Genomic DNA, 144,179 nt, shown 5'->3' with positions numbered 1-144,179 from the left:
AACGGGTCACCTGATGGAAAGCAACTTCCGTCGCCCATGGACACTCGCAGCATCAGAAGAGATGCATGTGCGTTGCCGGCCTTTTAATGGGGAATAGGGTAATAGGGGAGGGTAGGGAAGGGAAGGGAATAGGGGAGGGTAGGAAAGGGAATAGGGTAGGGGATTGGGCCTCCGGTAAACTCACTCACTCGGCCAAACACAGCGCAAGCGCTGTTTCACGCCAGTTTTCTGTGAGAACGTGGTATTTTTCCGGTCGAGCCGGCCCATTCGTGCCGAAGCATGGCTCTCCCACGTATCTATATAAGCTGCACTTAAAGCACTGACTGCCGCAGTAGTCTCGTCCAAATTAGTTCTGGAATGCGTTGAGACGTTAAACATGCTAGGAAGGAACAACAACATCCGCCTAGTATGGGTCCCGGGCCACAGCAACGTCCCCGGCAATTAAACCGCTGATGAACTGGCTAGGCTTGGGGCCGAGAGTCTCATATATGGTCCAGAACCAGTCTGTGGTATAACTCCCAGTACCACAAAGCAAGTGCTCAAGGAATGGGGTCACAGACTATGCAGGAAGCAATGGGCTGAGACCCCTGGCCTTGAACACTCCAAGGCACTAATTCCTGTGTAGCTACCCAAGTGCTCACCTTGGGTAGGATTACCAATTAAGAATCCTTACCAGAAGCCTAACTGGGCACTGCAAGCTCAACAAACACCTAAACAGAATGGGTATTTGTAGCATAATGACTTGCAGATTCTGTGAGGAGGAGGATGAAACACCTTCTCCTCGACTGCCCTGCTCTACTACAGAGCAGGAACAGGCACCTTGGTCGCCACGAATACTCGTCCACAGAGGAAATTCGTGGCACCAACCCCAACCATATCGTTCAATTTATGAGCAGTATTGGGTTGGGGATGATACTCTAGTGCGAAGGAGTCACAATAGATCCTCATGGGTCGCAGTGACATCAGGGCTACAGCGACCTGCCTTCTTTAAAAAAAAATAAAAAAAAATATGGGATGGTAGGGATGGGAAGGGAAGGGAATTATAGGGAAGAGTAGGGAAGGGAATAGTATAGAGGATTGGCCGGCTCGACCGGAGAAATACCACGTTCTCACAGAAAACCGGCGTGAAACAGCGCTAGCGCTGTGTTTCGCCAAGTGAGTGAGTTTACCGGAGGCCCAATCCCCTACCCTATTCCCTTCCCTACCCTCCCCTATTCCCTTCCCTTCCCTACCCTCCCCTATTACCCTATTCCCTCTTAAAAGGCCGGCAACACACCTGCAGCTCTTCTGCTGCTGCGAGTGTCCATGGGCGACGGAAGTTGCTTTCCATCAGGTGACCCGTTTGCTCGTTTGCGCCCTTATTTCATAAAAAAAAAGTTTCAAGGTAAAATATTACCCATTTTGTAATATCTTTCCAAGTTCCGAGTTTCATCTTAAAAGAAAAAATGCCTCCACTGCAAAAGGAAAAAATACTTAGTAACATTACACAATAAACTATTAAGCTCTAAAGATGTTACGAGTATCAATTCTTCGGCTCACTACCAACTTTCTCAGCTTAACAATCGCAACTATTGTGTGTCATACTTGAAGTGTTGTCACAGTATAAAGAATTTAAAGTAGGTTAACTAAGTCTTATTTTAAATGAAGTTCGCTGAATATAGAGATAAGATGATTTGACGAGCTCTGTGGCTCAATAGTTGAGCATGTGGTAGCTCTTGCCGGGGGGCACGGGTTCTAATCCCGCCGATGGAACAAAAAGTTTTCAATATATCTGGGATATGGATGTCTAATATTTATTATATTATTTTACAAAAAATCTTAAATATTATGTGTATAGTATAAAAATATCGAATATAATATTATATCCGTTGTCTGGTACCTGTCACTCAGATATTATTTTGATTAAATTATATCTGTTGCACGTATTTAATTAATATTGATATTAGTACTAATATAATAATACTTCAAAAAAGATTTATACTACTGATGGTAATCTAAAATTGTGTTAATGTATGCGTGCGCTCGTTTTGAAGGTCTAGTATAAAGTTGGTTAACTTAATATCATTTATATTGTGATATTTTTGTCTACAGTCTACGTAAAATATTCTGCGATTTTGCAGGTGATTACAGACTAAAGTTTTTCATTCAAGACATTCGAGAAAGATATAAAACATGTTTATTTTTGTTTATTTGCATTTAAATGTTAGTTGGTAGGTATGTTGTTTCACGATATTTAATTATAATAATTTCTTAATAACACTATCACCTCTTCATCCATATCACTTACCATCAATATCATATTTAATAATATTACTAACATCGTTTAAATACAAGTCTACCTCGACTTAATAACGTAAGGTTCTTAAAATTAATGAAATTTTGACGCCACGAATTTGAATTTCAAAAGACATCCGGTGTAAAAATATTCGAGATAATTCGATCAAGATGCTCCTAGATGTCCATGTCTTATCTTATGAAACGGATATTAAAAATTTCCTCTTTGAAATTAAACATTCTAAACGATATTTCATAGAATAACTTTAGGGCCCAATTTACTTTTTGTATTTATTTTTTCACGACAGCTTTATAACGGTTTTGGAATAATATGCATAAAACCTAAAAGTGAAAAAATACGGTAATCATCATACAATGAACCTAAGAAAAAATATTCTTCATTTTTGATAATATTTTTTCAAGGTTTGTTTATTTGCACCGAATCTGGGCCCGTACCACGAAACGGTTTTGAGACTCAAACAATCGTACGAGAATGTTGCATCCTATTCTAACAGACGTGAAATGACGTTGTTAGAGTAGGACGCGGCAGTCTCGTACGATTGTATGATTGTTTGATTCTCAAAACGGTTTCGTAGTAGGCCTATAACAGTTCAGGAACAAAGGATATAGGCTACTTTCTGCTATAGTAGGTGTCGCGGTATGCGGCTAAAAGAACGTTAATTTTTTCGTAGGAAAATGTTTTTTTTAGCACATGAAGTCTTGGGTATTATTTTTATATTATTTTAAAAATTCCTGGTAATTAATTGTATTTAATAAATAAATGACTAATAATCATCTACTTGATGCTATTTTTGGCATTTTATTACAAGTGTTGTATTTATCTTTTTATAATTGTTAGCACGCAATAAAAAAAAATGCACCACGTTGTAACACTTTCTATTATTTATTTTATATTCTACTTTCTATAAATTTAAAGGACTAGATAGGGCAACAAAAAGACCTTCATTTGCGTTATCAGCAATTCTTGATTGAAAAAGATCCCCTACCCGAACAGCCTCCAAACAACTACTTAACGGATGAAGAAAGAAAAGGTCCACATCACAAAATGTTTATTATTTTATTTCTTTGCTTCATTTTTTATTTGATTGAAAACATTTGTAATAGTTTTTCTATTTTTTTTTTGCTGTTTAAGAAAAGTATATAATATAATCTAACCCTTAAAAAGGGAAATCTTTTAAGAACTTTATGTTTAATTTTAATTTCCTTTAAGGCGCTGAAGCATGATTAATATAATAAAAAAACGAAAAAGCCTTTTAATGATTAACATTAAAAAAGCTGATTTCATTATCATATTTAAGTGTCCGTGTCGGTATATTTTGTCTCACTCCTATATTTTAATACTTGAATGAAAATGGGACGTTTGATGACTTAGGTCTTAGACCTATCTTCCCGTCGTCTTCTTCTAATATTCGTGCCCAAATTTTATTAAAATCAGCCTGGTAGTTTTTTAATCATACCCACGCAATGTGTAAATATTTCGCTTTTAAAAAATAGTTTAAAATATGTTTCAATTGTGTAATAAAAAATTTAGGTCCCATTTTGTAAATATGAACGAATTATGAATTCAAATTCTATTTCAAACGCAACGTCAAACGGAATAGCTAACTATAAAACTTCTATATTGGTAAAACGTTTGGTTAAAAATATCAATCGATGTAAGAGATGAAAAGCGCCTGTTAGAAGCTTTTCCGCTTATTTTTCTTTTTCGTTACTTTCATGTTCGTAACATTTTTCAGATGCAACGCAACGGGACCAAACGTCTATAAAATTGTAACAGCTAATCGCTTAAAGCTTTTTTATTTTAGCTTTTAACAGTTTTGTAAAGCTGTCGATACCCGTTTGTTAAAAGCTAAAAAAACTAAAGTCTAGTGATTTAGGCTACCGGTACTAAAATGTAATTACCACAGAATAACAAAGACGCTAAGAACTTTGATTTTTGAGCTCTTGACTCTCTCACCCATATCGTTATCAGTGATAGGACTGAATAATAAGGTTTAGTTCACATTGTAACCTGACAAAGCGAGGCGATGTAAGCGATGTACTTGGAAACACACTTATTTTTTCATCTGATAACTGAGTAATAAACATATTGATGATTAAGTTTCTTATTGAAACTAGACTAGACATTACTTACTTATCTTACGAAACGAAATTTTATTGTCATTTATTACCAACGACTCTAATTATTATTCATACTTTTGGTAGAATGTTAAGATATTATTTTGAAAGGTGATTAAAAATTGGAATTGTTTTTTGTTTTTGTGTATTTAGTAAATAAAAATCTTGAATTGCACATTAATAAACTTTATTTTCTGTGCCATTTTTTTTATGAAATAAGGAGACAAACGAGCAAACGGGATCACCTGATGGAAAGCAACTTCCGTCGCTTATGAACACTCGCAGCATCAGAAGAGCTGCAAGTATAGGGGAAATGAATAGGATAGGGAATTGGGCCTCCGGTAAACTCACTCACTCGGCGAAACTCAACGCAATCGCTGTTTCACGCCGATTTTCTGTGGGAACGTGGTATTTCTCCGGTCGAGCCGGCCCATTCGTGCCGAAGCATGGCTCTCCCACGTGTAAAACCATGTACCATTACCATTTGTACCATTACCATGTACCATTTGTACTAATAATTATGTATTCTGTAATGCTATTCAGAAACTTTATACGCGATGCGATAGGCATCATCTCGGCACGTTGCGATGTGACCCTAACTAGTATTATCTTACAATATTTATCGTTTATTCTGATACGAAACAAAGGCTTTTATTTCCGTGTGAGTAACGCGAGCGATGCCTCCATCTTCGTAACAATGCTAAGATCGCATTAGATGATTTTCGACACATTGCATCTCTTTCGCACCCGCATATATTATAATCTGGCATCCTTTATTCCCCGTCACACAAAATTCTTTGAGCCGAAGCATTTATGAATGGTCCAAGTGGAAATAAAAGAAAACTGTCAATATAATATCAGTGTTAAAATTCTCATGATGCCAAACTTCTCCAAAACTGTATTGGAATTTTGTATGCTTATTCAGTGGGTCTAAGAATTGGCCAAATAGATTTTTTTAGTATTGAAAAAAACGTTGGTTATCCATGTAGCACGCAGTCCTATATCACGTCTTTCGATGAATGACTCCATGACAACGTCTGAAATAATAACATTACAGGCATATTATATTTACACACAGCGTTTTTATTCAGTTCGTTACTTAAAAAACCTCCTTGTAGACTAAAGATTTGCCCTTGCCTCAAAATATTTAAAGACGAAAGACTCCGCCATTGTGCATTGTGCAAAATAAATAAATAATATAATTTTGTAGTCGCTCAAAGCTTGTGCCTTAGTCCGCCCCGCATACGTTATACTTAGGCGACATAAATTATTTCCGAAGGACACCTAAAACGGTTCGGCGCGGCAGACTGAAATAATTTCAGCGAGCGAGCAAATATTATAGTATTGAACTGTTTGCAAAGTAACTTTGTTCGAAAATATGTCTTTGGCTCTTATAACTTATAATTAGTTTAAATTGTGAAACGATTATATAATAATATTAAAAAAAAGCCTTATATTTCTTAAAGTACATAATATTATGTGGTATTGTTAGTTTGATATTATCCTAAGTTCAAAGAATTAGAAATACAATATTTTTCAAAATAAAAGTTATGAGTATATTAACCTTATAAAAATAAACCCACACCGGTTTCGGTGACGGTGGCCGGTTTCATTCAAACCAGACCAGGTACGCAGGAGTAATTTTATAGTGCCCAAGTGTGTGCGCAGTACACAAGAGCACTCTCTATTCCTTTACTCTCATAACCCAGTGGGACGGAGGACCGACACGACTGGCGAGAGATCAGGCGCAGGACCGACTTTTTACATGCCCATCCGACGCATGGATCATCTTACTTGTCAGACAATCAGGTGATCAGCCTGCATTGTCCTAACCAAACTTGGAAATAACATGTTTCCAACGCGGGATTCGAACCCACGACCTCTGGAGTCGAGAGCGACGCTCTAACCACTAGACCACGGAGGCGTTCATTAACCCTATATTAACTTATAAACCCCTCTTCAGGGGTGAAGGCCTCCTCCAGACTATTCCATCTGTCTCGATTTTGGGCTACTTTATTATAGTCTTGGCCGGCGATCTTTCTAATTTCGTCATCCCAACGTGTAACAGGCCTTCATTTATATAATGATGAGTACGAAACGATTATAATATAATGATAAGTAATTATAATAAGTCACCGATCAATGTACTTGCAGTTCAATTATATTGTACCTATTTGTAAATTTGTAATTGTTATCAATATGTGCACAATTAAGTATATTTGTTTGTTTGTACTTGGAGACACACTTATTTTTTCGTGTGATAACTTAGTAATAAGCATATTGATGATTAAGTTTCTTATTTAAACTAGACTTGACATTACTAACTTATTTTACGAAACGTATTGTCTTTTTTTATTGCTAACGAGTTTAATTATTCATACCACAGAAATAAATCAAGATAGAACGGAGACGCGCGTGCGTTGCTAAGGAATCGCTCGTGTCAAATTTTGCTTTGCTTTTAGTTAAAACAAATAACTTACCTGAGGCAATAAATACCTCCTTTTGACCGATTTACTTTCGTACTTCTGTTTTTACAATTAGACAATGCACAATAAAGCATTTTGCACAACCGCTCTGGTGTAATCAAGTCAAGACGTGCGCGCTGACTGAATGAACGTTCAACGAATCTTGCACGACATAGCAAGATTGAAACACGCGTACTCCACCCGCTTAGCCATTCTATCATGATTTATTTATGTGATTCATACTTTTGGTAGAATGTTAAGATATTATTTTGAATCATTTACAATGTTTAATTATTTCTATGTAGCTATATTATCACGTGACCTAAATACAAATAATTTTGTACAGAAACATAAATAATATTATACTAGATAAAATTATCACAAAAGTAACAAAAATAGCTTCGACAAATATATTCGACAAAACGTGGGCTTATTGAATAAACTTGGGATAAAACAGTCGAAAACGGATACTGTTGTAATCGAAACTCGCCTTCAGCGACATACTATTAAATTACTCGAAATAAGATAGAAAAACATAAAAATAATACTTTCTGAAAAAAATCTTCTTATACAAAATATACTGAATATCTCCTATGATATTTTGTTATTGCAACCAAAATATTTGTCAATCAATTAAGTCTATGTCGTATAAAGACCTTACTGCTAAAAACGAGTTTACAGCAATATTTGCATAAATTTAAATTGACAAGAGTTTAAAATATACAGTTAAGTGAAATAAAATCACTTTCACACATTATGTATCACTTATACAACCCTACAAGAATTTATCCACGCGTAGCTGAAATTAGAACTCTGACCGCCGTTTTGGAATGTTTCACTCGTGATATAACTCATATCATGTCATGCAAGTGTCGTTTTATACGTCGCTGAATATTTTTTACAGTTTTATCGTATACACGCTTCCATGGCAATGCAAATGTTATCTACGTTCCATTTTTGCTAGTGACAAGGTAAGTCATGAAATGTTGTTATCCAGTATAATATTGATATTCACAACCTCAAACATCACTCTGATGATACCTCCCGAAATAATATATACTGGCCAGTATATTAACGTATAATATGACTTCGTTTAGATTTCATTATTTTAAATGTTAAATATTAAACTAATACGTCACAATAAAAAATTGTCCCGCCAGGGCATATACATCATAGGATACAATATGACGTCACGAGCACTGGCCAGTATTATACTGGTTTATATTTCGGAACTTACGTGTAATGATCTTTTAAGCGAAATCTCGTGTAATATGAAAAGTTATAATTTTATCTAGTTACAAAGTATCTGTTACTCCCTTGCATTAGTACAGTTAGTTACAAACTAATTTCTGTGAATGCAGGTCTTATAATTTAGCTCAAACTTTCATAACTGTTTTTAGCTTCTATACATTTGCATCTCGGAAGGAAAACTTTTGCATTTATTAATAACAATAACAGCTGCTGGCAGCCTATACTGGTTTCGGTGATAGTAACCGGTTTTATTAGGACCAGGCTACCCGAAGTTATTTTAGTAACGCCCAAACATTAATGCAATACCGGACCTTTCAGATTTTTTCCTGTTTTTATTTACCTATACAGTATACATAAGATGTTCCATGATGATCCATGGTCCAGCGGCTTAGAGCGTGGATATTGACTAGGAGGTCGAAGGTTCAATTCACGCTATGGAAAAAATATAATTTTAAGGTTTGATTAGGATTCCGCAGGCTGACCATTTGATTGACTGGCAAGGAAGATGAACGACAATCTTTGCGTTGCGTCGGCTGGGCGCGGAATAGTAAGTCCTGTGCGATCTTATGCGAGTCGTATTGGTCATACCTCCCACTAGGTTTCGAGACTAAAGAGTGATCTTGTGTACTGCGCACACACTATAAAATTACTCCTGTGAGAAATGGTTTCAATGAAAACGGCCAGCGTCACCCAAACAGAGACGCAGAGGGATACATTATCAGTGAGGTATAACTCCACACCATCATATTTTACTGATTTTATTAAAAAAATATTATACCCGGTTATTACCACTGACATGAAATCGTGCTCTGAAACTGCGAATAATTCTACACTCCACACGACAATAAGACTGTTACCAGCGATTTAACAATTTCATACTCTATGGCCGGTATGCATAATTAATTTTATTTGATTGCTATAATCGGGTTGTAAGAATCGTGTTAAGAGTCGACGCGCCTCCAACAAGGCTTGAAAATTAAGCCGTAATAAAATGCAAATTAGGCCCAACACCTTAACGCGTGGTGTCGCTTATGAGCTTCCAGCGGAGGGTTAGGATCTGAGTTTTATTGTAGTACTAGCGACCTGCCCCGACGTCACACGGGTATAAAATATATAGCCACTGAAAAAATGATTAAAATCGATAGCCTATGATCTTTCACGTGGTCTACTTCTTATCTGTGCCAAATAACATGAAATTGCTCCAGTAGTTCGCGATATAAGCCCTTTCAAATAATTTTCCCCTTTTTTCCACATTCTCCTATTAGTCTTAGCGTGATAAAATATAGCCTATAGCGTTCCTCAATGAATGGGCTATCTATCACTGAAAGAATCATCAAAATCCGTTCCGTAGTTTTAAAGATTAAAGGGAACAAAGGGACATGAGGGGAAAAAAAAGCGACTTTGTTTTATAATATGTATAGACTAGATGATACCCCATCCGTTGCTCCAAATTCATTTGTCTAACGGGAACCGTACATTTTTTTGAAATCAAAAGTACCCCATGTCCTTTCCCGGAACTCAAAGTATACCATACCGGTTCGGGCGTGAAGAGGCAACAGACAAACAGACATTGGCATGTAGTATGGATCCATTATATCAACTTAAATCTAGTGCCGTAATATACTTTTTACAATTTTTAAGGGCCTGTTTCACCGCTTCCTGATAAAGTGCCTAATAGGCTATTCACAACTTTTTTGACAGATTCTCCATACTTGATCTGTCAAGTTAATTGGAGGATAGGCTATTCGTCAGTTATCAGGAAGTGGTGAAACAGGCTCTAATTGTATTATACTCGTTGTACAAAATAATAGAGATATAAGGCAAAATATTTTTATATGTTATCTTGAAATTAGTCACCTTTTGTACCATACAAAAGGTTTTCACTTCAAAAAATCATCATTCGCTTATGACTTACGCCTCGTATCTCATGCAAAATTCATAGATTGTAGTTTTAGTTTTGCAGGTACCGACGTAACCTGTGAGCGAGTCGTCGTCGGGTTCCGCAGCAATGCGATTAGTAGACCAATTTTGAGGCAATACATTGACTTTGGAATTAGGGGTCCGCGGACGGGGATCGGGTCGGATTATAACTTGTTTAAATATTACTAACAGGTGCTTCTGAAGCGTTATTGTTTTAGTTGGGGGTGTTGGTGCAAATTTTATTAGTGCGGTTCGGATTTGGGTGCTTTGGCTTTACACACGTGTGTTGCTATGGCGCTGAATTCTGTGTATATAATTGTTACTTGGTCTTTTTATTGATATGTGGATCTGGTTAAAGTCTCGTCGTCAATGCTTTCATGGTCTCATGGTCTTGTGGTGTCAGTGTGTGGTATAGTTCGACTCTTGACTCCGGAGGTTGTAGGTTCAACTTTCACGTTAGAACGACTGTAAAAGTTGTTTTCAAATTTGGTTACAACAATTTTTATTATTTATTATGAGGCTAATCGCCTGATTTCCCAATAATAAAGATGGTCCTATGTCGGGAATAGTTCTAGTAGGATAGTCCTACCATCTGTGTCATATCTTTCGCCGATCGTAACGATTTATTCATTCAATAAGTTTATCATTTATTTTATTAGAGTAATAGAAAGGAAAGCGTTTCATTAAATGCGTACATACTTGTGACCAGCCATCTTGTAGCAGCATTACTTTAATATTACTTTCAGATTTCGCACCAACAAAAAACATAGCTATGTCTATATTAAATAGAGATCATGTTTGTTTATGCGTAATTAAAAAATAATATTAAGTAATACTGCATTAAGAGCTCATGGTAGAGCCCCTGATTCAAAAGTTTGCCGTGCATCGTTTCAATTAAACCATGTTGCTGATACCGAAACCAGCGCGGCAGCCAATATTATTTTATCAATATTACATGCTAAATTTACATGCTAGTTAATAGGGCATATCCTTTCAAATTTTTTTAGTAGATAAAGCTTAAAACCTCATATTATTATCAAACTTAATCAAGTGATTTTAACTCCATTTTCCATAACTTACATTTTCGCATGCGAAAAATCTGCAAAACTAATGCCAACGGAAATGTACCCGGAAAAAATTAAACTCAGACACATATGAATCTCATTCCCGAGGGGGTGGGGCGTGATTAAACCGGGGGGAGGGGTAGGGGTTCATATTTCAGTTGAATACGTATGCCCTAGGCGTGTACTGTGTGACAAATTATGCTTTTTGGTCTGCGTTTTCGTTGATCAGTGGTTTGTGCGGAGGGCGTCCTGGTGGTGATACGTACTTGTTGTTCAATTTTATTCAAAAATTTTACGTGTTATACACTACAAAATTTAATGTACAGATCATCACTTTTATGTTGGGCTGTTTTAGCATTAGATGAATCATGGAACTCGTAGTATAATATTCCATGCATCATCTAAAATTACCGCTACCATGTCAGATTTACCTTCATCTGTATCTTATATCTTTAAACGAGCAATTTTTGTATATAAGTATATGTATAATTGGAAACTTGGAATCGGCTCCAACGATTTTCATAAATTTAGTAATATAGGGGATTTCGGGGGCGATAAATCGATCAAGCTAGGAATCATTTTTAGAAAATGTCATTTTATTCGTGTTTTTTTGAATACCGAGCAAAGCTGAGTGATGACATGAAGTCAAAATAGTGCCAGAACATTATTAAATCGTTTATAACTTTTTCTGGTCGTGCTGAATACACTTTAAGTAAGACGATATAGATGTCGTTTCAGAAGCAAAATGCTGGAAATTCTGTAGACGAATACTCGTAGTACAACTAACCATGATGGATCAGTCGTGATTCTCCAAGTATTGAGAGTACAGTGCATAAAGTCGAAAATGCTGTACATTACCGAAGTCCGTTTCGGTAACAGCCGCAGTTAATCAACACCCACGACGGTTTAACTTGTATACGAAACGCTCGCACCGACAGGTTAACTTGTATAAACAAAGACGTATATAAAGTGGGTTATAAATTGGTGAAGTGAATTGTGTGGAATGGAAATAAAATAGCAACGTGTGTTTGTTTTAGTCTAGGTTCGTAAAATATACATGATTCTCTTCGTTTCAATTTTAATATAAATCAAAGCTCAGTTTTAGCGGCTTTATTGATATCGAATATGTGTTTGGTTTTGCACTAAGTATGCATTATTTTCCGTGGAAATGTAAAAATTTACCAATGTCGTTTACCTACGAGTTACAGCAGTAGAACTTAACAGGAGTAAAATGGAAATAATTTGCAAAGTTACTGAATTTTTCCGCCGGTTTTTAAAATAGTGTGGTTGACCAAATATAATATTTTGACGTTAGCCTATCATAAGTGCTTGAATAGACCGCATTTTGATATACGCAAAACAAAAATACCACCAAGAAAATAAAGTGCAAAATTTAATTTATAAAACCACATATTGCATATTCTAACAGGTAAGACGGGTGACGTGCCTCACACCTGATACTAAGTGATTACAGCCAATATTTTTAAAACTTCGTGTCATTTATATTCTGAAAGAAAAGGATGGCGACGCCAGCTAAGGAAGCGAAAATAAATGCAGCTTTACGGGGCTTCTTTGGGGTGTCAAAATTATTACAGGGACTGCCGCAGTAAAGTTAATGCATAGCGTTTTTTATCAAACTTATGCATCTATTATTTGTATACGTCTAGTCGCACGCACACAAACACCGTGCTGTAGTCTGGCAACGCCGCACCGCTGTGCTGGTCGGAGTGGGGGGTTGTTAGGTTTTATCGTTACGAAATATCTTGATTCGGTCGTCGCGCTCAAAACCCGCGATAAAAGCTATGCAATTGCTTAAAAGTTTGAAAAACACATAAATAAATAATAAAATATCTTTTTATTCAAAATGGGTATCATGATACACTTTTTGAAAGTCGAACGAAGAAACTACGTTGCCTACCACCGGTTCGGCAACTACCCTAAAACTTAAACATTACCAAAAATAGCTAAGTTCTGTTTATATTTATATCATGTGGTTGTATATGCCAAAGCTAACAGACGGAATGAGGGACTGAAAGGATAATAGTCTGAGATCCCAGTATAACGTTTATGTGTTTGTTTTTGAAGTCGAAAGGCCCTTTGTGGTTTGCTTCGTGGTGAAATTATTTATGATTGTATAATTAGGTCTGAAGTCTACAAATTACATGGTTTGTAAACTAATATTGTAGGCGTTGTAGGCGTCCAGTTCATCTCGCCATCTTTTTGGAGGCCGTCCACGGCGGCGTCGTCCGTCCACTGGCAGCCACTCTGTGGTGACCTTTGCCCAACGGTCAGGATGCATGCGGCTGGTATGACCCGCCCAGTCCCACTTTAATTTTGCAGCTTTCATGCCGACGTCTTTAACACCTGTTTTGGAGCGAAGCGTGCTATTTTTTATTCGGTCAGCTAGTCTTACACCTAACATACTGCGCTCCATTGCTCTTTGACAAACCCCGAGCTGGGACCTTTGCGACTCAGTCAATGACCAAGTCTGAGCACCGTAGGTTAGGATGGGCAGAATACACATGTCGACGAGTCTGCGTTTCAGGGAGATTCCCTGTAAACTAATATATACAGACGAAAATGTTCGTTTGATTGTTACTCCTGCACGTATATACTGAAGGAACTTTGCTGAGGGTTGTCCGTATTAAGACGGTTTTCCAGTCACTACTTGAGCTCTAGATTATTGTAGTTTTGAACTAAACAAAAATCGGCCAAGTGCGAGTTGGACTCGCGCACGAAGGTTTCCGTTATTCCGTAACATTATAGAGCAAAAATAGGTAAAAAATGTGTTTTTGGAGTCCCCCTTCATTATTTATTTATTTTACAAATTGATGTTAACAAACCAGCTTAAAACTAAAAATATGTTAATTTACTTTTTTACTTTTCAAACTAAAAATATGTTTATTTGATTTTGTACTTTTTAGGGTTCCGTACCCTTTGGGTAAAAAGTAGTATCCTCTTAGATTTTAGAATACGGTTTTATGCTAAAAATACTGTATACCACTATATTAATTATTATGCACAGACGAAGAAGCAAAATTAAGTAATCGTACAGTCTACATTTACACGGCTATTAACCCTATTTTCCTCTATAGCCTTACATCACTCTAAGCCTTAATACATAGAGACATGTACGTTATTAAACAGTATGTTCATAACGCTTATTATGTTAATTCCGTTCGTGACGATAGCGACGCGTACGGACTTTATTATACAGATTGCGCCAAACAATAAAAAACGATTGCCTTTTATGTAATTGGCGCTATTCTTTCTGATAATTTTGATCAAGCTCCGGAATGTTAAGTAGAAGGGTTTTATAGGCAAAGATTTCATGGACCGCTGTTAATTCATGACAGATATTTTCTTATAGAAAAAGTACGCCATTTACGTAATATTAATGTCAATAAATCCCGAGCTATTAATCTGACTAGGTTTTGACATGCCATGTAAAAACTGCAACATAAAGTGGTAGCACAGTAAACATTTAGTTATAACGGTTTCCTAGGGATAGCAACAGTGAACAAATTCTAAAGCCGGTATAGATAAACCACTCTTATATAATTCCTACTCAATACCAATTTTAGCAACGACCCCAGCGTCTTAAGATATATTTAATTCCGTCAAGCCGCTCAAAACCCGCGATAAAAGCTATGCAATTGCTTAAAAGTTTGAAAAACACTGCCTCAAATAAAAGAACAAATAATGTCACTTAAATAAATAAATAATAAAATATCTTTTTATTCAAAATGGGTATCATGATACACTTTTTGAAAGTCGAACGAAGAAACTACGTTTCCTACCACCGGTTCGGGAACTACCCTAAAACTTAAACATTACCAAAAACAGCTAAGTTCCGTTTATATTTATATGACATGTGGTTGTATATGCCAAAGCTAACAGACGGAATGAGGGACTGAAAGGATAATAGTCTGAGATCCCAAGTATAACGTTTATGTGTTTGTTTTTGAAGTCGAAAGGCCCTTTGCGGTTTGCTTCGTAGTGAAATTATTTATGATTGTATAATTAGGTCTGAAGTCTACAAATAACATGGTTTGTAAACTAATATTGTAGGCGTTGTAGGCGTCCATTTCATCTCGCCATCTTTTTGGAGGCCGTCCACGGCGGCGTCGTCCGTCCACTTGTAGCCACTCTGTGGTGACCTTTGCCTAACGGTCAGGATGCATGCGGCTGGTATGACCCGCCCAGTCCCACTTTAATTTTGCAGCTTTCATGCCGACGTCTTTAACACCTGTTTTGAAGCGCAGCGTGCTATTTTTTATTCGGTCAGCTAGTATTACACCTAACATACTGCGCTCCATTGCTCTTTGACAAACCCCGAGCTGGGACCTTTGCGACTCAGTCAATGACCAAGTCTGAGCACCGTAGGTTAGGATGGGCAGAATACACATGTCGACGAGTCTGCGTTTCAGGGAGATTCCCTGTAAACTAATATATACAGACGAAAATGTTCGTTTGATTGTTACTCCTGCACGTATATACTGAAGGAACTTTGCTGAGGGTTGTCCGTATTAAGACGGTTTTCCAGTCACTACTTGAGCTCTAGATTATTGTAGTTTTGAACTAAACAAAAATCGGCCAAGTGCGAGTTGGACTCGCGCACGAAGGTTTCCGTTATTCCGTAACATTATAGAGCAAAAATAGGTAAAAAATGTGTTTTTGGAGTCCCCCTTCATTATTTATTTATTTTACAAATTGATGTTAACAAACCAGCTTAAAACTAAAAATATGTTAATTTACTTTTTTACTTTTCAAACTAAAAATATGTTTATTTGATTTTGTAATTTTTAGGGTTCCGTACCCTTTGGGTAAAAAGTAGTATCCTCTTAGATTTTAGAATACGGTTTTATGCTAAAAATACTGTATACCACTATATTAATTATTATGCACAAACGAAGAAGCAAAATTAAGTAATCGTACAGTCTACATTTACACGGCTATTAACCCTATTTTCCTCTATAGCCTTACATCACTCTAAGCCTTAATACATAGAGACATGTACGTTATTAAACAGTATGTTCATAACGCTTATTATGTTAATTCCGTTCGTGACGATAGCGACGCGTACGGACTTTATTATACAGATTGCGCCAAACAATAAAAAACGATTGCCTTTTATGTAATTGGCGCTATTCTTTCTGATAATTTTGATCAAGCTCCGGAATGTTAAGTAGAAGGGTTTTATAGGCAAAGATTTCATGGACCGCTGTTAATTCATGACAGATATTTTCTTATAGAAAAAGTACGCCATTTACGTAATATTAATGTCAATAAATCCCGAGCTATTAATCTGACTAGGTTTTGACATGCCATGTAAAAACTGCAACATAAAGTGGTAGCACAGTAAACATTTAGTTATAACGGTTTCCTAGGGATAGCAACAGTGAACAAATTCTAAAGCCGGTATAGATAAACCACTCTTATATAATTCCTACTCAATACCAATTTTAGCAACGACCCCAGCGTCTTAAGATATATTTAATTCCGTCAAGCCGGCTCGATGCGAGCCTCCGAGCTGTGAGTTTTGCGGTCCACGCAGTAATTATTACTCGATTCGGAGTAAAACTATCGAGCAAAATCGTATGTGAGCACTTAGCTTATTATTCATTTGAAGAGACAACACTCAAGAAACAGGCTCTTAAGTTATAATTTGACAGCACAGTTGAGCGACAAGTTGATACGCTACACGATACGGAACTTAGTAGTAAGATCATAATATCATGGAGCATTCCATGAATGTTCATGGAATATATTCTAAACAATAAATGCAGTTTATTACGGGCCATAATCTATGAAAACGCCGTAATTTCCAAGATTTGAATTCATATTATATCCAAGATTTATTTGAAGTAGAGAGGTGAGATAAACGTTTGAAAGTTCAGCGCTCTATTTAGTGTCATTTGCGAGTGCAATTCGAATAGCTAAGCTAAGCTATAAATGCCAATCTGGATATTCGAGTCCACCTGTGTTAAGTTGGCACTGTGCCAATTCCTGGATCTCATTGCATTGGGATTCTGAGAACATGTATTTATCTTATTAGCAATTTGTACTTTAACAAAAAGAATCATATTGTATTTTTTTCTTTTATTAGCTTGGGCAGTGTAACGGAATATTTGAGCTCGAATTTTACTTATCTCCAGTAGTTTCATTAATTCGAAATTTAATTAAACCAAAAATTGTTAAAATACTTGAAAAAAAAACCTAATAAAAAGCACGTGCTTTTACACGATCATTATTACTAACTTAAGTAAAAGTTATTCACATGACGGAAATCGATTTATAACCAAATCGTATACTTACGAGTACGCTATTTAATCAGGTGATAACTTAACTTGCAAATAACGTGTTTTCGACGCGGAAATCGAACCCACGACCTCCTAGTCAAGTTTAAACTACAGAGGCGTTATTTATTTGAATTATTTCAAGTCAATACTTATCGTAATATTTTGTCGTCTGTGCCTAAGACAGCCCAACCAAATTACGTAGGTCCGCCATCTACCTATATAGATACAAAGTGTAATGTGCATGAGTGTGCAGTGAAAAAGTGAAAGATACAAAACATTTCAACCCCTTTATGTTCAGTAAGCGATTTTCTTTTTCCTTTTGTCGAGATTTAGTGTCAATAAAGACAGGTATTTGAACGGTTAAAATTAGGGTGTTTTCTGATTCAACAGGTTTTAATAGATTCGCTTTCACATTTTGATATTCTGGCGTACCTAAAAATATATTGTAACTTTTCGATTCAAATTTTATACAAAAAATAGACAATAGGAAATCATGGTATATATTTTTTACTCAAGTAAAAAAATATTCGTTCAGAAAATTTTATTTTCACGAAAGGGGAAAAATACAAAAATCTGCATCAATTTCAGATCATTTAATATACAAAATTTAAGCTTTAAATAGATTTCTTAATTTTGGGAAAAAGTATTGAAACAAACGCTGTTTTCTCCTGAAATTTCGGGCCTGACACAAAACAGATTTTTCCACAAAATGAACATGAAAACTAGCAGATGGTTCACACCAGCGTATTCCCTCTTATAAGGGCGGCAACGCACCTGCAGCTCTTCTAATTTATTGAGAGTCCATGGACGACGGTACTCAATCCATCAGGTGACCCGTTTGCTCGTTTGCCTATTTTATAAAAAAAACATGGTTATTGATTCGTCATCTATGAGGTCGTGGTATTAACATTCAGTTTAGCCCATTTCTGTCATAGCATGACTCTTCTATACTAAACACCACTAACCTCCTTTTAGCTTCGCTTTAGTTGGGTAAAATAAGCCTGTATCTCTACTACGCCTTACCCTACAACATAAACGACGTTTGGCGCACAAAGGCGCTCTCAAAACTCAGATAATATTGAATCACCTCTTAATAAAGCTGCACACTTCGAATACGTTACAGTGCAAACCCGTGAAGTAGGCCGTGCTAGTGAGGCGCGGGGAATTATCGATTACGAGTACTGTTTATCGATATCATGGTGCATCCATATAACATAAATAAGTAGCGACACATTTTGTATAAGTACTACTAAATAACACCTGCAACTCTGTTTATAGCGCGGGAGCAGGGACATGGGAAGGATCCTATATCCTTTTCCGGGACCAAAAGTATCTCCTACAGCTAAATCGGTACAGCGGTTTGGGCGGGAAGAGATAACAAATAGACGGACACACTTTCGTATTTATGTATAAATGTGGTAGCCATGCTTCGGCACGAATGGGCCGGCTCGACCAGAGAAATACTACGGGCTCACAGAAAACCGGCGTGAAACAGCGCTTGCGCTGTGTTTCGCCGAGTGAATGGTTTTACCGTAGGCCCAATCCCCTACCCTATTCCCTTCCCTACTCTTCCCTATTCCCTTTCTTACACTCAGCTTAGACCTATTACCTCTTAAAAGGCCGGCAGCGCACCTGCAGTTCTTCTGATGTTGCGAGTGTCCATGGGCGACGGAAGTTGCTTCCATCAGGTGACCCGTTTGCTCGTTTGCCCCCTTATGTCATAAAAAAATTATAATATTAGTATGGATTAACATGCGAAAATGTGTGTCTCTATATTATACTAAATGTCCCGCGCGGCTTCGCCCGCGTAAATTAGGAATTTTACAGAAACCGTACATTTTCCCATAAAAAATATTTCCCCCGTTTTTCCCACATTTTCCTGAGTTTCTTCGGTCGTATTAGTCTTAGCGTGATAATATAATATAGCCTATAGTCTTACTCGATAAATGATATATCTAACTATATCTAAGATAAGTTTTTAAATCGGACCTGTAGTTCCTGAGATTGACGCGTTCAAGCAAACATACTCTTCAGGTTTATAATATTAGGTAGGTATAGATTTTTTTTAATTATCGCTTGACAAACTCGAGTCTCGATCAAGACTATGAAATGGTATAATATGGTAGTGATGATGATGATGATGATGAATGTAATTTGCATAGTAGCATATGTTTCCGTTCTTAAAACAACGCTGAAACTCCCAAACTTGTATCTATATAGAATCAGGAGTTCTCTCAGCACCTTCCGAACCACGGTATACCAGGTATATCTCGGTGCAAAATCTTACTTGTTGGTAGCATATGCTTAGAATACTTCTCACGAAACCGAAGTCACCACATGTTTCCCTATAAATTTTGAGGGGTTCCCTCGATTACTTATGGATCCTTCATCAGATCACCACTTTTGTGAATATAATACCAAATTGGGATGATACCCTATATACCAAAATAAAAATTTTGAAAATCGGTTAACAAACGGCGGAGTAATAACACTCCCCGCCCCTCCGCACCACGTCAGCAGACATCAAGCATAACCGGGTCGCCTCGACCATAAGCCGCGTTGGAGGTCCGCGCCGGTCGAACCCGCGTCTGGCTTGAACGGGGCAGCCATAGGCTACAACGACCGGTCAACAAGCAGAGCACGGGGTCCCTCTCCTGGTCATTGCACGCGTAGCTTCGGCCCACACCTGACAACACAAGCGCATCGAAGAATACCACAGGTCTTCGGGGGGGAGTGATGTGGCGGTACCCACAATTCGCCTAACATTCCTGCATCGCGATATCGAAGTTTCGGAGAACGGCAAGATATATATAACGTCTGAAATGACGTCAGTGGGCTTCGGCCTGACCGAGCATGCTATCTCGCTCGGTCGGAAGATCTTCCTTTTCGGCCGCCACTAACAACGTTAAAGAGCTATAACAGCTTTTTTCATTTAACACACTTTTATTAGCTTGTAACTAATTAAAATATAAGAAGTAGTGATTAAGTAGTAACTAGTAAGTAATGTATTTAGTATTTATACAGTGTGTAACAAAAATAAGTGATAATGCTTTAGGGTGTGTACGTGTTCCATGTAGAGAGTTCACTGTGAAAGTAGCAGCGCTGAAGGACGAAAAATTTTTTTCACTTTTGTATGGGCAAGGGCCCGAGCGTCACGAGTTTCCCCATACAAAAGTGAAAAAAAAATTTGGTCTTTCAGCGCTGCTACTTTCACAGGGAACTCTCTACAAAGAACACGTACACACCCTAAAGTATTATCACTTATTTTTGTTACACCCTGAATAATATTATGTAATTTTGTAATGAAAGTTACAGTACATGTTTTGTAAATAAAAAATCGTTTATTCATAATGAAATTACATTATAGTAGAAAAAGTTTAACTTTGTAACCTGACAGTCAATTAAAAACATTTCAGCAAAATATATTTTGTTAAATTTTAGTATCTATATATTTACTTCATTACTAACATGACAAGATACTGTTGAGCGTGTTACTTACTAGCGACCCGCCCCAGCGTCCCACGGGTATAAAATATATAGCCACTGAAAACATGATTAAAATCGATAGCCTATAATCCTTCACGTGGTCTACCTACTTCTTATCTGTACCAAATAACATAAAAATTGCTCCAGTAGTTCGCGAGATAAGACCTTTCAAATAATTTCCCCCGTTTTATCCACATTCTCCTATTAGTCTTAGCGTGATTAGTGATACAATGTAGCCTATAGCCTTCCTCAATAAATGGGCTATCAAACACTGAAATATTTTTTCTAATCGGACCAGTAGTTCCTGAGATTAGCGCGTTCAATTTACCCCCTTCAAATAATTTCATCAGTTTTTCCACATTTTCCTCTATTTCTTCGCTCCTATTAAGTCTTAGCGTGATAAAATATAGCTTATCGATTTCTTATGATAAATTAAGTATCTAACACTGGAAGAATCATCAAAATATGTTAAACAAAAAAAAACACATAGTGAGTGCATACAAACTCGTTAACAGTGAAATATGAAAATGAACTCAGTGCAAAATAAGTGTTTTTAAAAATAAACTTTAGAAGTGAACTGTGATAAATCTGTGGCTCTCTAAGAGGTAAAAAGTTGTTATTTTAATAAAATAGAACGTTAACTAATAAGTACCAAAAAATTTGTGTCTGAAAAATAAATAGTTCGGAAAATATTAGGAAAAATGTGTTAAAAAACTATGTAAATTGTATTAACTTTTATCTTCGCCTAGCTATAACTACGTTAAATATAAGTGTTAATATTTAGAATAAGTTGATTATTGTGGAACGATAAATAAAGAATTTCCCGAAATGCGTTTCAATTACCTTGGCTCATGGCAAAATAGGGAAAATAGGGAAAATAGCCGCTTCCGATAGTGAAAATAAGACTGAAGAGACGTGCGAATTGGAGCGGCTCTCTCTACGGCATTGCCGCGGGCGGGTACCCCGGAGGGGGCTTCTATACGGCATTGCCGCGGTCGGGTACCTCAGAGGGGCTTTCTATATGGCATTGCCTTGAGCCAGGTAAGCGAGATGCGTTTCGGGGCCAATGTTCTCCTCGACGACTCGTGTATTATTTACGCCCCCGCTCAGCAAGATATACCGGTGTAGCCTTGGAATCTTCGAGTCCGATCCGAGCCAGCGGCGAAACCTATGGGCGAATACAGTCCCAAACAAAATCCGTTACGTAGTTTTAAAGATTGAAGGGAACAAAGGGACATGAGGAAAAAAGGCGACTTTGTTTTATAATATGTATAGATTACTCAGTGATTTTCATGAAAATTAACCTTTTGAAGTCAGTTATCTATCAGAGGTCAGTCACTCCAGCTAGATATTGTAGATTTTGTCAACATTTACCTGCTCAATTAGATTTTGGGCCTTTGTATTAAGCATAACATTTTTGTAATATGCTTCTTTTAAACTATTAATACAAACAGACACGAGAAAACAGCTGTGAAAATAAGCGTGGCCGCCACAGAGGAAGATCTTCCGACCGAACGAGGTGGTATACCCGGTCAGGCCGAAGCCCGCGTGATACATTTCAGCTGTCGTATACAGTGTGTTAGTGTAAACACCGTTATCCTTGAAACCATCAAATGAGCCCGTCAAAATGAACAACTTTTTCTATGAGAACAAAAAAAAAAGTCGTCTTCATACCTATACGGATCCGGATGGGCAATTTATATGGGTATGAAGATGGATTTTTTTGAGTTCCCAGCATTGTTCTCATAGAAAAAGTTGTTCAATTTTACGGGCTCATTTGATGGTTTCAAGGATAACGGTGTTTACACAAACACACTGTATATACTGACGAGCTTAGAAAACTACGATAGCGCGATGCAGGAATGTTAGGCGAATTGTGGGTACCGCCACACAGCATTTTAGCTAATCACTACATATCTATGAGTACACTACAACATTGTTAAGCTGAAGAGTTTGTTTATTCGTATGAATATAAATAAAAAAAAAACTATTGATCAAAGCATGATGGAAAATGTGTAAAAGCGGGAAAGTTATTCATCTTTGTTACATTGTGTTGATGTTTTCGTGAACCACATTAATAAATAACACTCTAATAATATTATTCCACAGCTTATCTGACAGAAATAGTAGACAGGAATGTCAGTCAGATAAGTTGTATATAGCTTAACCGGCACTTATCTGGAAGAGGTGAAACAGGCCCTTGATCTCATAAGATTACTGCAAGCGCCTTAACTGAGATAGTCGGCCTACTTTACCAAGTCAACAGATTTTGAGTCTACACTTAGACGCTTTGCAAGAGTCAACACCGCCTTTGCCGTCAAACGAATAACCAATGTTTATACCTTCATGTATCTAATTTAAATTCCTTTTAAGATTTAGCAACGCCTCGGCTAGAATGTTTTAAACAAACAAACACTAGGATGTACTATCAGAGAAATTGATTTATATATAGCTATTAAGAGGAGTCCATACCACCCTTTTTTCCATACAAACGTCGTCCTCTGTTTCCTCCCTGGATAATGCTAGTAGAGTAATAATTTTTTTCCTGAATATCTACGGCCACTACTACAATGTCCCTATGTTTTCTTTTTTTTCATAATTTAATTATTAAATAAGATATGAACGTTCAAAAACCCAAAAAATGGCCAGATTTTCCGCTGTGTTCAAACATCCAGAAAACAGATTTGGCTAGATTATACAAAAAAACTAAAACATAGGAACACAGCTCAAGCCTTTCTTAAATCTTTAATGAAAAAAGTACTTAAATCGGTTAAGTTTTGGAGAAGGAATCAGGGGACAACGAATCGTTGATTTTCTGCTGTTGTCTCTATCGCGTTCTGCGGTATAATAGGCTTGAGGAAAGGGAGACAGCTAAAGATATTATCTGTACTTTTTTGTCATTTCTCTAGCCCCTGGTGTATCCTCTTAAGTTACATTGATTTGACGAACGGCACGCGTCGATGGCTATACCTTTTTTGTTCATCAAGGGCATGCGTTATAGCGCAGTCAACAGCGCACGTGGGGCATGCCCGCGACGCATGCGCTCTGACCGTGTCCAAAACTTTCGTTTAGTTCTTTTTTTTTCTGGAATTTCTTATGGCCAAATAAGTCGTACATATTCCACCCATTAAAATGTTCTCGTCGTACATGTTACAATAATCTGACAGACACTGCAACTGAACAAAAATGACAATGTCCACGCTGCGTTCCTTGACGCATATAATTACTGAATGCGCTAAAATGAAAGTTCAATGAAAGAAGATGACGAAAATTGAAGATGAAAGTGCATAATGTGGACACTGGACATGGCTAATCGACGTTACGCGTCGACGGCAGTCGACTGCCGTCGTCGGGCGTCGACAAGTGTATTTCGTCTGTAAGCTCTCTAAGGGTTAATTCAGACCGCAACGCGACGCGTAGATGCATTTCTAAATTTGTACTGAATTGACAGATTTCAATTGTGTCAGACGTCTTGCAAATCTGTCAAATCCATTCAAATTGAGAAATGCATCTACGCGTCGCTGAATTGACCATAAATGATGTTGGTCCGTCATCTGCATAATATGAATCAATTTTTCTGTACAGATTTAATAAAGCCATTTATAGGCTAGTTTCTAGACTTCTAGAGCTTATCAAAAACATACATTAATACTATGCTACTAAAAGTGTAACCCTTGATCTAGCAGAGTAAATTAGGGTAGATATAATAATTATATCTATCCATAAATGTGAAAGATGTGTGTTGTTCAAGATTAAGCCGCTGATTCGATTCTGTTGCAATTTGTTACAGAGTACATTTGAGTACCAAAACATAATATACTCTAGATAATAAAGTTGTATTGTTAGTTTTATCATTGAAAAAATTTATGGTTGGTACGTGGGAGAGCCATGCTTCGGCACGAATGGGCCGGCTCGACCGGAGAAATACCACGTTCTCACAGAAAACCGGCGTGAAACAGCACTTGCGCTGTGTTTCGTCGAGTGAGTGAGTTTACCGGAGGCCCAATCCCCTACCCTATTCCCCTCTCTTCCCTCCCCTATTCCCTTCCCTTCCTAACTATATTAACCTATTCCCTCTTAAAAGGCCGGCAACGCACTTGGAGCTCTTCTGATGCTGCGAGTGTCCATGGGTGACGGAAGTTGCTTTCCATCAGGTGACCCGTTTGCTCGTTTGCCCCCTTATTTCATTTAAAAAAAAATGGTTTCCCTGTGCGAAAAGAATTGCTGTGAGAAAGATGTTGTGGGCTCTAGTAATGCAATATTTCATAGTAATAAACTCTATCAGATACGACTAAAATGTCTAACTAGAAACCATATTCCCAGCGGAGAAATCTTATAAACGCTAAGTAATGCTAGATAGTAGTACATGAGTACTATAATTTTTATCTACTCTAAAACGTTTTAGTCCCCTCCATTATTTTGTATTACCTAATCTTAGTTTAAGGAGGTTTAAGTAATACTTAGGGTTGTACCAAAGTATGACAAGCGAAATTTAATGAGAGTAGAGTAATTTAATATGTACTAGTACATAATATTTTATCTGAAATTGAACTACAACCTTGGAAAGTAAAGCTTAACACATCTAGACTGAATCAAAGACCATAATATTATATTTGCAAATTTTTGATATATTATTAGAGAATTACGCATAATAGTGAAATTATAAATAGATAAAAGTATTTTAAAAAGATAAAACCGACTTCAAATTGTAAGTAATTAAGAATTAAAATTCCTTATCTTAAAAAACTACTGAACCGATTTTGATGAAACTTGCAGTATTCCCTAAGTTGAACAATACCTAGTGCAACAAAAAAAGAAACACACAAAATATCGGACTTGTAGTTCCGGAGTTATGCGTGCACAAACATAAAACATATGTATGTTTCACGCTTTTGAAAGGCTATAAGATTAACATATACAAAAACTGGATAGTTCTAGAAATATTACATACATACGCATCGAATTGATAACCTCCTTTTTTTTGAAGTCGGTTAAAAAGGTTCGCTTGCGTAGAGTAGACACTAATACTAGACTGATTTTAATGAAATATACAGATATAAAATGGAAGACTGTCGAATGGGACATAAATGCCATATTATCACGAAAAACTGTACGGTTCCAATAAGATATTAATGCTGACAAACCCGCGGGCAAAATCACATAATCGAGTCTTACCAATTTGTAATTAAGCGATTCTCGCTTAAACAATCTTAATTAATAGTTACTAAAGCAAACATACTAATCACATATAATTAGGCTATACTGTTGGGAATTGGGAGTGTAACTGGTAAGTAGCCAGTGGACTGTCGACAAACAATCAAGTGCTGAACTACGTGTTGGTACAAATTACAAGCGATTTGATACGGCACACTTGTTACAAGGGTAAAGCCAAACGTAATTTGTGAGTTGTGAGTCGCAGAATTTCGGCTGGAAGAAATTCTGCTGCATTCAGTTTCATACAAAAGTCCTGTCTGATTCACACGAGCGTAATTTTGTGAGTCATGACTCACAAAATTACGCTCGTTTGGCTTCACCCTAAGGCTTGTTTATAGGCGCGAACGGTTTAGCCGCCACACCGCGAAACAACAAGTAAGTTGATTTATATGCGGCGGCGTGAACGCTCGGTTTTGCGGTGTACCGGAAGATGACAAGCAAATAAAATATTATTTACTTGTGATCTCGCAGGGGCATAGTAGTGGCCACAGACATAGATCATGATAGATACCGCATGTGTATGTACCTCGCGTACCATAACGCGCTCCCGAACGACGAGCAATGCTCGTCTTTCGAAAGTCTGTTCTTTAGTCTGCTATCTGAATCGGACGTCAATTGGAATTTTAAAAATGCCTAAATGCCTTAAAGTGCCGTATTGAGCTGTAGAAATTCAAATAGAAACGTTGGCATAGATATTGGGCACTTTTCTTATCATCGGTACCTCACAGTAGCTATAAAAAAGTGACACGCTCGTTTTCATACAAATAGAGCGACATGCGGTATCTATCTTGATCTATGTCTGTTCGCTGGATCGCGCGTTCGGGAGGCGCATATGAATCCTGCCTAAACCACAGCAAAATAACAAACTTCCTTTCATTTAATAATTAGCTAAGCAAAATAGCTGATGATGATAATACATTGGGAAATACCCATGAACTTTCGGATACAGATACAAGCTTTGATCCCTCGCAGTAAGAAAACAGTTTTGGGATAATAGCGATGTACGGTTACCTTCTCGCTTTACTCACATTATCAATTTGACCGACCCTTTAGGGCTATTATTAAATTTCATACAATTAGTAAACAATATTACTAATGGAATAGGAACTTAATGTTATCTAGCTGACCTGGCGAACGTTGTTTTACCGTATACGTTTTAATGTCCCGACTATACAATGTAATAATATAATAAACGTTCTTCTTGTTTTAGAGATCTATTCATAATCTTATCTTATATTTCTTTAAACGAGCAATTCTTGTATATAAATATATAATTGTAGTCTTGGAATCGGCTCCAACGATTTTCATGAAATTTAGTATACAGGTTTCGGGAGCGATAAATAGATCTAGCTAGGAATCATTTTTAGAAAATGTCATTTTATTCGTTTTTTATCAAATACCGAGTAAAGCTCGGTCAAATAGCTAGTTTATTATTATAAAGAGAGGCTAATAACAAAAAGCAACTTTGTTTTAGACTACAAAGTGTATTAAAAGCTTTTATAGTAACTGGCTTATTTGTCACTATTGGTTTTGCTATATATCATCATACTGGCAGATTTTATACCGTTCTCTGGTACTTCTAAACATCCCTTCATATAACAACAACATTCAAAAACTTTTTAATTTTTTGCACATTAAAAAAAAACAGTCGCAAAATAATTTCGTCACTTGGACCACAGTTAGTTAAAGTCCCGACCAGTACAGGTCTTTGTATAATTTAGCCCTTTAAGTTAACTTAAGAGTTCACAGACTTGAGCTGAGTCTAGTTTTTGTCTAGATCTCTCATTGTATTGAAATTGTAGAAGTACAATAATTAATGAGAACTTATTGTCGAGTCTGATTTAATGAAATATATATTACAATTTAAATACTAAACTTTGAAAGTAGGGTTAAATAGGATGGTTAATGGTTTTTAAAGTTGCCGGAAATAACTCTCTTTAGCTATGTCCACACTGTGCCTTTTTTTGTTCATCAAGGCATGCGTCCTCTGACCGTATCCAAAACTTCAAAAATGACAATATTGGCGTTGCGTTCCTTCACGCATTCAATTATTTAATGCGCCAATATGAAAGTTGATGACGAAAATTGAAAATGAAAGTGCACAGTGTGGACATAACTATTGACGCATTCAATTATTGAATGCGCCAAAACTAAAGTTGAATAAAAGAAGATGACGATAATTTAAGATGAAAGTGCATAGTGTGGAAATAGCTTTGTGTGACATTACGTCTTGACTAAAGCTTTTCTTACATAACAAAGTAGTAAAAAGCGACGCCTCCGTGGTCTAGTGGTATGGAGCGTGGCTCTTGACTCGGAGGTCGTGGGTTCGATTCCCGCGTTGGAAGATGTTATTTCCAAATTTGGTTAGGACAATGCAGGCTGATCACCTGATTGTCTGACAAGTAAGATGATCCATGCGTCGGATGGGCATGTAAAAAGTCGGTCCTGCGCCTGATCTCTCGCTGGTCGTGTCGGTCTGCCGTCCCACTGGGTTATGAGAGTAAAGGTATAGAGAGTGCTCTTGTGTATTGCGCACACATTTGGGCACTATAAAATTACTCCTGCGCAGCTAACCTGGTTTCAATTAAACCGGCCACCATCACCGAAACCGGTGTGGGACCTATTATTGTTATTATGAAAAATAATATGTAAAATGTAAATGTATAATAGAATATTAAGAGTCCGTATACGAAATTTTGCCGATTTCGCTGATTTAACAGACGTGATTTAATAGTTAAAATATAGTATTTCTATAAGTTTTAATGCACAACATGTAAGATCATTTCAATTACAATCTAATGTTGGAGCTAGATTTTTTTTTAAAGTATTTTTAAATAATCCAACTCAAACCCCTGACAGTTTTGTGATTTTTGCTGTAAAAGGTTTAGAATATCACCTGTTTATGGATTGTATTGACGTCTTAACGGTATGAAAAAAATACAATATACTGTTGAGAAAGTTGTCTATACAATGTTGGAATTACTTTTTACCACATTCAATTAAAAACACGATTCAAAACAACCTAAATCTTACATTATATTACTCGCCGCAAGGCTGCCTTGCGGCGAGTGAGATTTAGGTTGTTTTGAATCGTGTTTTTTGGCACAATTCGTTTTTTTTTCTTTTTTCTCGAATTGGATAGAATTTTATCTATAGATTATTTCTGTCGTTTTCTTATTATGAATTACAGCTCTAAGTTGCTGAAATTAACAGCAATTCTTTGCCCATTTTCTCCAAAATTTTGCCGGGTTACATATTTTTTTACTCAACTATTTCATAATATTAAAGTGGTAAAAAGTAATTCCAACATTGTATAGACGACTTTCTCAACAGTACATTGTATTTTTTTCATACCGTTAAGACGTCAATACAATCCATAAACATGTGATATTCTAAACCTTTTACAGCAAAAATCACAAAACTGTCGCGGGTTTGAGTTGGATTATTAAAAATACTTAAAAAAAAACTAGCTCCAACATTAGATTATAATTGAAATGATCTTACATGTTGTGCATTAAAACTTATAGAAATACTGTATTTTAACTGTAAAATCACGTCTGTTAAATCAGCGAAATCGGCAAAATTTCGTATACGGACTCTTAAGTAACATTACATGCTAACCTAAAACGTTATATTCTGTTGTACTATATTATTATGTTTATTGAAGTCATAATGATCTCATGATTTAGTCAAACTATCTGAATTAGATAATTTTGCTGAATTTATAAGATTAATCAAAAATTGATAAGATCAAAGTTTTATGTCTGTACACTGTATTTTATTAACTGTGAGAGTAATCACTAGGTCAGCTTATGGAACATGCAAAGTCAAGAAAACTGATAGTACGTAAGTATCTCAAAAACCTTTATTAGTAGCTAAATTCGAATCATCACCTTTTAAGGACTGCATTCGCTACCGGTCCAGTGGTCCTCAAGCGAAACACCAATCAATACTAATATTGATAATGCGAAAGCGTATCTGTTTGTTTGTCTGTGACTTCTTTGCGCCCAAATCACTGAACCAATTTTGCTGAAATTGGTTATGGAGATACTTTGAGTTCCAGGAGATAGGATACTTCTTATTCCGGCAAAAGTACGGTTGGATAAACAAATTTTTGCGCAACGGGATTGCGGGCGAATCGCCAATTACAAATACATAATATTATAGCAGCAGCCCTTTTTTATGAAATAAGGGGGCAAACGAGCAAACGGGTCACCTGATGGAAAGCAACTTCCGTCGCCCATGGACACTTGCAGCAACACAAGAGCTCCAGGTGCGTTGCCGGCCTTTTAAGAGGGAATAGGGTAATAGGGGAGGGTAGGGACGGGAAGGGAATAGAATAGGGGGGGGTAGGGAAGGGAATTGGGCCTCCGGTAAACTCACTCACTCGGCGAAACACAGCGCAAGCACTGTTTCACGCCGGTTTTTTGTGAGAACGTGGTATTTCTTCGGTCGAGCCGGCCTATTCGTGCCGAAGCATGGCTCTCCCACGTGAAAAAGCCCTTTTAATCACAGGATCAAGCCACGTACCACAAGTGCCGGAGGCTCTCAAAGTTAAAACACCGTAATAAATAACACGTCCAAATGTCGCTTAAGACAACTATAACGAGCAAAACCAAGGGTCGAATCTTGTTTAACACGGCGTGCAAATTACAATAATTTATTGTGGTTAAGGAAAATTGCTTTGTGCTTTAACTTTGGACAAATTAGTTTAGGAATTAATACATTTTACTAACATCTTTGGTATCCTCCATGCTCGGAGGAGCAGAGAGGTTGGAATGATTAAATTGTGGGATCCGGTACCCGAATGCTCAGTCAAGAAGGGACCCGGTATGGTACCCTAATGTTCAGTCAAGTAAGTAGTTATTGTCGTCCGAGATAAGGTTTTTGAGGGCTTGTTTCACAATTTCCGAGGGAGATACGACTTTTATTAATCGTTCCCTTTTGTTGGAACAATTTATAAGTAACCCGTTAAGAACTTGAACGGTTTCGGGAAGGATTATTGTGATAATAAAATGCAAAGATAATTGTAATTTTCTTGTAATTTAGACGTATTATATAACAATACCTAAATTTTAATCCCTTTTAATGAAAATTTTACAAACGGTTTACAAACATAAGGTATATTGAGGTCATGCATACTGCCACATCGATGGTTACAGATTTTTTTTAGAATTTTTTTTAATAATCTACGCTTTTAGCGTGGACTTAAGTTTTTTAATTTTATATTTCAGTAATTTCTTTTCTAACAATTTTAGCGAATCATTTATAGTATTATTACGTCTACCAAGAATATTTTTTTTATTTATCCAATAATATTGTTATTTAATTATAACTAGCTGTTTGAGCAAGCTTTGCTCGGTATACGATAAAACACGAATAAAATGACATTTTCTAAAAATGATTCCTAGCTAGATCGATTTATCGCCCCCGAAACCCCCCAATATACTAAATTTCATGAAAATCGTTGTAGCCGATTCCGAGATTCCAATTATTTATTTATTTATATATATACAATAATTGCTCATTTCAAGATATAAGATTATAATAGTGTGAATGTCAGATGTGAGTTTGCGTATCATATGTAATAAGCCATCAATAGAATATCACGTAAGCTTACGACTGATTATGTTTAATGAAATCATTCTAATTGATTGTCATCCGCCTAACTGACGCCAGCCGAGCATAGATAGGCGCCAAATAGTCATTTCAACGACCGCTTTGCATAATATAGCTTGATGATAAGCTATGATTGCTTGATTTCATCCAACGAGGAAATAATAATAAACTCCCAGATCGGTTTCGGTAACAGTGACCGGTTTCATTGAAACCAGGTCAGTTGTGCAGGAATAATTTTATAGTGCCCAAGTGTGTGTGCAGTACACAAGAGCACTCTCTACTCCTTTACCCTCACAACCCAGTGGGACGGAAGACCGACACGACTGGCGAGAGATCAGGCGCAGGACCGACTTTTTACCCATGCGACGCATGGATCATCTCCTTTGTCAGGCAATCGGATGTACAGCCTGCATTGTCCATGTTTGGTTAGGAATAAACATAGCAGTACATGGACTAAACAATTTCTAACGCGGGAATTGAATCCAAACGACAAGGAAACACTTGAAGACGCTGGTTTCACCTAATAATATTGCTATGATGGGTTCCTATTCAGCGAGAAAGGAGAATGGAAGCTATAATAAAGTAATTTTATTATTTTAATTTATAAAGATACAAAATAATATTATGGTAAATTTCCAAGTTGGATACAGGCTTTCGAAACTGTCGTACCTACACGATGACTATCACCGGTACAGAATTAACCTCGCCAGAAAACCGGCGTAGGAAACTCTTCGTCTAAGGTGTATCCACAAAATGTGTAATAGTTGGATATAACACGTTAAACAATGTTGGTCGTCGGAAGCTTTAAATGCCGCTAAGACACGACTATCCGGAGCCTTCGCATCAATTTGTCCGCGCGCCACGGACGCACCGAGCGCGGGACTGACAACACACGATCACATTCTCTACATTTTACTCGTATTATGTGAGTCCAGTATCAGTTAGGGCGCTTCCCCCACGGAGATGCCGTAATTTACCATATTTAGAGCCTTATTAAAACTTAATAAATAATTTGACAACTACAAAAATATAATACAAATATAGCAATAATCTTCAATATGTTAACATTCCTTTCACCGTTAATAATTTACTATTTTTGTTCATTACACTCATGATATTAGATTCCAAAGTAATACCAATTTATTAAAATTCAAGTGTAATTTCAGCAACTCCCTAGTATGTACAAATAACTTTTATTTGAAACACACGACAATAATAATTGATAGATAATTTCATTTGCTACAACGAAAGGGGGAATCCCTTTGGATTTTTTAAATGTTCATTATGAACTAAGATAAGTAAAAAAAATATAGGATTTTGGTGCGATCTCGGCAACGTTTAGAAAGTGTGGTCAAGGTCGTTTGGTCGGGGGATGGCCTTAAGTCTCCACAGTTTTATCTGTACAGTCCAGGACAGTTTACTATCAGTTACAGTTTTATCTGCGCAGTCAACTATCAGAGGATTCTCTGCAGTATTATGTGTGCAAGCCAATATAATTTCATTCTCTACTGTTTTATTTGTTCAGTCCAGGATTAGGTTCTTCTTTACAGTTTTATCTGCGTAGTCAAATATCAGTTTATTTTCTATATTCACGAATAAATCCGGAACTCGAGTCACATATTAGGAGCAGTTCAGACAAAGCAATACCCGCGTCCCTTAAGCCCAGTATGTGATGTTTTTGACAGGATCTGTTCGTTAGCGCTTTTGATTGGCCACAGTAAAAAAATGACAATAGTCAACGCTACTGAAAAACCTGTCAAAAATTCTTAGAAAACGGGAATTGGTGACATTTTAAAGTTCTAAAACACCTTTGTAATAAGTTGTGGGCGGTTTAACGCATGGATCTCGTGCGGTTCCCGCTGTGCCCTATTATCTCAGGCCGCTTCAGAGCGGGAGAATTTTCAGCATAGTTTTGATTCAGTAGCACAGAAATGGATCTAGTTTCATTAGGATACTAGGACATCAAACATGTAGGTTAAAGGTAACAGTCTATTTCACTACTTAGTGCTGACTTGTAAGCACGGCAATATGATCAACATAAAACCTTCACGGTTTAGGGCTAACCCACACGTACCACAACCACACGACAACCCCACACCATGTGGTCCGGCGTATATTTCGTATTGTAAATGAACTGGACCATTCACACGTAACCACTGCTTGACGGCATTTTGTCGTTGCGACGTGGTGTGGTTGTGGTACGTGTGGGTTGGCCCTTACAACGCAGTCCAAGATATATTGTAAGGCACTATTGAGTCGTTTGAAGTAACCTACATCATATCAGAAAAATCTGGAGGAAACAGTAACAAAATAAAACTATTTCCTACCCTTTCTCCCATTGTAACCCGGTCCTCAGTTGGCGGCATGCCAGCCTGCAACCCCGCATTAGCAGGCGATGTTGGACGCCCACATATAATATGACGAAATAAAATTATTTGCTGTTATTGCTATTCGTAAATGCTATCAACTCGATAAGCGTTATTTGTGCGTGTTAAAAACTGTTTTCTATCTGATTATTGTATCATTCGATATCGAATCGACAATGAGAAAGGTCCAGACACGGACGACACCTCCGATACGGCTGGAGCGATATTTTGTTGAAATTTTTTGTGATCGGGTGGGTCTGAGAATCGGCCGAAAACTATTTTTCACTAAATGAATTCCGCAACTCCGTTGTGTAATCGCGTTAATTCGTTTAACGCGCGGGAAACTTTCCCGGAACTCAAAGTATCTCCATACCAAAATTCAGCAAAATCGGTTCAGCGGTTTGTGTGTGAAGAGGTAACAGACAGACACACTTTCGCATTTATAATATTAGTATGGATACCCGAAATTATGTTGTAGCGAACCAAACAGTGCGAAGTACTGAATCGTGCTATTGAATTTATATAAGTTTAGAGGTTTCGAAAGGAGTTATCACTACGTCTGAAATGATAACTCCTCGCTCAGTTGGAGGATCTTCCTTACAAGCTCTCAAAAACTTACAACTAGCATATTATAATCTTTCATTTTTAGGGTTCCATACCCAAAGGGTAAAAACGGGACCCTATTACCAAGACACCGTTGTCTGTCCGTCTGTCTGTCTCCAGGCTGTATCTCAAGAATCGCTATTAGCTAGAGTTCTGAAATTTTCACAGATTGTGTATATCTGTTGCTGCTATAACAACAAATACTGAAAACAAAATAAAATTAATAATAAATAAGCCGCAAAAAAAAAAAAACGTTTGTTGTATGGGACGTACAACAAACGTTTTTTTTTTTTGCGTTTTTTGCTCGATATCAATAATGACAACAGGCAGGCAGTTGAAATTTTCACAGAATCCTCAATTATATTATTATGTGTAATTTGATGATAATTAGTGATAAAATAAAAATTAATAAAATAAAAATTCCCCTACAAAAACTTTTTGCCTATTTTAAAACAACTTTTGGCCTATTTTTTCTCTATAATGGTACAGAACCCTTCGTACTCGAGTCCGACTCGCACTTGGCCGATTTTTATTTTTAAGATCAGCTTATTAGCTTGGGAACTACAAGTATTTTGTATACAAAGGTGCAGAGATACCATTAGCACCATTTACTATTTGGGTCAACTGTACGTGGGGGTCAAGGGGTAATTACCCCAGTCCCCGGGGGGTGATCGGGGCAACGTGATCCGGGGGAAAAATTACACCTCGCAAGTTGGTGTGGCAATCATCATCCTCTGAGGGAAAGAACTGTAATAAGAGTAAAGGTTAGATACGATATCATGTCGAAGTATGTGCGGTTGTGTATTACGATATCTTAATAATATGAGACAGATTGGATCCAAAAGCCAAAAGACAAAAAAATCGGCCAAGTGCGAGTCGGACTCGCGCACGTAGGGTTCCGTACCATTATAGAGCAAAATTAAGACAAAAATTGTGTTTTTTGTATAGGAGCCCCCTTATTTTTTATTTTATTTTAATATTATTATTAAATATTAAAGTACACATAATATATTTAAGGACTTTGAAAAAAATTCAAGTACCTACCTGTTGTCATTATTGATATAGAGCAAAAAAGGACAAAAATATCACGTTTGTTGAGAGCCCCCTTTGAATATTAATTTTATTTTGTTTTTAGTATTTTTTGTTATAGCGGGAACAGATATACATAATCTATGAAATATAAGAATTATCTATAGGTTCTTGAGTTACAGCCAGGAGACAGACGGACAGACATCGAAGTCTCAGTAATAGGGTCCCGTTTTTACCCTTTGGGTACGGAACCCTAAAAATATATATATGTCTTTTTTTGATTGTCCTGGAAACCTCTGATTTATCTTTCACAACAATAATTGAAGTTCTCGTTATCGATATTATATGCGAACATCCTTTAATTCAATCAATTTTAAGCACTTACGAATTTTGTCGCGGAGCACTTTTCTTAGCGGGCCCCTAGACGATCAATTTTATCGTGCAATATTACGTATGGTGCAATATTATTGACCGTCTAGGTTTAATATTGAAGGGTTAAAGTTGTTCGATAAAATATTATTCAATATTATTGTAGGACTAGAGGGCGCTTATTTCCGGCATTTTGGCCGTGATCTCGGTGGGGCTGAATAGTAGTCAAACCATTAAAATTTGTAGTATAAGTATAAATTTAATCATTACTTTTGTATGCAATTGTATGAAATGTTCTAGAATTATTTCCGACAATCATAAATTATATTATTATTTTAAAAATCCAACGACGTGATAACAGCTATTATGGAAAATTATTATTTATCATGCCTACCTAGCATACGCCAACGAGATATCTCACTCTTCATGTTTTCTCGATGTTTGATGGTTTGTCTCTTCATCTCTATTCACCCTAGCATGACAAAAATTTTTCTCGCGTAGATCTCGAATCATCGAAATAACACATTTTTATAGTTTGGTCAAGATAATGTCGAGATTTTGACTGTTATGAGACGAGTAACTACTCGTTTCATAATGTCAAAATTTAATTATCTCGAGAGTGAGATATCTCGTTGACCTATGCTAGGTAGGCTGGTAGTAAGTAGAGAAATAGAAAAACTTTCTTTTAGTTTTCTTTAGTAATAGAAATTTTTTCAAGCTTGCATTCTTATGTCCCCAGAGCTGAAGTTTCTACCGTTCTTATAATGCCTGTCGATTTCATACTCACATGTTCAAGCATTACTATTGAATGTCTCCTTACGCTAAATAATGTCAGATACATACGTGTTTGATACAGGCCGCCATTTTGATTTCGTTCACAAAGGGGATGTTTTGCCAATCGCATATTTATATCATAATAACTGTCGGCTCGTTCATGCTCAATCGGCTTAGGGTCACCGCCGATTGTGACTTTTTTCCTTAAAATATCACATTGATTTCATGTCAAAACATGCGAAAATATTGGCTTTTTTCCTCCTGCTCCAGATTTATTTGCCACTAGTTATTGTGAGGAACTTGGCGTGTCAAATTCGTTTTTCCGTATCTTTTTTCGGGGTAAAAACTAACCAGCTTTCTCAATTCTCAAAGTCTCTACATATCAAATTACAGCAGCGAAAAGAGGTAGCAGATAGACAGAATAACATGGACATACTTTCGTATTTACGATATAAATAATATCTAAGTAAACAATCAATTATTGCATTTGCACAAACTTGAGGTTCAACTTCATCCACATAATCAATAATTTTAATTTGAAATGCATCTTACACATTTTTTGACACTTGGACGATTTTGTAAGAGGGCGACGGGCGTGGATTTGAAACAGGTTTCACTTAACATTTGAAGACGTGAGTGGAAGGAATAATTAGGGAAAAAATTAGTTATTGTACGTAACATACGTACAATAACTAATTTTTTCCCTAATTATTTTAATAAAACTTGTAGCTTATCTTCTCCATAGATAGTATACTTGGCTACACATATCATTCATAGTTTTTCTATTTTAAATAATTTTTCCGGCCCTACTTGGATTATTGAATTATTAACACCATCGTTAGTTTACATTTCGCTTTGCAAAATGACACTTTGATTATTTTGACAGATGTGAGAGTGAAACAGCTGTCTCGAAGGTCGGTTTACAGTATTTTATTCCAGAGATTCCTATCGCTTTTTTGGAAAAAAATTGCATTCCAGTACCCGTTTAAGCATTATTCCAATAATAATTCAGCGTTGGATTAGAATTTAGATCCATGGATTAGAATAATATAACTGGCCATAAAGTGATAAGATGGCCTTTACCAGATGGAAGTGTTAGTTTTGATTGAAAAAGATCCTTGTTGATCTGTATTCATCCAATTTTCCTCTTTGTAAGCAACACTTGATTTCAGCGCTCACATTTTCTCGTTCGAAGGCAAATCTGTATATCAGCTTCAGCCTTCATCCAAACAGATGCGATCTACAGCTTATATTCGCCGATACATATCGACCGTATTAACAACACAATAAAGTTCAAAATACATGCACTAATTACTGCTCACGTTCAAAACTTTTGAAACCGAATTTATTAATATTCCATTTTCGTATTCACTTAAAGTTGTGTCAGTTTAATTAAAGTAACTTGCCTATGTGGTCACGCTTACCAAACGGACTTTATAGAAAATTATTCACTTCCAGTACCAATTTCAAGTTAGTTTTAACTTGAAGAAAGTTAAAATGTTTATAAACTATGATAGTAATTTACTTATGTCGTTTTTATTTATAATTCATTCATTTTAAATCGTTTTTTTCACTATCATAGTCTGTGTAAAAAAATATAATATGCGTGTATGTGTGTCGCTGTGTGTGTGTGTGTGTGCGTGTGTGTGTGTGCGTGTGTGTGCGTGTGTGTGCGTGTGTGTGTGTGTGCGTGTGTGTGCGTGCGCGTGCGTGCGTGCGTGTGTGTGTGTGTGTGTGTGTGTGTGTGTGTGTGTGTGTGTGTGTGTGTGTGTGTGTGTGTGTGTGTGTGTGTGTGTGTGTGACATTGTGCCATAAAGTCACACTAAAGTAATCAGTGTAGACAGCGACTGATTTATTATGTGCAAGTCCTTTATTTTCTCCTAATCACCAATCACCTGCACTAATCACCGGCACTCGCACTAATCACAGTGAATACAGCCCATTAGCCCTCAGGCATCTAAACATTACTTCGTAGTCAAAACTCAATCTGTCGTAGAATCAGGTAAGCTCGGTAAGTCTAAGATATGTCTCTGCCAACTTAAGCCTCTGATCGATAGCGGACGTGTCCCATATGCTTGATCCTTTCATCTTGGCCGATGTCATCATGACTAAAGTATATTTCAACTAAAGTCCAAACAATGAGGAAAAAATCACAGAAATTCGTACATGATGTAACAACTACTTGTACACATTATTTATATTATGACGATATAACATCATGCCTCGTCTGCTTGTAGCTTATAGTGGTTGAGCGCATGGTATATAGCCGAGGGTCGCGGGTACGAATTCCCCTCGGCCGTCGTCCGTCTTTTTTTTTAAATAAAATAAGGGGGCAAACGAGCAAACGAGTCACATGATGGAAAGCAATTACCGTCGCCTATCGACGGCCTTTTAAGAGGGTCTTCCGTAATCATAGCTTGTCGATAGCGGTATACATAAAACATCCCACGTGAACGCTACATTTTACGTTTATCATTAAGCTAAATCTAGCAAAACCCACCAAACCACGACATGATAATGGAAAATTTAATATCTATTTGATGAATATAATTTAGTTAAGCTGTAACCACACCCTAATGTGCTATAAGCCGCGAAAAGCATATTCAACAAAATGGAAAGCGAATATTTTATTAATCATTTTGAAGTAAAAGCATAATGAATTTAATAATGCACGATACATCATTATATTACGGAGATAATTATTATGAAATAATAATATGTTAAAATGCCAGTAATTAAAATGTATGTAAGTACCCTGATTTATATTTCACATCGTATACAGAGATTTTTGTCTGTATACAGAGTAAAACTTTTTTTTAAAAATGAAATAAGGGGGCAAACGAGTCAATGGGTCACCTGATGGAAAGCAACTTCCGTCGCCCATGGATACTCGCAGCATCAGAAGAGTTGCAGGTGCGTTGCCGGCCTTTTAAGAGGGAATAGGGTAATAGGAGAGGGTAGGGATGGGAAGGGAAGGGAAGGGAAGGGAATAAGGCAGGGTAGGGAAGGGAATAGGGTAGGGGATTGGGCCTCCGGTAAACTCACTCACTCGGCGAAACACAGCGCAAGCGCTGTTTCACGCCGGTTTTCTGTGAGAACTTGGCATTTCTCCGGTCGAGCCGGCCCATTCGTGCCGAAGCATGCTTAAATATTAATACGTGGGAGAGCCATGGCTCTCCCACGTATTAATATTTAAGGGGGGCTCCCATACAACAAACTTGATTTTTTGGCCCTTTTTGCTCGTAAATCGTAATCAATAATGGCAGTTGCACTTGAAATTTTCACAAAGTCCTCAATTGTATGTGTACTTTAATGATTAATAATAATATTAAAATAAAACAAAAAATTTAAGGGGGGCTCTCATACAAAAAACACATTTTTTGGCCTATTTTTCTCTATAACGGTACGGTTTCTCTATAACTCTTCGTGCGCGAGTCCGACTCGCACTTGGCCGATTATTTTTGTGCGTGTGTTGTGTATGTTACTGAGCTCCTCCTTAACTGCTGGACCGATTTTGATGATTCTTTATTGTGTGTGTTTTGTGAATGGCTTAGATTCATAGTTTGGTCCACTGGAAAATGCCCTTTTAATTATTTTTTGTGTAATGTATGTACCTAGTTATGCACTACTCGTACAGACTGGACAAAGGCTTTTGGTTTGGGTCCGCTAGTATTTTTGATTTCCTATCATCCCATTCCTCATCCGCTTCCTCATCCGCATCCTCTTCCTCAAAAAATATCCTCTTCCTCATCCACATCCTCTAAATTTGCGCGTGACAATTCCTCTTCCTCCTCCTCTTCCTCATAATCACTTCTTCAACAATCCTAGTGCCGAAGCATGGCTCTCCCACGTAATGCATAAAATTAGAGCTTATGTTTATACGTATAATATATTAAACCGCTCTCTCACAGTTGATACCGCAAATTAGTATGAAACTGTTTCCATAATGTGACTAATAACTGACATGGGGCCAAAGAATTAGCATACAAATATCATAATCACAGCAACGGAGCTTCAGCTTTATGCCACAGTAATAACATTGATATTCCGCTGCACAATTACATCTCTATTAAATAACGTTGCCTACGCTTTTTGAATAGTTTACGAATTTCGTTTATTAATTTCGCAGCTATTGTTGTTAGAGTTTTCAATTTATACAAATTGGTTTGTAACTAACAAATACTGGAATTGCTTTGTCCATAATGTGTTTAATAATGAGTAATAAATGCTATAATTTTTGTACACCACTGTTTATTTTAAAATCGGTTAAAGGAAAATGCTCTGCGTTGCGTCCGAGGTCGGAACGAAAAACACTGCGTTGGAGCGACGCGCGACAAAACAATAAAAGACGTTTAGAGTGCAGTGCTTCAACCCTCTCACTTCATATTTTGTTTCGTGTCATCAAATCACCACCTCTGATGAAACAATCAATTATTATGTGGCACATAATAATATCAGTACACAGTATAAAGTAAAGTTATTTCAAGCCTGTCATATATAATGATATGATTGGATATTTAATGTTTTTTTAAATAGATAAAGTTATTTAGGAGACTGGTTTGTAGAAATTATATACATTATACATAATAGTATGGTATAACCTAAATGGCAAAACGACGTTTACCGTGTCAACTATGTTATGTTCTTTAAAACGTTCCAGGGCGTCGTTGGAGCGACGCACCGCACCGCAATAGAGAACTATGGCCTCGCTTTAATATTCCACATGCATCGGCCATCTGCCTTTCATACATCATTGGTGACGTCACCAGCAAATCTATTATATTTGGCACGAGCCATTAAACAATCAATCAGTTGCCTTTGTTCAGAAACAATTGATGCTCCCTAATGTAATATTTAGATATTCTATCAAACAATGAACTAATTTGACGTTATATTGATATTAAATAATAATGAACTAATTGACAATTAAAAGAAATACAATACAAAATTTTACATTGTCACGTTTGTAATTTACCTGTGATAAATGTATGTATGATGACAAAATATATGTACAACATAACAACTAACTAGACTCGATCAGTCCCAAAATATTCCGCACAACAGATTTGGGTTGCACCAACTTACTTTAACTATAACTTTTTGGTAATCAATACAGAATTGATTTTTTTGTTAAATAAAATATTATTATAAGCTATTGACTACTATTGAACAATCATTTACAGAAAGCTAAATAGTTATTGTGTTTTATCATAATATAACACAAATGATTTTTATTAAATATTAAAATTTTAAAAGCACCACAGCACATTTTTTATACGTGGGAGAGCCATGCTTCGGTACGAATGGGCCGGCTCGACCGGAGAAATACCACGTTCTCACAGAAAACCGGCGTGAAACAGCGCTTTCGCCGAGTGAGTGAGTTTACCGGAGGACCAATCCCCTACCCTATTCCCTTCCCTACCCTCCCCTATTCCCTTCCCTTCCCATCCCTACCCTCCGCTATTACCCTATTCCCTCTTAAAAGGCCGGCAACGCCTGCAGCTCTTCTGATGCTGCGAGTGTCCATGGGTGACGGAAGTTGCTTTCCATCAGGTGACCCGTTTGCTCGTTTGCCCCCTTATTTTATAAAAAAAAACCCTTAAATTATTATTTTCTTAATCTTCTTAGTTATTGGCACTGACCATAAACATTTCAACAATATGCCGTAATTGACAGGGAAACCACATTTTCATACAACCCTTTGATATGATGAAGGGTGGCTAAAGCTGTCTTGGGACACAAAATTAATCAAGACAAAGGGAACACGTAAGATTATAGACCTTAGATGACCCTGCAGATAATATTATATTGTGCCAAATATCTGTATATATAAAACTCTAAGGTGACTGACTGACATGGTGATCTATCAACGCACAGCCCAAACCACTGGACGGATCGGGCTGAAATTTGCCATGCAGGTAGATGTTATGACGTAGGCATCCGCTAAGAAAGGATTTTGATAATTATATAATAATACTTCTTAATGCGAGCGAAGCGCGACAAAAGCTCGTGTACAATAAAATTATGTTGTATTAAAACAAATATGTTTTAAAATAATTCATAAATAATAATAACAGTATTTTAAAAAGATAAAACCTTCTTAAATGTTGTGCCTAATGAAGAATTAAAATTACCTATTTCAAAATCTACTGAACCGATTTTGTTGAAAATTGCTGTATTCCTATATATAACTTGATCAATACCTATAACAACTAAAAAGAATCGCTTAAATATGACTTTCCGTTCCGGAGATGTGCGAACATGAACCTAAAAATATACATACACTTTTGAAATTTGGCACATTTTTTCAGACGCTGATATACACTAACATATTATACGAAACTGGGTTCTGGAAATATTACAAATATACAGGTCGAATGGATAACCTAACCTTACCTCCTTTTTTGAAGTCGGTTAAAAACTGCATTAAAATCCATTGCTTAGCTTAACATAATCAAAGAGGGACATACAGCCGGAAGCGTCTTTGTTTTATATAGTAATGTATATTATTTGAATTAAGACGTAGATAAGGAATAAGAAATTGTTTAGGAAATACTTCTTCACACAATAGAATTGCTTTATATAACCAGTAGCCACAAAGGAGCAAAATTATAGCCTAATACCATAACTATTGAACACAATGGTCCTTCACAAACATACAAATTCAATGCAGCATTTCACACAAAAGAGGACTTTAGCAAATTATTAGGCCTAACCAGAGAGTTGGATAGAGAATTGACTAAACGTATTATAGGTATATATTATAAATAATATAATCTAAAAAATAAAATAATCGACCAAGCGCGAGTCGGACTCGCGCACGAAGGGCTCCGTACCGTTATAGAGAAAAATTTGGCTTAAATTTGTGTTTCTTGTATGGGAGCTCTTAATTTTTTATTTTATATTATTATTATCAAATATTAAAGTACACATAAAATTAAGGATTATGTGTAAAATTCAAGTACCTACCTGTTGCTATTATTGGTATAGAGCAGAAAAGGCCAAAAAAATCGCGTTTATTGTATAGGAGCCCCCCTTAAATATTAATTTTATTTTGATTCTAGTATTTGTTGTTATAGCGGTAATCAACACAATTTGTGAAAATTGTAACTCTCTAGCTATTACCGTTCTTGAGTTACAGCCTGGAGACATACAGACGGACAGACGGACAGACAATGAAGTCTTAGTAATAGGGTTTTTTCGTTACGAAATATCTTGTTTCGATCTCTGAGCTCAAAGCTATGCAATAAATTAAAATTAATTTTAAATCTTATTAGTCCCGCTAAAACTCGAGAACGTTTAAACCAATTTGCCTAATTTTAGTATTGAAATGTTCGTCAAAATTTTTTCTTCATTACCAAAACGCGTTGTGACCGAATAGCATGTCAGCCACGACACGAATTTCGCTATTTGGTCGTTCTGTGATTGTCACAACGCGTCGTGGCCTTTTTCATTAGAGCCACAATAGGAATTTCGCGTTGTGACTGTTTTACTGTGACCACAACGCGATGTGAGCTATTTTCCATCTTTGAGCGTAACACAATATATAACGCACACTAATGTAGCTTTGAAAGTGAAACAATGCCAGTGCATGAATCAATGTGTGCGTGAGTTTAACATTATTTTAGTAGGTTTCTCCTTCTATTACGATAAAAATCTATGGACTCAACATAAATTGCATTGCTAAACTGAACTGATCCTATTATGTCCCACCATGATGACGTATTCAGTGGTTTTTCGAGATTCGATTAGAGACCTTTTCCAAGAATGTATCTTTTTGGGATTGTGAGAAATCCTCAACAGTAAGATGGCCTTAACATAAAGGCTATTTTAACGACTGACCGCCCTGAATACTAAAATATCCTTTTTGATTCTCTGTGGAAACATTTCTAGTTATAAAGCAATATCATAATCATGAGTTATATTTTGAATAAGTGGAAATATTTCTCGTTTATCTTTATAAATAAAATTAATTTTAAATTTTGTTACTCTCTAAAATTTGAAAGCGGCTGAACCAATTTGGCTAATTTCAGTCTTGAAATATTGGTGACAGTCCAGGAAAGATTTATATATTCGGAGGAGAGTAATACTAAGTTCACCGGATCATCTGGTCATCATTAAAATTCTTCTTTGCCACATACTCAAAATTCTATAATGTTTATTATTAGATCATGTAGTAAGTTCATACTCTTATTTTTTCAATTAAGCCGAGAAATGTGCATCATCTTGTTCAACTTGACGCATGAAACTTTTTGGTACTACCTTTGGGCATTCTCCTTTAATTATTTTGCATATTTCTCGGCAGAAGTTTTTATAAACCACTGTCGTGGTGATAACAACTATGTGAAACACTGTCTTGTCTCTCCGACTTTCGGTGATTAAGAAAGAAGAACAACGCAAATATTATGTATTATTGACGCCATTTTTCTTTGAGTTGTAGGCATAAAGTTAATATACCTAGCTGAATAGAGCAACAATCTCGAACTGTCAAATAAAACCAAAATTGGTTTTCATCTGTGTGAAAAATATGTGTACGTATTCACTTACACAAGCATGATTGAACATTAATTCTATGAGATTAAATTGTCAATGTGTAGTACGTGCCGACTGGACTTCAAAAAAAGAGTGCTGCTGTCATGTATCACACACTCTTTTTACCACGCAGTGTTACTGATAGTGACGTCTCTCTTGCTCAGGCCTTTGTTTCTCTATTTCGCTAGGTATATTAACTTTATGGTTGTAGGTAGGTTTTAGTCTCAAAAGATTGCAATCAAATCAAAGATTAAAATATTATATGAATATTAAATTGAACATAACGACTAAAGGATTTCTGGGATAGCCTTATGAATACAGTAAACATGCACCGTTTTCAAGACTAAGCTGAAATGAGAAAATACCACAGACGTACAAACGTAAACTACAAGATAGTAGATAAAAAAAAGTACAGGTTTTAATTTTAAAGTTCCTTTCTTTAAAGGGTGTACTCCATAGAAAAATTGTAATCACCAGGCGACCAATCTACGCGTTTTCAAGAAAAGATAAAAAAAACAAGAAATCCATTAGCGTTAATATTTCACGGGGGTGACTTATGAAAAATTTCATACACATATTGGAGGAGTTCGGAAATTGGGGGAAGGCATAAATCAAGAATTTATTAGGAAAGTTCGCACGTCACATAAGTATGTTGCTAAGCTTCTATCCGCCGGAGTCATGATGACAGGTATTGAAAAGTTTCCGAACCCCTGAATTATTTAGCCGAGAGATGGATACGTCGGATTTGAAGGCTGCTTTACGGCCATTCCCAATATTTGATCTATCTCTGGTTTTGCCCTACTAGAGATAGGAATAGCTCACAATTGACATAAAATATTTTTATGTCTAATGTGAGCTATTCCTATCTCTAGTAGGGCAAAACCAGAGATAGATCAAATATTGGGAACGGCCGTTAAGGGTCAATTCAGACCACGGCGCGAGGCGTAGATGCATTGCTAAAATATAGTTTTGACAGATTTGCAAGACGTCGCAATTGAAATCTGGCAATTCAGTACAAATTTACAAATGCATTTTCGTGTCGCGATGCGGTCTGATTTAACCCTATTAATTATATTTGGCAGTCCAAATATAACTCGCGAAGGACAACTTCGATGTGCCATGTATTTTTAGGGTTCCGTACCCAAAGGGTAAAAACGGGACCTTATTATTAAGACTCCGATGCCTGTCCGTCTGTCTGTCCGTATGTCTGTCTCTAGGCTGTATCTCAATAACGGCGATATCTAGAGTATTGAAATTTTCAAAGATTACGTATTTTTGTTGCCGCTATAACAACACATACTAAAAATAAAATAACTCAAATTACAAACAACAAAAGGGGGGCTCCCATACAACAAACTTGATTTTTTTGGCATTTTATTGCTGTATATCAATAATGGCAGCAGGTAGGCACTTATGTATACTTTAATGTATACTTTAATTATAATAATAAAATAAAATAAGAATTTACCATACAAAAAAACACATTTTTCGGCCTATTTTTGCTCTATGACGGTACGGAACTGTTACTTGGTGGATTCTGAGAGACTTTAAAAAAAACTCTTAGTAAAACTGATTTTTTTTTCAGAAAACTTAATTTTAATCTTAAAAGAAGACCTGCACCCGACGAAGGTCTAATTCAATCTGATCAAAAATGCGAAAAATAGAATAATAGAAACAGCAAAAGTTTGCAATTGCAATTCATGGAAATGCTAGTGAAAACTTAAGCGTTTTTACTACACATACATTGACATGCGACTTTCGATATAACAGAACCGTTCGTGCGCACTTGGCCGATAATTTGTAATGAAATCTATCACAATATTATTTCCTTTCTTGGGGCTGAAAGTATCTCTTCTACCCTTCAAAATCGGTTCCGTGATTAAGAATCCGGGTGCCATCGCAATTCTCATACAAACGTAATACCAAAATCATTTCCCATACGAGAATATTTACCATATTTAAGTCATTATTTTTGATAATATGTAAATATTTTGCTGTGAATCTTTGTAAAGAAACCTAGGTAATTACTATCTTAAGCTGAATAATAACTCAAATATGGTAAATATTTTCGTAAGGGAAATTATTACGTTTGTATGAGAATTTCGATGGCACCCGGACTCTTAAGTTGAATCTACAGGTGAGAAATTATTATGCACTCTATAAAATAAAATCAGCGAGTAAAAACAAAGCTTCTTTTTGTAATATTTGTGTACAATAAATGATAAAATATTTCCATCCAACGAAATTTTATATAAAAAATAATAATTGAAATGCCGATAAGAGCTGGAATGAAAAGCTATCCAAAAATTTTAAACCGTTTTACGAAATATTTCAGTAAACTTATTTGATTACATCAAAAGAGACGAGGAAAATTGGTCTAATTAACTGAAATGTAATATTTAAATTGTTCAACAACTTTATTAGCCGTATGTCGTTTTGATGTGATGCAATTTCCGCTCTTTTGTTGAACAATTCGCTGCAAATAAACAGCTCTATTCAGGCAAAAGCGTATGCACTTGACCCTAACTTGACTACATACTTAAACCTAGATCTCAAAACCTGTAAGGTCGAGAGAACTGATTTTTTTACACAAGTAACTTCAGTTCATGAAGATCTCTCAAGACGAAAACACGATTACTGAAAAAATGCTCGATAGTATCTTTTTTACAAAAAACCTTTTCTTAGACACATTTTTGCTTGGATCTTCGAAGTACGCTGTCTTTTCTTTAATATTTTTTAATATGTAAAAAGGTATTAATAAAACCTAAATTTGCTCAAAATACATTTTAATAATTATTATTATTCATTAGGTATAGTTCGTCTTTAATTCTTAGTTAAAACTTGGCCTTTTTATTAAGGCCTTGGCCTTAATATGAAAGACGGGCGTGAGTGTGAAGAGAGAAGGACGATGTTTACCCTCTTAATGCCTATAAGGCTGGATTTATATTCATTCGCCCGGGTGCAGCGGCGAAGCAGCTTGTTCACAATCCAGCCTAAAAGAAAACAAAGGCTCGGTTCACACAGAAACGATACGCAACTTAGCGCCACGCGTAACATAACAGCAGAGGAATAATAACATTATTTACATTACACAATTAAAAATGTGTTACAATACTAAGGGCTTGTTTCATCACTTTCTGATATACCTAGTGCCGAATAAAATAATTAAATAGTTGTGAACAACTTTTTTGACAGATTCTCCATACTTGATCTGTCAAGTTAATTGGTGGAAAGCCTATTCGTCACTTAACACTGACAATTATTCAATAATTTTACTTATATAATTTTACTATTATAGCGTTTATGCATCGTTATGTTGCGTTTCTAGTTCCGAGTTCATACTTTGACTTCAATAGTAACGGTGATTTTTAACTTTTCTAGACTAAATTGCAGTAGAATCTGGATTAAAAAGAAACGAGATTAATTAAATCTAAAGAAACCCTAGCTCATCTAATTGTAGTTCCAGCGCGGGTTTCGCTGAAACCGCTTTGTTCTTTTCACTAAAAGATTTATCCGGATTCTGATTGTATCGAATGTAATCGGATCTCTATAAATACGGGAAAGGTGCGTTTTTACGTTGAAAGTTGTAGATTGTTTGAACCGACTTCAAAAAAGGAGGTTATCAATTCGACGCGTATGTATGTAATATATTTCCAGAACCGCCTAATTTTTGTATATTATGTTAGTCTATATCAGCGTCTAAACAAATGTGTTAAATTTCAAAAGTGTATGTATGTATATTGTATGTATGTATATTTTTATGTTTGTGTTCGTAATTCTCTGGAACTACCATTCCGATTTCAGTAATTCATTTTTTGTTGTACTAGGTATTATTCAACTTAGGGAATAGTTCAAGGTTCATCAAAATCGGTTGAGTAGTTTTGGAGATAGGGAGTTTTAATTCTCAATTACGTACAATTTTGAAGACGGTTTTATCTTTTTAAAATACAGTTATTATTATTCGGTATTATTCTATTTCTGAGAAATTATTCGGAATCATTCCTCCTGAAATTTTTCGTTATCGTTTCACTCGAAAATATTATTGCATCATTAATATGACAAGTGGCGGCCTTCCACCGTTTGTTTTTTACTTAGTTTTATTCCATATCTGAGGAATAAAAATTGTTCGGAATCATTCCTCCTGAAACTTTTCGTTATCATTACAAGAGAAGAATATTCTCATCCTCATCACCTTGAAGGCTGTTCCACCGTGCGTTTTTTGCGTACTTTTTTGCCGCGCTCAGTAAAATTCTGGAATAAAGCATTAGCAGTATTTTTGGACCATTACGACCTGCAAACTTTCAAGAAGAGAGCGTATTCGTATACATTTTTCTGAAGTTGCCAGTGTCCATTGGCGATGGAAGTTACTTTCCCGTTGACCCGTTTGCTCGTTTGCTCTCTAATTTTATAAAGAAAATACTTTACACTGAATTTGTGAGACTGTTGTATGCATGTTGTCGTGCAGAATCATAAGCAATTTTATTATAATCCTTACTAATATTATAATTAATGTGAAAGCGTGGATATTTATTACGGTTTCACGCAAAAACTACTTGACTAATCGTCATTAAACTTTGTACACATACTCTTGGAGATATCAAAAGTTCGCGGACGAGTTCGCGGGCAACATCTAGTTATTAATATTATTAATTTGTTTAATTTACAATGGTATAACAAACGAGTAGAGTAACGTCTGAGAATCGAACACATCATTTTTTTTTTATGCAAACGAGCAAACGGGTCACCTGATGGAAAGCAACTTCCGTCGCCCATGGACACTCGCAGCATCAGAAGAGCTGCAGGTGCGTTGCCGGTCTTCTAAGGGGTATTAGGGGAGGGTAGGGAAGGGAATAGGAGAGGGTACGGAAGGAAATAGGGGAGGGTAGGGAAAGGAAAAGGGTAGGGGATTGGGCCTCCGGTAAACTCACTTACTCGGCGAAACACAGCGCAAGCGCTGTTTCACGCCGGTTTTCTGTGAGGACGTGGTATGTCTCCGGTCGAGCCGGCCCATTCGTGCCGAAGCATGGCTCTTCCACGTCAAATCGTCATAAATTGCAATCAAATATAATAATAACATACTTGTTACTTATTTTTTAACTCATAATATTATTTACGTACCATTTTGTACTTTCTGTGCCATAAAAATTTCCAATTATATTCTCCTATGTAGCCTATCAATGCAGGCTTTAGAAATTGGACTCCAGCATAGTTTTAGACTACTTTGATGGCTGAGGCTGAGGCATAACTGTCAAATACGAGGCTTCGCGTTTATTGTCTCTATAGCTGACCTCAGCCTGGCCTGAGAATTTGCAAAGGCCGCCTAACAAACCAAAACGGAAACTAGCATCAAAGAAAATTGATATCCTATTCCATTCTGAGGCGACTAAAATAGAATATACATCCGAGACCTACTTAATATTCTTTAACAATAATAAAGGAAATTAAATTGAAATACTTACTATAAAACTAGCTAAAAGCCGAGCTTTGTGAGGGCTCGCGTCGTTTTTCTGCGTGGTAATAATCTTAAAGGCAGTCTTTTTATTATTTAATAGTAACCAAAACTTGACTGGCCGATGAGAATACATCTACATAATATTATAAATAAAAATAACTATATTAGCTTTAACATGGTTTTAAGGATAACGGTGTTCACCCGAACAACCTGTATTATCAGGGCGCCCTAGTATATCCCACATCCTGAGCACTTTTGGAAACACACTATTCGGAAAAACTATCACGCCTATTGATTTGTGCTTTACGTTTCAAGTGAAGGTGTGCGCCAGTTAATGTATTTTCTACTGATTCACCATGCATTCGGATTTCCAAATACGGAAAATGAATTCGGAAATCGAATACGGGAAACGTGTGTATGCGGCCAACCTTAATTTAGTATTGAAAATTTTAATTTAGCATTTATCAAGTACTTTTGTGAATCGCCACGTCTAGCCTTTTCCTTATAAAGTTCGTTTTATAGTGGTTAACAATTATAATTACCAAATATTTTAGTCTTACACGAGTATAGAGGATATAATAGCCCAATTATCGATAACAATGGTATTGTAACATAAATTCAACTTCGCCCATAACAGCGATTTAATGTTTGTTAGAACTTGCTAAGTTAGTATTAATTAGTCCTAATATCTCGTGAAGATCACGACTTGGAGGAGACTGTATTCTAACAACATTACAAGCGGTAATTTATAGAAAATACATAAGCGATATTCTGTTTTTCGATGTCTGCACCAAATACTTTGGGTTTTTTTAGGACGTACGAATATTGGAATGATGCGATATAAGAATTAAGGACAGATAAGGTAGATAAGTTTGTACCCCTAACAATTGTACGGTTATCTCGCATAATATAAAGAATTTTGGCGCTTAAAGTTGCGAGTAGTCTAGTATGAAAATATACCTTCGTCAAATATACGGCAAAGCATATTGAATTTCAAAATCTTTAAGGATACAAAATTCATACAAAGCCGATGCATTCAGTTCGTTATCGGTTTTCATCTCATTTGTGAAAGTATCTGAAAGGATTGCGGGAACCTTTTTGTATCGTACAAACGAATTAATTGGCCCTTTCAAAGTTCACAATACAACGGAGCGAGCGAGTGTTTTTGTTTTCACGATTTGTTTACTTTAATATTGTTTGTCAGCGTTTTATGGAAATTCTTATTTGGATTTCTTTGTGCGCTTTCTTCCGCAAGTGAACGTCTAATTGACTTTTTATGTGGCCAGCCGCATGTTAAAACGAATTAGGTTTAAGGAGTTTATTGTTGGGAGTTCATTTTTCCGCAATTATTTAACGTAGAGCTAACGTATTGCGTTGTGGTGCCGCAGCGACAAAGTTGGAGCGTTACATACATAATTTCTGATGTGGCACATTGATTCGTCAGACAAGATAAATGTGGATGAAACTATAGAAAACGTATAAATACACTTTATACGTGGGAGAGCCATGCTTCGGCACGAATGGGCCGGCTCGACCGGAGAAATACCACGTTCTCACAGAAAACCGACGTGAAACAGCGCTTGCGCTGTGTTTCGCCGAGTGAGTGAGTTTACCGGAGGCCCAATCCCCTACCCTATTCCCTTCCCTACCCTCCCCTATTCCCTTCCCTTCCCATCCCTACCCTCCCCTATTACCCTATTCCCTCTTAAAAGGCCGGCAACGCACTTGCAGCTATTCTGATGCTGCGAGTGTCCATGGGCGACGGAAGTTGCTTTCCATCAGGTGACCCGTTTGCTCGTTTGCCCCCTTATTTCATAAAAAAAAAGATAACCTAAATGATGAGCTATGGAGTTTAATTTTCCACATAATTATTGAATGAATAATATTGAAACTACATTTGTGCATTGTTTTGTTGCGTTGTTGCGTCGCAGCGTCGACGCTACTACGTTATACATAATTTATGATATACCACCTCAATAATTATTGTAGGACGGATATTATATTTCGATAAATTATGGACAACCAATGACGCGCTGCGCTTACATCGTCTTATGTTGTCTATGTCACCAAAATACATAATAATAATAATAACTCCCACAGACCCACACCGGTTTCGGTGACGGTGGCCGATTATATTGAAACCAGGCCAGTTTCGCAGGAGTAATTTTATAGTGCCCAAGTGTGTGCGCAGTACACAAGAGCACTCTCTATTCCTTTTACTCTCATAACCCAGTGGGATGGAAGACCGACACGACTGGCGAGAGATCAGGCGCAGGACCGACTTTTTACATGCCCATCCGACGCATGGATCACGGAGGCATTCAAACTCACTTCAAATACATAAACTTATGTATGTGGCGCTGTACATAATATTTTCTCTCCTTACAGTATACCAATTTTTTGAGCCATCAAATGTCCTTTAGTACCAATGGCGTTTCCTAAAAGCCAGTGCCCCTAAAGCGCCTGTTATCAATACTTTAGAACCATCAAAAATATACGCTGTGTAATGTGTGCTTTAGTCATATTACCCAAGTTTTTGTTTAAACTTGTATGTTTCAATAAACAGAAGTTCATAACTCACGTAACCTAAGCGTCTAGATGGCACTCGCGGAGTTTCGACAACTCGGAAATTAAATGAAGAGCGAACTGTGGACTCGCTTCCAGTACTACATGTGCCATTTACAATGGGAAATATAATATGAGAAATACGCGAGACCAGCCGGGCTAGCACGGCCACCAGTAGAAATGCGAAAGTATAGACAAACTGTAGAGATAAACTTAAGGTGAAGTTCTGATCTTTTTTCGTTCCGAAAAATTCAATAACAATGGCACTTTATGACAGACTTTAATCCTAAAAATTCAAATAATATATCATACTTTATGACAAATATTATAGTCTGTCATAAAGTAGCATTTTAATTGAATTTTCGTCGGTCGCGATTAGCCGCGGTAAAGATCGGAACGGACCTTAAGTTTATGTCCACAGCTTGTCCATACTTTCGCGTGGCGGTGGCCGTGCTAGCCCGGCTGTATCACATAATAAAATATATCATACGTTTCCCGCAGTTTTATATTCTTTCCCGGACACAAATTATCTCGATACAAACTTCATAAAAATTCGTATGGTCTAAGCTCACACAGCTTATCGCACATTCAGCACCAGTCGCGGCGAACGCTCCGCATAGTACACGAAATGCGGCTTGTACGGCGCGGACGAATGTATGAGGTTTCACATAATTTCATGCAACGAATTCTTGCTTCGTGCTGATAAATGTGCGATCGAGGTACGAATTTTGTACGGAGGTAACAAACAAAGAGACAGACAGACTTTAAATTATTCTCCACATCAAATTCAGGTAGCAGCAGCCATTCAAATCCATTAGATTTATTTCAAGGCTAACTCTACCTGCGTGCATTCACACAATGCAGCCTATTACGCGAACATTGAAACATCGCCTTTTGTTCGCCTCTTGATATGAGAGCAATAAATCCTACCCTACCGTGACATATTACTGTCGTAAGGACAGGACACTTGAGTTTCCCATTAACTTGTAAATTATAATAAGCACTTAAACCTAATAAAAATTTTGGATTGTTATTTTATAACCTGGTAATTAAGATTCACAATTCCCTTTTGAATTGGATTTGAAGGCTTGTCGCGCAATTGCTGATCAACTTGCTTATTTTCAGTCGCATATGAAAATTATTGAATTGAGTCGAATTATGTATAGAATTGTGAAAAACGTATTTTGTAGTTCGCATGTCTAAGCCTCTACGTCATATTTTTTGGAGGACAGACAATCTTGCATGATTAAAATCTTATTTTTCCAACTTTTTGCATGACGTCTCACCATTGCAATCAGAATTTTTTGTTTTAATCCTACAAAATATCTGATTATCCGATGCACTCTAAAGCGTATGTAGAAACGTTCGTCGTGGCACATCCTTACTTTGGAAATTGTATTCCGCCTACTCCAATTGATGTGACGCAGGCTGCCAGGTGGCCAGGATAAAGGATTCTTTAGGAAAAATGTCGAGTAATTTGATTTGTCTTGGCTAATAGAGATATAACTTTAACCTTTTTACTCGACGTTACTAGAATAATTTAGATCTTGGTGGAGTCCCAAATTGTGTGGGTATACCCGATATTATTAACTTAGACGTTATTTTAGTCCTTTACTTTATTTATTTGTCTGAGTTGTTTTAGTTATGGTAGGTACCATAATTCAAGACTAAGCCAATATAATTAGTATTTCCGCACATTACTTGATTTATATACCTTCACTTGTAGTTTGTTATCAGTTGTTATATTATGTGTGCAATATAAACAAAACTTTAATATTATTCATTATGCTTTTTGTGAACATGTTCACTGATTGATGTAGAATTATTAATGTATATGACGAAGTAATATTAATGTAGAATTTGTTTATTCTATATCCATTACTTAGATTGATATTTTATTTCTCAGAATTTTGAGATCCAAAAGTATTGTTTATTAAATAATATCCTGCATTGATTAAAATATTTAAACTCATGCATGCATATACGAGTATGTATTGAGACCACCATATACGAGGAGGCTGATCGGATAAACTGACTAGACTTGACACACATAATATCTTTATGCCCAAATCAAGTCCAGTTGGTCTGCGATTATAATTGCCATAGCGATTGGCCTCGCGGTAAATATGGAGGCCTTTAAGCTGCAATCAAATGTACCATATTATAGAGACCGATTGTTTGGATTGGACTGTTCACAGATCAGCCAAACTGTTCGCAGATTGACCTGACTGTTCGCAGATCGACCAGACTGTTCACAGACCGACTAGACCGGACTCCGGACCGCATTAAAAATTTCATGAAACGAGTCCTGCCCATTCAGATCAGACTAATCGTAAGCCAACTGGCCTCCGCTACGATTAGTCCGATCTGAACATTTAGCCTCCCCGTAACTATGGTGCTGAGCTGAATAAAATAATTAATCAAAAACAGAATTAGTATGACCCAGAAGTCGTCTCACATATTTTGTAGTGCGTGTCGCCGACTCATTTTGCACACAATGGACCGTTTAATGGCGCCTTTGATAAACTATCCTTTCATTGCAACCTTTTCACTGCCACATTGTTGTCCCTCATCAAAAATAAATCACTTTTAAGGAGGTCTTGCGTTTAATCTACAGTAATTTCTGGAAGGTATAATGGTTTTAAAATTGACTATATATTATTACGTAAAGAAAACCGACCGCAAAGTGCCTTTCACCCTCTTTCATTCTAGTTTTATGATGGCAATAAGTTTTCTGTGGGCTCTGTATTATCAGTATCAGCCTTTCATTCGTAATGTTTAATGATAAAGTCTTCTTTTGTTGGCGCTTAAATCATTTTGCAGCAGTTTTACCTGTCTTAATAAGTGTGTTTGTCACTCATGTATGTTTCTATGCACATTTGTGGTACATACGGATTTGATATATGATTATCACTCCCATCCTTATAAACATGGCAATAAGAACGCGAAAATCAAAGGAAGCGTTTGAGAAAATCAAAAAGGCCAATTTAAAAAGGCATATCTGACTACTTTACACTTTAAATTTATATTATTTATACTTTATAATGCAACGTAGTTTATAGCAGTGCAGCTGGTTTGTAGTAAAATATTTAATGTACCTATCTAACATTTTACTACTCTCTTTGAGTTGTCAGTTCAAAATACTAAATTACTTTGGAGTAAATTCTGAGGACGGTTCATAGCAATCCAACGGGCATTTAGGCATTTTATGCTACGTTCTGAATATAAATTTTTAGAGCCTTGAGAATGGGGAATGTCCATTTTTTTTTTAATTTTGCTCATTACAAAAACTTTTCGAGGAATAAGGTCAGTGATCGTTTTTCTGTATATAAACGAAAAAAAACCCATTAGTTACTTATATTTTTGAACAAATATGTTTAACCTTTGTTTGACCTTCAATGGCGTTAAATTAGCAATAAATTCGACCAACATTACATTTCGAACTTTTGGTAAGCTTCTCGTATCAGCTTTCACATAATGAGAACTTGCATTTGACGAACCAGCCATTATAAATAAGATTGAAAGGAAATTTAAAACATACTCGATGATGACGATAGAGCGAAACTTTAAAAATTTATTGAGAAAAAACTAGTCAATGAATTTCAAAATTATTTAATTTATATTCTTAAAATACCCTATTTTAACGAAAAAAATATAAAAAGTACATGTGATTTTTTTGGACAATGCCCATTGCCTAAAGCCTCCTATTTCGGAGCCTAATCCTATATAGTGTAAGTGCAGGTTAAAAATGTTCTTTCAAGATCTTTTTCTATACTAATAATATTGTATTCTACACCTGCATCAATGAAGTTGACCAGTTCTATTGATTTTTATGGTGCCCAAGTTTGTGCACAAACTCTCTCTCACACCAGTAGTACAGTTGATGACCAGCGAGAAGTCAGGCGCAGGACCTACTTTTAACATCCCCGTCCAAAGCATAGCTTTCTTTTCAGATAGTAATTATGTCATCAATCTGCGTCAAAAACAAAGTTTTTCAACGCGGGAATGGAACACACGAATTCGGGATCTAGACTCCAGAGCCACGCTCTACCCAATGGTGCATGCAGGCATCATGTTGGTTGGTATGGTCTATCTTCATATTTTTCTTATATATTTTGTGGAGCAAAATAGTTAATCTTATTATTTTATCTAATTTAATAATATAAAAATAAATCTGACGTAATGAGATGAAGCTAGTTCAGCAAACATGAATCGCTGAATCAAGCTCCCTTACGTACAAAATTACAGGTATTTTCATCATAAAGTTCCCAAACACTGATAGTTATTGGTAACAAGAGCTTCTAGCAATTTTATTCCTTCACAGTTTTTTATTCGTTTTTGTTTATTTTGCTTATTTGATCATAGGGTAAATTATTAATAGTATGTTTTTACATCCATATTAATATTATAAATGCGAAAGTGTGTATGTCTGTCTGTTATATCTTCACGCCCAAAGCAATAAACAGATTTTGCTGAAATTTAGGTATGGAGATACTTTAAGTCCCGGGAGAGGACAACTCTAACCCTTTTCCCCTTAATCATATTATATCCTTTCCCGGTAATCAAAATATCTCCATACAAAATTTCAGTAAAATCGGTTCAGCAGTATGAGTATGAATAGGTAACATACAGACGTACCCACTTTTGCATTCGCTTTCGCATAACATCATCGCGTCATATAACATAGATAAGTAAGCCAAGTAAATACCTCCAACAAAGCCTCCTATTTCAGCTGTGGTTAACCAACCATTACATAAGACTTTCATTTCTCGTCCCGAATATCTTACGTGTATCGTTTTTGCTCCTTATTTTATCTCAAGTAATTTGTACTTGTGTCGTAATATATTACAGGAGGATATAAAATATTATATTATTGTTTACTAAGACCAAGACTCTGACTGACTCTCAATTTGACTCTGATTGCGACTCTGACTCTGACTGACTCAGACTAGACTCTGACTCTGATGCACTCGGAACGGCTTGAATTATTAAATAAGCCGTTAAAAACTTTTAGATTACTCGACAAAAGTGAAAAGGGAATGTAAAGTATTCGATTATAATTGGTTATTACTAGCTGTCCCGGCAAACGTTTCTTTGCCATAATATTAAGTATTGAGCCCGTATTATTTTATTGAAGTGACTAAATAAGTATGTCACCATGGCAAAGTCCATCGCTATCCCGTCGCACAAACAATGGTCGCCGTCAGTCTCGAGTTGTAATAATTTACTATTATTTATTCAACAAATGCACTTATCAATATAAAAAGAACCCAGTAGCCGATTCTTAGACCCACTGAATATGCATATAAAATTTGGTTAAAATCCGTAAAGCCGTTTCGGAGGAGTACGCGGCCTAATATTGTGACACGAGAATTTTATATATTAGAGAATACTATATTTTCAATTGTATACACTTCGTTTACAGCCAAACTGCACTTAGGTTTAATGGAGCGACATGACATGCCAAACATTTATAAAATTGTTTGAAAGGTAGCGAAACTACGTGAAATAGCACTCTAAAGTCTAAGGGTCGTAGATGCATTTCTAAATTAGTATGGATTCGACAGATTCGCAAGACGTCTGACGCAATTGAAATCTGTTAAATCCATACTTTATGCCGCGCCGCGCCTCGCCTCGCCTCGTCGCGTTGCGGTCTGAATTAACCCTTACACCTAGTGCGGCCATACCTTTAGATAAAAGGAGGAACTAAATTGAAAATAAATTTAATCGGAATTTTAAATCACCCTCTACAAAAGGTTACATATTTCACCGACAATAAATTGGAGCGAATCCTTTACGTCAGCATGCAATTCTCCAATTTTCTGTCTCTATTTTCTGCTCGCGATTAATTCTACCGAATCGTGTTGGAGCAATTCTTCCAAATTGAACGCGGAAAAGGATAATGATGAGTTATTACTTGGGCTTATGTGAAGGTACAATAAATATTGGATTCCTGCCATTTAACATGAAAATAGACGAGGCACGTTTTACACATTTTACACCAGCTAAAAGCTATTAAGTAACTCTGTGGCTCAGTTGGTGAGGCAGACGTTGAAGCTGCAGGTCGCGGGTTCAAATCCCGCCGAGGAGACAAAGATTTTAGACTTTGATTTTATTTCACGAGCGCTCAAACATCCAAATAATAGAGTCCATAAAATTACTACATAATACTTTGCTACTCACTTACTCAGCATGCAAACAAAAAAAAAATTATAAAAGTTTTAAATAAAAAAAAAATGAAAATATGATAAATTCAATCCGTTCAAATAAGAAAAATTGTTAAAGTGTGTATATAAAATACCAACACCCGAAAGTTTCCATAAAATATATTGTTTACGAACAAAATTTGTTAGTAAAGCTCCCACAAAATATAAGTGTACAGTTCTCCACGACCATACAAGCCGTTAAGATAAAAGAAGGCATGATTTATTTTCGAAAGTGTTTGCATACAGCGGAAAGATTGAAAATGTTCCCAGGAAATAAGGACGATTCGTTGGGGTACTTAAGATTTCCATTCTTACGATATTTTTTAGAGTTCCGTACCTAAAGTGTACGAACGGGACTATTATTAAGACTTCGATTACTGTCCTTCTGTCAGTTATCATACTGTATTTTAAGAACAGCGATAGCCAGGTAGATTAAATTGTCACGAATTGTTTATCTCTTATGCCGCTGTAATAACTGATACTAAAAACAGAATATATTTTTTTAATAAAATAAGGGGGCAAACGAGCAAACGGGTCACCTGATGGAAAGCAACTTCCGTCGCCCATGGACACTCGCAGCATCAGAAGAGCTGCAGGTGCGTTGCCGGCCTTTTAAGAGGGAATAGGGTAATAGGGGAGGGTAGGGAAGGGAAGGGAATAGGGGAGGGTAGGGAAGGGAATAGTGTAGGGGATTGGGACTCCGGTAAACTCACTCACTCGGCGAAACACAGCGTAAGCGCTGTTTCACGCCGGTTTTCTGTGAAAACGTGGTATTTCTCCGGTCGAGCCGGCCCATTCGTGCCGAAGCATGGTTCTCCCACGTATAAATTAAAGGCAACCCCTTGATAATTTGACTGTAGCGATATAGATTTTTCTCAGCAATGACAACAGCCAAGAAATTAAAGTTCATTGTCAGTATTCATCATGTCTTTGTCTTTGAATTACCCATAAGCTATGTCCACACTCCACACTATGCAATTTCATCTTCAATTTTCGTCATCATCTTTTTATGATGACGAAAATTGAACTTTCGTTTGGCATATTCAATAATTGAATGCGTCAAAATAAACCTGCGTTGGAAAGAAAAGCATCGAGGGCATGCCTCACGTGCGATGTTGACTGCGCTATAACGCATGCCCTTGATGAACAAAAAAAGGCACAGTGTGGACAAAGCTATAGCGTAACACGATTGGTCAACTTTTATAACATAGTATTCTGTGTTATAAAATTATTTTCAATCAAAAAGACCTCTGTAAAAAAAGGGATTCCTATTTTGCCAACAGAGGAGAGTGCACACCTGCACAAGCTTCCAAATTTTGTACATAAATTGCTTTAAGCATACACTTTAATTTGCCCATAGCTTATATTATGAAATGTATTTATGGTTTTTAACTTACGCGACAAAAACCATTTTGTCGTTTACGCCCTTTCCGTTTTTGCTGTTCCATTGCTCGTTTTCTATGAGAGAGGCCGGGCCTGCCTCTCATAGAAAACAAGCAATCTAAAACATATCCAACACGGTTTTTTTACTTTAACACGGCATTACCTTAAGGGGACTCCCATACTTACAACAAACGCATTTTCTACTTTTTTTATCGATATCGCTAAAGGTCAATTCAGACCGAGACGCGACGTGACGCGTAGAATATTATGCATTTCTAAATTATTTGTATTGTATTGATAGACTTGCAAGACGTCTCGCGCAATTGATGTCTGTCAAATCCATATATAGAAATGCATCTACGCGTCGCGTCGCGGTCTGAATTGAACCTAAATGGCGCGGAACCCTTCGTACGCGGGTCCGATTCGCACTTAGCTGATTTTTCGTTTTTTCATGACGTCGCTTGAGGGGTATTAATGGTCAAAGTCCTTCATCTTCGTCAATCGGAAACAATTGAGTGGGACAATTTGACAATAGTGGGTAATATCCGGTTGTGGTCTTTCTAAGTCTTGGAGATATCAACTTGGAGTTTCTTACTGGAAGTTCCTGTCCCTTATTAGAAGACTTTCGGATATTTTGCTGATTACAGAAATATATCTTGCTACATTTTGTAAGCAACATCAAAAGACATAGGAGTTTTTCCGTCTGTAGGTTTAAAATAAGTGATATTAAAAGACAATTGTGTGTTACAAGGCTTTTAATACCTTGATGATTAATAATATTATAAAATTTATAATACTAGAGATCGCCCAATGGTCGAAATTCGACCTCAATTAAAAAAATTAAATTATAAAATACGAAAATTCGGGCCACCCGTTTGCCACAGTGAGATACATAATATGCAGAAAGACATACGCCCAACTTATTAAATTAATGTTCGCGTCTATGTTTATCGGGGGTTAAAAATTGATGGACGTACCGTCAATGCAAATCATTAGATTTCAGCTGAGCGCTGAGCGTAATAAACTGGATGGTGGACTAGTGGATGTCCGCCGTTTAATAATATAAATCCCCGACTTTTATCCACGTACAAGTTAATCCAATTAGTGGAGCTTCACTGTATCATCGTTGTGTGGATTATCATAAGCTCTCTGCTGATGGAGATTGTGGTTCCGTTTTCACTAATTCTTTGTGATGAGAACAGATGTGTTACTTGGTTCTGGTTTGTTTCTACAGAAATTAGTATTTCCAATATTTTGTGTCGAAATCTCTACTATGTTAAGGTTCTAAGGCTGATTTTTCATCTGTAAATATCGATTTATCACTTACCGCTTAATAAAATTTAATTTGTAGAAATTAACCTTCCAAAATAATGCATTATGTGCCGTTATAAATAGCATTATAGACGTAATGGTGCCGAAATTGAACAATATCGACTTCACCAACTCCATAGAACTTAAATTGTTAATTTTAATGCCTGTTGCCTATTTATCAACATCAATATTTTTTATATGTATCTGATGTATTTCAAAAATACGTATAATAATACGTCAGTATCAATCTATACTAATATTATAAATGCGAAAGTATCTCTGTCTGTCTGTCTGTCTGTCTGTCTATCTGTCTGTCTGTGTGTCTGTCTCACTTTCATGCCAAAACTACCGAACCGATTGTAATGAAATTTTGTACACAGATAGTCTAAGGTCTGAGAAAGAACATATGCTACTTTTTAACTGGAAAAAAGGGTTGTAAGAGGGCGAAAATGCGTAAGTTTGTTCAAAGTAAGTTAGTTCCAAAAATTTATTATAGATGGCGCCGTGCCGTCTCCTACATCGCGCTATCGCTTACTCAAAAGTGTTACTATAACAGGTGATAAGGATGATGCTTCCTGTTATACGGCTATTAGATGTATAGAGAAATGTTGATCGTTGATATTCAACTAACAACTTCGACCCCTTTTCCCAGCTTAGAAGTTTTAACCCCTTATCCTACGTTTAAATAGGGGCGTTTTATGTGTTATGTGTCTGTCTGTCTGTAAAGTGTAAACATTGAAGTTTGAAGTAAGTGTACCGCGGAAACACCTCTGTCGTGCCAATTTTTAATTTTGCAATTTGCAGTAATGTAGCCTACAAATTACAATCTACAATCTACATGGTTCAACGGGAGTCGGGAACTTCCTACTATAATATAAGTTACTCTATGAAGGGAACTACCGCGCGCTATAAGCTGAAGTCAACGCGGATGGAGTCGCGGGCAACAGTTAGTTAGAAATATAATTACAAGTTCAAATATTATATCTATACTTATAAAATTACATGTCCTGACTGACTGACTGACTGACTGATTCATCATCGCTGAGCAAAAACTGTAAAAGTTACAGCCACGAAATTTGGTGAGTAGGGTTGTTTTATTAAGTAGACACCAACTAAGAAAGGAATTTTGAAAATTTTACCCCGAAGTGGGTGAAATAATGGTTGAAAGTTTTAATGAAAGTAATTCATGAAAGTAAATTTCTTGAGTTAGAAACATAAAACTTTATTTTTGGGTTACTGATTAAAAATGAATGGATACGTATTTAAGCGTTTTTGGAAATTCTACCCCCAAGGGGGTGAAATTGGGGTTGAAAGTTTGAATGAAACTCCGTTATTTCTTGAGTTAGAAACATGAAATTTTATGTTTGGGTTACTGATTAAAAATGATTGGATATGTGTTTAAGCGTTTCTGAAAATTCTACCCCCAAGGGGGTGAAATAGGGGTTGAAAGTTTAAATGAAAGTCCGTCATTTCTTAAGTTAGAAACATGAAAGTTTATTTTTGGACTGCTGATTAAAAATGAATGGATAGGTATTTAAGCGTTTTTCGAAATTCTACCCCCAAGGGGGTGAAATTGGATTTGAAAGTTTGAATGAAAGTCCGTCATTTCTTGAGTTAGAAACATGAAACATTATGTTTGTGCTACTGATTAAAAATTAATGGATACGTATTTAAGTGTTTCTGGTAATTCTACCCCCAAGGGGGTGAAATTGGGGTAGAAAGTTTCAATGAAAGTCCGTCATTTCTTGAGTTAGAAACATGAAAGTTTATTGACGTTTGCGTTTGACGTTTGCTTAAATAGGGTCCGTTTTTACCCTTTGTATAAGGAACCACAAAAACAAAAAGGAGAAAACTATCCATCTTTGTTATTATACTATGTTAACGCGGATAAAGTCGCGGGCAACAGCTAGTATTGTTATAAATAAGGCTAGATATTATACATAATTGATTACATCTTCCATTTTGACTGTAAATGTGGCTAGGCATACACCGATGAATACATCTTTCATTTCGACCGCAATATTTCTTTGCTCAGCGAAACCCTATCTCAATATCCATCAATGAGTTATCTGCCCTCAAAAGGTTCTCGCATTTTACGTCCTATGTGAGAATCATAGTCTATTGATGAAGGATCTTCAGTGTAATTGAGTTTGTTGGTTTGTTTGTCTCAAGTCCCTTCGTAGATCAAATCCCATATTACAGAAATCCTAACCTCAACAATGTTAGTCAACCGTATTTGTATGTTCCACATGCCTTCACATTATATCTTGCAGCCACGTACTAGTAAATATGACAAGGAAGTGACAACAATAATATAAATTCAGTAGCGCACGTGTGCCTTTGTCGTCTTAAGTCCCATCCTCCGAAATCGTTCGTTCGGATTTCGGCTCTAGAGGAACGGGTTAAAGTTTGTTTTGCTGCACACGTTTTTAATCCTTGAATAATTATTATTTGGGTTATGTTTACTTTGCGAGATACACTTATTATTCGTTTATTTATGTCATCTGAGTATGTTTTGTGGGACATGATGGAAATTGGGATCACCTGATAGTATCAAAAGCTTATAATATATTATTCAGCTTTATATTTAAACGCACTAATAACACTCGATATTATAAAACGGTGGTATAATCTTGTAAATATCAAGACGCAGTAACTCAAAATGCGGATGATCAGCGGGGCTCAAATGGTCACATTAATTAGAAATTCCTCTCAATTAATTCACAAAATGAATTATCAAAACTGTCAAAGTGACGAATGTCAAATCAGTACGAATTTAGACATCTGAATTGCAAATAGAGTGTCAATTTTGCGATTTTTAAAAAATGAATCATTTTACGATTCATAATATGATTCTCCAAAGCGACCATTTTAGCCCCGCTGAGTAGTCAATTCATAGGAGAGTGCGGTAATTTGGTTGCGTCAGATCACAGATAACACTGAATTGACAAAATCCGACCAATTGACGTAGGTCCGTTTTAAAGCCACTGTTTGTTGCACCATCGATGAAATTGATTCATAGGCCTATGAATCAATTTCATCGATGTTGCAACAAACAGTGGCTCTAAAATGGTCGCTTTGGATAATCATATTATGAATGGTCGCTTTGGATAATCATATTATGAATGGTCGCTTTGGAAAATTATAATATGATTAATTTTTTTTTATCGTAAAATGGTCACTCTGCTTGCAATTCGTGTCTACTAATTCGAACTAATTTGACATTCGTCAGTTTGACAGTTTTGACAATTAATTTGCTGAATCGATTGAGAGGAATTGCTTAATGTGACCATTTTAGCCCCGCAGTTATTGACAACGTTTTTCTCACAACAATGTCATTTACATTTTAACGTAATTTATGAACCCTTAACTCTGTTACCTTCGTCTGCATCCAAATGAAGTGCAATCACAATTAACAGCAATCAATTAGGAGAAATATAAAATCTTATTTAATTGGTTCTCATAAATAAAATGAATGTTCATTATGGAATTCCTCGGAGCTCTTAGTTTTCATTACCTTTTGAGCACGTAACTGAAATTCATTTCAGAAAAATGCTCGAGTACTTAGCCGCTTTAGTATTTGTGAATAATTAATAGTAATAAAAGTTTACGGATTTCAAAGTGGAATTTCAATGTTTTTCTTTCTTATTTTGTAAGCGTCGCTAATGATTCGCTGTAGGACAATTATAAGTCCAGATAGATTTTTGTTAAAACTAATCTTCAGTATTGATTTAGTTAAAATTCAGTGCCTGTTAATTTTTCCTTTTTTAAAATAAAATTTATTACATTAACTTTTATAGAGAGTTTTAGGCTAAGTTAATTTTAAAGTTGAGTTTAGTTTGCGTGTAATCTTTTTCCAAGTATACATATTAATTTTTCATTTTAAGTCCTGGATTTTAATCTTCTAACTGCCACAACACTTGTAGTGAAATATTCAAAATGAAAGACACACACAAACCGTCTGATATCAGCTTAATCGCTTCGAAACTTCTCGAAGAGCTCAACCGAAGGTCGACTACGAAGTTTATCTTTACGTGCACTATGGGGAGTAAACAGCCCCAAGGTATGTTTTGAATTGATGTGTATGTTAACATTAATATGATAATACGGAATATGTTTGCCATTATTATTTGATACACTCTATATTCTGGTGCTGATAAATAAAATGTAAAAAAAAACAGATATGATTTTGTTTGATGCTTACTAAAGACGCCTAGGAAGAAATAAATTATCAGCCATATAAAATTAAATTTGTTTATGAATATGGTCCAAACAAATTGTATGATCTTAGACGGGACTATACAATTTGGTTTCAACCGCGCCTTCACAGCAGGAGCTGTATAGAATTATTTCAATTGGAGACAGATCAATTAAACGTGTGTACTATCAAAGAAATGATTGACTGCAGATTTATCGACTAATTTCTCTTACCATCAGGAAATATCTGCTCGTTATCTGATCTTATTTGCAATGATGAAATTCAAAATTGGAGCCGAGATAAAAAGCACTGAACTAGTTCTCCATTCACGTGTACATGAAAATTGATTGAAACTTTTTCTCGTGATCTGGTGTTCCCATTGCTGCGTGCTGATTAAAATTCACACGTCGCATAGAATAGACAATAGAACGGGGCCATGAAAAGGCAGTAACAATGTAATGAATTAAGTATTGTTGTGACATTTTTTAGGATTTATTTTTGTATTTTTGTAGTTTACTTCCAATTGTTATAAAAGTTTCAATGTGTCATAACGCCTTCATGGTCAAGTCGCTTAGTACATAGTTTGCTTGATTTGGAGGTGGTGGGTCTTTTTTTTATGAAATAAGGGGGCAAACGAGCAAACGGGTCACCTGATGGAAAGCAACTTCCGTCGCCCATGGACAGCAGCATCGCAGCATCAGAAAAGCTGCAGGTGCGTTGCCGGTCTTTTAAGAGGGAATAGAGTAAAAGGGGAGGGTAGGGAAGGGAAGGAAATAAAGGAGGGTAGGGAAGGGAATAGGGTGGGGGATGGGGCCTCCGGTAAACTCACTCACTCGGTGAAATACAGCGCAAGCGCTGTTTCACGCCGGTTTTCTGTGAGAACGTGGTATTTCTCCCGTCGAGCCGGCCCATTCATGCCGAAGCATGACTCTCCCACGTATATTTTTCGCTCTATTCCCACCTCGGGAAATTAATGTTGTTTCCAAGGAAGATTTTAGAACATTTCCGTGTCAAATCATTTTTTGTTTCGGTCAATCTTCATTTGAAATGGATCGGATGGGTACGTGAAATGTCCTACGTCTGATCTTTCGTTAGTCGTTTCGTTTCTCCAGTCTACCTGTGTTTAGAACCTTTTTACTAAAGGTCGGACTGGTTCCAAATATTAAAATGTTAATTGTCGTCTATAGACATGAAATTTTTTAGATTTTGTTTATCATTCGCTCACAGAAATTAATGAATATAATGTTCTAGTCAACAAAATTATATTTTCTTTTCTTCCATTCACCTATTACAACAAGCGGAATTCACAACAACATGTAACATATTGGGTATGAGAGTCAAGGAAAAGAGACTGTTTATTCCTTTTAGACTATGGTTGAATTTCACCAACAACTTTTAAAGTTAATGCTCGAATTAGTATCACGTTATCTCTTTCGTTTTTTATATGAATGAAAGAGAAGTCATGACATTTTAACAAGCTGTTGATACTAACAGACGTTGTTGAAATTGGGCCTATACCTAATATTGCTTAAAATAACGAATTGAGATCAAAGTGTAAAGAAAATTAAGTATTTCAAAGACATATCCGCGCCGCTAATATTGGAAGTTGGGAGTTTGTACGTAAACTTTTAATGGGATTTCCCGTTTAACATAATATTATTTAAAGGACAACATTAATGAGCTCCAACACTCCATTAAATACACTGGAAAATATGCTACGGCCAGATTTGACTTAATGTACAGGATTGAACAAGGATTAATGATGAATACATAAAGGTGTGAGGTTTCCCCCAACGTCTTCAATTTAAAAATACAATTATATAACAAAATACATGTGACACTCGTGGACTGCCGCGGTAAAGTTATTGCATAGCATTTTTATCAAATTATACAATTATAATTCACATACGTGTAGTAACACGCCCAAAAACACCGTGCCGAAATCTGGTAAAGTCGCTCGAAAGTCTGCCGAACTGAAACGACGTTAGACGAATGTTAGGTGTTTTCGTTTCGGAATTTCTTGTTTCGGTCGCCGCTCTCGAAGCCTGCGATAAAAGCTAAATGGGATATTATACAATGTGTTTAGACACCAGTGTCCTATCCTTTAATGTCATAATCTATGGCATATTTTATCGACAAATTGGCTCTCAAATTTTTTGTCTCTCTCACGGTTGTAAAATGGCAGCTATTTTAGTTTTTCACGGGCTATCACACTAATCTGACCAGTACTTCTCATGTAAATATCCTATGAAGATAAAAAAGGTCTCATTTATAGCTTAACTTGTGGACTACACTTACACAGGCAATATGTATAAATTTCGTAGAATTAAACATAGAAAAACTAAAGCTTTTAAGAAAAAAGATGTGTATTTTTTAATTAATAGCTTTTTGTGAAAAATCTAGCGCATTAAACTGGTTCTTTTTATTTTAAAAAGATAGCGGAGGTTTTCATCTTAAATGAATTCTTTACTTCAATGCTCTAAGCCAGATAGTTAAGAAGTTATAATGATTTTCTCATGAAGAATCAGATTAGTATGAAGCCAGAGATTTTTTTTTTCAAAAGTTGGAGAAAAAAATATTTGAAAGCCAATTTGTTACTAAAATATGCCATGAATCGTGAGTTCAACATTTTTTTAATTGTATTCCTCTCGTACGAAGTACCGGTGAGGGTTGTCTTCTTTTTCGCTTCGTCAGCGTAGGACAGGAGTTCGGGAGCGTCGCTATGCGAATCTCCATATCTAACAGGGTTTCGGGAGAGGATAGCCCGGCTTGGCCAGTCCCGACGCTGAGGAGAACGCTTCAGTTTACTGCATTATGATAATATAATAATAATAATATCTATGGACGCTTCACACCACGTCAGTCTGGCCCCGTGGTAAGTACCTGAAGGACTTGTGTTACGGGTACCAGACAACGGATATAATATATTTAATACTTTTTATACTATACATATTATATTGTAGATTTTTATTATATTATGATACACATATTGAATACACATCCATGACCAACTTAGAAAACTTTTTTGTTCCGTCGGCGGGATTCGAACCAGCGACCCCCGGCTTGAACTACCAACAGCCCACCAACTGAGCCACAGAGGTCGTCAAAACTAACAACCAACCAAAAAAAAAAAATGTCTGTGTTAAAAAGATCCAGGACTCGTTCTAGGGCTGATTGCAAAACGGAGGTAGTTTAGTAAGTCGGCTGGCGCTTCTCGTCGGCCAGTTCCCCAAACTCCCGGGGTACTTCCGCTTAACTGAGGCACGTCCCCTTCCTGGGACAAGCATATAACGTTTTTCCTGCGAAATAAGAAATCAGATCAGCCTGTCCTGTCACAAGTATAACATTATTTTGTCCATAATTTTTACTTCAAGTTCTTTGTATCTATTGTAGATGATTTATAAAATATTCATCTCATGTACACAATATTAATAAACAATACTAAATTACTTCTATTATACGCGGCTGCCAGACTAGTTTTCATTAGATCAGAATCCAGAAATTAGGTTTCATTATTAATTTATTAGCCTAATTATTTTACGGGATGAACCATGGCTTAGTGGTTCGGTTCTGTGTAATAGTTAATTTATAATGCAATTCTGAAATGGAAAACCGAGTCAATTATCAGGACGTTCAGAAATTCAAGTAATAATCGAATATAGTAGCTAGAAATAATGGTATACACGGAATTAACAATAGGGTTGCGACTTAGAGCCTGTTTCACCACTTCCTGATAAGCGCTGATTAGGCTATCCACCGCTTAACTTGACATATACAGTATGGAGAATCTGTCAAAAAAGTTGTGGATAGCCTATTCGGCACTTTATCAGGAAGTGGTGAAACAAGCCCATAGTCTAATATAATATCAGATAAATTAGTTCATAGGCAGGGAACCTACGTAATTTTATCTCGAAATGTCGAACGCAGCTGATAAATCACGACTAATATTGAATAGACATAACCCGAACAAATTACATAGGTCCGTCATCTGCCTATGAATAATTTTTGGGTGGTGCATTCAGTTATTTATATCATGTTTGGAAAATTTGAAGTACTACACGATAAATATGACATTGAACACTACTTGCCATCCGATGCATTAATAAATGAGATATTCAAAAATATGGAATAGGTAGGCCAGCCTGCCTAGCTTACGCCAACGAGATATCTCACTCTACATGATTTCTCGATGTTTGATGGTTTGTCTCTTCATCTCTATTGACCCTAGCATGACAAACATTTTTTCTCGCGTAGATCTATCATCGAAATAAAACATTTTTATAGAGTTTTGTCGAGATAATGTCGAGATTTTGACATTATGAGACTAGTAGTTTTTAATTATCTCGAGAGTGAGATATCTCGTTGGCGTATGCTAGGCAGGCTGGCCTACCTATTCCATATTTTTGAATATCTCATTTATTAATGCATCGGATGGCCTCCACACGTCTTCGCATTATAAAGCCAAAATAGACAGAACGAACCAGTATATCGACTTCAAACAAACTGACAAATCGGCGCGTTGTATCACGCGGGACATCTTTAAGCATGAACGGCTCAGCAACGCGAACGCATTAACAGGGCTTGCTGATATCATATACTACGTCGAACGTATTGAGAGTACTTCTAAGTCGGCCTGGTTCATTATTTCTACCGTGGTCAAGCTGCTGAGGGGCTAGAACAGTCGTGAACGATAGCCCTATTTACTTAATGTACTCATTAAAATAATGTACCACCGAGGAGATTGATTCCTAGTCAGTTGACACTTGACGGACCTACGTCATTTGGTCGGATCACGTCAATTCAATATTAATTGTGATCTGTCAACTGGGTTTGACATAACGCGCCCAAACTACGTAGGTCTCCCATCTGCCAATGAATCGACTTCTCTGATAGTACACAAAACCCCAATTTGACCGATCACAATTTTGTATCGACAACTTAACCCTCGCCGAAGCCGTTAATCTCGAATCAGCGGCCCGACCATTCAGCTGATTAGAGATTACTCTGATCCAATCTTTTTGGACGATTGACTCGATCGCGCTACAATACTGCCCCATTTGCCGTAATGTTTTGGTTCTTCGCAATCTTTGTTTTACTTACTTGGCTAACATTTGAAGATCATCTGTTAAGTCCGCTGCACACATTGTACCAACATTTAGCTAGCGCCTTGCGCCAACCCATTGTAAGTATAGAATGACGCTCTCAACTTATGGCCAAATAGGTCTTACACTTTGGCCCAATGCTCTGGCTCAATGCGTTTACCCAATTTGTATTATGTACAGCGTCTTTAAGATCATTGGTACTAACTTTTTCCTAACAGTACGGTTGGACAACGATTGGACCATATTGCGAATCGAAACTCTCTCAAAACTCAAATTCTAAACTTGCAACTCAACATAGATAGTAAACGGCTCGCTTACTCTTTAATCACCAATATCCATTGTCACGCTCTCAGCGTCTTGAGATGGTCTCGAATATTAGTTTGACCACACAAGAAACACTTCTCAAGTAACGGTTTGACAGCTTGGTTGAGTGCCGAGTTTCGTTAATTAATAAGTTCGTATACAGTTCATAATATGACAAACATAAGGACGGTACTTGAGTACAGATAATAATGAAAGTAGAATTCCAAATTTTTAAGCGTAATCTTAGCGACAAGAGCGTTTTATCACAGAAGTATCTCTAACAACAGCAAGGAAAATATACAACCGAGTCACAGGTTTCTTAAAATGAAAAGAGATCCCTAGACTAACGATTTAATATTATGTACTCGTGCCTATTTCAAAAGATCACATGATTTCTTCAACAGCGAAGATTATTTCCACGAAAATGTATTTTCCTCGGAAAAATAATATAGTAGCTAAACCTGTCTGTCTAGACGCACAAATGATTGACTTTGTTAAATAAAATTCCTCGAGAGATCAGCCCGCCAGAACATAGAATTGTTAAACATTTTCCTAAGAAATGTGCGATTTCATTTTTTATCATTCGTGAAAGACGTGTTAACTTTTGTTACATCTAAATGTAAGTCATCTGTGAATGAAGTGGGGATTATTTTGTAACAGCCTCACAATAAACATGTTGCTGAACTGGTTTGACGGGAGTTTATCGATTCACTGGCGCTTTTGTTATTTTTAGGCTCGATTCATATGCGTCCGCCAAAACACGCGGCTATACTGTAAGATCACAAAAATTGTATCTAAATGACAGCGCGACCGCGCCGCTATATAAATGAATCGTGTAGCGGCCTAATCGCTCTTTCACATGAATGCTAACGGTTCCTGTCAAAAAAGAAAACTCAGAATCCGAGCGATAGGAGAAGCATTTTTCTCACCTTCGGGCGGAATACGTCAACTTTCGTCCCGCTGCGCTTACCGATGTTGCCGTTTTCCGCCTCCATCGAGGATAAAAATAGTATACGCACCATGGGGATCCTCAAAGCCTCAGATCACAATTCACATGTTTGTTGACCACGGCTTCGCCAACGGCCAACCTCGGCCAACAATTGCATGTGATCTGAGACATTTCTTATTTTCCAGCCCTAGGTACGTAATGTTCTCGCTGGTAGAGTTGCAGTAGGTTCTATCGTACCCACAACTCTGCCTTAAGCGATGAGTGGAGCATCATGGGGTTTTAGTGGGTAGACAGGAGTCCCACATACCCCGGCCGATATCCCCAAATTGCCGGGGATGCGTAAAGCATTTCCCCATGTTAAAAAAAAAAAAAACTACTGCTATGTTAATTATAATATCAGTAAAATCTCTTTTAAATCGTTACAACATTTTTTTTTTGTTGTCCATTGATTTAGAGTTTGGGGTATCCAGTTGTGACTTGGGGGTAACAACTAATACAAAATCTAAATTATTTAAGAACGTAGGATGCAAAAAAAAATATTTTAGTTAAATAAAAATATATTATTGCCAAAAATAATATAGCTCAGTGCAAATAAATTTTCCAAGCAATGTCGAGAAAAACAAATTGAACCCGCAAGCGACCGGGTGGGGGTGAGTTTAATCGCGCAGATCTTGTGATGTAATGGCTAATCTGTCATAGTCTGTCAAATATAAAATTTATCTTCCGCAGAATCGTGTTTCATATCTATATAAAGCCGCCATTCCACCGCGGCGCACGCTGTCCACGGCCACGCGGCGCACGGTTTTATTAGTTTGACTACGTGGGTCAACGTTTCCACTGCAGCACACGCTATGCACATGGCCACGACTATGTACAACTGTAGCGCAGCACAGTTTTGAATACTATGTACAGGTACACGCTTCCGTGTATCCCGTGCATAGCATGCGTAGCGTGGCCAGCGTTGAGCTACGTGTGCACCATATTCGAGCAAGCTACGTGAGTCAATTCGTGCGTAGCATGTCCGTGGGTTGTAGTGGACACAGACACATATATTTTCTTACAAAGCGAAGCTAGACGCACGTGCGTAGTCTCTACGTGCGCTGCGGTGGATTGGCGGCTTTATATTAATACGCGAGCGCAAAACTTTGGATACCGTTTGACATGAAAATGCTGAAACGTAAGTGATTGAAATATTGCACAGTTGTCAGTTATAGTTTATATGGTGAAGGGGTGCATCGAGCTAATATTATTTATGCTTTCATCATATATTTTTGTAACAAATAAAATATTACACACACTACAACACACACACTAGGAGATTTTGACAGTTTAGCAAAAAAAAAAACAAACAAAAAGGGACCTTCTTTGTGCCTCTCCCCCTCAGTCTCACCTTGGACACAGATAAATAAATAGTTGTTATGTCTTTGGGGGTGGGGGTTTTAGTATGATAATATCAATAGAGGCTTTACTCCACGTCAGTCTGGCCCCGTGGTCATTAGTACCTAAAGGACTTGTGTGTGGGCCACAGAGGTCGTGGATGATGATGGTGATGATGATAATGATGTTAAGATTTTCTATTCAACCCTTTTGTCCCCCAATTCTGGAATTTGTCCAGGTGGGTTGAAATATGATCGCATGAAATATGGAGAACACGTTTTGAATATTGATAAAGCACCTGTTCCGCCGATAAGCCTGTATAAAGTTAGTCTCGAGAGATTTATCGATAGCGAGTCAGAAAGAAAATTTATAATCCACCGCCTGTTTTGATAGGACATCAGTCATACATAACCAACAGTTATAAATAGAATATATTTGAGCGTCCGTGACTTAGTTGGTATACCTTTAGATCGTACTCGAGATGGTGCAGATTCGATCATGGTGGGAGGTGTGTACCAATGAGACATTTTCAGATCTCAAGTACATGATATAGAAGCTCGTACGGTGAACGAAAACATCGTGAGGAAATCCGCACATGATTAGTCCCAGGCGTATTGACCTGTCCATTCCTCTGGACTAGGCTGACTAGGTAGTTACCTCTGCACGCCCACATTGCCGAACAGATTGTGCTGTTAGGTATGGAGATATTTTGAGACTCAGAAATGACATAGGATACTTTCTACCCCTGTAAAATGTACGGTTCCAGAGCAATAAACATTTGTCGCAATGGAGTTGCGGGCGTCATATTGAATAATAATAATATTCCCCACACCGGTTTCGGTGACGGTGGCCGGTTTCATTGAAACCAGACCAGGTACGCAGGAGTAATTTTATAGTGCCCAAGTGTGTGCGCAGTACACAAGAGCACTCTCTATTCCTTTACTCTCATAACCCAGTGGGACGGAAGACCGACACGACTGGCGAGAGATCAGGCGCAGGACCGACTTTTTACATGCCCATCCGACGCATGGATCATCTTACTTGTCAGACAATCAGGTGATCAGCCTGCATTGTCCTAACCAAACTTGGAAATAACATGTTTCCAATGCGGGATTCGAACCCACGACCTCCGGAGTCGAGAGCGACGCTCTAACCACTAGACCACGGAGGCGTTATTGAATAATAACGATAATATTGAAAGATTAACGGGTTTCTAACACACACAAAAAGCATTTAGGTTTAACTACTTGAAAAACTCCAACAAAAGTGCGGGCATGCTAATGTTTGTTGAGACTTGGTTTTTAATTAAAACTCTATCTAAGTTCTTTCAAAGACGGTCCTTCAGGGTCCCTGAAGTTTGTAGTTTAGCCTTTTCGCTTGACCAAACTACTTAAGGGTGAGATCACGTAAGAAATATACAGAGTGATACAAAACTAATTAAAAATAGTCAGTGTGTTGTGTTCCCCGTATAGAGCTTATTGAGAAAGTAGTAACGCTGAAAGAGTAACTTTTTGGAACGAAGTTCCTTATCGCGCGTTCGGCGTAAAGAAGGCTAGACAGAATGATATTTGAGCTCGATACTTTTTTATTAGTACCTGCATGGTAGGGGCAGAGGGCGTTGATAGTATTCCTGGGCGTGAATAGATGGCGTTTTTAAATAATTTTTGAGTGTATAATATGTATACAGGTTTTCTGAACATAAGAAATAACTTCGTTCCATTCGGGTGTCCTTGACACTTCTCAAGTTTTTTTTTTTTTTGTTTGGGCAAATTCATGACGCTGGGGTGCATGCCCATACAAAATTGAAAAAAAGTTACTCTTTCAGCGCTGTTACTTTCACACGTTTTATACGTGGGAGAGCCATGCTTCGGCACGAATGGGCCGGCTCGACCGGATAAATACCACGTTCTCACAGAAAACCGGCGTGTTTCGCCGAGTGAGTGAGTTTACCGGATGCCCAATCCCCTAACCCCTACCCTATTCCCTTCCCTACCCTCAACTATTCCCTTCCCTTCCCTACCCTCCCCTATTACCCTATTCCCTCTTAAAAGGCCGGCAACGCACTTGCAGCTCTTCTGATGCTGCGAGTGTCCATGGGCGAAGGAAGTTGCTTTCCATCAGGTGACCCGTTTGCTCGTTTGCCCCCTTATTTCATTAAAAAAAAAAAAAAAAAAAACAGTGACTTCTGTAAAGGGAACACACACACCTCAAAGTAATATCACATTGTTTTGCCTGCATGTGTAAGAGTTATACCGATTCTTTTTATCGAAGTTGTTTCCAAGCCGTTATAGGAATTTTAAGTTGTTTTGGCTGTAACTTTGATTCACCAAAACCAAAGTTTCGGTGACGGTGGCCGGATTCATTGAAACAAAGCCTGTTACGGAGGAGTAATTTTATAGTGCCCAAGTGTGTGCGCAGTACACAAGAGCAGTCTCTATTGCTTTACTCTCATAACCCAGTGGGACGAACGACTGACACGACAGGACCGACTTTTTACATGCCCATTCGACGTATGGATATTTTTACTTTTCAGATAATCATGTAATCACTAATGACTGATCAACCTGCATTGTCCTAACTAAACTCGAAAAAAAACAGGTTACCAACGCGGGAATCGAACCCACGATCTCCAAGTCAAGACCCACGCTCTATGCCACTGGACTACAGATGCGTGGTTGATGTTTACAGCGTAGGTATCCAAAAAGACCAGCGGGGCTAAAATGGTCACATTTACCAATTCCTCTCAATCAATTCAGCAAATGAATTGTCAAAACTGTCAAACTGACAAAATGTCAAATCAGTACAAAAATACAGAAATGAATTGCAAGCAGAGTTGCATTTTGCGATTTTAGAAAAATGAATCATATTATGATTCATGTCATGATTCTTCAAAGCGACCATTTTAGCCCCACTGAATGCTAAAATCATTACTATTCTTTTTATCTCTACCGTAGTCTTGTAAAAATATAAACCTTTTATAACCTAAAAGGCGCGGTGAGAGACTTTTTGTAATAAACGCTAATGCCTTTATCTTGTGGTGTCTTGTTTTTTCTTACACTTTCAGCGGCACGTCACATAATTATGGGTTAGTGACATCGCACACTATACACTTTATTTTAGAAATTGTTTTAACACTTTTTCCTCATCGATACCTGTCATATTATTATAATATGCAAGAGTGTCTGTCTGTCAGCTTTTCACCCTTAAGCAAAAACGAACTAGCGGTTTATTGCTGAATCGACATTGATGTATTTTAAAATCTGATAGTCTCGAAAAAGGATTTATGGGATAAAATATAGCACAAAAAATTTAAAATTCAAACGAATTCATCTAGTGAATAGCTTAATTATATTTATTGGCCTTACTTTATACAAATGATATTGCCTACTAGATACCTTGCCTTACCTAGCTTACACCTTAGTACTTTTTAAGCTGATGAAATTGTAGAAATTAATGTAGATGTCTGAAAAGTACTAAAATATTTTCTTTATGAACCAGACTTTAAATTGATATAAATATGCTGATATTACCACAATATTTGTGCCGCAGAAGCGCGCTATACGATATATTTATAAAATGTCATCCTTTAAGTCTCTCAGAGAAAAGTTTAAAAAAATAAGAATTTTAAACGTAATCTCTCAATACATTTTGGACAATGTGTTATACATGAGAAAAAATGTAAATAATTTTAAAACGAAAAGTGACATTCACTGTAGGAACACTAGGAATAAGCACAAACTATATTATATAACAATAATCAGGCTGAGCAAAATAAACAAATCTTTCAAAGGTCAATGTATACTCCTTTACAATAAAATCCCTGAGAACGCCCAAAATCTTTCAATTAATAAATTTAAAAAGTTGTTAAAGAACGTTTGTGTGCTAAGGCTTATTAAGGTAACTGATTTTCTCAATGATAGCACACCCTGGGAAAAATAAGCTGACAAACCATAGGCCGCTTCTATAATATTATAAAATATGTACCACATTTTTACATACTCAGTGTAATTTGGCTTAAGCTGCCTATTATTGTTATTTTCCACCTTTTTGATAAAAGGTGGCCCCATGCGAGTTTCTTACGCCGGTTCTTCTCGGCGGGGTAGTTTCCGAACCGGTGGTAGGCCTCATGTAGACACGACGTTCTAAAAGTGTTAACTTTGTTAACCTATTTAGAAATAAATATTTTCATTTCATCATTTAATTTAATTTCATTTCAATAAGAACGATATAATAGATACGTCCTAGTCGTGATGTAAGCATAACATTTATTATTAATTTCAAACTAAAATAAAAATATTATACTTTTGTACTACCAATATACTAAAATGGTTGAATAATCAAAATAATTTACAATAAGTAACTATAAAAAATTAAAATAAATGTACTAATGGTAAAAAAGGAATGAAAATAATTATTAATGTCACTATGGTGTGTTTTGTCGATAATTTGCGCTGGCGCTAACAAAAACATGTAAGAGCATCTCACCTTGTATATTTTAATTAACATTTAAGTAAAGTAAGCCTTTTAAATTTTAATTACAAGCTCCCGAATGCACTCGACTTTATATGAAAGTCAAGTTCTTTAATGTAAAGAGTTTGTTAATATATTATCATTTTGTAAGAGCTCGTTTTTGGTGATTCTATTAATATTATGATTAAAAATTAACTTATAATTTTAATGAAAAGGTTGAGTGGCTTAAAAAGGTACCTAATAGGTAATATTATATTTGACGTAATTTTACCTTATAAACTATAAGTACCTGGATGGCCGAGCTTTGCTCGGTATAGCAAACACTCATTGACTTCGTGTTACTTAACAACGCCATCTGCTGGAATAGCTTTAGGTATTGTTGTGTCATTAAAGCAATTAGTTGCTGACAAAATAGTATTATTAATCGCCAATAGATGTCAGGAAGAGTCATATTTTTCAATTTATCGATTATCGATAAAACACGAATAAAAAGACTTTTTCTAAAAATGATTTATAGCTAGATCGATTTATCGCCTCCGAAACCCTCTGTATACTAAATTTCATGAAAATCGTTGGAGCCGATATATATATATATATATATATATATATATATATATATATATATATATATATATATATATATATATATATATATATATATATATATATATATATATATATATATATATATATATATATATATATATATATATATATATATATATATATAAGTATATAGATATATTTTCTCTATTTCTTCGCTCCTATTAGTCTTAGCGTGATAAAATATAGCCTGAGGCCTTCCTCGATAAATGGGCTACCTAACACTGAAAATTTTTTTCAAATCGGATCAATTGTTCCTGAGATTAGCGCTTTCAAATTAGTCCTTTCAAATAATCTCCTCCCATTTTTTCCACATTTTCCTCTATTGCTTCACTTTTATCAGTTTTAGCGTGATAAAATATTAGCGTGATAAAATATAGCTTATAATCTTCCTGGATTGAGGCTATCTAACACTGAAATAATTTTTCAAATCGGATCAGTACTTCCTGAGATTAGCGCGGTCAAATAAGTCCTTTCAAATAATTTCCCCCGATTTTTCCACATTTTCCTCTATTTCTTTGCTCCTATTAATCTTAGCGTGACAAAATATAGCCTTCCTTGATAAATGGGCTATCTAACACTGAAAGAATTTTTCAAATCGAATCAGTAGTTTGAGATAAGCGCGATCAAATAAGTCCTTTCAAATAATTTCCTCCGATTTTTCCACATTTTCCTCTATTTCTTCGCCCTTATTAGTCTTAGCGTGATAAAATATAGCCTATAGCCTTTCTCGATAAATGGACTATCTAATACTGAAATAATTTTTCAAATCGGACCAGTAGTTCCTGAGATTAGCGCGTTCAAACAAACAAACAAACAAACTAACAAACTCTACCGCTTTATAATATTAAGTATAGATTCCTGAGATTAGCACGTTCAAACAAACAAACAAACTAACAAACTCTACCGCTTTATGATATTAGTATAGATATAAAATTCTCGTGTCACAATGTTAGATAGCGTACTCCTCCGAAACGGCTTTACTGATTTTAACCAAATATGCATAATATTCAGTGGGTCTGAGAATCGGCTACTGGGTACTTATTATATTGATAAGTGCATTTGTCGAATAAATAATAGTAAATTATTACAACTCGAGACTGACGGCGACCATTGTTTGTGCGACGGGATAGCGATGAACGTTGCCATGGTGACATACTTATTTAGTCACTTTAATAAAATAATACGGGCGAAATACTTTATATGGCAAAGAAACGTTTGCCGGGAAAGCAGGTTTTTATATAAATAGATGTACGCTCGGGACATTGGATGAGGGGTGAATGATGATGATCAGAACCTAAAATGGCGGCTTACGAAAAAGGTACCCAAGTACCCACAATCCAACAATTCGTTTCTCTTTGCGGATAGAACTTTTCAGAGAATTATCCGTATTGTTGAAAAAATACAATACGCTGAACACAAAAGGTTCAGATGAGGCCGCATAATCTTATTATTGGCGACATATGCGGCCGGGGCGGGCAATTTATTCACCATTGGCCAGAATTGTCACAATTGTATTATACTAAAAAATGTCACAAAGGAATTTCCACGTAGATATCTTATAACTGGAAAAGGAATTCATGTATCTTAAGACTATTGTGTAGTGCCGCGGGCGTAGAAAATAGGTATTTGGAAAACCATTCTCTGTCGCCACAGCGCTCGGCTCCCGCGCAAACGTGCGATAGAGAGAGTTGCAGTTCGGCTGTGATTCTTGGTATTTTTAGACAAAAATTGCGTTTCGGGGCATAACGTTTTGCATCTACACTGTACTAAAACTAATATTTTTTAGTATCAATCTTTTCAGCAGAATCTTGCTTGAATCGCTTGTATGTTTTGCTTTGTTTGAAATTTTACGTTGTTTTTCAAATACAAACCATTTAAAATGAGAAAGATTTGAGCCTAAAAACCTAGATTTCAGAAGATCGTAACTTTCAAACTAACAAAAATTTTGATAAAAGAAAAACGTAGAAGCATAGTTTTTACTGGAGGCAATAACATAGTGAAAAATCGTTGAAATCGGATAAGTTTTAGGGGTAGCAAAACGTTATGGCTTTTTGTATGGAGATGGGCCCGGTAGTCGATCCTCTTAAGTAACAAACTACAACACTCAATTCAGACAAATTTTCACACATACACAATTATTTTCCTCATTATAATATTATGTGTGGGGCATGTTTAAAAATATTTACCTAAGTTATAATGAGGAAAAGCTAAAACGCTAATGTTGAGGCGATATGATAAATTTCAGAGCTTTTCATTTTTATTCCTTCTTTTAAAGCTCCTATATTATACAGGAAGCTCAAATCGTATGGTCGGACTCACCGCAGGCCAACCAGGGCCCCGATTCACTATGCGCAATTCGACTCAGATTCGGAAACTTCGTCACCCGACATCCAATAAACGTTTGCCAGTCTAGGCTTTGACCAACTGTAAAGTTTCCGAATCCGAGTCGAATAGAAATCGTGAATCGCCCTACAGATCAATCTGCCGCCCCATATAATATTATGAAGGCCCTTTATTAAAATTACTTTCCATAATATTGCGCTTTCGCACTAAATCCAATCCAAATCTGAGATTCACGAATGATAGGGGGAAGTGAGGTATCCAAACAAAGAAAACGCTTTATAGACTACCTAAGTAAAACAATAATATGATAGATATACACGATTAGAAACCAGAAATATTTTCAAAAAAGGAAATTTCATACCCAAATAATACATGATGTGTGGGTAATTTACAAAAACGTTCGTCCAACTTTTCGCTGCGCCTGACAGTGTTGACAGGGGTCGCGCGAAAAATGGCGGATGCTCAACTTCCGTGTCTATCACATGAAGAGCCTCTTACCGTAATTAATGTATGGGAGTAGACGATTATTATGACGTAATAGTAGGTAAAACGAAACAGCAGCATACATTTTAACAGGTTGGAGTTAAGAGGGGGAGGGGGAGTTATAACTTGCTCTCCTACGATAGGCGATCTACACAACCTCAATACAACCTACAATCAGGTCACGTGTCCTGACTTAATCCATACTTCCATAATAATAATAATACTCCCCACACCGGCCGGTTTCATTGAAACCAGACCAGGTACGCAGGAGTAATTTTATAGTGCCCAAGTGTGTGCGCAGTACACAAGAGCACTCTCTATTCCTTTACTCTCATAACCCAGTGGGACGGAAGACCGACACGACCGGTGAGAGATCAGGCGCAGGACCGTCTTTTTACATGCCCATCCGACGCATGGATCATCTTACTTGTCAGACAATCAGGTGATCAGCCTGCATTGTCCTAACCAAACTTGGAAATAACATGTTTCCAACGCGGGATTCGAACCCACGACCTCCGGAGTCGAGAGCGACGCTCTAACCACTAGACCACGGAGGCACTTCCATACTAATATTATAAACGCGAAGTGTCTGTATATCTGTATGTTACTTGTACAAGTAAAAATTGCTGAACCGATTTTGCTAAAAGGCAAAGAGATACTTTGAGTCTCGGGAAAAGATATAAAAAAAAACTTTAAAGTCATCTTACCTAGTAATAGTAGGTACCTAGTACACAAATAGTAATCTATGTAATTTTAGAGGAACGTCTTCGAAATATTTTCAGTGCGGTAGTATTTCAAACATTCAGCTTACATTTGACGCTGCGGTTAGACACACCCGAATATTTACGACTGGTTCGAGGATTATGCGGATTCCTGGGGTTACAACTTAGTCGTTCTCCTTTACTTTTCAAAGTGTATTTGGTGAATGTTCTTTGTCTTTGAATTCCTTGACAGCTTAATGTTTGTAATCTGTGTGGATCAAGTAATGTATGGTTTGTAAATTGTAATATAAATGCTTAAAAGTCGTTTGAAATTAAAATAATTCTTAATAAGTTACGCGCAAAGTAACGCTTAAGGGATATCACACACAGTCACACGGAATGCAAAAAACTAGTCGGGTCGGCCTGCGGACTGCGGTCAGTCCGACCATATAACTCAGCCTTTTCGTGTAATATGAAGCCTTTTCACCAGAAAGAAGATAAACCACATTTTAATTATAACATTATATTATATTTTATTAATGAAATAGTTTTTCGCGATATTGTAACAATTAAATTAAGAATATTATTAAATTATTCAATTCATTAATTATCTAAAAGGGTTCGTTATTAATAAATCTGAATTATGCACAGTTGTTTCATATAGGCATACGTATAAAATATAGTATTTTAATAATTTCCTGAATAGACGAATGCAAATATAGTAAATGAGAAAACGTAGGGAGAATGCTCACTATCCGAAATAGTAAGCATATAAAATTGTAGAAGGTGCCTTCCCTTTCAGGGTAAAATTAAAAAAAATCTTGTAAGTTTGCAAGGACGTTGTAATAATAGGGTAATAATAATTTTTGCAATAAATACGAAATTGACATTCATTCTTTTAGTAAAGTAGTAGCTATTGTAACTAGGGCAGCTGCCTTTGCCCAGCATGCAGTTGGACAGAAAGACTCTAAAAAAATACTCTGATATTATAATATTGTACACGTTCATAATTATTATTATAAACCATGTTTATTATAAAAAAGTGTAAAATTGATGACAATATGTTTTTTTTTTAACAAAACTGGTGACTAATAGCTTGAGAGTTGAGAGGCAACTTGGCTTGGCTTTGAAATACCGTTTCTAACGAGTTAAAATATTAAAATATATTTTATCTGAAAAATATTTCCAGCAGGCAATAAATTAATAAATAAATAATGGTAGGTTTAATTAATAGACGTTTAATTTTAATTTTATCCGCTTTTTTAGATTCTCTAAAGTTTAGTGCGAAAGGTCCACTACATCATTTTCTGCCATAAGTCTGTTCTGCTCTGATTATTCCTTCATACATATTCAAAGACAGCGCCGGCAGAGGACACTATTATGACGAGTTAATATTGTTTTTGTGTTGGTCAAGAACTTGTTTTGCCATCGTCATTATCATCTACTAAATTCATTCAACTTCTTCTATTAGTTGAGTAGACAAGAACTATGACTAGAACTATGTAACTTAATATTATGAAGTTAGGGTATAGGAGATTTTTGGGAACTAAGAACACTTTCTTATCAATTTAATTAAATTAATAATATTGCACGCTGAGTATAACCTTGATTAAATTTAAAAAAAGCGGCCAAGTGCGAGTTGGACTCGTCCATGAAGGGTTTCGCAGCAGTAATAAGGTTTATTTTAATGAAATTAAAAGGTTTTTGATTTATTTTTTTATTTCAGTTGATTTAATGAAAATTAATTTAAGGTTTACCATTTATGACGTATAAAAAAACTACTTGCTAGATCTTGTTCAAACCACACATTTTACCACTTTGGAAGATTCTCTCTCGCAAACTATTCAGGTTAGAAAAAAATGACATGAGAAACCTCAATATGATTTTTGAAGACCTATCCATAGATACTGGTTAGATGAAAAATTATTGTTTTGTTACAGTACTATGGGGACCCCTAAAATTTTTAATAATTTTTCCATTTTTGTATCAAAATCTTAATGCGGTTTACAGACTACATCTACTTACCAATTTTCAATAGTATAACTCTTATAGTTTCGGAGGAAAGTGGCTGTGACATACGGACGGACGGACAGACAGACAGACAGACAGACAGACAGACAGAAATGACGAATCTATAAGGGTTCCGTTTTTTGCCATTTGGCTACGGAACCCTAAAAATCACACTTTAGCATTGTCTAGGCTATTTTTATCAAATATCTAAAAGTCTCTCTGGAATCATGAACACTGTAAATGATTTTTTTTTAATTATAAAACTTTTCGGTGTTTTTTCTTTGCTAGGAAACAATTTATTTTTAAAAACAGTTAATTTTAGAGGTTATTCTAAAATTAACTTATGACTTATGACTGAGTAAAAACTGGATTATAAAGTCTTAACGTAACCTTCGTAGGTATTTTACCCGAGCACTTTTTCTCTTAAAAAAGCCTTTAATAAGCGGCAAAGTCTTCAAGGTTCCCAATTTAAAATGTTGTGTTAATTTTAGCTGACCTACTACTGAAAAACGTGACCTTGTTTACATTTTTGTCTAAACATTTTTCATATTTTACAGGGTTTACATTTTACCCAGCCTTCTATGTTACAGCCAAACTGTAACCAATATTTATGTCTTGTATATTTTTCTCGTAAGCAGTTATTTACTCTTACTTACACAAGGTGTAAAAAAACTAAGTGATAATACTTTAGGGCGTGTAAGTGTTCTTTATAAAGAGTTACCTGTGAAAGTAGCAGCGCTGAAAGAGCAATATTTTTTTTGGTGATTTATTTGGGCAAGCCCCCGCGTCATGAGTTTTTTCATACAAAGGTGAAAAGGTTACTTTTTCAGCGCTGCTAGTTTCAGAGCAAACTCTACGTATATATATAATACCATTAATACTCTAAACCTAAAGTATTGGGTATCACTTAGATTTGTTACATTCTGTATTATTAACCAGCGTGTGATTATTAATGTCCGCTGTCTTTCTCTATCAGGTAACTTTTCCAATGTGCCAGACGAAGAGAAGTAGTCCTTGTATTTAGAGTCTGCATTTTTTATTAGTGAGGGGTAAATCTACATTAATTAACTAAGCAATAGTTTTCTATTCAACACCGCGCCGGTCTACGCGAGGAGAGTTACGAAACATCGAGCAGGTCACGCGTTCATTTTTATTTTTCTTAAAATACTGCATAGTGGCCGCTTTACAATATTCCAATCCAATATTGCATTTCAGTGCACTCCAAGGCCCGTTTATAACAATATTCCAGTAGCATTCTAGCACTGGATTGGACTGGACCAATACAGTGTATTGGAATAACATAAACACGGTCATAACACCGCTTTATAAGTTTTCACTCCAAATATTTGTTACTTTTGATATGTGACTTATCACAACACTAGCCAAGTTAATAAATCTAACGTATCTATTTCAATAAATGTATTCCAGTCTGATTGAATATAGGTGAGGCGCGAAACTGAGAATAACGGGAATCCACTCGCTGCGACTGAACAATCGATCAGTGAGAGTGAAATTGAGACCCCCAAATGTTAGAGTTGGGGACGTGATATGAGCAGAAGTGGATTAAAAGATTTTTTTGAAACGTGATAATTATAAGCAGAAGAAGATTATAAGAAGTTTTTAGACGTGATGTAAGCAGAAGGAGATTATATTAAGCAGTTTTTTGAGGCGTAATATAAGCAGAAGCGGATTATAAGCAGCTTTTTGAGACGTGATATAAGCAGAAGCAGATTATAACAATTTTTTGAGATGTGATACAATGTAGAAGCAGATTATAAGATTTTTTTTGAGACGTAGTATATGCAGAAGCAGATTAAAATAAGTTTTGGAGACGTAATAAAAGCAGAAGTGGATTATAATAGTTTTTGAGACGTAATATAAGCAGAAGAGGATTATAAGAAGTTTTTGAGACGTCATATAAGCAGAAGCGGATTAAAAGAAGTTTTTGAGACGTTATTTAAGCAGAAACGGAATAAAATAATTTTTTGAGACTTGCTATAAGTAGAAGCGAATTCTTATATTTTTTTGACTGGAATTTATCTAGTATTGATTCGTTGGGAAAATGTCAAAATACCAAGCAATCAACAAAGCACTCCCATCTAAAACCTCAAAAAAACACTCCCTAAACTAGTTTAAATTATAAGTAACGTGAATTTGCTATGACAACGTTAACGGTTATTCCTGTAATATGATATTAAATACACAGTCTATCAAAAAAGTGTACACAACCGAAAATTTTCTTGACTTCGGAAGCTCTTTCACACAAAGCGACGTTCTCTTCCTGTCTATTTATATCTTCTTTGATTTTTTGCGTAAAGGTAACACACACAGTCATTTACTTTTACCGTTAATTTTATAAAGTGTGCTGTTCAATCATAATCTATATCAATAAAAACATATTTTCAGTATAACTTTTATATTAGTGACAAGCTCAAGTGATAAGTGAATAGTAAAAATACGCTATTCTCTTATCACTTGAGCCAAGCACTTGTCGCCGCAAAGGTTTTGTGCCTTAAACCATTAGTAGGACAAATATTTTGTTCGCATTTGTTGGAAAAACAGCAGCAAACAAATTTAGACGGGAAATATTTGGGAATTATAGTGAACGTCGCACGTAGTCATAATATTATATAAGCCAAATATTTTTTCACGTTTATTGACTTACTGTGATGCGGTAAGTTTTCCTACTCATTTATTATTTTATTATGTGAAATATCTAAGCTTACAAAAGGTACCAGATGACGCCCGCAACTCTATTGCGCCAAAATTCGTTAATAGCGTGGGAACCGTCCATTTTTCCCATATAAAAAGTATCCAAGAGAGATTCTTTGAATAGAGGCATGGAAGATACATGATATCCTTTCCCGAGACTCAAAGAATCTCTATACCAAATATAATAATAATAATCAGTGACCCGCTAAGGCGCTGAGAGGTGGTATCACTGCGAAGTGCGAACACAAAGGCGGCACAAACATGACAAAACTTCTAATAAAATGCCACCTTATGAACTAGGCTATAGGTTTCAATTTCTACCGACATTGGTCTAGCGACCCATGCTGCCGCTGCTTTGTAGTGCCGTAGAGCGAATTGAAACCTAATACCCTTGGTCATAAAGTGGCATTTTACTTTAATGTTTGTCGGCCGCGGTAGCTTGCCGCGAGGATCAGAAAGTCACAGATGGTGGACTATGGACGAGCCGTACCCGCTTGCAGGTTGACACAGTATCCGATATTCTTGTGCTACGTTACATGCAACACATTGAACTATTATAACATGCAACACTATTAAGTCAGTGTCCAGCTTAACCATAGAGGAGGCTCTAGGGCAGCTACTATAATGCGAAAGACTGTTGCGTAATCGTTTAACGAATCATTAAAGTTTTTTCAGTGCGGGCGGCAAAATAGAGGCCCCACTCTAGGGTTAAGATACACATAACGTGTCTTTTCATTGGTGTAAGATTGAAAAAAATCCGTTCATCGCGACCAGAGATTACGACTCTACAACGTCAACTTTACCTATTTATAGCATTAGTATATATAAGATAATTTCATTGCATACACATTCAATTTGTTCAATAAACGTATTTTTTCATCGCATTAAGTGGTGCTTCCGTATGATAAATTGTCGCTGTGGATGAAGCTCGCTCTTGACTCGCGTGGGACGTATTTTGCATGTGGCTACGCGACTTGTAATTTATTTTGACTTTTTATCTTTTTTTAACGGCCCCCAGGCGTGGTTTGTTTATGTACGGAATACCAATGTGTTGTAAAACGCACGGTAATTTGATGGGTACTAATGAATTTGAGCTTTGATGGCATTATAATATAGAAGATGCCTCAATATTGCTGCGCCGACATTTGCTTATCGCAAAATAGCATTACATTTTTTCGGCTCATAAGGCACCGCACATTTTGTCTAAAATACCAAGTGTCTTCATGAAAAAATCCTGAAAATCGGTTCAGCAATAGCGCGCGATAATCGGTAGGTCTTAGAATCAGCCTATCTATTTTAACAATCAAAATTTTGAATTATAGGTCACAATCAAATGTCAAAAAGGCATATACTATATTATATTATAGCTCATAGCTTTTATTATTTGTAGCTCATAGCTTAAGAATATCGCGCACCATACATTGTTATGGACACGTTCACACTGTACTGTACTATTTATTATTGGCTTGCTATACGCTACGTACAGTGCGCGATATTCTTTTGCTATGAGCTTTATACTATATTTATGCTTTTATATTATAGCGTAGTCTGAAACCAGCTTAAGACTCTCTAGCAAACTAAGTGACACATGAAAACGTGATTAGCTAGTTGAGCTAAAAAATGTAATTACGTAGTATTATGTACTTTAGTCTATGTAATCAGGGGCCGTACCACGAAACCGTTTTGAGACTCAAAAGCATGTCCACACTGTGCACTTTCATCTTCAATTTTCGTCATCAACTTTCATATTGGCGTATTCAATAATTGAAAGCGTCAAGGAACGCAACGCCAATATTGTCATTTTTGAAGTTTTGGATACGGTCAGAGGGCATGCGTCGCGGACATGCCTTACGTTCGCTGTTGACTGCGCTATAACGCATGCCCTTGACGAACAGAAAAAGGCACAGTGTGGACAAAGCTAAACAAACGGACGAGAATACCGCGTCCTGCTCTAACAACATCATTTCACGTTTGTTAGAGAAGGGCGCAACATTCTAGTACGATTGTTTGAGTCTCAAACCGTTTCGTGGTACGGGCCCAGTACCTATTTCTGACTACATTATAGATGTATACAGAAATTCCTGAGCATCTCGAACCTTCGACGCTCAATTGGTGTTTGGCGAACGGAATTTCCCCTACGGCCTGAAATATCGCCATCGCCGCCGTCTTCGGTATTCGGAAACTTTCGCAAAGGCGGAAAAATTTCAATCGCGTTTTCTATGAGTACCTCTAAATTGAGCTAAGATGATAGACTAAATAAAAATGGATGTACATAGTTACTTAAAATTTTCGAGATTATCAAAAAATCAATAGCATTGATACTGTTGAAAGAGGTGAAACTAAACAACAGAAGCACACAGGTACACTTAATATCCGTGTTAAAAAAACTGTTAATACTTCCTCTCATTCCGTCACCGGCGATCTTTTCTCCCTTCTCTTCTTCCCTTCTCGTCTTACGGATTTTCGATCAGATAATGCAGATTTGAAATAAATAAAAGTTAATCAAGATTTTTTTTCCATACAACACACTCAATGCAACAACGCTGAACGCCATCAAGTACCTGTGGAAGCGAAAAAGCAAGATAATATTCGTAGTCGAGTGAAAGAAGTAGTGTTGCGTTATTAATACCTCCATCGTGGGTATCGCAGACATAATAGATTTTGTAATTGTTATGCGACAGCCGGGTGCCGCTTGGGGATTGATGAGTTAAGAGACCGGGAGCTGTCGAAATTCGTATGAGAATTTCGATACTATATTTTTTAGTTTTTAAATATTTGGTAGTAATTTTTTGGGCAGGAACCTAGGTAATTACTATTTTAAGCTGAAAAATAACTCAAACATGTTAAATATTTCCGTTTGAGAAAATGATTTTGGTATTACGTATGTTTGATAATTTTGATGGCACCCGGCCTCTTAATGATTTTATACTTCTTCCATAGAACAGTAATTTCTAGCTCTTTCCATGTACTTGAGGAATACAGAGATTGATTATAATTTTGTATTCATTCATTTTGACGCTTAAACTGCTAAACTAATTTTGACGAAATTTCGTGTAGAAATAGTCCTGGTAATGGATAGATTTTTACATTACCCACTAGCAGGTATCTTAAACCTTTCTACTTTAGGGTAGTTTCCAGTCCCTTAAATATCCGTCCTTTCAGAAAAAACTGGTTTCGCCATTACTTGAATACTTAGGTATTATTTAGCAATCTTCCCCTGACGTCATAATCAGACTCCCTCGATGCACTTAACAATCCATCAAACATAATTGAAGCGTCTACAGCAGCCTTAGTCTCACGTCAATTTCTTTCATCATCTAATGATGAATTTCTTTCCCTTCGCAGAATTGATTAGCAATCACTTTGATCCGTTGTTAATTATTTTTTGTTGTCAAAGCTTAATCGTTTTTAAAATTGTGTTATAAATTAGATTTTTCATCATCAGCAAGTAACCTAATGTTGCCAGCTTTTTTTGTTCCGGGAATTGTTTATCGTGTGTAAAATGCTGCTATTAAAACTGTTGTCTGCTGCTATTAAAACCATCCTATACCTTTTTAAAAACTAAAAGGATATTCTTATTAAAATCACAGAGAGCGTCAATATGTTTTTATGATAATATTACACTTTTCCAGGACTATTTTCATACCACGTCTAAATTAATTCAGTGGTTTAGCGTGTCGAGATAATAATCTATCTATAATATAATTATTATACGCGACGTCTACTTGTTCATCTATCTATATAATTAAAATTTTTGTTGGTCTCGCTACAACTTGAGAACGGCTTAACTATGTTTCAAGTCTTAAATTTGGCAAATTTTAGACTTTAAACATTCGTGGATATCCAGTAAAAGTTTATATTAGTAGGACGATGTGATACGAAATTCATCGGATCTAGTACTAACAGAGAAGTTGATCCTAGGCAGACTAGACTACCTACGTAGTTTGGTCGCGTTACGTCAAACCCAGCAGACGGATCACAATTATTATCATTGAATTGACATGATCCGACCAAATGAAGTTGGTCTGTCAGCTGCCTAGCAATTTCCTCGATGGTACATAATAATCATGTACGGCTACAGCTGTATCTATCATATTACACCATTATCTAAATTGATTTGTGATCTAACGATACTGTTACGGCTGGTGATCAATAGTTATAGTATTTATGACCCCAAAGCATAATTGTCTTTGATGTATTAATTTCAATAACGTTAATTAACCCAGAAACATGATACTATCAGACTAAATCCATACTAATAATATAAACTAGCAGGCCCGACGGATGTCGTCCCGTCACGGCTATTTAGTTTTAATTGCCAAAAGTGTTAGGCTCAATTCAGACCGCAACACAAAGCGTAGATTTTTTTTTAATGAAATAAGGGGGCAAACGAGCTAACGGGTCACCGGTTTTCTGTGAGAACGTGGTATTTCTCCGGTCGAGCCGGCCCATTCGTGCCGAAGAATGGCTCTCCCACGTAATAAGATGCATTTATAATTTGTACTGAATTGATCAACATTTTGAATGAATAATCTCTACTTTAATAATCTTTGATGTTACATAATGTTTTGAGAATTTTGTTTAGTGCATTTCTCAATAAACATTTCTAATCCTCTCCAAAATATGTCCAGTTGTTCGAAACTAATATCAGACGAGCTGAGTACAATGTTCGGAACATGTGCAATCATGCTCAAACTGAGTGGTTTTAGTCTGTAGTCTGAAATTGGTACTTATTGTAAGAGCTTAGTGCATGTACAGTACAATAGAAGATTACTGTATTAATTTTACCAGCAATGATATTTTAATGTAAGATTCCTATCTTACTTCTACTCAGTGCCGGTTTTAGCACTACCAGCGTCCCAAGTGAAATATCTTCGGCGTCCCTTTTTGATTACCTTCGGTGCCCCTTCTTATCCAGCGCCCGGCCCTGGGCGGTGCCGCCGCCCTCTAAAGCCGTAACTGCTTTTACTTTACTTGTAACTAGATGACTGCCGCAACTCGAAATTCTGATCGCGTAGAAAACATACACATTTCCGTTATGTCAAACCTATCCGACAGATTAACATGAATTGACATAACCCGACGATATGACGAGGTCCGTCAACTGCATATAAATCCATTTCCTCGATGGTATATACCGAGTGCTCGGTCCATCAGCCCCTGAGTCTCGTCTGCCTCTTAGCGGCAAATGAAATATCGAAAACATTCATTGAAATGTTTCCAAAATATTCACATACGACTCCAAAATGCAATATTTCGTTAATAGGATTCTCATGTTATGTCGTGAAAGAGTCTTATTCTGTAAATTCGTAACGTTCCCCGGAAACATTTTGTAAATATTGTACCTCGAATGTTTCAAACAAATTAATATCTGTTACAAGCAAAGTGTAGGTTCGAAAATTTTGTTGAAGCTATTAGTTTCTAATCTATATAATATATAAAAATGGATTTTCAATTATGTTAGTAACGCTTTTTAAACTAATATGTATTCTGTGGTAAACTCGAAAGCGGCTGGACGGATTGGGCTAATTTTAGTCTTAAAATATTCGTAGAAGTCCGGGGAAGGGTTTAAAGTAACACGAAGTTTACCGGGACAGCTAGTGTAATATTATATTTATGTCGTTCTTTTCATCTATGTCCGTCCAGACAAAACAAATAATATTATAATACGTTTGTGTTTTTTTGGACAAGTTTTAACGATTTTTTTTTTTTCATAAAATGTACTATCGAGGAAATTGATTCTTAGACAGTTAATACTCCCCACACCGGTTTCGGTGACGGTGGCCGGTGTACGCAGGAGTAATTTTATAGTGCCCAAGTGTGTGCGCAGTACACAAGAGCACTCTCTATTCCTTTTACTCTCATAACCCAGTGGGACGGAAGACCGACACGACTGGCGAGAGATCAGGCGCAGGACCGACTTTTTTACATGCCCATCCGACGCATGGATCATCTTACTTGTCAGACAATCAGGTGATAAGCCTGCATTGTCCTAACCAAACTTGGAAATAACATGTTTCCAACGCGGGATTCGAACCCACGACCTCCGGAATCGAGAGCGACGCTCTAACCACTAGACCACGGAGGCGTTCAACAGTTGATAGACCTACGTCATTTCGTCGGATTATGTCAATTTAATAGTAGCCAAAAATTTATTGTCGGCCGAAATTAGCGACCAAATTACGTAGGTCCGCAATTAGGCTATGAATCAACTTCTCTGATGGTACAATGTACATAATATATTACTCGGTCTTACTCACACTTTTGGTTTTTAAGAGCGCACCGGACCCTAACTTGACTTCATACTTAAATCTAGATCTCAAAATCTGTAAGGTCTAGAAAACTGTTTTCTTGACACAAGTAAATTCAGTTCATGAAAATTAACTGCTCAAGACGAAAACACGATTACTGAAAAAATGCTCGATAGTTTCTTTTCTACAAAAAACCTTGTTTCAGACAGATTTTTGCTTGGATCTTCTTTAATATTTTTTAATATCTAGGCATTGATAAAACCTAAATTTGCTCAAAACACTTTTTGTCAATCATTATAGTTCATCTTTTATTCAAGCAAAACTAATTTGACGATGATTCCGCGCCGTCCTTTTTCACCTGGCATATGAAAGACAGGCGTGAGTGTAAAGAGGAAAGACGATGTTTGATTTCTTGAGTCAGGAGCGTTCTTAAGTAAATATCGCCAAAATTTCTTGCGCAGGCATCGTACTATATTGTTCAGTGATAAAACTAACCTATGTCCTTTGCCCGAGACTCAAGGCCTGTTTCACCACTTTCTGATATTAAAGTGCCGAATAGGCGATTCACTACTTTTTTGACAGATTCTTCATATTTCATCTGTCAAGTTAAGTGGTGGATGGTCTATTCGGCACTCACCAGGAAGAGGTGAAACAGGCTCTCAAAGTATCTATACCAAAGTTCAGCAAAATCGGTTCAGCGGTTAGGGAGTGAAGAGGTACGAGACAGACAGATTGACATACTTACGCATTTCTAATATTAGTATAGATTATAGAAGTATAGATTATGAGATTTAGAAACAAGCGCCAAGTGGCATGTTGTATTATTTTCAAATTTAAAAGCCATATTATTTTCACTTAGCTGTCCAAATCATCGCAACTTGAGGCTTTGTTTTTTCTTTCAAAAGAAACATACCATTTACCAATGAAACGAGAGGTCGAAAACAGGAACTAAAACAACAATTCTGCCACATTGCGATATGCTATCACTGGGAATAGCTTCCTCGGGCATTCGCTGTTTGCTATCGGCTTTGTATTTCATTTGTTATCAACGTAGATACAGTAAGCGGTAATTAGTAATGTGGCATTGTTCTCATGGTATAAAACGTTGAACTTTGAATTCTAGCTGACCCGGCAAACGTTGTTTTGCCATATAAATTATTTGTAGTATCATTATAAAAAGCTGACGAAGACCTTTTCTCGGGCTTAACGAATGTACCTACATACTTTCATTAAAATCGGTTGAGCCGTTTTGGATGAGTTCGTGCACAAACACTGTGACACGAGAATTTTATATAGACCGTATCAGATACAGTAGAAATCAATTGAAAAAAAATGGAAAAACGAAATGGACACTTTTTTTCTTTATTACATGGGAAAATGCTTTGCACATACCCATCGGATTGGGGCCATCGGTCGGGGTATGTGGAACTTTCCTGGTGGTCCTTCCCACAAAAACCCCATGGTGTCTCACTCCCCGCTAAGGGAAAGTTCTGAGCACGAAATGGATGTATAGGTTTACATTTTGTCGAGCTTACCTATTTATTAATAATATACAAAATATCCACAATTATTTATTTATTTTATTTATTTATTATTTAGAACAACAACAGCCATCATTATCAATAACACTTGTATAGCTAATTTTATTACATAAGCATAATACTATATTTTAGGCATTAAAAGCTAGTATATAACAATAGGAAATAAGGCCAATAATAGTTGTTCACCTATTACAATTTATAAAGATAATATAAAATCTTAATATTACAAACTTATGTAAGAAAATAAGTTAGTTGAGTTAAGTTACTTTTATTACATACTAGATTGAGTTACTTAAAAAGTAAACCTATTACAAGCTTATTACAATCTGAGTAGTACAAATTTATATAAATAAGTTACATTTTTTAACCTACTGAATTGAGTGATTAATAAGAACAGGTTAATTGAAGTATAAGTTACCTTTACAATGTAGATACAAGAAGACAATAATTGTATTAGATTACAAGGCATCTACTAATTACAATTTTTAAGTAGAATGTTAAAGAGAAATTCATATCAACCATACGGTAGATAAGTATGCAAATAAAGAGAATATTAGCATAATCAAGGAATTATAAACTTTATATTATGTAAAGTGTACTAGTCTTGTATTATAATATATCTTTTTATTAAAGTTGTATCCGAGTAAGATCATGCGATATAACTTATAAGGGTCCAACAATTAATCAGAGACCGATATTTTGTCGGAGAAAAATGAATAAAATGAAAGGAATAGTGCTAAACATGTTTTTTTATGCGCCTATACTATCCCACTGCTGGGTAAAGGCCTCCCCCAAGGTCTTCCATTTGTCTCGCTCCAACGCCACCGCAGGCCAGCCTGGCTTGTAGGCATCCAGTTCATCTCGCCATCTTTTTCGAGGCCGTCCACGGCGGCGCGGTCGTCCGTAACTCTGTGGTGACTATGTTTAATTTAATAGTATAACAAAATTATTGTATTATACCTAATTATAGTGCTAAACATGTTATTATGTCATATAAAAAGTCAGTCGGAAATTAAATGAAATTTCATTCACGTCCGATTTTATTAGTCCTTCAAAAAGTATGACGTGGGCGAACCCTTAAAAAGTTTGCTTCAAAATGCTTTTTAATACACAACCCTAAAATGTTTACAAACCCCACTCCACTCGTTTTCCCCCATTCAATAAGAGTAAGAAAGTAATTAAGTTCCAACTTTGACTTTAATCGCCGTAACTTGTGTTCGAGTGTTAAAAATGAGAAATGCAAGCGAACTTTTAACTCTACTTAGCTGTAATTGTTGATTTTTGTGAACAATGGGGTAATTATTACCCTTCCCCTAAATCTTCATTAACTTGTGAATATGCTGATGGACGATTTCAACCCATTCGGATTAAGTTCGTTTTGTGAGTGGGTCGGTTGAACGTTGAAAAATATTTCTCTTTCATTTTATATTTGTGATTCAAAAATGGCGGAGTATAATGTTATGATTTTCATCATTGTTTTTTGAGTCATTTATTCATCGTTATACAATGTGTCCCGACACCGGTGTCCGATCCTTTAATGTCATGATCTATGGCATATTTTATCGACAAATTGGCTCTCAAATTTTTTCTCTCTCTCACGGTTGTAAAATGGCAGCCATTTTAGTTTTTCTAGGGCTTTCACACTAATCTGACCAATACTTCTCATGTAAATATCCTATGAAGATAAAAAAGGTCTCATTTGATAACTAAACTTGTGGACTACGCTTACACAGGCAATACGTTATAAATTTCGTAGAATTAAACATAAAAAAACCAAAGTTTAAGAAAAAAAATTGTGTATTTTTTAATTAATGGCTTTTTGTGAAAAATCTAGCGCATTAAACTGGTTCTTTTTTTTTAAAAAACATAGAAGATGTTTTCATGTTACATAAATTCTTTATTTCAATGGTCTAAGTCAGATAGTTTAGAAGTTATAACGATTTTCCTATGAAGTATAGGTCAGATTAGTATGAAGTCAGAGAAAATTTTTTTTTCAAAAGTTGGAGAAAAAAAATTTAACTCATGATTTATGGCATATTTGAGTGACAAATTGGCTTTCAAATATTTTTTTTCTCCAACTTTTGAAAATATTTTTTTTCTCTGGCTCTCAAAAAGGTCTCATTTGATAGCTAAACTTAGCTATCAAATGAGACCTTTTTTATCTTCATAGGATATTTACATGAGAAGTACTGGTCAGATTTGTGTGAAAGCCCGAGAAATACTAAAATGGCTGCCATTTTACAACCGTGAGAGAGAAAAAAAGTTTGAGAGCCAATAATTGGTCGATAAAATATGCCATAGATCATGACATTAAAGGATCGGACACCGGTGTCGGGACACATTGTATAATAATTTGAAGTTCCACTTTGTAATTTATACATTTTTATTTATAAGTTATCACTTTAGTTCCTAATATAAAATGTAATCAATGATAATATGTAGGTATTATCTGTTCTCTTTCTGCTTTTTTATGAAATTTGTTATGGAGATACTTATATCCCGGCAAAGGACATAGGATACTTTCATCCCGGAAAAATGTGCGGTCCCACGCGATAAACGAGTTTTGGCGCAACGGAGTTGCGGGCGTCATCTAGTTCTGTACTTCTGTTCTGTTCTGTGTGTGTTCTGTTTGTGTATTACCCCCATTTTTTTACTTGAATTATGAGTGTAGTATTTTTCTAAATTAACTTAATAACATGACTGCATTCATAACTCAGTACGTTATTATTTTGTAGGATGTTTTTCTTTAATGAAATAAGCGGGCATGGTCACCTGATGGAAGGCAATTTCCGTCGCCCATGGACACTCGCAGCATCGGAAGAGCTGCAGGTGCGTTGCCGGCCTTTTAAGAGGGAATAGGGTAATAGGGGAGGTTAGGGAAGGGAATAGGGGAGGGTAGGGAAGGAAATAGGACAGGGTAGGGAAGGGAAAATGTAGTGGATTGGGCCTCCGGTAAACTCACTCACTCGGCGAAACACAGCGCAAGCGCTGTTTCAAGCCGTTTTTCTGTGAGCCCGTGGTATTTCTCCGGTTGAGCCCATTTGTGCCGAAGCATTGCTCTCCCACGTCAATAGGTCACGATGATACACAAATGTTTCCAATTAGAAACAATAATAGCGTGTGAAACACTGATAAAATAGCCCTCTACGTTTTTTCGTTGACACAATCTGGATCAACTATTAATAGTTGGTAAAACCATTCGAAAATCCGGATAAAAACTCTTAATTGCCATACAAGCTGCGAGTTATCCGGCGTAATCCGAGAATAGCCGCAGTTAATAGCGTGCATTTCCAATGAATTTATACCGATAAATTAATACGTTTTGGAATAAATTTTACATTATACTAGCGGGCCCAACGTACGTCATCGTGCCATATCTATGAAATTCATATTGTCAAAAGCGTTACGTCATTTGTGTTATATCAATGTTTCTCTCCAACCTTCCTCTGAAATAAGGGCACAACAAAAAAAGAATTAGCAAAATCGGTTTAGTCGTTCCGGAGATTTGCGCTTACACATGTTTAGTATCCTGCGAAGGGTCGCTCGAATTGTCGACTGCCCTAATAATGTTTAAAACAGGCTACGCCGTGATGTGGTTTCACTCTGCATCCTCTATCGGTTGTATCACGGGGAGTACTCTGAGGAATTGTTTGAAAATATAACTCCTACAACTTAATTTGCAGTCTTCCACAGTGCGTTTTATATATAACTTGGCCAAGCACAGTAAAACATTCACCAATAGTATTTATGGACCAATTTAACCTGCAAACCTTCAAGAAGAGCTAAGTTTTCCCTCTTAAAAGGTCGGCAACGCACCGGTAACTCTTCTGATAGAGCGAGTGTCCATGGGTGACGGTAGTTCCTTTTATCAGGTGGTCACCTTTTGCTCGTTTGCCCCTTAATTTTATTTTAAAAAATCATCAAATCTATCCTGTCGTTTTGTAAGCCTAAACTATTCTCAAACTCACACGAAAAAATGTTGGATGATGAAAGAATTTGGACATAGTTGAAAACAGCGCCGAAAACTGTATTTGGGCAAATATGAGATAAAAAACCATCGTAAAATCCACTTCAAGCGACAGATTTGTGAATGAAATTTTCGGAGCGTGTGATCAACCCTTTTGGGAGTGTCTCCTGCAATTAGTGACGTATTTTTCACTTTATACCTTTTAGTTTGCTAGTTTTTAGCGAAATTATATCACAGTAAATGTCCGAGCTCGGTAGAGCTTGTTTTTGTTAAATATTTGAGTAGACTAGCGCTTGTGACAAAATGAAAAGTTTTTGTATACAATTTTTTAAAGTAAATGGTATCTTATATCTTTAAACGAGCAATTCTTGTATATAATACTTATATAATTGGAATCTCGGAATCGGCTCCAACAATTTTCATGAAATTTAGTATACTTATAGGGGGTTTCGGGGGCGATAAATCGATCTAGCTAGGAATCATTTTTAGAAAATGTCATTTTATTCGTGTTTTATCGAATACCGAGCAAAGCTCGGTCAAATTGCTAGTTTTAATAAATCGTTGCATACAAATACTTGTTATCTCGTTGTGTAGCGTCCCAACCGTACTATATAAATCGAACCTTAGGTATTTTTTAGGGTTCCGTACCCAAATGCAAAAACGCGCTATCACTAGGACTCCGCTGACATTTTCACAAGACGTTATTTCCCTTATACCGCGTCACTTAGGAAAAAACCAGTAACAGAAGATTTTTAACCCTTTTTTTACCTGCGCTGCTCAGATTTGGTTACTGTCGCATTTCGCATTTATTATTTACCTTACTTACTGTCAAGTAAATAAAGGCGAAAAAAGTAGTTGTGGTTAAATTTACACTAATAATTAATTTTTTCTTGTTTATCTCCTAACCGCTTTGTTTTATCCTAATATTCAGTACTTTCAAAATGTATAAATATATATGTAACGATATTAGAAAAAAATTAACTTAAACTTTCTTCTAAGCACAAACTATTACAGAGATATTATAGCAATTAATTTGAACAATAATATCGTTCATTTGACATTCGAATAATTTTCCAGTTAGCTAAAGTTTCACTTACAATGATTCTAAAATTAAAATTAATGGCTTTTAGTTCTAAAACGCGTTCTGCACAGTGTAGTAAATGTATAGAGAATTCCAATATTTTATTTTTGATGTACCCACTCATACAGTTTTTTAACGATAAGTAATTCTGAAAGCCATAATATTATTGTGACTTGGGTAATGTGCGAAAACCTAAAACCAGTCAGGTAGAATTGCAACGTGATGGAGCGATGCGTTGCAATGCATTTTTAAGGGCTATAAAAACTAAACTTTATTTACTACCCGGGAAGATACACATTGAATTGATAGACTTGCCTCCTTAGATATTGGGCATCCTATTCCAATTTTAAAAGGCTCGTCAAAACCGCTTCATCATGTTGCAATGTGAATTGACTCTTATTCGTCATTAACTTCCCAGTACATAGTAATAAAATAAGGAATAATTGACAAACTTGTGAGAGATCGAGCAAACCATATTTTTTATATTTTTAGCAAGGTCTCTGGGTTCATATTAGTCTACAATATCCTATAGATTCACTAATTAAAAACAAATTTTCCTTGATTAAGGTGGTATATCGCTGCATTCTGTTTCCTTTCTTTTGGGATTTGAAAATTGCTGTGTTACTGTTAAATTAAACTAGTTTTAGTCTTCTAGAGCCTTCTAGAGCCTACCTTAATTAAGGAAAATTTGTATTTAATTAGTGAATCTACAGGATATTGCAGACTAATACGAATTCAGAGGACTTGCAAGCAATTAACGTTCCAGTACGATATTATCGTCCATATTTTTTGTCCAATATATAAAATTATTTTATAAGTAAATCTTAAGCCCTATCACGATTTTATTTCGTTCCATCCTTCTAAAATTAAATTATTTGAATCAGGTTTGTTTCAGTTCTCTCGTTATTCTTTTTTTATAAAATAAGGGAGAAAACGAGCAAACGGGTCACTTGATGAAAAGCAACTACGCCCATGGACACTCGCAACATTAGAAGAGCTGCAGGTGCGTTGCATTTAGATGGTGATGATGAGTGCATTTGAAAAATACACCTGTTTGTTCATATCAACTGACGAAACTCCAACATAAGTGTTTACCGTTAGTACGAGAATTTAGGTTAAGAATTTCGGCGTTCATAGTGTATGTAAATGTATTACCTCGACGACCTCTGTGGCTCAGTGGTGAGCGCGTTGGTAGCTCAAGCCGGGGGTCGCGGGTTCGAATCCCGCCGACGGAACAAAAAGTGTTCAATGTTCCCGGGTCTGGATGTGTATTAAATGGTCGCTGTTAAGCATTAGTGTCCTAACCCACAATTTTTTTTGTTATTAAATTTTGAATGCAGTCTTGTTCTAAATTAATAGAACATAACTGCATTCCTAACTTAATAGATAATTTTTATGTGGGTTAGTACACGATTGCTTAACAGCGTCCAAATATGTGTATGATATAATAAAAATCTTAAATATAATATGTATAGTATAAAAGTATTAAATATATTTCCGTTGTCTGGTACCTGTAACACAATTCCTTCAGGTACTTAGCGCGGGGCCAGACTGACGTGGTGTGAAGCGTCCATAGATATATATTTATTTATAAAACTTGTATTTAGAATCCATCTCCTTTGATACCCTAGATAGCTTTTATGTTCCTAAAGATAAAATAAAAAGGCACTTTAAGCACCATTTTAAAATTCTCAGCCTTATATTTATTCTCATATAGTTTCGATATTTAAATTGTTTAACTTTTGCTGTTAAAACTTTCTAAGTGCCCTCTTGCATTTCATAAAAATATCATCAAAATAACAATAACCTTAAAAATCAGCTCTGAATATCCAGAAGATATTATGACTACAAGCTACATTCTAAGCCTACGGCGTAATGCCCATTTTCGACCATATTGGGCACTTATGACAGCAACAGTACTTGTTAGTGGAGCTTGTGAACACGTACAGTTAAGGCGACGCCTTGATAATTTGACTGTAGCGATATCGCTTTTTCTCAGCAATAACTAAAGCTAAGAAATTAAAGTTCATTGTCAGTATTCATTATGTCTTTGTCTTTGAATTACCCATAGCATAACACAATTGGTCAACTTTTATAACACAGAATAATCAATCAAAAATACTTCTGTAAAAAGGTATACCTATTTTGCCAACAGAGGAGATTTAAGCTTCTAAAATTTGTACATAAATTGCATACACTTTAATTTGCCCGTAGTTTATATGAAATGTATTTATGGTTTTTAAACTACGCGACAAAAACTATTTTGTCGCTTACGCGCTTTCCATTTCTTGCTGTTCCATTGCTTCAAGCAATCTAAAACAATATATCCAATACGGTTTTTTATTTTAACACGGTGTCACCTTAACATGCTGGTTTTCATGAAGTTTATTATACCAAGATGGCGTTCGCAAAATCCTGGCTTTACGAAAATGGGTGTTGTATTTTGTCACACGAATTGTTAATGGAATTCATACTAATTTATATACATGTGTGTCTGTCGGTTACCTCTTCACGCCCAAACCACTGAACCTATTTTGCTGAAATACGGTATGGGGATACTTTGAGGAAAGGAAATGAGATATTTTTTATCCCGAAAAAATGTAAGGTTTCCGCGCGATGAAACACGAAAACGCGCGATTTGGCGCAATGGAGTTGCGGGCGTCAACTTTACTGGTATCTGGGGGCACGGAAGTGCCCCCGCCAAGATAGCCAAGCGAAGCGCGCGAGGGCACTACTTGGCCATTTTGTTATTCGTCAGGCTTTGAACTTAATATATTACTTTTCTGTTGTACTTAATAACTTTCATTTTAAAATGGCCAGGCCACCGATTTTGACTAATGTGTAGAGTTTTTAGATTCTTCTCGTAAGGCTGGTACACTATATTATCATCAAGTATTTTGCCGCACTTTAGTGTAAAATTAAGGTTTTTAGATTTAGGGCTGAGTATGTAAGGTTAGAAACTTGGCTTTACATGATATCTCACAACTTATTGACACCACGAACTATATTATGTTCTCATCTTGGCAACATTTTTACATGAAAATGTTTTTGGTGGGATTGTAATTTTTCTTCTATAAGAATCGGTTCAGAAAGCGCGTATTTCTAGCACGTAATGCCAATACCCCAATGCTTAAGATTATTTCCACAAACGTTGTATTTGAAACATCAATCAATGTTCGTTTTTGTAAATCTATACATCTATAAGTACATCTATATCTATACATCTATTCTATACCTACATACCTACATATAAATAAAATTGGAGTGTCTATTTGTAATATTGAAATAACCGTTTTTTACTACATGTATATGAATGTATATACGCTACATACACCAAAACAACATTTTTTACAATTTTTGTCTGTATGTCTGTCTGTCTGTTTGTTCCGGCTAATCTCCGAAATAGCTGGACCGATTTTGACGGGACTTTTATTGGCAGATAGCTGATATAATAAGGTACTCCTTATTATATCAGCTATCTGCCAGTAAAAGTCTTAGGCTACTTTTTAACCGACTTCCAAAAAGGAGTAGGATATGTTTACTTTTTTATGTTTTACCTACGTATTTTACTCCGCCGTTTGTGGACCGATTTTCGAAGTTCTTTTGTTGTTGGATAAGATATAGTCCAAATTAGATACCATGTTCATAATGTTCATTCTTTGTCATCAACTTATCGAAGTCGCGAGTAACAGCTAGCTACCAGTTAAATTAATAAAATATAACTGGTCGCTTAATAAAATTTGATAGATTATTATATTATAAATTATAGTCCAACAACTCTTAAAAAAATCATCAAAATAACTCAAGTAGAACGTGTGGAGAGAAAATTGTTGTTTTATCGCCAAGTCACCTAAAACTTGAAAGATGACTTGTATGTGGAAGTTTTTACCGCTAGTCCCGACTCTCGGAGCGGCGTTGTATAAATGAGTTTCATACTTTAGATCGCTTCTGGGAGCTCATACTATCACAATAGGGATGATGACAAGGTCAAAGATTAGCGAATGTTGTTAATAAAATGAAGAAATCACGGTAAAAAATAAGTGTTCCCAAAATTTCAGCTTGATAGCATTTGTATTTTTTTTGTTATGCGCCTTCAAAGTTGGATATTCAAGTCGATTTTTTTTTCAATTAAATTTCTTAATATTTGTATACCATTCGATAACTTATGCAATTAAAAGCAACTTTTGTTATGAAACCACTTTCATAAACGCAATATTTAATATACCTGTCGAACAAAGTTGTCTCCCGATGCGTACAAACTACGAAAGACTGACGTCAGTCTTTCGTAGCACTTTGTATGGAGCGTTTCGGGCAGGTCTTTTTTATGAGATATTTGAATTGTCATATCTTGGTGAATTTTTAAGCTATCAGACTCATTCTTTCAACGATGTTTCCATTTTAAAGTGTCTTTCAATTACCGATAAGAAAAAAAAATTGTCATCATGCCTATTATCATCGTGATGATTTTATTATAAACTCTATGTTGTTCGTCTAAACTGAATATATTTTCAAAGTGTATCTGACGGTTAGCCATATCAATGGTAGTTTTGGAGTCTTGTATTGTATTAACCTTTCGTATTTTTAATATTAAGGATGAAATTATAATAACAATGACGGTAGCCGTGATATTGCCAATTTTGAATAACTGTTGACATGCACTTAAGGTGCGCGTCCACCGGATCGGAATCGGACCATCGTGTACGGAGCGAACGAATTATGCTTTGTATTGATTTCTATGGTACTGCGTGCACTTGAACGTCATTTCTGCGCCTGACAAATTATAAATGACGACGCTCTGTCCGCACCGTACCGATACCGACCCAGCGGACGCGCAGCTTTAAGGTGTTTCGTTGCCGTTTCTATTTTGATTCCGGTATAAAGTGCATCATAAATCTCAAAAACAAACATTTCCTTGTTATACTAATTCAATTAGTAGGGCAAAGAAAAATACATTTTAAATTCCAATAGAATTTTCTTTTATAATTAAGTTCGAACTACAATTTGCATATTCCAGCACTAATTTATCTCCACAAAGAGTACCTATAAAAGTAAAAAAACGATGAAAGTGATTAAAATGAAATTGAAAAAAGTTGTAATAGTTATACGTATCCCCCAGGTTGCTTCGGCACGGCTCGGTTTGACTGTAAAAAGCTGTACCTACGTGTAAATTATTTCTGTTATCAATCTTTATTCTATATCTCTAATCTCAGTTATATTTATCGACCTTCGTTTTGATCCCCTGACCCCAGCACGTGCTCCACTGATCCACAGGTCATCATCTAATAGAATTTCAAACCTACTACTATAATAATAATTATATTTATAAGTTATAATTAATACTATAATAATTATAACTACAGCAACGTTATTATATCAGCCACCAGCAACTATTAAACCGTATAATCAGTGATTGAATCTATTGAAAACACGGCCACACCATAAGCCGCAATAATAATATTGTACAATTGTACATCATGTTACAGCACGTGTTCAAAATAATTAATACGACGACCTGTGGCTACGGAACTCAGTAAGTTTGAATTTAAATGAAATAATTTTTTTCTAATGTTCCTGCATAACGGATGTGCACTGTGCAGGTTATAATCAACATTTTATACTTTGGTAAAATCAAATAACACATGGAGAAAGACGTCCTGAAAAGCGTAAGAAAATATAAATAAGAATTTTAAAGTTGGAATGGAAAATGTGTGGTGTATTATTTTAAGATACCGGGGATAGGGTGTTAAAATAATATGAAAGACCATGAACAGAATTGTCTGGTGTAAGGTTGTTGACAATGATCATGAATTGATATGCCAGCTTACCTATTTGATCTGAAATTATTTCGCAGAATATTATTGCACTTCCAATAATCTTATTATTATGATCGTTCGCTTCAAACATTTCTCTCTTCACTTATAAATTTAGATGGAGCCAATGATATTTTAATAATAGATACGATATTTTATAATTCTCGCAAATGAGGAGTACTATCAGAGAAGCTGATTACTAGTAATCATCTGCCTAGGCAGATGGCGGACCTAAGTAATTTGGTCGCGTTAAGTCACCCATCCGACCGATCACAGCTTAAACATTGAATTGACATACAAATGACGTAGGTCCGTTAACTGCCTTTTTTTTGTTTTTCGCCGAGAAAATGCTTTTAAGCATCTTGCGGGGGGGTCCTGCCCGCAAGTATGTGGGTCTCTGCTGCGCCCGAAAAATGGTAGTGGACGTAGCCCCTACCCACTAAAAACTCGGCGGCACTCCACTATTTGCCGTAGGCAGGCCGCGGGATCACGTGAGCTTACACCACGGCTACGCCGGCGAGTGCCTGCTGCTGCAAGCTCTTCTCTGTGTGGCCCGAGGGCCTTCCACGGCCGAACAGAGGCCTCATGAGGCTTGCATAAGCCATTGCTTTTAATGTCGCGATACACAGGAGTACATCACAACCAACTCGGGGGCTCGGTACGATGGATGACGGCGTCCCCACACCGCCACCCTGAACTCACCTGCTAAGGCGGAGGTCCGTTAACTGCCTAGGAATCGATTTCCTCGATATTACAAAATGTTATTAGCTTATTACATACCAATAATCTAGAAAAAAAATGACTAAGAATCATGCCGTTATCAAAACATGGCAATTTTTTCAAGTAAGCGTTAAAATGATTCTTTGTGCAAAAATAATAAATGAAAAAGAAACAGAACCTATATTTTTATAACTGATCCTTTTTAGGGACTCATTTTGAAGAAGAAACAAATCAAATTACAAGACATATTTTGTTTGGGGTAAAAGGAAAACTTATGTTATGCTGGAACTTGACTTGACACGCTAACGCGTGTCTAGATAGGTACTAAGTTAGGTAAGCGAAGTCATCTTGTCCATACTAATATTAAAATTGTCAAAGTGTGACTGTCTATCTCTTACCATTGCATGCCCAAACCACTGATTTTGATGAAATTTAGTATAGAGATACTTTGCGTCCCGCAAAAGGACATACGATACTTTTTTAACGGAAAACTGGACGGTTCCCGCGCGATGAATGATTTTCATATAGTATATAGCATAAAGTCATATAGAATAAAACATTACAGAGAAATGATGACATATCCACAACATCCCTGTCGTATATTTGTCTGAGATAATTCGCTTACACAATATTTTGGTAATTGGCTGGCAGCTGCGCTAACTCTACAAAGGAGTTCTGGGTAAGGCGTTTATGTTCCTTAATTGTATATTAATGTAATAACATCGAGTTTACCTACAAATGAAAGTTTTCGTTTAAAATTAGTATGAAAATAGCATACCGTAATTAAAAACTATAGCCTGACTTCGCAAATCTAATATATAAAAATAAATCGGGTTTTCCTTCCTGACGCTGTAACTCCAGAACGCACGAACTGATTTCCACGGTTTTGCATTCGTTTGAAAGGTCTCGGGCTCCGTGAGGTCTTTAGGAAAAAGAATCAGAAAAAACTTCAAGAGAAACGCAGGAAAACAGGGAAAATAATTTATGGCAAAACAACGTTTGCCGGGACAGCTAGTATTTTTTTAACAGCAAACCAAATCCCCTTTATTTAGAGGACGTAAAAATGAATTGTCTCTGTAAACTGGACTTACATGCATGAAAAACGACGTCATAACACTCCGATAACAAAACACGATATAGCTTAACGGCTGCTTACACGACCTTCATGGAGCTAATTAGATGTAAGGGAACTCTTACGATATAACGGGCGATGTCACTTGTTTTGGTTAATTAATTTTTACAAGACACCCATTGTTGTGGGCGGGATGCTGTCTGGAACTTTAATGAGCATGTTCGCAGAAAGACTGTTTGAATTTCTATAATATAAATGAGACTTTGTTGTTGCTATGTCCTATTTGTTTATACGTGTAGAAATAATGTGACTTTTAAAAAAAAACACAAATTAGGTATTTGTACTGTGAATCACATTATAAAATTCATAAAACAAAACCACATGCCCAAATTTCACGTCAACTAAATTACTAGTTTTGAAAATATGAAACAAAATACGACACAAAATCTTTGAAGGGCTCTCCTTTTTTGCGTTTAGGATCTATTCTAATATATAAAATTCTCGTGTCACAATGTTAGGTAGCGTACTCCTCCGAAACGGCTTTACTGATTTTAACCAAATTTTATATGCATATTCAGTGGGTCTGAGAATCGGCTACTGGTTACTTTTTATATTGTATTGTGCATTTGTTGAATAATTAATAATAGTAAATTATTACAACTCGAGACTGATGGCGACCATTGTTTGTGCGACGGGATAGCGATGGACGTTGCCATGGTGACATACTTATTTAGTCACTTCAATAAAATAATATGGGTGAAATACTTTATATGGCAAAGAAACGTTTGCCGGGACAGCTAGTATTTATATAAAATTCTTTTGTCACTTTGCTTGTTCCCTAATTTTTGGAATGGATTGACCGATTTAGTAGGAATTTCATGCGTTTTTCGGATTAGTCGGTTTTTAGGGTTCCGTAGCCAAATGGCAAAAAACGGAACCCTGCGTGCGCGAGTCCAACTCGCTCTTGACTGATTATTTTTATGTGCTTACTGGCTGGCCGTTTTGCCTTATGCTCTGTTTGGATAAAAACATATATATTAACCGGTTCTCAAACTACCCCATACGCACATAAAACTTCAACACAAACGGTCCAGACGTTTCGGTGGAGTTTGGTGACAAACAAGGCAAAGGTGAATACAAATATGGGCAAGCGCCCCAACGTCATGAATATGCCCTTACAAAAGTTAACAAAATAATTGCTCTTTCAGTGCTGCTACTTTCACAGTGATTTCTATATCATCCATTTCATCAACCTCAAAATACTCAGTGATAAGCTGGACAGCCCCCTCCTGAAGCACTGGGTCCACGCACACGTGCATGTATCCGATGCACCAGAGGGTGCCAAATATTTAAATTAATAACATTTATTTCCTGCTAGTTTAATAATTCCTCTATGGGTTATATTTTACCTGAAATAAACGTATTTTTTTATACAGGAGAGTAGGAGACCGGTACACACCCTAAAGTATAATCACTTTGTTATGTACATAAGTTAAGATACAACATTATTGCTTTGTCTGAGAGCTGTTGTTGTATAGTACTTGTTTTATTCACTTGTCCACAATTGAGTTACCGTACATCGGCTATTACTATAACAGCATAAATTGAGTACACAGTATCGCATTTATAACGCGATGTCGAAGCTGCATTGGTCTCCTGTGAGTCGTTCTCGATGTATCGCCCGCCGTAAACAACGATACGTCAGATTTCATGCCCTCAATATGTAAGCCTTGGACGCTTTAGAAAATTGTGGGCAAATCACAGAACAGATTTTATAAATTTACCTATTGTTGAGTTAGACGACAGAGAGATCAAATAAACGTCGAGCCCCGGATAAACTATTTATTGTCTTAGACTTTACAAAACACAATTCATAAGTTCCTCATACGGAGGTTAGAGAGAGACAAAGTAGTTAACACGTATCCCAAGTTAAGGCACAAGTTAATAATGCAAGCATGCACTTATGTGTGGTCCCTACACCTATTATTACCTATATATAGATTCATATTGGAACATGACGCGGTATTAATATGCATTTTTAAAAATGTGCCTCCAAAACTTAACTTTATTTATTACACTTCATAATTTAGGTCTGTAAAAAGTTACATATTATATTCTTCAGCCCTATTTAGGTTACATAACTATAATTAAACAATATATTTACTATTAAAGGTATGTAACAGCGAATTAATATTCAATGATAGCTGGCTTTGTCAGTCATGTGAGTTTTCCAATGTTTCCCTTACATAGATTTTATTGTGAAAGTAGCTGCGCTGAAAGAGCATCTTTTGTGATTTGTATGGGCAAGCGCCCCATCATCTTGCACTTAAATACAAAAAAAAAGTTACTCTTCGAGAGCAGGTAATTTTCACAGTAAATTACTATAGTAGTATGAACCATTCACCGGACAGTCCGGACACCCCCTAGACTCTAGGGGGTGTGTGGGTCACTGTAATAAAGAGTTTATTGTTTTACTCAAGGGCCTAGAGTATTATCACTTAGTTTGTTAACAGCCTGTATCATGTACTAAAAATTTTTCAACTTTTCGTCAGTAAACTAAAACAAGGCTATACTCAAATACCGACTTATTTCTATGGCTTTCATCAAACGACGCTCAAACGCTCTCTTATTATTAAAATATAAAATATTTTCACAAAATTCTTCACTTAATTGGAAATGTGAAGCGTAAAATCGAAAATGTGTTTATTACATTATCCAGAGGTTAATTAAATTACTCTACACTCGAACCCCACTCGAATTTTCTCGGCCAGCGTAATGTTAGCTTTGGGTTACGTGTTAAAACAATCTATACTTATGCGGGTCTCGGAAAAGGGAATATAATAATTGAAGCAACATGTTTTAATCGAATTTCAAACAAAGAACTTTAATAACTGTGGCACTCGGAGACTATCACGGTACAGCTATTGCAGTTACCAGCTAGTCTACACGCATACGCAGACGACCTCTGTGGCTCAGTGGTGAGCGCGTCGGTAGCTCAAGCCGGGGGTCGCGGGTTCGAATCCCGCCGACGGAACAAAAAGTTTTCAATGTTCCCGGGTCTGGATGTGTATTAAATATGTGTATGATATAATAAAAATCTTAAATATATGTATAGTATAAAAGTATTAAATATATTTCCGTTGTCTGGTACCTGTAACACAAGTCCTTTAGGTACTTAGCCCGGGGCCAGAATGACGTGGTGTGAAGCGTCCATAGATATTATTATATTATTATTATTATTATACGTCTACTCGCACGCACACGAACACCGTGCTGAAGTCTGCTGAACTGAAACGACGTTAGACGAGGGTTTATTTTCGTTATGGAAATTCTTGATTCCGTCGCCGCATCAAAGCCTGCCATAAAAACTATGCAAAGCTTAAAAATATTCCTAACCTTAAAATTCTGATTCCGCATTAACCTTCAAGCGGTCGCGCGACGTCGATTCGACTACCCTCAATACATTTTCGTTGATATTATCGATATTTCTCGTTGAATCCGTATCATTCTCTCAGTAGCTTTTCATAATTTATCTTTCTACCAAATAAATAGATTACACTTACTCGTCGCACCCTCTTTGAAGCAAGGAGCTCAATTGTTTTGGTCTCAGAGCCGGCGTCGAAAAGACTCCGCGCGCCTCTCATATAATTATATATGTATTTTTCATATTATTGAAGCAATTTTTATGTTTACTTATAAAACTAAGTCGACGTTGACCAGTAACATCAAGTGTTATTGCTAGATGAAGAAAAAAATTGGAACTAGGATAAGAAAATTCCGATCACTTTTTCTGCCCCTGTTCACACAAGATAAGCTGCTTTGGGTTACCGGATTTTATAACTAAGTTTTTGCTAAAAATACATTCAATTTTCTGGGTGAGTTGATTACTTTTAAAAAGAGTAATAATTATATTTATGAAATACTAAATAATGTTGGATGAAAAGTGTTTTGTTTCCCTAATTCACCTACGACGTTTTTTAGGTTACGCGCGACCACTGCCGTTACAAAATAGCGCGCGCCCGCTTGAAGGTTAATGAGTGAAAATTGAACTAAAAAATTATTAAATTCGCATCGACACGTGACCTGACTGAAAATTCGTACAATCGCAAGGATACAGAGGGGGTATTAATTCGTAAAGAAGTAACACCCCCTCTATATTGTATTAATGCTGTTTAATTTTTCACAACTTCCAGCAGTTCTATCTGAAACCCATTTTTCCATTGTACCCTTGGAAACATATTCAACTGAACTAAATACCAAACCAACTTGCATCATCGTACGAGAATAGTTTAATGAATTAGTGAGATCAAATGAAAACATGCAAACAACGCGTGCACTGGTACGGAAAGCATGCACAAATGGAGTTTCGTAGCCCGTAGTCCGTAGCTCGTAGCTCGTAGCACTCGTAGCTCGTAGCACTCTTGAGGTAGCATCTCGATCCCCGCGGCACGCGACCGCTACCAACGAAAATAAAAGTAAAATGCTACTTAATAAACTATGATACGAGGTTTTGTATAAAGTAATTTACCCTTATATTATACGTATTGAGAATGTGTTTAATGTATTTTATCTATAGTAAAATATGTGAAATAAATTATATAAAGAGTATTAAAATGAGTAATAAGAGTATTTTGAGTAAAAGCTGAGTTTGCGCGGAATTCAGAGTCTAATTGAGCTAATTTTTAAGGCTTCATTTCTACCAACATTGTTCTAGAGACCAAATCACCCGGCTTTGTACTGGCGTGGACCTAAATGAAACACGCTACAGGATTGTTTATAAAGTGGCATTTTATTTTAGTTTTAGATGGTTTTACATTAGAGGTTGGAATTATGTTGGAGTTGGAGTTATGTTTAGTAAATTTGCCACCGAGAAATTGCTACGAAGTTTAGCAATTTTATAGTTTGAGATAAAATGTAAAAAAAATATTTTTTGTAAATCGCAGTCGCGTGTTGTGAAGATCGGAAAGCTACCTTTAGTACTCGTAGCGCGGATAGTTGTAGCGGTAGCTACGAGCGCTACGAATTACAGCATTGTTGTCTGTGTACTTTGCATGCGTAGGTAGATATTTCTAGATGATTTTTTTTTATATAAGAGGTAGTTATTATGTCGAAGTTGTAAAGTCATAGTATAAAACTGACGATATACTTTTTTTTACTTTTTCAAAATAAAAATGATTGGATTATATAATATTATTATACTTCAATGTTTGTAACATTACATTGGTTTCCATTGAGACCTTTAATTGATATGCTGAAAACACTGTTTTAGATTAAAGAACTTTCTTAATTTTTTCTTTACAATTTTCTCTATTAAAAACGTTATTATTTATAATACTTATACATGAAATGAACCCCACTATGACTTGCCATAATACTGTGTACAAAATTTTAAAGCGCCCCGTCACTGCCCGTATTATAATGTAAGTGTCTCATATTTTATGCAGGCGCGTCGAATAAGGCTCTATTATACAGTGTGAAGCTTACGGCAATGTTGTTATGATACAAGACAAATTGTGTAGTCATAACGAGTATAGAAACGAGCTTCTTTCTTTTTTATCCTTTCTGAACTCCATACAAGTATTACAAAAGATAAACATACAATGTTATTGTAATATTTTTGTATTCTAAATAACTAGTAGCTCCTTGTGACACAAAAGTAGCGACAGTCAGATTTTTGTCTATAGAGGTAAGAACGACTAGCGACTATGGAGTCTCGGAAATTGTCTTAAACTGCTTTAAAGAATTAGACTTTGAGGTGGTTTGGCAGTGGCAACTGTCAAAAATGTCTGACAGTGGGAGACAAGAATCCTACAGTTATCCTTAAGCAAATAAGATAAAAAAATATTGTAAGTAATCATTAATTCTCTCTGAATGTGGCGATATGAAGGCATTCAATTAATTACCGATCAAATTTATATGTGAACAACTCAATAAATAAAAGCTTACGTAGAATTTTATATCGAGGAGGCGTTGGATGGAGTTAGTTATGCAAAATACGAGTGACGCGTTCTGTGAATGGAAATGAACTCAGAAAATCAAATTATGATTCTCAATGTCTCCAGGAGTCGTATTGGTATTGTTTTATTTTGACGTCCCACCCAGTTTAAAAAACATGGATCAATATCACGCCTGGCAAGATTCCGAACCGCAATCGACATCCATTTCTCAGTTAAAACCCGTTTACAAAATGTGTCACTACTCAATATTTTGCATACTCAACTCCACCCTGTGCCTGCTTAAATAAGGAATCGGAATATCATGAAACAGAATTTTTACCATCACACGGTAATGTTTGATTTATTCATAAATGCGAGTCATGTATAGTCGCGCGCGAAAATTGCACGTCATTGAGAATTTATTGCGCGCGTAAGTTTGTGTGTTAGGAAGTGGGGGTATTGTTGTAGCAATTTCTGTTGTTATGCGAGTGTTACTCTTTTGTTTTAATTTGGAAATTTTTTAATAATAATAATAATATCTATGGACGCTTCACACACGTCAGTCTGGCCCCGTGCTAAGTACCGGAAGGACTTGTGTTACAGCTACCAGACAACGGAAATATATATTTTAATACTTTTATACTATACATATATTTAAGATTTTTATTATATCATACACAATATTTAATACACATCCAGACCCGGGAACATTGAAAACTTTTTGTTCCTTTGGCGGGATTCGAACCCGCGACCTTCCGGTTTGAGCTACCGACACGCTCACCACTGAGCCACAGAGGTCGTCAAATTTTTGTTTATGATATTTTTATAACCTCGCATCTGCCACGACTCACGCATACACTATATATTTTTCTTGATTGCCACAACGCGTTGTGGTCGAATAGCAAATCAGTCACGACACAAATTTCGTTATTTGGTCTTTTTGTGATTGTCAGAACGCATCGTGGCCGTTTTCATTAGAGCCACAACGCGAATTTCGCGATGTGCACATTTTACTGTGATCAGAACGCGTTGTGAGCTGTTTTTCCGCTCAATGAGCGTTTTAGATCTTTAGATTTTTTTCTATTATTACCAACACGTGTATCGGATGGCTCGTATTAATTTTAACTAACACTTTCTTACATATATACCTTATCTAACGTATGGGTGTTTTCGGTGATAGATTATACAGAGTGTAACAAAAATAAGTGATATTACTTTAGGGTGTGTACTTGTTCCTTGTAGATAGTTCACTGTGGAAGTAGCAGCGCTGAAAAACCAATTTTTTTTTCACTTTTGTATGTTGAAACTCGGGCAATTGCCCATACCAAAGTGAAAAAAAAAATTCACAGTGAACTCTCTACAAGAAACACGTACAAACCCTAAAGTATCACTTATTTTTGTTACATACTGTACAATGAAAGAGATTTCCCGAACGGAGGAAGTTAAGTTTATTGTTTTATTTCTACCTTTAGGGTGAAAAATAATTCTTGATGGAATGAAAATATATTTTTAGTAGTAAATTATATTTTGTCATTTGCTTTGTTTAGATGTCACGTACTAAATACCATGTATGTAGCACTTCAATCAACGTTTGATTATAATTAAGTTACAATTTGAAAGCATACTTTCGCACAAGTTCATATACCACACAAAGCTATGGAATTAAACTACGATTTATCAATGGGTCAATTCAGACCGCAACGCGATGCTTAGATGCATTTCTAAATTTGTATGGATATGACAGATTTGTAACACATCTCACGCAATTGAAGTCTGTCAATTCAGTAAAAAAATAGAAATGCATCTACGCGTCACGTTGTGGTCTGAATTGACCCTAAAAATTAAGCTGGTTAGTCAATTAAGTTCTGTTGATTACAGAACCCTATAACGGAACCCTAACGAACAAATATTTTGTGTATTGATAGGTTAATAATAATAATTAAATAACTCTTTATTGCACACCAAAATACAGTACATAATACGAAAGATACAATAATAAATATTACTAATTGATGTACAAAAGGCGAACTTATTGCTACTAAGCAATCTCTACCAGTCAACCTTTTGTAGCTACGATAGATAATTGGGAATGATATAAAAATCGTGTAGGTGCGCAAACTAAACTAATACTAGTGCTTATATTACTAAAACTAAGACAAATTCTAAAACTATTACTAACTATTACTAAAACCAGGTCTATTTATGTTGGCAGTTAACTATAATTATTGATGATAAAGCAGAGATGTGACAGGAATAAGCTAGTGCATATTAAGAAAATGAGATTTAAGTTTATGTTTAAAAATATTTATTGAGCCGGCTCGTCGAATATCTAGAGGCAAAGTATTCCAAAGAGAAGCAGCACGAACAGCGAAAGATTTAGAATATAAAGAAGTTAATAGTAATAACTAATAATTATATAATTTAAGAAGCATTTTCCTACACATAGAACAATCCATATTTTAGGACCATCAAATCAAAGTATGAAATCTTTTCTATCTCTGTTAGCTACGACTCTCAAGATTTTTCGCAGACAAAAATGTTGTTCGTCTTATCAAAATAAAGCTACTCACAAAAATTAGCTTGATAGTAACCTTGACTAATAAGAGTGGATCATAATATTATTATTATGTGCATAATGTCACATACGCGTCTTAATTTAGATTAAGAATAGACCACACGTGGTGCTTTAGCGGTTGGTGATAAATGATAATGATGATGAAAATGACGGTCTAATTGAAAACGGCAATCACTGGGTTTACCGCAGCCATATTCGCCGCAAACGCGATCATGAGCGAAGCTGTCTACATGCCACTTATCGGCCAAGTTATCGACTATGACTTGTATTTTTTTAAGTATTGCATAGCATTTATCGCGGGCTTTGCGGCGACCGATTTAAGAAATTCCGTAACGAAAATAAACTTAACACCCCCACTCCGGCCGGCATAGCCGTGCATCGTCTAACGTCGTTTTAGTTCGGTAGACTACGGCACAGTGTTTGTGTGCGTGCGACTAGACGTATGTTAATTATAATATTTGCATAAGTTGATAAAAATGCTACACAATAGCTTTGCCACGGCAGTCCCCGAGTGCCACCTATATTTTTTTTAAACGAGCAAACTGGTCATCTGATGGAAAGCAACTAACGACGCTCATAGACAATCAGAACATCAAAAGAGTTACAGATGCGTTTCTGAACTTTTAAGAGGGAATGCGTTTCGTTCCAGACAGATTGCAATAATTATTTAAGTAAAGCTTGGGGTCTTTCACAAGCCCCAACCGATGTCCCCAATGCAAATAAATAATAGTAGCCCTTCAGTGCCTAATAAATATTGCGTCTGCACATAATATTTCGCTGACATTTAACCCTTGGCTGGTATCACTATTTTTGGCAACACTATTTTCATCGTGGGTCACATTTGACCTATACCCAAAAATCTGTTGTAGTACGTATGCAATTGTTTTATTGATGTAAATAGGGATAGAAATTAAATTCATATACTAGTTACTTTTCATACAAAAATCACAAAGTAGATTTTTATTTGGTTTCCTTTGAATCTGATTCCAAATCATCATTTATGTCGTGCAACAACTCCTCAATTTGTCTTTCGTTCAAAAATTCTCCCTTTGTTGTAGAAATATTCACTAAAAACAAAAAGTTTAGAAATCACAGTCAGTGAAAAAAGTTACGTATTTGGTGTCGTGGGTCAAATGTGACCCAGCTGGCTCCATACCTCAGCTCCTATGATGGTCACCACGCTGCACTTTTGCACACCGCCGCAGCTTGCGACGTAGTGAGAATACGTAGAAGCGAGCACTTGTATCATGAACAATAAAATACTAATAACTAAAAATGTTTGTGTCTGGGTCAAATTTGACCCAAGATATCAGCTAAGGGAAATTATTATGATATTTCAATTTTGTTCAGCTATTATTTATTCGTCACATTGGATTCCGTTACATTTTTTTACGGTGTGACGCGGTCCTCAGGATGAAAAAAATTGGCACAGGTAAAGGAGAACGGCAAAGGAGCAAGAAAATATACAATCCGATTACATAATTCACGTAAATAGGCAAAGAAAACTACTGGAAAACCTAGTCAGTTAATATAACCCATTGTAAAAATATATGCGGTAACTAACATTTGTCAATATCAACCTTTTTAAAATAAAATACCGTTCAATCAGGTTTATTTTACTGTACCTCTTGTTTGTTTATTCTAAAACCACCGGTTCAGAGTAGAATAAAAGCATTCCGACGTATTTACATCAGCAAACAGCGCCTGAATTCCGGGTATGCCGTATGTAGCCCGTAGGCGGATGAACTTAGAAATAGACTACACGTTTTTGCTATTATACTAGAGTATAAAAGTGTATTTTTATTTATTTGTGTATAATACGTATGTCACTGCCGCGGTAAAGCTTTTGCAGTTAGCAGCTAGTCTATATCCATAAATCTAACGCACGCACACAAACACCGCGCTAAAGTCTGCCGAACTGAAACGATGTTAGACAAGTGTTAGGTTTATTTTCGTTACGGAATTTCTTGATTCAGTCGCCGCACTCAAAGCCCACGATAAAAGCTATTCAATAGCTTAATACTATTTTATAATCTAGGCTTATAAACGAAATCTAGAAGTTAGTTAATGTCATAATATGTAAATTACCACGTGACTTGGTTGCGCAGAGACGTTTTTAACGCGGGAACCATACACTTTCATTGATAAACTTATCCCAGTAGCTCCTTTTCTGGGATTCAAAGTTCTGGGATTCAAAGAGTCTTCATACGAAATTTCATTAGAAAAGATTTTAAATTCACATAGGAAATAGACAAACCTTGTTACCTGTACAAATAAAAAATTAATCTTCAATTTTGTTAATCTCGCTAAAACACGAGAACGGCTGAACTGATTCTGAACAAGTCTTGAAATATTCGTGAAAGTCAAGGAAGGCTTGTAATAATAAGTTGCGGTTAATTCAGACCGCAACATGACGCGCAGATGTATTTCTGAATGTGTATTGACAGATTTTGTGAGTTTGAGACGTCTTGCAAATCTGTCAAATCCATACAAATTTAGAAATGCATCTACGCGCCGCATTGCGGTCTGAATTGACCCTTAGGGGGTAGGTGATACGGAGTTCACTGTGTCATTTCGTTTACAATAAAAGTACGCGACCGTCTGGCCCCGTGGTAAGTACCTAAAGGACTTGTGCACCAGACAACGGAAATATATTTAATACTTATAAACTATACATATATTTAAGATTTTTATTATATGATACACATATTTAATACACATCCATGACCCTGGAACTTTGAAAACTTATTTTTGTTCCCTCGGCGGGATTTGAACCCGCCACTTGAGCTACCAACAGCCCACCAACTGAGCCACAGAGGTCGTCAATTACACACAAAAGCTCAATCCCAATTGCACTCTTCCACTCGATAGTACATCGAAAGTCAGCCATAACAATTTTAGCGCATTAATATTGCAGCGGGGCTGTCCATTAACGCTTTTAGCGCGGAGTGCTCCTGGGTATAATGTGAACCGCAGGAGGGGGAGGGGGTTACACAAGTGATAAAAATTTATTAACACCGTTTAGTATGGCTATGGAGCCTATGGAATAAGGCGCGACGAATCGTTACAAAGTTGGGTTAAAAGTTATTAATATTTTTTGGTAATAATTTTTGAGGGGGCCATTTTATAAAAAAAAAAACAAAATATAGAATCAGAGATGTCATATTGTATTATGTTGGTTCGTCTGTCTGTCACATGGATGTCGTCAAATTTTAGAAAACGTACTCCCACTTTGCCAGTTTTTTATTTGAAAAAAAAAATGTTTCGTAAGATTTTCGTTATAAATTACAGAAAATGAAATTGGCTCATGCGATAAACAATAACTAAGTGAAAACACCAAGGAAAAAACAATATAAATCAAATGTTGGCTTATGTGTTAATGATAAGTGTGTTATAAATAATCTGTTTCATACCAAAGAGAAAATTTCATATGGATAAAAATGTTTCGAAGACATAAAACTCGGCTTGTATCCTACTAGAGAATCTTAAAAAAACGGTTTATATAGTTTGCATACTTTTTAATAGATAATTATTGTAGATAAATTCGATTTGAACGCTGTTAGAAACACTTTTTTAATTTTTTTATTCCAAAGTCAGAGAATATTATAAAGCTAAGTGAAGACGGTGACGAATCTTCATTGAGGCAATGTATTCACGATCCTGTGCAATGTCCATGATGCAACCACAATTACGGATAAAAACAAAAAGGAAAAACAATTATACCAACTCAGACAAGGAAAAACATTTATACCAACTTCAAAATAAACCACGGAACAAAAACTGGTAGCCCGAAAAGACTTGGCATTAAAATGTTATTCGTTGTTCGGGTAATTCTAACATTCCTAACCCTTCGGTGGCCGCAATCCATATATTTATTTTCTCGTGTAAAACTGTGCTTTACAATTATTCAACTTTTAAGCCTAATAGGGTAACCACGCGATTGGCTATTGTGAGATTTTAACAAACATTAACGGTAGTAAACCTTTGAGTGGTATAAATTGATTTGCAATGATTTTTAAATAATAAACTAGTAAGTGCCAATTTAACTGTGTAAACTGATATTATATTTTTTATATTTTTATTAAAGTAATTACATATTGGCAGATTGTTAAGTCTCGCGACAAGCTTTTATTATAATGCAAATTGTATAATATATTGAGGTTATAACTTAATAGTTAGAATTTTCAAAGGGATTTTTATTTGAGTATTTAAATAAAAGCTTTTTTTCAAAAAGTTTTTTGCTTATAATTTATTTTTTGTTTTTTAGTTAAATCTCTGACTAGATTTCTTAAGTCTGCTTGATTGTAGTTTGTTTTGTTTCAAGAATATGTTAAAATCTGAGTAACTTAATTTAAGTCTATAAGAAATCGTACTTAATTTTACGACAAAAAAATTAAATATCATTTAACAAAAATGACCAGATTAAACTAGGCATATTCTAATGCCCGGCTGGTTTTGACTTGACATAACATGACACGACACGACACGACACGACACGACACGACACGACACGACACGACACGACACGACACGACACGACACGACACGACACGACACGACACGACACGACACGACACGACACGACACGACACGACACGACACGACACGACACGACACGACACGACACGACACGACACGACACGACACGACACGACACGACACGACACGACACGACACGACACGACACGACACGACACGACACGACACGACACGACACGACACGACACGACACGACACGACACGACACGAACGACACGACACGACACGACACGACACGACACGACACGACACGACACGACACGACACGACACGACACGACACGACACGACACGGCACGACAGGACACGACATGATTTTTCAATTTACTCTCAACGTGCCTTTTTGTATGATACCCATATGGCAGAAGTGCTTTAAAAATAACTATATTCCCCTATCTTGGATGAGCCGCGGTATTGGATGTAGAATGGCATTATCACATTCGTTTACGAGTTACTTTCAATGAGCCCTTTCCTTTGATATCCATATTGCAGAAGTGCATAACTATTCCCCTATCTTGGATGAGCCGCCATATTGGATGTAGTATGACATTACATTTGATTTCGAGTTACTCTCAAAAAGCCCTTTCATTTAATATCCATATTTTAGAACTGCATAGAAAATAACTATTTTGCCATCTTGGATAGTCGGCCATATTGAATTTAGAGTGATGTCACTTACAGTATCATGCATTGTCATCCAAACTAAACGTGCATGCAAAATTTCAGCTCGATCGGTTAAATATATCTTCTTCAAAATTGAGTTCCAAAATTTCACCCGAACATACATACTTACATACATACAGAGCAAATTAAATAATATAATAAAAGCTTTTAAAATCGAAAAAAGAAAATAAAAAAAATCTGGTAAGTACAATTTTATTATGTAAAAGATAGTAAATTTTAACTTAAGGGATATGTGAGTGTGAGTTTTTCTAACCTATTTTGTAAGATCATTGTACCAGCAGTACTTCAAAAAACTTTTTTGTGTTCTCGTGGCTATCTACCTATTATCATGTTTATTAATTTACCTATTTTTTAAACTCAAAACCGTGTCAATAATATCACTTGACTTCATTTGTAAAATCACATAAAAATCACTTTTAGACAGACTCAACCCCTAAAATCGAAAAAAAAAAAACCAGATCTATGAAGGAAGGTCCGCACAAATACAACAATCAGGTCACCCTACCATCTCCAACTTTGACGGCGACCACACAAATGTTTCTCTCTTTACTTTGCCTTTTGTTCGTCTATTTCACGCCCCACGACTGTTGATAGATCAAAGAGGAATAAATGCTGGTGTAACTTTAAAACTAGTGCTGTCTTGCGGTATGGTAAATCACTACTTAGTTTAAAAGGAAGCTTCCCGCTCTGTCCCTATAAGTGCAGCAACGGATTTTAGAAAAAAATGGGTAAATGACGGTAAAGGACATAGGCCATTTTTTACTAAACGACAATGCACGGTTAGAATACTAGAGTTAAGACCTCTTCTGGAAAGGTATTGACGATTTTACATATACAAAATGTTCGCTCTCACTCATGATTATTATTAATTAAAAACATGTTATAACAAATAGATTACATTGAAAGAGTTGAAATCCGCTGTATGAATCTTCTAATTGCCAAAGAAAGTATTTTATATATTAATTTAAAAAATATATATTTATCATTTATCATTCAAGAAGTTGGATTCCAGATCTTAATCTATCTCAGCATTGTTAAGCTGAGGCGTCTTAACAACAGAATCATCAATTTAACAGCAAACTATGAATAAACTCGCGAAGAACTTATCAAGCGTGAATCTTCTGAGGATTGGATGAGACTTCAAATCATGATACTAATTTCCCACGAGACAAAGACTCATAAAAGATATTATGGCGCGGATCAAAATTTGATAAACTGTTATACCGATGAGGGTGAGTGAAAAACTTTGCGCTTTAGTTGATTAAGATCAAGATGACGAGGCTGGGCAGAGTTTTCTACAACATTTTATTACTCGATTCGCAGTTTAGACTAGTTTCAAAATTAGGTTTTTAATTTTTTCCGAACAATTTATTTTACAACAACCATGACGATAAGTTGTTGTAAAATAATTTGTGGTAATTGTTGAAAAAAACGTCCATCAAAAGTCCACCCGGGCAGGAAATTGTCGGGAAACCATGTCTTCGAGATGATTCACGAAAATTATACGGTCAAAAATCTTTCACCGCTACTGGGTTAAGAATTTTAAATGTTTAAGAAAAATAATTATTATTATAATTACAATTATCTCAATTTACGTTTATTTTGTGTATTGTGTTGTTCGACAGAGCTGCTGTTTTGATCCAACAGAATATGTTTTAATTTAAAAGTTTTGTTGTAAAATTTGAAAAATAATTCCTAATAATATTATGACGACTTGACATAATATTATCACGTTTTTAAATTGAAAACGATACCAAAATCTTAAAACACCCATAAAATTATATCATCAAGTCAAAAAAAACGGATAATATTATGAACCCTCAATCGGCTTTATCTTTTGGCGCGAACTCGAAGACATGGTTCGCTTCGCCGACAATTTCCCGCCCGGGTGGACTTTTGATGGACGTTTTTTTTAATTCATTGTTAATTCACACTGATTGCTGTCCAACGTCGATGTCGGAAGGGGTAAAAATGGTGCACAAATTTATCTGCGCGTGAAATTCTTTGAAATGTTTGAATTTTTCGCGCTATTCAGCTATTACGCGCGGCTAATGGGTAACCCAATATTGGACCTTTTCACCGGTGAACGTATTTTAAGTTAAGCTTTAAAAAATATATTGACTATTATGATATCTTTGCAGTTTTAATGGTTATAATTTTATAGGTTTCTTATAGTTATTACGGGAAAAAACTGAATTCCAAATAATAATAGTAAGTCTAAAAACTAAACAGTAAATACTACTAAATCTGTTTGTATATAAAATTAAATCTAGCTATTACAAAGTTTTCTCTGTTCGTTCATATTATTTTAATATTATCTTGCTTTGTATATGGCTGTATATTGTGAAATATTGTTGTTTCACAATATACAGCCATATTATGACTGAACAGCTAATTTTTAGGTAAATAATACAAGATGTTATTATTTAATTTAGAATAAATCTTCTTACAAATAAAACATAAGGTTAATGAATCTAAAAAAAAAACTATTTTCTACATAATATATCTTGAAATACTTTAAAAATACTCTAAAACCTCAAGGCATTAGATAAAGTAAGTCATAATCCGTATTATAAGAGAATGCACTTGGCTCGGAATAAAATACAGTTCTCAAGGAACAGTCGGGCTACCAGTGGAATCTCAATGAGTCTATAAGGCCACGTAACTCCGTCGCGTTGCGGTGCGTTGCGTCGTCGTAACAGAGCGTATATTATGTCACATTTTACTACGTAGTATGCGCGAGAACTCAATACAAGACGCCAGACGATGATAGCGTAGTGCGCCATTCGCCCCAAAGAGAATAATATTATAACACTGACCTCCATTATACAAGTACGCTGGACTTATGATACCCACCTGCTTTTTGTGCCTATTTGAAGAGGAATCAGGGTCCCCTATGCGGGGGAAGAGAACTAAATCTGACGTAAGTTGCAAATGGCCGCTTAATCGTTATTGGTTGTCATCATTAGTATTATTTCCAAGTACTCTCACTACTGCTATCAGCGCCACTATGGCGACTTTCAAGCGTCATTTTACGTCAGATTTAGTTCTCTTCCCCCGCATTGGGGGCGCTGATTCCGCTTCAAATAGGCACAAAAAATAGCAATCATTTCAAAGGGTATCAGCGTATTTGTTATAATGGAGGTCAGTGGAATATAATCACTACGTTTTCGCCCTTCGACTTTGCGTGAATTCCGAATGTGTGTTTAGAAAGTGACGTCTTGAATTCAACAGACATAATATTGTACTGGTGAGAGATAACTAAATATGATGATGGACACTCCAAAAGACATATACTATGTCAGAGCACTGACATATTATATGGCGGAACAAATCAACAATATCGCGACAAATTTAATATTATTCTAGACCACTATTTACATACATGGCTATACTTTGGAACATGCTCTTTATCTCCGGTCGGCTGTCCGTCGTTCCTTCATCCAAGGAACGACAACAATCACCACATTATTCATGTGGTACATCATAAAATAATAATAATATGATGTATATGAAACATTAAAGCTTTGCCGCTGAGGCGACGTGACGTACCGCAATCTGTCGAAACATTATGGCCTCGCTCTAACTAGTATTTATATTTCTTGTTGCACTTTTCACCTACAGAATTCGAAGATGAATTATGCTGCCTTTTTATACCTCTATACAGTTGTAAAATTTAAATAGCAATTCGTGCGTGCAGAAAATCTCGAAGAAATTGTTGCATTTTGTCGTAAAAAATAGCACAATGGGGATTGTCCATTTTTTTTTAATTTCGCTCATTACAAAAACATTTCGAGGAATAAGGTCAGTGAGCGTTTTTCTGTATATAAACGAAAAAAAAACCCATTAGTTACTTCTACTTTTGAACAAATATGCTTAACCTTAGTTTGAACTTCAATGGAGTTAAATTAGCAATAAATTCAACCAACATTACGTTTCGACCTATTGGTAAGCTTCTCGTATCAGCTTTCACATAATGAGAACTTGCATTATAAATAAGATTGAAAGAAAATTTAAAACATAATGTAGAGGTCAATTGGCCGCCGATGATGACGTCAGAGCGAAACTTTAAAAATTTATTGAGAAAAAACTAGCCAATGAATTTCAAAATTATTTAATTTATATTCTTAAAATACCCTATTTTAACGAAAAAAATATAAAAAGTACATGTGATTTTTTTTTGGAAAATGCCCATTCTGCCTCCGTGATCTATAGACTAAAACTGCATAAAATTGATCTAATGCTTTCAGAGCCTAAATGTAGGTTTTGACAAAAAAATATTTATAATAGCTCCCACACCGGTTTCGGTGACGGTGGCCGGTTTCACTGAAACCAGGGCAGCAACGCAGGAGTAATTTTATAGTGCCCAAGTGTGTGTGCAGTACACAAGAGCACTCTCTATTCCTTTACTCTCATAACCCAGTGGGACGGAAGACCGACACGAACGGCGAGAGATCAGGCGCAGGACCGACTTTTTACATGCCCACCCGACGCATAGATGATCTTACTTGTCAGACGCGATCAGCCTGCATAGTTCTAACCAAACTTGGAAATAACATTTTTCCAACGCGGGAATCGAATCCACGACCTCCGAGTCAAGAGCCGCGCTCTATACCACTAGACCCCGGAGGCATTCAATCTTTATTATATTGGTATAATAGTAAATACCTTTAAATATTTAGCATTATTATCTTCCACCTAATATACAGCCAATTTATACGAACAGTAGAACTTTAAGATTGGTTTGGATTGAAGCAGAGCGCTGAATATTTAGGTACTAGTTAATAGATTTCGGTCGACCGACAACTATTCCTCCTTGAAACTGATCCCGACTACCGTGTTTAATAACATTATGCTTGAAGAACCTAGCTAAGTTTCAGCCTCCAGGCATATGTAAACTATAATATTATGATTACATAATATTATTTCGCTTGAATATATTATGGTCCAAATCAATTAAAATATTATGTATGTTCACCATGAATCATTGCATCTTTTGGGATAGACCTTGCTTACGTTGTCAAACAGTATAAGTAAGCTTTGCATTTGACTTCAAATTGGTTGTGGTAGTGGATTCAATTTGCGTTTTGGGGATGTGTTTTTTAAATTCGGTTAAGACTATGCCGACCGTCCGACTGTCCGATTACCTGACTTTCCGACAAGTAATATGATCCATGCGTCGGAAAGGCCTATAAAAAGTCTTTGCACAACGTTAAAATAACAGACTTAGGTTGGGTTGCACCAGAGGCGTGGTTAAAGTTAAAGTTAAGGTTATAGTTATAGTTAAGGCAAAATTTAGCTTTAACTTTAACTTTAACCTTAACTTTGACCGGAGAAATTGACAGATGACAGCTGGTCCAACAAGGTTATAAATGAACGTGGGAGGGAACGCGCTGCTGGTAAAGGAGAACTGTCAAAAATGTCGTTTTTGTATGATGACAGCGTTAGTTCCTTTTTTCGCCACGTGCATTTAAAACCTTGTCGAGCTCTATGGTTATGATTAAATATGGCGTTTTGATGGCGTCCATTTTTAACTTTAACCAAAGATTTGATATTTTTCATTGTAGTTAAAGTTAAAGTTATGTTAAAGTTACAGTTATAGTTAAAGTTAGTTGGTGCAACCCAACCTAAGAAAATATATGAATCTGTGAATACAAAAACATTTGACCGAAATCTATGAATAAGAGATCTTCAAAGACAAAGCGAAGTTGCGAAGTTCCGAAGTTGTGCTCACTGGACGAGAAGTGTAATTATGCTTCAGATTGTGTTTGTGCGACCTACTGTGAGTTTCAGATCCATAGTCTACTTGCCCTAAGAATTATAAGTGCAAATGAAACTTATATCCAATGTAGGTTTCTCTGGTTATATCTTCACGCTTTTAAGCAACTTTGGTAACTGTTAGTATTAGGTACTTAGATTATTAGGAAAGAAATAAGATTTATTCTCGGATAATATACCATTCCTGCGCAATTAATGAAAATCTTATATCTTTAAACGAGCAATTCTTGTATATATACAAGTATAATTGGAAGCTCGGAATCGGCTCCAACGATTTTCATGAAATTTAGTATATAGGGGGTTTCGGGATCGATCTAGCTAGGAATCATTTTTAGAAAATGTCATCATAATCGTGTTTTATCGATATACCGAGCAAATCTCGGTCAAATAGCTAGTGTATTTAATGTGTGACAAAGGAAACTTATAAATAGTTTCGTTTAGTTTCTATGTGGACTCTACCAAAACGCTGAAATTTTTATTTCAAGATACAATGATTGGAATACTTTTACTAAAGAATCCAGCACAGAACACTTTTACTCCCGCATTTACTTATTTTTGTCTTTTACGCTAAAAAAACTTAACGCCTAATACAAATCGATGGGCGCGCCTGTCTTCATTATGTGGAGAGGTCCTAATGGACCGCGGGCTTCTTCCGTAATTCCAATCATTGGAAACACATTTAAAGTTTTATGGGTGTCCAAAAATAGTCCATTATTTCATTAATAATAGTAAACAGTATATTTTTTCGAGAAATGATCTTGATAATGGACTTTCCTGAAGCTTAAAATATTTCAAGACAATTACATTTGAATTGGTTCAGCAGCTTCTCCTTAAAGAGGCAACAGACAGACTGACACATATTTAAATTTATATAGTAGGTACAGGCGCAACACAATAGGTACACGGTTTTTGAAGAATCATTGTAGGTACACTACATACATAATCAGCTGTCTTATAAAATACAAAAAAAAATATCAATACATTTAATTCTATATTTTCTTCTCAGGCAATTGAATGAAACCTCCTATACAGCTTAATGCATTTATACCTTGAACTATTCAACAAAAGTGTTCAACTCAGTATTAAGTTGATAGAAATAGTTGAAGTTCAAGGAAAATAGTTCTCAACCACGTCAGAGGGTGGGAAGTGTTATTTTTGTGAGAATCAATATTAGATAGCAATTTGTTCGGGCTAAACTTTCAAGGATTCTATTAAGTTTATAACAAAGTTTTAACATTAGATCCCACCATCTTTTCATACTGGATTGCATTTTATAAGTTTTACTTTGAATTTAACTAGCTAAAAGCCAAGCTTTGTGAGGGCTCGTGTCATCACACCTTGACTGACTGATGGTAACACATCTGCATATAAATAAAAATTACTATGTTAAAGCACGAATCAACAGGGGTGATAGTTTTTCCGTAAAGAGTATTCCAAAAGGTAGACATTGTGGGAATGTTGTGATAATAGAAGCATGTAAAAGATGTAAAATCTTAGAATTGGGAATGTTCTGGGAAGTATTTAATTCATCAAGCCCCATACGGTCACCGGTGATCGATACACAATAGAAATTCTATTGTGTCTCGTTTTTCCACGTTAAAGGTTAAATAACAAAATCGACGAATGTATTTTAAATGTATAACCAAATAGGTAAAATGCTATCGAATTGACAAACTTGTATTTTTTTTTTATTATTTTTTATTTAAGGTCGCTTTAACATCAGGGTCATTAGAGAACACAATAAAGAATACATTACAGAAGACTTAAATACATTTGTATACATTTATCATTTTTTAAATTTTAAGAGTTTTAATACATCCATTTTCATAATTTAAACACTCTTTTAGATCGGTACGTAATTTACAATAGCTTTTTTTAACATTATAGGATAAACATTCAACAAGGAGGTGAAAAACAAAAAGATAACATCCACATTAATTACATTTGCTTTTTTCAGTCTTAGTAATATTGCGAATATGGGTGTTTGTATGTCCAATTCGCAATCTGGTTATAACTACTTGATCATTTCTACATAAAAAGTGGAGAGGAACTTTATGAAATAATATAGAATTTCTAATTGAAAATAATTTAGACACATTACCTGATTTCCAATTAGTGTCCCAATTGCAATTTATTTTGCACTTTGTGTTGACTAAAAACATACGGCAAAATTTAAATTTTCTTAGAAGGAAAAAGTAGGCACAATATAAGAAACCATTGCATACAATGACATAATATACATACCAATGTAAACCATACAAATTTTTCTTCATAGTATTTTAAATACAATCGATTTTACACAATTCTTACATCTGAAACTACAATTTATCGTTTCCGAGTACTTCACACTCCCAAAAACTTAAACCACCTTACAAATTGTATAAATACTTTTTTATCTATCATCTGCGTAAACAACTTACAATTTCATTAAATTTTTTCATCCCTGCAAGAAAAATAAATTAGATTTTTTAGATATTTACCGTCGACTCTTTTCGTAGCAAATATTTGAGATCTTCAATTTAGATTTATTTCCCTTTAAAGATAGACCTTTTTTAGTCTTATATAGATAAACTCGTAGATAACATCCGCTTTAATCATATCAATATCTTCAAGTTACATCACTGTATAGTGTATGCCATAATAATAAATAAAATATAATATATAATAAGCTTCAGGAGGAAAATATAAAAAATAATATTGTGATATTATTGTTTTATCGCTTGGCATGCCAATTTATTGTATCAATACCAGCCGTAGTATAAGTAGGTATCCTACATCCTGAGCAATTTTGTGGTGCACTTTACGGAAAAACTATCACCCCTATTGATTTTTTTATGAAATAAGGGGGCAAACGAGCAAAGGGGTCACCTGATGGAAAGCAACTTCCATCGCCCATGACACTCGCAGCATCAGAAGAGCTGCAGGTGCGTTGCCGGCCTTTTAAGAGTGAATAGGGTAATAGGGGAGGGTAGGGAAGGGAATAGGGGAGGGTAGGGAAGGAAATAGGAGAGGGTAGGGAAGGGAAAAGGGTATGGGATTGGGCCTCCGGTAAGCTCACTCGGCGAAACATAGCGCAAGCTATTTCTCCGGTCGAGCCGGCCCATTCGTGCCGAAGCATGGCTCTCCCACGTCAAAAAATTGTGCTTTAACATATTAATTTTTTATTTATATTAACAAAGCTTGACTTTTGGCTAGTTATAATACAGTGTATTTTTGTAATAACTAACTTTGCTTTATGTAATTTTTGCGAACGCGAGTCAAAATTCACCATGGCCAGTAATTACGTGATATTTTGTATGTACAGAACAAATACGCGTATCGCGCAGCTGTGCTGCTCATTAGTGATACAAATTACTGTTTACGGATTACAAACGGATCCGCGTACCTACTGTTTTTACGTGGAAATTAACCCATGCCGTTTTGGTGGCATTGTTTTGTAACTGACTAAGCGGCACACCATAAAATCCATGCTTACTATAAATACGAAAAGTTTGTTTGCCTATTCGATAATAGTAATAGGCTCTGCATCACGGGAAAGGACATATTTTTTTTACTTATCCAAAATAAATTTACATTTTTTCTTAGACACAAAGTCAACATTAAGACGTTACTTGTGTCGCCGAAAAATTTACGATTACTGCTTGTATGATTACCACGTCAAATCTCTTTAAGGTGTATGAAAAAGCTGTCAATATGCATTAATATGCATTTAGACTTGATGTATATGCGTCCGCCATAACCGAGTAACCGTTGCATACAATAATTGCTTGTGAATTATTGTGATCTTTTGGTGTAGCGTCTAAACCGCTCGTTCGCGCTGACGCATATAAATCGAGGCTTATAAGCGATTGTGACATCAACACTTACTACAATTTCAACGCAAATAATTCTAAGTACCAGGATAACATGAGACACAATGAAATCAATTCAGCGCTCTTATCAGGCGTGATAACAGCTGTCCTGGCCGGCAGCCAACGTCACTCTCCCAGATAAACCCGTATAAAGTTTAGAAATGTTTAAAACTTCGCTTTGGAAACATTAGGTTGAATTTTAAAAGGCTTGAGAATAAAGTATATCTATCTCTCTATTTAGCTATCCAAAAAAAAAGAAGATTTATTAAACTAGCATGCTTATTTCTAGCAAATGTAAGTATTTAATAAGTATGCTCCTATTATGCATACGCATGAGCGAGCTTTTTGGAAAGCTATTCTAGAGCATGTGTATCTGTAGCTGAATTTTATGCTTTCGCATGACTGCTCGACCTGACCATTTATAAAATATAGCTGGCCTTTAAGAAGCAAAATAAGAAACTTCCATTATATCAGTTGAAACACATCAAGTTTTGCTATGGATCAAACTGATCAATCTTAAAATAAATACAATTTAGCACTTGATATCAAATATATCAAATATAGTAGAAAACAGTGGCTTGACTTGTATATTTTACTTCGCAGTTCAAAACAGTCACAGTAATCTAAGCTGCATCTAACAATCTGGTCCAAAGCCGCGTTCGTTCAACGAAACACACAGTGTAATTAATAGTTACTCTACCGCTGTTTGATTTGCGAGTGCTCCTATAAAACCCGACTGCGTTTCGACTGCATTTCAGGCTGAGGCACGAAAGCGTATAAAATGGTGTTTTAGAGCTGTGGCGGTACCAGCAATTCGCCTAACATTCCTGCATCGCGCTATCGAAGTTTTCTAAGCGCGTCGGTATATATACGACAGCTGAAATGTATCACGTGGGCTCCGGCCTGACCGAACAATCCACCTCGCTCGGTCGGAAGACCTTCCTTTGTGGCCACCACGCATATTTCCCACAGAACTAATCGGGCGTGTCTGACGTGCAAATTCTTGGAACAATAGGATCTACTGCAATGTTTTCACTTTCACGCTAGACGGTAGCACCAGCATAGACGGTAATTTTTCAATCAAATCAAAATTGGTTCATTGATTTGGGCTTGAAGGGGTAAAAGATAGACAGATAGACAGACATACTTTCGCATTCATAATATTAGTCTGGATATCTTTTGATAAGATTAATAGTAATTATTATTGTGTTGTCCAATAAAAACCAAACGCCACGTGAGAAAAAATGCTTTAACTGCCTCTAGAAATGTACATATTTATTTGAATTCCCACTCATTTACACTAGTTAATTACAACTAAGTATTCAATACCCAATAAACACATCCGAAGCTCGACTATGATAAATTCTCCCCTTCATAAATCAAGGCGTGGGTCGTTGGCGCGGGTCCAGGTGCCAAAATTGACTTATGGACTCCGCTCGCGTCAGAATGTGGCCCATATTTGGGAAAAAACTGGGTGACGCCATGTGTGACGTCATTTGAACGTATTTGTTTTCTTCCTGGTTTTATACAAGTTGAAACAAAAAAGTGATAATTACTTTAGGTGTGTACAAGCCCCCTGTATATTATGTAGAGTTTACTGTGAAAGTAGCAGCGCTGAAAGAATAACTTTACTTTTAATTTGGTATAAGCAAATTCATATCGCTGGGGCGTTTGCTCATAAAAATCACAAAAACTCTATACAAGGGACACGTACACACCCTTAAGTATAACTCGAGGTTGCCGGTTAGTTCGCTCTAACGAAGGATTTGTTTTTAATTTCAATATGAGCATGTATCTTGTAGCTTATAATATGATAGGTAGTCTCCGGAAAAAATCATACTTGTAATCAGGATTTTTTTCCCGAAGACTTCCTTATTCATTTATCTAACCTAACCTAACCAAATTTCAACAAAATATGTACCGCATTTAAAACGTGTATGCTTAATAATAACATATATGCAATAACAGACAAAATATAATAACATACATAATATAAACGAGATTGAATCTTGAACAAAAAATTAAGTTTTGTAACCAAACAGTAATAATTTTTAAGAAAAGTTAAAGAATTCTCAAGAATTACAATTTACCACATTTTTTTGCTATACAAGTTCACTAGTTCGTAAAGCAATATATTTTATTCATATTTTATATTTCATCTGTTGTAGGTCACATATATTTTCATACAAATCTCTACGAAAGTTACATTTAAATAAATCTAGAATAAAACTTTTAACAAGCATTTTAACTGTGTCAATTGGAAGTCAATAAACTATTTTAATAATCCGATAGCCAAGTTTCAATAGAGTGAACACGTATAAACTCGCATAATTAGTTCAATTCAGTAGAAGCACATTCTAGAACGAGGAAAGTATATCGAAGAAAATGACGGTATTATGCAAATGCTATAATTCAATTTCTTACTTTAGTAACTTGTAGTTCTTTTGCGAAAAAATTGTTTTAAGCGAAGTTTCAGGGCGAAATATAATGCGACTAATCCATATTGGCTCATGATGAAATAATACAAGCGATTAAGAATGTGTAGATGTGTGAGCGTGTGGTTGCTCAGCCGGGGGTCGGTTTGACGTGGGAAAGCCATGTTTCGGCACGAATGGGCTGGCTCGACCGGATAAATACCACGGGCTCACAGAAAACCGGCGTGAAACAGCGCTTGCGCTGTGTTTCGCCGAGTGAGTGAGTTTACCGGAGGCCCAATCCCCTACCCTTTTCCCTTCCCTACCCTCTCCTATTTCCTTCCCTACCCTCCCTTATTCCCTTCCCTACCCTCCCCTATTACCCTATTCCCTCTTAAAAGGCCGGCAACGCACCTACAGCTCTTCTGATGCTGCGAGTGTCCATGGGCGACGGAAGTGGTTTTCCATCAGGTGACCCGTTTGCTCGTTTGCCCCCTTATTTCATAAAAGAAAATCGTTCGAATCCCGCAGAGGGAACAGAAAGTTTTAAATGTTTCCTGGTCATAGTTCACCAAATTTCTTTTTCATAATTTGGTATCATTTACTGGTCACAATATATTCGAGAAAAATAACCATATTTTCGGCGCAGTTGGGCAAAGAGCTAAAAGTACACGTTGCCAGGGTTACATACTACATTGCTAGTAAACACTAGCAAACAGTATCTTACGAAATTAGCTATTGGCTACACAGCAGAACGGTATATCACAAAAACATCCACAGCCATATAGAACCTCCTCCGTTTTGGAAATTTTTAAAACACACATAGATAAAAGATAGATAAGCTAGAAACAATATATTTATATGTCTAAACGCCGATACATCAGCGCCATAGCTAATGGCTCCAGTGCTTAAACTGTAGCTCGATACTTTGTCAGCCCGAGCTAAAATCTGTCGGATATTTTTAAAGTATCAAGACTAGTATCGAAACTGCTTTTTAATAGTCGCTATACAGTTTTCTATCTTTATAAAACTGGGGTTTTATAAAATATTTTACCGTACAAACGGGCATACAGTAAAATATAACTAGAGATCACCCAATGGTCGAAATTAGACCTTAGTTTCAACGACATTAGGACTACTAAGTACTTATATTTTGTAAAAAAAATAATATTGACTATAATTTTTTTTCAACTCTTGTCTCTGGGACTCAGCTGATCTCAGACTGGCCGTGTAAGCATTGTCTAATAAAAAAAAACTGTAATCCATTTTCAATTTGTCACCTTATTGTCAACCGTTGTCAACAGACTTCAACCATAAAAAAGAGTATAATTCGTATGTATAGGCTTGTCACTCAAAAATCTGTCATTTTTCCTAGTGTGTGTGTTGTAGTGTGTGTAATGTTTTATTAGTTAAAAAAAAATATGATAAAAGCATAATTTCAAAATAATATTAGCTCGATGCACTCCTATACCATATAAACTATAACTGTGCAAAATCTCATTCACCTACGATTCCCCATTTTTCGTCAAAAGGGATACAAAGTTTTTGGCTCACGTATTAATATATGGATGTTATTCCAATATTTAGGTTTAATTCACAATATTTAATTTAATACTCGGTATTATATTGTGTCAATTACGTCGTATGCATATCGAGTCCCAGAAAAGGACATAGGATTAGTCTTGGAAAATCTATGGTTTCCGATTTCCGTGCGATAATTTAGATGCATAGAATTTAGCCTAACATCTAGTTTTAATACGAACACGTCAAGCCCCATAAGCTTACCGATGACCGAGACACAATAGAATAACAATAAATTTCCAAGAATCCACGATCGAAGGATTAAATTAAAAATACGTTATTATTAATTATCTTTAAGTAACGCTTGTATGTTAAAGAAATGTAAATTATTCATTGCAAAAATTTATGTTCATAAGATACCTACCCAATGGTCTATAATAGGGGCACATTTTAACCCCATACATCACTCACATATAGCAGGTGACAGGTCAGTGACCCGCTGGCCCGTTTAAATGCAAATATGTGAAATATTGGGGCCAAATGTGGCGTGAAACGAGAATACCCCCGTCATATTAACTGATGATACGATATATGAGAATATTTTCTTCTTACGTACCCAAAAAACCCTGACAAATAATAATTTCTGTGGCTCAGTGGTCATAGTTAATAGAATCAGGCGTTACTTTTCGGAAATTTATAGCTTATAATTATAATTTTGTATGTTATTATTTTTAACAATATTCCGCGAAATAAGCCTCAATACAGGTTGAGGTTTAAGAGGAGTCCACACCGCCCTTTTTTCCGTACAAACGTTGTCCCCTGTTTCCTCCCTGGATTATGCTAGTAGAGTTATAATTGTTTTCCTGAATATCTACGGCCACTAATACAATGTCTCTTTATTTTCTTTTTTTTTCATAATTTAATTATTAAATAAGATATGAACGTTCAAAAACCCAAAAAAATGGCCAGATTTTCCGCTGTGTTCAAACATCCAGAAAACAGATTTGGCTAGATTTAAAAAAAAAAAAAACATAGGAACACAGATCAAGCCTTTCTTTACACAGATTACTATTGTTGCGGTGTTGCCAGCCTTTCTGTGTTGCTAGGTCTTGACAGATGCTGGATTGCTTGTGTGTTTTGCCCGTTAAAAAGGGAATAACCGTGTATGGTTATTCTAATCGCGGAATCGCGTACAATGGACATAATGATTTTTTTTCCTGAAATTATGTCGTTATCAGAATTTCACGCGGGCAAAGCCGCGAGCAAAAGCTAGTTATGAGATAAAAATATTCACACATATTTTATACTTCTACAAACTAAAAATCAGTTGTTTGACGCATATAAGAACAATGTTTCGCTGTTCGATTGGTAGCTGGACAAAATAATATGAAATAATAAAACATCCTGATTTATCAGAATTTGTATTTCTAACTTCAAAAGACCAATCCGAACGGCAATTCCACAAAATATCAAATCATAACAACTTGGGAAAACTTGGAAAATGTGAAAATCCGTACATTCCTGTCCAGTTTATATTTTCTAAACTAAAAGCACAACCAATATATAACGCAATAAAGCAAGATTGAAAACGTCGTAGATAAAATAAATAATGCTGCCTCACTTCTGTGACAGTATAAATATCATACAGTAGTGCAACTCAGCCATGAAAAAGTGGGGATAGCCACAGTGCTTGTGTCGTGTAATAATAATACTCCCCCACACCGGTTTCGGTGACGGTGGCCGGTTTCATTGAAACCAGGCCAGGTACGCAGGAGTAATTTAATAGTGCCCAAGTGTGTGCGCAGTACACAAGAGCACTCTCTATTCCTTTTACTCTCATAACCCAGTGGGACGGAAGACCGACACGACTGGCGAGAGATCAGGCGCAGGACCGACTTTTTTACATGCCCATCCGACGCATGGATCATCTTACTTGTCAGACAATCAGGTGATCAGCCTGCATTGTCCTAACCAAACTTGGAAATAACATGTTTCCAACGCGGGATTCGAACCCACGACCTCCGGAGTCGAGAGCGACGCTCCAACCACTAGACCACGGAGGCGTTGTGTCGTGTATACAAGTGTTCGTCCAAAGTGCGAGAGTGCTGGTTGTCGATCGGGGGGAGTCATGGGGGAGTCACGGGTGATATGGCTTTTTTTATTGTTGTAACCTGAAGTAGCTACTTAACAATTATTGTTCCTGAATATTTTTGATAATATAGCGCACTGTATAATAAGATCGTTATATTATTTTTACTAAAACTCCAACTATTTGCCTCTTGTTTTGTCTTGAAAATCTAACTCACTCAACAGCAAACACAGACACAAGCTTTACTTCCGTATACCGTACATTATCTCAAATGACGCTTATGTGTGCGTGCGCGCGGCAACTCAGGCGGTCTGATAATATTATGAATATTTATATGGTGTTTGGTCTACTATGTATAATTTATATTGTGTTTCTGTTTAGACAACAATCTAGTTCTGTTCTTTTTGAAGAATCTTAATGAAAACTTTCCAGTCTACGTTTGTCTTTCTCTGTTTATTCTGTAACTCATTGATATTAAAGTTTTTCGTTTTATATTCGAAGCGCTCATAAAAAATTTACTTCAAAAATTACGTACGGCATTCGCATTAAATTAATATATATTTTTTACTATTCGGGACAATTTAAATACTGACTTACTGAGTACTGTAATGAAGCTAGCTGTAATTTTCTTTCTTATTTAAATCGTTATTATATTATTATCAGCCCATACAATTTTATATATTATTATCATATTATATTATACCGTATGTAGTTCAATGTATTTTTTATTGTTATCTTTTTTTTTCTTTTACTTTGTAAAGACTTTCTCTGTTTTCTGCAAAACTTATATTATGTACCATAATAAGTCTGACTTTGCTTTTAACTTGGTCTCATTTATTTTATTTATTTATTTATTTGTGTAACTCAGGCATCTTGGCCCATATTATAAATACCTTATAGATTAACATACATACAATTATACTAAAAACTAACACTAACACTAACACTAAAACACTTAACACGTATTGTCTGCGACGTGGGGCGCGACGTGTTCGGACGTCGTCCTTGGAACCTCTTGTAGACGACTCCAATCGGCCAGAACTCCTCCTTATCGAAGGTCGGTAGATGGTGCGTCGGGACTCTCACCACGAAGGAGCTAAAATTCACTTTGTGGCGGGACTCCAAGCGCTCGACCTTCAAGACGAAGTGTGTCGTGCTCCTGATGTAGTCCACGACCTGCTCGACCTATTTATGAGAGTTAATGCTATATATACGAATAACAATGAATTTAGAATTTGTTAGTCTCGCTAAAACTCAAGAAAGGCTGAACAGATTCAGCTACTTTTAGTCTCGAAATATTCGTGGCGAATAGAAAAGGTTTATATTAGAAGAAAAGTGATACGTCATACGAAGTTCACCGGGTTATCTAGTTTTATGATAATAATAATAACAAAAACTTTTTTATCTAACTTATCTGTTTCGCTGAAATTTATTTATCTCGAGTTAACCGCTCATTTCTCCAGAATGAAAGTATCCTATATCCTTTTCCGGGATTCAAACTATCTCCATAACAAACAGCAAAATCGGTTCAGCGGTTTGGGTGTGAAGAAGCAATTGACAGTCAGACATACTTTTGCATTTATAATATTAGTATAGATATAGATTCCCCAGCTAAATCATAACACCGCCGGCAATCCCATCTCAGGTCAATCCAATTACTCGCGTAGACGCAATTTTAACTCGGGCTAATCTTAACCGCGATGCAATTTTACAGTTCTATGATTGAAAGGAAAATTACACGAAGGAAAGTATGAAAATACGAGATCCGAATGAACATTGAGTACATCTTTCTCATAATTTTATACTTTGTAGACTACATGGGGGCCGTCCAGTTTAGCGAATAAAATAGATATCCTATGAGATATTATGTACTTATTATTTACCAGTTTAGGTAGCAAGTAATTTATGACTATTCCTCGACCGGTAAATATAGTACTACAAGTAACGCCTCCGTGGTCTAGTGGTTAAGAGCGTGGCTCTCTACTCGGAGGTCATGGGTCCGATTCCCGCATTGGAAACATGCATCAAGAATACGGTACTTTTATGTGGGAGAGCCATGCTTTGGCATGAATGGGCCGGCTCGACCGGAGAAATACCACGTTCTCACAGAAAACCGGCGTGAAACAGCGCTTGCGCTGTGTTTCGGCGAGTGAGTGAGTTTACCGGAGGCCCAATCCCCTACCCTATTCCCTACCCTACCCTCCCCTATTAACTCCCCTATTTCTTCGAATATTTTGTGATAACGCCTACGCTTTGACACCATGCTTTTTCGACTAGTTTTATAAGTCCATGAGTAACCGCTAGACTATTTAATCATAGATTACACAATTTCGTAAGTGCTAATCATAGTTTAACCCTCGTTTAAATATCAGTTAGCCAGCCTCGGAATATTAAATGAAAGCTTATGTCAGTCAACAATACAGTTCAGAACTTGGTCCATTTTGTTCGTGAGATACTTACGAAGTTCGCGCTTTGTTGTACAAACACTGGCTGTATATAATAGTGCACATAGATGGTGCATCTAGGGAAGTTGCAAATCGCAAGTGAGTTGTAGGAAAAATAAACAATGGCCGGTTTAGAGTTTTCCAATCCAGTGATCCATCATCCAATAGTAATGGGATAGTACACGGGCTCTGGAATTACTGCACTGGATTAGATTGTTGGGTTAGAATAATGTAATTGGAGTAGTGGAATTAAATAAAAAGTAGCCAAAACTGTGTATTAATTACTGGATTTAGTGGCAATAATAAGTTTAGTGGTAAAAATTAATTTATTCATTTTACAAGCATCTTTTTTAAAACTCTTATATTATGTAATAATTATTTTTACTCTTAGTCTTAGGTCTTCATTGATGACTTCACTGATGGAATCAATTAAATGGACGAAGTTCGAAATAAATTAAACACCACCATAGTTACATTATTTTAATTTTGTAGACAGCACTAGTTTTTGATTTTAAAGGGCAATGTAAACATATTTTCAGATTGCACCAAACACAATCATTAATTTTCAGCATTAGTAATTTTCTCACTTTAATTGTCAATTAGGATGGCACTATAGTATGAAGTATTTGTCAGTCAGTAAGAAAATAAGGTACGTCTATGCGCTGATAACACGTCAGTACATTAAGTGGCTGTTGCGACAACTTCGGTGATGTACACAGCAGACGTGGGACAAAAGATGTTGCCATCTCTTATTCAAGTGAATACTTCAGTTGTTTTGTAACTTGAACCACTAAGGAATGACCAGTTACTATTTTAGTAATAGGAAAATCAAGTGGTACAAATGTTTTATGATGATAGAAATTATAAGGTGTAAGTTAATGAAACAGAAGGTTTTTGACAAATTCTGGACTATACCTGCAGCTCAGCGAGTGTCCATGGGCGACGGTAGTTGCTTTCCATCAGGTGACCCATTTGCTCGTTTGCCCCCTTATTGCATAAAAAAAATGTAAGCGGGCCACTAGACGAGCAACTTCATAGCGCAATATCATGTATTGCGTAATATTATTGACAATCTAGGGTTGATATTGAACATTGCGCGCCTTCAATGTTATTGTGAAATAAACTGTTCAATAAAATTGAAGCATGATATTGCACAATACAATTGATTTTCTAGGGGCCGGCTAACAGCTCACAATATAAAATAAAAACAATGATTTAACCAAGACACTAGAAAAAGCCAAAGTAAAGTAAAAAAAAACTTAATACTTACATAAAATTTAGTTTAAATAAATGTTCTTTTACTTTTGTCTATAAAAAAGAAAAAAATATTTCTTTAGTTGTATCAAACATTCAAACTCGATTCAATAAGACACCGACTTTGTATTTTGTCTTTTTTAATTAAAAAAACTAGACCAGTTCAAATGGTTTCCAGTGGAACAGTATAATAAAGATGAAAAGATGTTTTTAACACTTTGGAAAATAATTTTATCTTTTGTCTTCATGAAGGTATACTCGACTATAACTGCAGTTAAGTTTCAAATAGTAACTGCTATCAAAAACCATGAACCAAAAAAAATTAACGTGTTTCCGAGCGTACGACTAGACGTATGCGAATTATAATTGCATAAAGTGATAAAAATGTTGCGGCAGTCCTCGACATATATTTTGTACCCAACACACACGTATTTTGTTAGATCCCGTATATTTTGCCTTTGTCTGATAGGTTAGAAAAGTGGCTTGACAGACTCAATGTAGATCATTTATTAGTAAGGAAGTATGAATAAGAGTTACATAACGTGATGCACACATGTGATGCCTAAATTAATTACAAAGCAAACGAGCTAAGTTTGATGCGCGTCGAATATGAAACATTATACACTGCGGGGTGAACTTCTTAAATAGTTGGTGTTGTAGTTGAGTTAACAAGTTTAGTTGGAGATAAACCATAGATTAGCAAACAGAATGGCAGTAACCCACTGTTCCTACTTAGCTCAACTTAGCTTTCAGCTTAAATTTAAAATAGAGGACGCTCACAACTCTGTTCGTCCAAAAACTCATTTATGGTGCGGGTGCAGTAGACAAAAAGTTTCCGGGACAAAAAGTATCTCCATATCAAATTTCAGCAAAATCGGTTAAACGGTTTGGACATAAAGAGGCAACAGACAGAAACACTTTCATATTTACAATATTAAGTATGGATTCACCTTCATATTGATAAAAAGATACTCTGTGTATACCAAGGTCAGGGCGTTTTTCCTGTCGCGCGAATCATCGCCCGAGCGCGGATTTAGTCTTTACAGTTGCCCGTATTCTATCATTTCCCAGATGTTTTGTCCTGTCATGCAACACGTACGCTGCCAGGAGATGTTGTCACCTTAATTCGGATCAGATCGGCATCATAAAGTTGATATACCTAGCGGAATAGAGAAACAAAGGCCTGAGCAAGCGAGATGTCACTATCAGTTACACTGCGTGGTAAAAAGTGGCGTGTGATACATGACAGCAGAAGTCTTGGGTTGACGTCTAGTCGGCACTTATCGGCACGTCGACAATTTAATCTCATAGAATTCATGTTCAATCATGCTTGTGTAAGTGTATACGTACACATATTTTTACACATAGATGTAAACCAATTTGACAGCTCGAGATTGTTACTCTATTCCGCTAGGTAAATTAACTTTATGATCGGCATGTGGATAACAACACGCCAGACAGGACAAGCGCACTCATACAATGATTTGTCGATTTGACTAAAATTAAACACTGTATAAGTAAAAGTATTTTATAACACAGCGCGAATCTAAATAGTAAGTGACAAACTTACGTGGTTTTATACAATTTTATTTTTTATTTTAGTAAAAATATCAAAACGTAATTGATATTTTTAATGTAATAAAAATATCATTACGTATTTGAAACTGCCCAGTGAAATTCGTATCACATCACTCCTAATTAAAACCTTCCCTGGACTCCCACAAATATTTCAAGACTAAAATTAGCGAAATGCGTACAGCCTTGGGTTCTAGCGAGACTAACAAAATAAAAAAAAACCGGCCAAGTGCGAGTCGGACTCGCGCACCGAGGGTTCCGACAGCTTAAAGGTATTATAGACCTGAGTATTTGGTATGAATTTCAATTTAATACCTCTACGCGTTTATGAGGAAATGGGTAGTAAGTTTAAAATTATTAAAAAAATATATATTATGTGATGTAACTAAAAATTTATGGTTTTCGTAATTTTTCCTATATCTATGCTATAAGACGTTGCTTCGTACCAAATTTCAAGATTCTGAGTTCACGGGAAGCACCCTGTAGGTTTTGATTCCCTTGCAAGTGTCGAAAATTTGCGGCATAAACGGCTGTATCTTTTGATTGCGTTGGCTTAGAAGTTTGATTTTTTCACAGCTTCAAGGGACAGTAGACCTGAGTAATTGATATAAATTTCAGCTTCATACCTCCACGCGTTCCTGAGAAAAAGGGTCTTGACAGACGGACGGACGGACAGACGGACAACAAAGTGATCCTATAAGGGTTCCGTTTTTTCCTTTTGAGGTACGGAACCCTAAAAATATATAAAGATTATAATAATGTGGCAACACACAATTTTCTTAAAGGGTTATAATGGGACAAAAGGGTGACCCGTATCCTGAATTATCTTTACCCTAATTAGAGTTGGAAAGTAAATAAAAATATTAAATTCTATCTTTGTAACTGTCGTCTCTCTTGTTCTGAATTCTGGGAGTTTATTTTAATTACTTATTCTCGTTTTGTATACAAAGGAATGTCTTGTGCTTTCGAAGAGGACATACACCGCCGTGCAACAAAACGTCCCATATATTTTTAATACCGAAATTTTTGATTCAATCGTACTATTAATTTAAGTTGGAAAAATGTATGTAATGTAATTAGTAGTATAGTATTTTTTATAATAATTATCAAAAAATAATGAGTTTAATTAGAATTATAAATTAAAAGAATGTAATATACAGTGTGTAACAAAAATAAGTGATAATACTTTAGGGTGTGTACGTGTTCCTTGTAGAGAGTTCACTGTGAAAGTAGCAGCTCTGAAAGACGAAAAATTTTTTTCACTTTTGTATGGGCAAGGGCCCGAGCGTCACGAGATTCCCCATACAAAATTGAAAAAAAAATTGGTCTTTCAGCGCTGCTACAGTGAACTCTCTACAAGCAACACGTACACACCCTAAATTATTATCACTTATTTTTGATACAGCCTGTATAGTCTGAAAATTATAAAAAAAAACACAAATTGATTTTCTATAATTCGGCGTGGGAACAAAAGGTATTTACCCTGTGATCTCTTTCGGG

The sequence above is a fragment of the Aricia agestis genome, chromosome 8 (assembly GCF_905147365.1).
Source record: "Aricia agestis chromosome 8, ilAriAges1.1, whole genome shotgun sequence".
NCBI classification, from domain to species: domain Eukaryota; kingdom Metazoa; phylum Arthropoda; class Insecta; order Lepidoptera; family Lycaenidae; genus Aricia; species Aricia agestis.
The sequence above is the reverse complement of the archived record's forward strand: the minus strand, read 5'-3'. Positions refer to the sequence as shown.